This window comes from Pristiophorus japonicus, chromosome 14 (genome assembly GCF_044704955.1).
Source record: "Pristiophorus japonicus isolate sPriJap1 chromosome 14, sPriJap1.hap1, whole genome shotgun sequence".
Lineage (NCBI taxonomy): Eukaryota > Metazoa > Chordata > Chondrichthyes > Pristiophoridae > Pristiophorus > Pristiophorus japonicus.
The window spans coordinates 55,776,529-55,920,707 of NC_091990.1; the positions used below are offsets into that span (position 1 = coordinate 55,776,529).

The 144,179-nt window shown below is 44.5% G+C and overlaps 1 protein-coding gene across 1 annotated transcript; it reads right to left on the reverse strand.

Moving 5' to 3' along the window:
* Positions 1 to 12,041: 12,041 nt before the first annotated feature.
* Positions 12,042 to 108,459, reverse strand: mtf1 (metal-regulatory transcription factor 1). The gene is made up of 12 exons (XM_070899222.1): positions 108,430 to 108,459; positions 107,792 to 107,855; positions 105,000 to 105,491; positions 71,752 to 71,990; positions 41,269 to 41,400; positions 33,410 to 33,483; positions 31,631 to 31,764; positions 30,053 to 30,130; positions 28,108 to 28,210; positions 24,206 to 24,744; positions 20,003 to 20,066; positions 12,042 to 18,405 (listed from the first exon to the last, which is right to left on the reverse strand). Exons 2-12 carry the CDS (start codon positions 107,813 to 107,815, stop codon positions 17,996 to 17,998), a joined length of 2,289 nt encoding a protein of 762 aa, XP_070755323.1. The 5' UTR covers positions 107,816 to 107,855; positions 108,430 to 108,459; the 3' UTR covers positions 12,042 to 17,995.
* Between the last annotated feature and the right edge of the window lie 35,720 nt (positions 108,460 to 144,179).

A 144,179-nucleotide genomic window follows, 5' to 3' on the forward strand; every position in this document is an offset into this window, starting at 1 on the left:
ACATACTAACTGTGTTTCATGCACAAGGAACCCCAGGTCCCTCTGTACTGCAGCACTTTGCAATTTTTCTCAATTTAAATTATAATTTGCTTTTCTATTTGTTCTGCCAAAGTGGATAACCTCAAATTTTCCCACATTATATGCCATCTGCCAAATTTTTGCCCACTTACTGAGCCTGTCTATATCCAGTTGCAGATTATTTGTGTCCTCCTCACAATTTGCTTTCCCACCCATCTTTGTATTATCAGCAAACTTGGCTACATTACACTCGGTCCCTTCATCCAAGTCATTAATGTAGATTGTAAATAGTTGGGGACCTAGCACCGATCCCTACAGCACCCCGCTAGTCACTGTTTGCCAACCGGAAAATGACCCATTAATCCCGACTGTTCTATTAATTAGTCAATCCTCTATCCATGCTAATATATTACCCCAACCCCATGAACTTTTATCTTGTGCAGTAACCTTTTATGTGGTATCTTAGCAAATGCTTTCTGGAAATCCAAATACACATCCACTGGTTCCTCCTCATCTACCCTGCTCGCTACATCCTGAGTGTTTTTGGAGTTGCACTCAAGCCAGAAAGTGGAGAGTTTTCCATCATACGTCTGACCTGTGCATTATAGGCAATGGAACGGCTTTGGCGAGTCAGGTGGTGAGTCACTTGCCACAGAATACCCAGCCTCTGACCTGCTCTTGCATGTGGCTGGTCCAATTAAGGTTCTGGTCAATGGTGACCCCCCCCAGGATGTTGATGAGGGGGGATGGTAACGCAGTGGTTCAACTCTCTTGTTGGAGATAGTCATTGCTTGGCACTTGTGTGGCGCCAATGTTACTTGCCACTTATCAGCCCAAGCCTGGATGTAGTCCAGGTCTTGCTGCATATGGGCATGGACAGCTTCATTATCCGAGAAGTTGCAAATGGAATTGAACACCGTATAATCAGCGAACTTCCACTTCTGACCTTATGATGGAGGGAAGGTCATTGACGAAGCAACTGAAGATGGGCCTAGTACACTTTCCTGAGGAACTCCTGCAGCAATGGCATAGGGCTGAGATGATTGGCCTTCAACAACCACCCTTCTGGGTGCTGGGTATGACTTTAGGCAGTGGAGAGTTTTCCCCGATTCCCGTTTACATCAATTTTACTAGGGCTCCTTGATGCCACACTCGGTTAAATGCTGCAATGATGGCAAGGGCAGTCACTTTCACCTCACCTCTGTAATTCAGCTCTTATGTCCATGTTTGGACCAAGGCTGTAATGAGGTCTGGCACCAAGTGGTATTGGCAGAACCCAAACTGAGCATTAGTGAGCAGGTAACTGGTAAGTGCGGGATGTTGTCCGGGCTCTCAGCCTTTGCTGTATCCAGTGCACTCAGCCATTTTTTGATTTGATATATGGTATGGAGTAAATTGATCAGGCTGAAGACTGGCATCTATGATTTATGGGGACATCAGGTTAAGGCTGAGATGTATTATCCACACTGCACTTCTGGCTGAAGATGGTTGCAAATGCTTGAATCACCTTCAGACTTGTCTTTGGCACTCTTGTGCTAGGCTCTGCCATCGTTCAGGATGCAGATGTTCTTGGAGCTTCCTCCTCCTCCTGTTGTTTAATGTCCACCACCATTCATGACTACATGTGCCAGGACTTTGATCGGAGCCATTGGTTGTGGGATTGCTTGGCTGTCTAACATCCTGCTTCCACTGTTCAGCATACATGCAGCTCTACCAGGTTGGCACCTCATTTTCAGGTACACCTGGAGCTGCTCCTGGCATGCTCTTCTACACTCTTTGAACCGAGGTTGGTCACCTGGCTTGATGGTAAAGGTTGAGTGAAGGGTATGCCAGGCCGTGAGGTTAGATTCTGGTGAAATACAATGCTGCTGCTGCTGCTGCTGCTGCTGTTGTCCCACAGTGCCTGATGTATGCCCAGTTTTGAGCTGCTGGATGTGTTCTGAATCTATCCCATATAGCATTGTGGTAGTGTCCTCAATGTGAAGTCGGGATGTCACTCCTACCAATACTATCATGAACAGATGCATCTGTGACAAGTAGATTGGTGACGACGAGGTTAAGTAGGTTTGTGTTCTCACCAGCTATCCCAAGCCCAATCTTGCAGCTATGCCCTTCAGACTGTGGCCAGCTCGGTCAGTAGTGGTGTTACCAAGCAACTTTTGGTGATGGATATTAAAGTCTCCCACCTAGAGTACATTCTGGCCACCTCCAGGCTAGATCCAAAGTTGTCTCATCCTCTATCATCGAATTACAGTGAGCAGACGACGCTTGCGTCTTCGCACACTCGGAGGCCGAACTCCGAGCCATCGTCAACACCTTCACCGAGGCGTACGAAAGTATGGGCCTTGCACTAAACATCCATAAGACAAAGGTCCTCCACCAACCTTACCCTGCCACTCAGCCCTGCCACTCAGCACTGCCCCTCAGTTATCAAAATCCATGACGAGATCCAAGACAATGTGGACCATTTTCCATACCTCGGGAGCCTACTGTCAGCAAGAGCAGACATTGATGATGAGGTCTAACACCACCTTCAGTGTGCCAGTGCAGCCTTCGGTCGCCTGAAGAAGAGTGTGTTTGAAGACCAGGACCTCAATTCCGGCAGCAAGCTTATGGTCTACCCACCTTCCTATATGGCCGAGACGTGGACTATATACAGCAGACTCCTCAAAACGCTGGAGAAGTACCACCAGTGCTGCATCCACAAGATCCTGCAAATCCATTGGAAGGATAGACGCACCGTCGGTGTTCCCAACATCCAAGCATTGACCACGCTCGATCAGCTCCGTTGGGTGGGCCATATTGTCCGCATGCCCGACACGAGACTCCCAAAGCAAGCACTTTACTCTGAGCTTCGACATAGCAAGCAAGCCCCAGGTGGGCAGAGGAAACGCTTCAAGGACACCCTCAAAGCCTCCTTGATAAAGTGCAACATTCCCACTGACACCTGAAAATCCCTGGCCCAAGACCGCTCAAAGTGGAGGAAGAGCATCCGGGAGGGCGCTGAGCACAAGTCTCATCGCCGAGAGCATGCAGAAACCAAACGAAGACAGCTGAAGGAGTGTTTGTCAACATGCTCCCCACACATCCTTTCCTTCAACCACTGTCTGCCCTACCTGTGACAGAGACTGTAGGTCCCGCATTGGACTACTGTCACCTGAGAACTCACTTTGAGAGTGGAAGCAAGTCATCCTCGACTCCGAGGGACTACCTATGATGACGATGATTATGATTGTGCTGTTACTACCCTCTGTGCTTCTTCCAATTTATCTGCGCCATTTCTGGTACCTCGCTGTGTGTAAATTGGCTGCCATGTTTCCCTCCATTATGACAGTGATTACACTTCAATTGAACTTCTTTGGCTGTGGGACGCTCTGCAGATATGAAAGACACTGTATAAGCACAAGTTCATTCGTTCTTCTGCATACCATGCATTTCCTGCAAATTTCACACATACTGTCTAACCTTATCTGATCTCTCTTTTATCCCAATTAAATTTACCCATTCGTTACTTGTCTGAGTGAATCCTCCAAGCTTGGTTTCCAAAATAGGTGGTGCTGTTTCCCAATGCTCCTTCCCCTCCATCTCAACTGCCCTTCTGAATTTTGCGCCTTGAAGCCCCCAAGTCCTACAATCTGAGAAACTGCTTTCCTGGAAATCAGTTTAAGCACTTTTAAAATGGTGGTGGTTGTTTTGTATCTTCACACTCTTCCCTTGGACAAGTGTTAAGGATTTGCAGGCTGATTTTTAATAATCGGATAGGCTGCAACATGAACATCCCTACCATGGTCTTAACGATCTTAATACCAGTCGTTAGTCCTAGATGGCACGTGGGTTTTATGGGGTCCCACAACCCATGGGATGGGGGGGGTGGGGGTGCTACCCACTCCCATCGAACACGAGTAACCCGCTGGAGATCAATCCAGAGCCCAAGCTCCAGTAATGTCCAGGGTTGGAGGAATGTTGGGACCTCGTTCTTCTCTAACTGGTTCTAGACCGCTTCAAGTTTGCTGCTCAGTACTCTGCCTCGGGGGAGGGGTGGGGGTTGGTTGGGGCTTAATTCCCAGTGTCTCTCATCCAACAGACATTCAATTTGTGCATTATTTTGGATTAGTTTGTATGGAGAATACAGTCAAACTGCAATAAGGACATCTCATTTGTTAATTTTTCCATACCACCAGTAACTGACAGCCAATGGGGAAAACCCAATTTTTTTATTGCACTTCCCAGCAACTGCAACGATTCGATTTGGTTTTTAAACTACTATGCTGACAAGATGAGAATTTTGCTTTTAATACTGAGGGAGATCTGGATTGATGGTCATAATTCTTTGCTTTTTCCAGTCTAATGCACAATCCATCCAACTACCAACAGCGGTTATTAGGTTTGGTTAAATAAATATTAAAGAGCTGAAAATTGTTTTGGGGGAAAGGGAAGAGAGAATCTATTCTACAATAAACATCACAATAAAACATCCTGCTCATAATAAGTCAGTATTTATTAATCAGGCTCTTATGCATCATATTGCTCAGTTTCAAAAATGTTAAATTTTCCACGTATTAGCAGATATTCCAAACCAAAGTACAATATTAATTTTATACAAAAACAAGCAATTCAGCAAACAGCATTTTTCACATTTACATTCTTCAAAAAAATACAAATCCATTGTTATTCTTCAACTCTTTGGGTTTTGGAGACATTCTCTTCCTTTGGAAGCAACTGTAACATTTTTTTTTCTTCTTTCACATCAGCATTCAGGAATGACGACACTCCCATGTATTTACGCATTTAAATAGATCCATTGATACAGTACACGCTGCAGTGTTTAATCGCCACTATCCCTGCCCCAAACCATTGGCTTCACCATGTAAGGCCGATTGAACATTACAAAAAGTCAGCACGAGAATCTTTTTTTCTCTTCCCACACTACACTCTATATTGGTGATGTGCTTAGCTCTTACGAGGTTGCATATACAGTCAAGACGCAACTATCTAAACATGTGTTGTGAGCCAATTGTGCTGCATCAACAAGTGACTGGCCACATCTATAATAGTGTGCAGCATGAATGTTGCAAGGTATGTAGCAAAGGGTTTACTTTAGAATCACTATATAGATCATTTATATCTTTTAAAAATCAACCAGTTGCAAAGGATTATTAAGCACTCTTTCCTCTGCTTTCTAAAAAAAATCATTCTTCAAGATACGGGCGTCGCTAGTAAGGCCAGCATTTATTGCCCACCCCGAGTAAACATTTACTGTTGATTTTACAAAGGTGTTTAAACAACCCATCAAGAGAATGGAATTAAAGTAACTCAGTCCAAATGCACGTGGGCACCAAATCATCAAGAGGTATAGTCACTGATCTAAAGAAGCCTTCTAGAGCCATATAGTTCTCGTGTGCATTAATTCAGCTCCTATGGCATTGTTGGGCTCAGTCACTGCTCCAAGGCAGCTTTTTTCCATTTGTCCAAATGGACTTTTTACAAATGCAGAAGTATGAAAAATAATACATTAGGAAAGCGACAGTACAGCAGCGAGGGAAACCATTCAGCGACCAGGGAGGGAAAGGTCAGAAAGTGAGTTTTCCTGGACTTGGAGGACAGGGATAAAATGGAAGGATGTACCATCGAAAATAAAATCACAATAATAAAAAAAAATATATTTCTTTGTAATGGTTCAATTTTCAAAAATGGTCACTTAAAAGCAATGGAAATAGTTCGTAAGTCCACTTTAAGTTGCCATGAATCCAGCTGAAGAGGCTGAAAAGTATCCCTATGCTACATAAATCACAGACATGTCACTCCACACTAAGTAGGAGCAGTAAAAACAAAACGCAAGTGGATGTGGTGCATTTCCACAAGTTTAAAAAAAATATCCTAGTCAGCAAGGGAAACCCATGAGCATACCGACACATGTATACACACCCTCCTATCATACCATGGGATGTACACACACCTGTCGCACCATGTACACACATGTACACACACCCTCCTATCACAATCGGTATATCCACACATGTACATACACCCTGTCGTACCTTGGGCATAGCCACATACATACATAAATCCTTCTATCACATCTGGGGCTTGGAAGAGTTGCTCTCCAAATTATAAATCTGTTCGGTAATAAGCCCATCTGTCTCAGTCTACCTGAAGACCATTACATAAAAGTTTCTGCTCAATTTTCTGCATTAGTTTGCCAGTGCAGGAAAGAGATCATTTTGATTGGTATCACCAGTTGGTATGAGCAATAGATTTAAAGTGGACTTGAAACTAGCACACTGTACATCATTTATGGTAATATATATTTCTAAACCAAAAACTCAAAAAAAAATAGTTTCTGCATCAGCAATCCAGTTGAATGATTATACAATGGAACAAAGTGGTTTGACTCCCAAGTTTGCATAGAGCCCAATAAAAAGCAGCACAGTGCCACGAACAAAGCATACGAAACTGGAACAGTTAATATGACCCAGGTGTATGAACAGAACCAGCACTTTCTGGGGATGATCACACTACATAGTGCTCTCCCGAGTACTTATACCCATCAATGTTGGTATTAATGGGTAGCCTATTAAAACACTAACTGCGAGATGACATGGACATAGTCTCTACTCTTCATACAACCATAAATTTTCAAAAGTAACATGTACAAATTAAAGCAAAATATATTTTACATAAAGGTTTTGCAACAAAAAAAGTCTTCAGTAAAGAGTGCAACAGCACAACACAATTGCAGATTAATTAACCTAAAGTGCTTCAATTTAAGGGGAAAACGAAAGAAAAAGACTTGCACGATACCTTAATAGTTTTCCTAGTTTGTGTACAGATTCAACCAAAAAGAAATGGAAGATATTTCAGATGATGCTTTAATTCATTCTTTCTCTCCCCCAATTAAATAGTGCTACAGAATAATAAAATATGTTTTACTGTGCATCAAAGCAGCAAGAGCCTAGATAACTTACAACTTATTTAAGGGTTTTCAAAACAAAAAAAATGGATCAGAGATCTTCTTTTGGGAGGGAAGGAGGAAAGAAGGTTGGCTGCAGTTGATGCTGTGATCACCAAACCGATGCGCGGGAACATTTTCCAGCAGCTATTCCATACTAAAAGTCAGCATTGCATTTTGATGTTGCAGAACATCTTGCTTCGGGTTGCGCTCTCTGTTTTATACTATGTACCAAAACACACAGTTTTAACAAGGTTTTGGCACCGAGTTCTCTGGGGAAAGTGGAAGAGGGAGGTGTTCATTCAGTTCTGAAGCAGATCTTAGACAACCTTCACAATTCTCTTGCCTCAACCTGCTCTACAGCAGTGTTTAATGCTACAGGTTGCTCCTGTGCAGCATTATTAACCCAATAACCACTCTGCCACTGCACAAGGTGAGCATTTCCATACCCCTTTGTTTGATAAATCAAAATGCATGCAAAAGGCAACAGTGAACCCATTATAAAATACCACATTTGGTCAGTGAACTTACATTAAGCTGCAACTGGCAAGGTTCAAACTCTGGTTTTGAAAAGTTGAAACAAAAAAATCAGTGATATAGACCGTAATGCTATACAGTGCCCCTAACTGCATTAGGGGTCAGGAAAAAGTCTCAACACATGGCAACAAGTACAGACTCAACAATAATTAGAATTTCAGTGCAAGGTGAATCAAGAATTAAGTTTTCCCACTAAGGTGCATAAAAATATACCAAGCCATAATCCCAAAAAGACCAAGATATGGAGGTAACACAGGCAGACAATCTGTGGGGCTGTCTGCAAGTGAAGGAATTAATTTCAAATTTGCAGAATTGATCACTTTTCACATATAGTGCACTAGTCTCCTCAGTTTCAATATCTGAAGAACAGGGTAGCTGCAATGGCCTGGCCAGAAGAGGTGGGGGGGGGGGGGTGGATACATTACATCTGCCATTTACCTTACAGTGGCAACACACAGACTGCGACCTCTCACTAAATTAATTCTAATCGTCTTTTCATAGGTGCTGTTTAAACTACACCAAGTTCACAATTAGACTGCAGTTTCATTGTGAAGTGCAAAGTGAAACTCGCAGCAGGCCATGATACTGTCTGGCTGGGAATTGCAGCGTCTGCTAGGATGTGCTGGCGTACATGTTCAGAGGACTGCTCCCAGCCGACACATTGTTACCAGTTTCGAAACGTGTGCGAGGTCTTAGTGCCCATTTTCTCAAAACATTAAAAACACGAGTCTGTCCAGTGCCCAACAGGTCCAAAGGGGCCACTGAGCATCTTTTGGAGGCACATCATCTCTAACCCAAGTGACTGAGATGGCCTCCCCAAGCAGTCTCTCACTTCTGTCTGCCACATACTCTGATTATGACCCAACTCGAGTAATGCTACAACTTGTGCACTTTCCACTGTGTGTGAACAGGAAAATGGAAGTATACTCATTCATCTTTCAGGGTGCAAAAGCCTTCTTGACTCTTCCTTTCAAGTTTAAAAAAATACATCGCTGGATAGACTACTTTGCATCCAGGGATTCACAGAGTATTGCTTTTTGTTTGAGGGAAGCAAAACTCTGCACTTGTATTGGTTTTTCAATATTGAATAAGAGCACATGGAGTGATCAGTACAGAGACAATGACAGTGGTTGCAGTTAATTATCCAGATGTGAAATGAGCATTAAACTTACGCTGGCCTGCTGTCTACCTTGTAACACAATAGTTGGCAATCATCTTCCTCCAACCAGAGGGAGTGGCTGAGTGAAACACAGGTGCCCAAAAGCAGTCACTTTGGGTTACAGGCAGCAAGGCACACATTTACATAGAATCGGGAGGGAAAAAAATCTCCTCTCCCACTCCAACTCCCAAAAGTAACAGCACTTAAAACACAATTGATTTGAGCTTTGTGATAGAGGATATAATGGGAAACTAAATTTGAGTAACAGTTTTAAAAGCTATGTAAACTAATGAGAGACAGTGGCTTAAAACGGTATACTGCTTCCAATAAGATCCTATTGTTGCAAATCCATTTTAATCAACCGTAAGGAATATATATTTTCCCTCCATGGCATATACAGTTAGATACCAGTTAGTCTTTATTCTCTTGCTGTTTTAAGCAAGCAGGGAAAAAACTGTTGGATGCAAGAAAGAACTCATTAAACAGCAATGGTAATGCACTTATTTCTGAACTGGCAAATAATAGGTCAAGCTCATGGTTTCTTAGATTTGTGATGTATATATTACAATGAAATATTAAAGATTCTTAAACATGTCAACTAGTTAGGTTTTCAAATCTTTACTATATGAACGATTGCAGTTAGATTGTGACAGTACAGGTATTCAACAGTTCAACTATAAATTATTCAGTCAATTCCAGGGCAGTGTTCCTTCTTATTCTTGTTTCATGTTAAATTAATGTTGAATAAATTGGCCACGATGCAAGATTCTAAAAAGTAAAATTTGATCAATCCTTAACCGTAAGCATGCCTGATCAACTATTCTGACCTATTAATTTGAGATTGCAAAAGTGTCAAAATTATACAAAGGTTTTGCCAAAGTACAGTAAATATATTATAAATAAAATTTACTTTACCAATTTTACTATTTTATATACAAAACTTTCACTCCTTTGCCTCGCTTTCTTTAAAAAAAATAGCTGCATTTCCCGGTGATCTGAATTCAAGGCTCATCATTATTTGTGTACAGTACGTTACGTTTATACAAGCCCTGCATATTCCTATGTAATCTGAATTTGATTATTCTAATCTTGCATATTCCAATCATTTTAAAAGGCAATCTACTTCAGGCAAGCGTCATCTTTCAAGTCAAGACATTTGAAGTAGATTCATTCTAAACCAGTGACGGCATTGACCACTGCCCTACGTTCATTTGGAAATTGAAACAAAGAGCCGACACACACACACACACACCAGAAATTCAAACCGATCCATGCAGGTTCTATCAATTGTACTTCTACACACCTGATTCACGGGGCAAAAGATCGACCAAAAAACAAGCCCATTTAAAACACAGGAAGCGCCTTGCAATTAATTCAAATTCTGCAAGAATAAAACACACTTTTAAAATCGTTAACTGGGTAAATCACAAACTCTTGGATTAGATGACAACATACGATAAAAACTAAAAAAAAAGTTCAAACATTTGCCGCTGTCCAGCCTCTTGAAACTTATTTTACACATCGTCACAGCTGCAGGATTAAATGGCCTTAGTCCAACACTGGAATACCATTGTCCTATATGGGGCATAGTTTGATCTGCAAATTAGAGAGAAGCCAATCTTAGCTGTATCACTGTGAAGGGATTTGATGGAAGTTAGGTATTTTGTCAGTGGAATGATGGGGAAGAGGAAAGTTGGCAGAAGTTACTCTCGAACAGAGCCATTCATAACAGCACTGGCAGAGCTCAACGCAGAGAATTGCCTCACTATGTAGACTAATACACAAATGGCCACTTAGCAGAGATACTGAAGGACCACTGACCTGTGGAATCATAAGGCCTTAAGTTAGAAAAAGAAAAAGAAAGTTATAGAAAAAGATTAAGGAATGGGATGTGCTATAGGTGGCACCTAACCCATGATCAAGACCTATACTTTAAGTCAATATATGGATTTGGGAAATTCAAGTCCATTATAAAAACGCCCTCCGTCCCCTATGGGGCATTGCATCCATACATCGTTGTACAGATAAAATATGCGTATCTGGAAACTGCTAATCAAGCAATAAAAATGGAACTGCAAGCACAAGTCTCCTTTATTAACTTAGTAAGTACAGGGTTCAAATGGACATGCATCTTCTCCAACATACTGCAGTTGAACCCAATAGTACAACTGGCAAGAGACCATTAGTACCCCACTAACTGCTTATGGAGTTTTAATTTGGTGTAAATGAGGATTATTTTTTTTAAAAAGCCAGTTTTTGGTAGCAATTTAGAAATTGTAACCCTCTGCTCCGTGACAAGGTGGCAATGTTTGGGATTACCCATTTTTTGGTATCCTAGAAAATGCACACATTTAGCAAGTGGATGAATCTAGAACAGAATTCATAAGTCCATAAGGACGTGGCAAACATGAAAGAAGCTTGGGTGACTAGAACTTCAACATTGCATTGTGGCACTAACTCCTTCCTCATCAAGCATTAGTGCATTTACATATATTTGGAATATTTGTATATTTAGCATATTACACTGAATACATTGGCCATATGCAGCATTACATCAGGTGATGAGCATAATACCTGGACCTTGATTTCAACAAAGCAGTAACACACGAGATTGAAAGGGGGGGAGGGGGGGAGAAGAGGAGAGAAGGGGTATAAGGGCAGGTGCTTTTCATAGGCTTGTGGAATAATGTGCAGTTACAGAAGTATCCACAAAGAATTATCTTCTGAACTTGTTGTTAACCCATCTGGATTAATGGCAGGAAGGTTTATAAAGGCAGAGCTAATAAGGAGAAAAGCAAGGCAGCGTTATTCATTTTAGTATGTCATCCAAGCAGAAAGAAAAGCATTTTAAACTTAAGATTCAGAAAAATACTTTCAAATGCTTCGGAGTGGGAGAATCCAAAATTAGGGGCCATAAATACAAGAGTTATTAATAAATCCAATAGGGAAATGAGAAATTTCTTTACTCAGTGGTGAGAATGTGGAACTTGCTACCACAGGAAGTGATTGAGGTGAATAGCTTAATGCTTTCAAAAGGAAACTAGACGAGTACATGAGGAAAAGGAATAGAAAGATAGGCTAGAAGGCCGAGATAAAAGATAAAATGGGAGAAGACTCGGAGTATAAACACCAGCACAGACTTGTTGGGCCAAATGGCTTGTTTTGCCGTTGTATATTTTATGTAATTGTTTCTACTCTCAGTTGATAAACTATTAGATTTTAAATAATCAGATAGTTAAATTATTGGTTTAAACTGTACAATTCTAAACCTTAAACTAATCAAATCAGAAGACAGCTATTTTGTAAAAATGTGCAGTCCAAGGGGTGAAACTCAAAGAAAGGGCTCTACACTGAACCCTGGATCAGGAAACATCCCAAATAATTTTCAAACTCGCTTTTACAAATAAATTAAAATCCACCCCCAAATAAATTTAAATCCATTTAATTTTACATTTAAAAAATTCTTCACAGGCTGTAATGAATTACTTTAGACCATTAGAAGAGAGTTCACATGCTGAGCAATTAAGTGTTTAATTTTGATCATGAGACGGGGTAGTCATTAACACACTAATCAGAGACAAGGCAGTCCCCCATGTGCCTGGAAAGTGAAATTAAACAAGGATTTCCTTTGTGCAATGGCAGAGATAAAGGGAGTATGTGTGGTGAGTGAGGGGGGAATTGGGTGGAGAAAAAGGTTCTCATTTAACATTATCATTCATATCATAGAAATTATTTTAATGTTAACAAAATAAACTTTAAAAGCAAGCTCAAATAATATTTTCTTTTTAAAACTTAATCCGAGCAAGGGTCTTACGATTCCTTGCTCTGATTGGCATTTCACCATGCACTGACCAGTCTGTGATCACCTAAACCTATCAATGGTAGGTGTCGCAAACCGAGCAAAACACATCTTGGCTTTAATAAATTTACATCTTTCACAACTTCACCAACATAGTGATATTCAATGCACACTCCAAATGTGATTTCAAAGGCCGTGTTATAAAAGACACTTTATGTTAAGTAACATGCATCTTATGAAACAAACAGTGTATGAGTAATAGTATTGATTTAAAAAAAAGATAATGGTAACTACTAGTATACAATATTTCTGCAAAGGTTTGAAAATTGGAATGGAGTTTGAGGTTTCATTGTCATCCTATTAAATGATGCAGAAAGGTAAAGGCCTTCAGCAAGCACTTCCTGAAACTCAAGGTCAGAAATCCAAACCTTGGCTCATCCATTTTGGGTTTGGACTTAAATTTTTTAACATTTTTAATATCCAAGCTGATGACAAGTTTTATAATATTAGTAGACAGGAGCCACGATAAAAAGCATGCTTTATAAAAAAGGTGATCAAATAGTCCCAAACACATTTAGCACCAGCAGGTTATGGGAGGGCCTACAAAGTCTAATTGAGTTTGTCACTTGGAGGAATCAAGATAACCAGGTCTGTCAGGCAATACTGAAAAATCATTAAGTAGGAAGATACATTTGTGTGATGTGGCTAAATGTCTTACTAATGGTCTTTATTCCCACCATTCTATCCAATACTTGCCGTTCCGCTGATTATGACATGATTTCAAGGCAAGGAAAAAATAATCAGCCATTTCCCAACTCTGGGAGATGTGACAAATGACATAAGTCATCTATAATATCCATTAGCAGTGTCTAACTAGTTGTTCTCTCATTTTATGATCAGGTAATAACCGATATAGATTACAAGACAGTACTGTAATCGAGGGGGTTCAGAGGAGCCAAAAACACAAGTGGTTTGTTACAATCATCTGAATTCCATGATTAGATTAAGTCTTGAATCACTGTGGTATTTTACCATTTGGGCCCAGTTTCATATCAGCAGTCACCCTCAGTGATGCGGATGCAAGTTTATGTTAATTCTGCAGGATAAATAGATTATGTTTTGAGAATTATTTGCAGGTGATTATAGGTCACAGAATTTACATTTAACATAATAAATGTGCAAGGAGCCCTGAGTTAGTTAGATCTAGTTCATTCACAGGTGGCTGTGCTTCTCATGTATACCGTACAAGCCCTAGACCTAAAAGGAATTCCATGCACCTTAGTAATTCACCCAGACTATTCAGCTCGGATGTATTCAAAGGATGTGTGTTTACTTAAAACTGCCGGTTAGCTTCTTAAAAAAAAAACATCCTTTTGCATTAGGGTACATTGACTTTACAGAGCAACAGGCCACTGGATAATATAGGAACCAAAAGAATTTGAAACAGTGGTGAAAATAATAAAGATGGCACGTGGCAAAGGCTGTAAAAACGTAGGAAATTATTTATCATGTACCACAACAGGCAACATTTCTCAGGATAGAGAGAGATCCAGTATATAGCCATACCTCTCATCAAGTTTGTTGTTGATTACAGGTCAAGTTCTGGTTTCCAAATCATTAGGTAATAAATAAAAACTTCCACCGGGTCAGTTATCACCTTGTTGCTGTTGGGTCCCATTATGTTCGACGTTTTAACTAAACTGCAGCCAGATTGCAATTCAAAAAAAGTATTTTATCCCAAATGCCTAGATTGAATCTGAAGTTTGATAAATTACAGCAAACTTGTGCTGACAATTTACCTCTACTGCTAGTTGAATAGGAAAGTAAATCTATTAGTATGGCTTTAAGAAATAAAACTTTACATTTTCCCAATGTTAATTACACTCAACAGATATTTAAAAAATATATATTTTGATCATTTGAATTATAAAATGACACCAGAATAAACTCTTAATACAAACATTAATTTAATTGCAATTTTAATTGCACCTTCCAGGGCAGTAACACTGAAAAGAAAACTGCTGCTATTGCACATAAACTTACGAAGAAAGGAATAACTTTAGGCAATTGGTTTAAAATCTCTTCTCCAAATTACAGTCCACTCCGCTTAATTCTGAATTCCCACTTTGCTCTTGCAGTTTGCTTAATTCAAATGACTGGATTATTCAATGTTTTGCAGCACAAAATAGCTTGGAGAGACCGGAAGTAGGCTGTAATTTCTTTAGACAACTGTAAAGAAAAGATTCAGAGGTTCCAAACACCAGCTCAGTAATACCACCTGTATCTTGAAACCAAATAAACATTAACGCTACAATTGAGTGCTTGATCCCGTCTAGAGAAACCATAAATCAGAGTCCAGACAAAGCTCACTCATGAAGTGAAAGCATTAGTGCTGGTGAGAATGCATCTAATACCAATACTCATATTATAGAACTGGTCCTCCAATGCCAATTTAGAATCTAGCACAAAGTTAGATACAGATGCATCAATGAGTGTGTTTTGGGATATAGTATTATTGTTTAAACTTTTCTAACCTGAACCCATTTGAATATTTTCAACTTTCTCCCCCCCCCACCCTGTTTTATTTATTAATAACCACACAAATACTTCTGTTGGCCCATCATGATTAGTAGTTGTCAAGTGCCATAATGGAAATATGAAACTGAAGTTTTGAAATAAAGTAAAGGATTAGAAGCTTACGGTTAGATTATTTAGACAAAAGTGACTTTTCAGATGAGAAAAAGGATTGTGCAATGGCTTCTCCTCTCTCTGCAAGATAAAAGTTATAGGCCAAACACTTAAGACACCATCCAAAATAGTCAGAGTTAGTAATTAGCAATTTAAGCTGCAACATTTATACATAGATAGCACACTAATAGGTTCTCTTTATATATTTTAGGATATCAATACACTTAAATATTAGGACATCCCTGTTACTGATCAGATCTAAGATGGCTTATTTAAAAAGCAAAGAAAATGCTGGGCTCTGGGTTTGATGAATGGTCAGATCCAAAAGAGCTAATTTATCTTTCTCTTAAAAACGCTGACATACCTAATTTTCTAGGTCAGATTTCCAACATTCACAGCTTTCCTTTTACCGCTAATTGACAGGAGGCTGCATTACTTGATCTATCTTTCCCCTCTCCACAGGTTTTTTTGTCGCTTCTCAGATCACAACTTTATGGTCACCATTTGCGTTCATTAAGTTTTGCATCAAGTGTCAACACCAACTATTCTCAGGTGCTGTGTAGCACGGGCAGGTGCAGAGTTAAAACACCTTCTGCCCCAAAGTGCCTTAAGGCAGATATCAGAAAAGCACTCTAATTGCGCCATGGTCTTTGCGTTTCCGACGTTAGCAATTATGCCTCTCTGAATGAAGGTCATTTGTATTACATTCAGGACTAGCGCATTGTGACTCGTGCCACTTAAAACTGGGTTTAAAATGCCTAAACTTATTTCAGCTAGGACCCTTACAGCTTGCAGAGAGAGGAGTCTTTCAGTCTCATTGATTTGGGCTGAATCATCCCTGGGTTTGAAAAAAAGTGTATATTACAATTATTGATTTCAACTTGCATTATTTTCAGTTTTGTCCAGAAGTTTCGAACCTCTGAATGCAACTTGACAAAGTCTTGCAGTGGAATACAGAAGCGGAATGGTCCGAAAACAGGTCATGATAAATATGCCCAGTGTTAATAAATAAAATACACATTTTAACGCAACTATTTAAAATCTAAATCTGTGGGCTTTAGTAAGCTCCTGCAAGTGGCCGACAAGATCAGGACTCTCAGACATAGCCTTGGAATATTTCTCATTATAGTCCTATATATGCAGCTCTCACATTCGTAATCTAAAGGGCTCCATTGTACATTCACGTGCAGTTACAAGTGGAATCTGCATGACTAGCAACTTTACACAGTTGACTAGTGTTAATTGGAAGCAGTTGGTTATTTAACATGCATGCATTTCCCAGCCGCATTGCATTTATGGGAGAACTGTGCCACAGCAGTAAATGTGCAAAGAATACTAATCACCCAATATATTAAATCATTCAGTTGACAAATTCTCAATTGTTAAGTGCTGGAAACATTTTGAACACATTGGGACATCCTATAGCATTTTGAGAGTGACTTGGATCGGTTCTAATTTTGGAACACAATGTGCTTTAGACTTTTCTTCCCAGTGGAATGGTTTTCCCACTACAAAGAGCTCATTTTGGTATCTTTTTAAATTAAGAGATTGCATGCTTAGAAGAATGACAACAATAGATGTATGGAGAGAAAAAGATCCCTTATCCTGCAATGTCACCGTGTTAAATACAGCCCGGATCTCTAGTAAGACTGCCCAAAACATGTGCCTAAACTCAAGCTCAGAACAGCTTTTCTTACTGTACTAATGTGACACTGCCAGCTTCCAACATCAACAATTCCAAAGGCTTCTGATAGAGATTTGCCAATGCAGGACAAAACAGTGCTCAATTATGAAAAGATTCATTCTGTCATCTCATGTCCTTCAGGAATTAGATGGAAACCGTCTGAACACTATTAGCAGCTCATTTCACTGCCCTGGACAGGATCCAAATCCAGCTCCTACAGATAGCATTGTAGCACATTGCATTACACCAACTTACTGAAATCCAGCAAGTCTTACTTAACTTTGGAAAATAGGCCAGGTAATATGATCCATTCAATGCCGAGATTCTCACCAATCATAATCTAGGAAAAGCACAACATAAAGTGACCTGAATTTTTACTTGCATTTATATTAATTGGATTCATCCCACTTCAGATATGGGTTGAAAATAAATTGCAAGCTTACTCCCACCTGACCATGTAAAAATATTCAGATCCAAGATTTATTGATTCACTCAGTGCTATAGTGCTGCAGTTTGCATGTTTGGTCACTAGGGGCTCTAAGTGAGCTGTGTAAAGGCTATAAAAAGCCTCTGGTGGCAGAAATCAGATGCTTCACCATAATTTTCTCATTTTATTGGTCCATCAGAACGTCCACCAGCATCCAGCATTTTCTGTACGTCACGAAACAGCAGCTCCTAGACTTGGAACTAGTGAAATGATCCAAACCCAATTGGCCTCAGGCCTGTGATCTGCCCACTTACAGTGCAGCCAATTCGGGAGAACCTTCAATACAGCTCACTCTTCATGCGTACACAAGGCATTGAACACACGGCACGCTGCCCTTGCGCCACAGCACTGATGATTGCCGTTTGTTTTCTGTGGAACATTTCCTGGCCCCACGCCCCCTCTCCCTTTCGCCTGCTGACACTCCAGATACAATCCAGGTCCAATCAAACCGCCCAAGTCTGTTGCAAGTTCCGACTCTGAACTGAACCTGGAGTAGAAGCTTCCTCCTCCCTTTCAGTTTACACAAAGCATTTCTGGACCCATTTCACAGCAAAATGCTCAGTGCAAACGGCACTTCTGTGTAAAAGGGTCCCGTTTTTAAAAAATCCTGCATAAGTAAAAGCAAGGAATTTCTTTGAAAAAGAATGCAGAAAAACGGCCATGACTCAGCGCCATTACTTGGAGAAGCTGCTGTTCAAGTCTATTTCCTCTTCCACCTTCTGCAGCAGCGCCTGAATGTCATTTGCCTCGATACCAGACAGAGTTGAAGAGGTCCCGGGACTCTCGAGGGAAAGAAACGCAGTCATATTCATATTGTTCAAGTCCGTTTGGGGGTCTGTCTGCAAGGGTGGCTGTGTAGTCTGACTGCTTCCCTCGGAGCTGGGGGGGCAAGTCTGAGACTGCAGCAGAGTTTGCTCCTGGTCAGAGGGAATCTGGGAAGTACCGGCTTCCTGTGATGGAGTTTCCTTGCTGCTGGAGGCTTTCTCTTTGCCCAAGTCACGGCAGGCACACTGGCACTGACAAGACTCCTCTTGCTTGATGATTATGATGGGAACACTCAATCCTATCTGCTGCACTGGGTTTCCTGCAAGAATGAGAAATAGAACATGACACGCATTTATTTATAAAGATACCATTTGGCCCACAAAGCCGAGGCAGTTCCAGTACCAATATTGCGCTTGTGTTACTCACTGGTTTGCCAGAGCAAGCAGAAATCAAGTGCACGCAAACTAATCCCACCCACCCCTTCCCTCAACAACTATCTGTCCCACCTGAGAGTGTCTGTGGCTCTCGTATTGGACTATTCAGTCACCAAAGAACTCACTAAGAGTGGAAGCAAGTCTTCCTTGATTCCGAGGGACTGCCTATGATGAGGGTTTGGAGCTTGGGAGCTTTGAGAAGGACAGTTTGTTGCAATGTTGCCTCATTTTTAGACAACATTTGAATCAGAATATAAAGATGTGCTGGGTTTGCAGCGAAAGATACACTCAGAATAATGGAACATAGATGTTAACTTTATTTGCAGGCCGCAGAAACAAGACTTGAACAGCTGTCCTGGCTGTGAGAAAGCATGCAGGGTTAGTGAAAGGTAATTCGACATGCTCCAACCCTGTTTCCTGGGCACCCTTATGCAAGTATCCATAGGTAGTAAATGTATGGCTGCCATGTGAAGTAACCTATACATCTTTACCAATTATTGTGTGGACTCAGCAACCACGGAAGTCACAGAAATTGGTAGAGACAACAAGTGATTGTTCATCACACCTAAACATATCTGTACAACTGTTTCGGTGCTGCTGTCAATTCGCTGAATATACTTGTTGATCTGATGGGTAGAACAGGGAATACTAGCAGCCTCCCCACTGGTTAACTGTTTCACATATAAACATTCCACATATAAACATGCCACGCATTTACTTTTTAGTTCAATTTTGGCTGCTACATCAATTTAAGTCAGTGCATTTTCATAGTCATCGGTCATTCCTTGTCTAGCCACTGAAATCTCCATTTCCCTACAAGAGCTTGACTGTATTTGCACTTTGTTAGGCTACAGTGGTGAATCGAGATGTGACCTCTTGCCATCTCCAACTGCTTGGAATCAGCACAAATGGAATAGAGCAAACCATTTACTTTATTTGAGATTAAATATGGAGACAGTTTATATTCAACTTTTGGCATTAACTCACCCAGAGTGTTGGACTGGACACTGGGTAAGTTTGGCAGCTCCCGTCCCTGAAGGATATTAATGAGCCTGTTGGGGTTTTGCAGTTATTTTTCTGAGCCCACAAATGACCTGGTTTTGCAACTTGCCATGAACCCATGACCCATGGAATGCTAATGCACTACTATAACCAGTAGGCTACAGTACCACTGCGAGAGCACTGTCACAAGGAAAGCCAGTGGCCCCTCACCACATCTTCAGGGCAATAAAAATTGCCTTGCCAACATCAACCATGTCGCAGGAATAAATAAATAAGATAGCTCTGAAGGTTTGGAAAGGATGCTTTAAATCTGGTGGATAAGCCGTAAATCAGATGCCCAAGGTATCATAACATTCACCCGCGCGGTCCATGAAGACAAAAGCTTGATGTGTTCCACTTATTGCAAATTAATCCACTCCAATGTTGCACTAAAATTTTAAAAACATGGTACTTTGGAGAAAATAGAAAAAACTAATTTACCTGTGTTGCCAGTAACTGGTATTGCTGTGGTAAAAAATACTTTTTCTACTTTAGACCCCTGATGCTGAAATATAAAATGCAGTTATTAGATGAACAAACTTGAACTTAGTCACAAATAATACATGTCGAAGGCACCGATTCAAGGTAAGACTCTTAACACAAGCAGACCGTCAGATTGTTAGTTTATTTTTACTTGTATACAAGGGGAGAGTGCCCTAGTCAAATGCTTAGGGCACCAACTCCGACAATCTACAGAAATGTGGAATATTTATACTAGGTAAACAACTCCTATCATATGTGATGGTTCCTCTTTTTTTTTGTAATAGTGCAGAGTCTAGCAGTTAATTTAATTACCTCATCAGTGTTATCCAATGGCTACTTGTCTTAGCTACCCTTTCCTTATTTTGGGCTAACCTCTACTTACTCCCTGTACACACTGTCTGGTTTTTTTGGTTTACACATCCTTATTGTGATTATAATTAGACAGAGAAGACAGATGACCTTAGCTGCCGTGAGGTAATGCAACCCGTGGTTTCAACTGCTGACAGCTTGTTTGGTATAGTTGCTGAAGTAAGCTCTAATTCTTAGGTTGACCAAATATAATGTCCCAGCAAGCCTTGCAATCTATGGTTGCTCTTTTTCTATCTTTCCACATACATCAGTTTTATTAAATAATTAATTTTGCTATCTAACTACTAATAATGGCTGCATTCACAGGGTCAACATCAAATTTATTCTCTACTCTGGTAGTGCAATAGCACTTTCTAGTCTGTGACAGGAGCAGAACTCGGTGATAGCTCCAACAGTAAACTTTCTACATTGTTTATTATTGGGGACTTAAGACAGGCGACTGTAAATATAATCAAAGAAGGACTTCAAGTAGCATTTTTTTAAGCCTTATGTATGGGTTAAATACAGCGAGCGGTTTGGAGACATCTAATGTCGTCTTTATTCGTCAAAATAAAATGTGAGCGGAAAAAGAGCTCGCACGTGGGAGAAAAAAAATGAAATAAAGAACTTGCATTCATATAGCGCCTTTCACAGCCTCAGGACATCCCAAAGCACTTTACATTTCAGAAGTACTTTGTTGGCTGTGATCACCGCTGCAATGCAGAGAAATGCAGAAGCCAATTCGCACACAGTAAGATTCCACAAACAAGATAAATGGGCAGATGATCTGTTTTAGCAATGATTCGAAACAACCTCATTCCTTCAATGGTAATGTATGCAGGTTTACCAAGGGCAATGGTGGTGAGAGAGAGAAGATAAAAGATTCTCCCCCAATGGCAACTGATCTGGTGTGTTCCCAGCATTTTGTGTTTTGTATGTAAGAAAACTCATCTTTAACTGCTGAACCATGAAGGAAGTTTCACTCCCAATATGGATCCTTCAGGCAGAGACACCTAAAAAACATGCGACCATTGTTTTCTTTGCCTTGTTAGTATTTTGTATACAGAAATCGGCCAGGAAAATGCGCCTTTTGAGGCCCAGAGGAGGAAGAGCTGGGGGGTTTTCCAGGATCTTTTGTTCCCTGCCTGTCGCAACAAGGGAACAAGAGTTGGAGCTATGGACGACTGGCAAGTAACAACATGCAGTGACTCAGTGAAAAGATTCTGGGAATAACTAAAATTTTGGACTCTTTCAGAATCATCTTGAGCACGGTTCATAGGATGCACCTGCTTGCACTACTACAACACAATGCCTTCTGGATGATGAGTTTATCCGTGTCGCTAAAGCAGTGCTTTTCAAACTTTTCAGTGTGGGGATCCCCTGAAATTATGAACACTTCCCCAGGGCTCCCCTGCAAATATCAACACCCCCTGTTCCAATTTCTGACCTACAGTGCATTCAGTTATTCAAAGAAAACACTGCCACCATTGCAGAAAATGCTTTTGTTAGCATTCAGCAATGGAAGCATGCTTGAGAAAACACAGACATTTGGAACAGAGAAGGTGGAGAGAGATTTGAGAGAGATTTGCAAACGGACAAGGGAACGGGCAGGCAAGTACGATTAGAGGTAGTACAGGTTGAACCTTATCCGGGAGCACCACCCCTCGTCCAGCACCATTCCCGGCTGCTCCGACATGAACAAATTAAAGTCCTTCCTCGCTGCCGACTCCCACAATCACTGGCCTGACCCCGCAATCCACCGCCCCCCCACCTTTGCTAGCACTCCCAGCCCAGATATCCCCTTGCTCAGTACCTGGACCTTTCCTCGTCCAGCAAAATCCCTTATCCGGCACAGGCCAGTGCCGGGAGAAAGGGGTTCAATCTTTACCAACAGAGACTCAAGTGAATAAATTGGCCGCCTCCTGTACTGTATTGTGATTTTATCTGATGATCTTGCGGCCCGTCCCCTCTCCCAGACTCCTCTTACAGATGCTGTGGGATCCTGGAGAGTTTAAAAAGCTATTCCCTCAAGCATTAGACTAAAAAAAAAATTGGTATGCAGGAAATGAGACTAGAAATTTTTCACTGTCTGGAAATAAACTCCCATGCAAGATAATTAATAGTGTGCTAATTAACTCCTTTACAAGGAAAATGAAAGGATCAGAGATTAGAGATTATAGAGAAGCAGGAGTTATGATCAAACACGTCACTGAATATTATGCCACCAGTCTTGGTGGAGTTAGGGAAATCTTTCCTTTGCAATGAAACTGGCCAGGGGTATATAATGTTACATTGAAAGCAAGGTGCTTTTGTTCAACTGCATGCATGAGTTTAAATTTCTCTGCATGAAGAGTTTCCCTGTGGTTTTTCACTCCATGCGGGAGATTAAATAAACTAACAAGCATCCATGAGTGTAAACAGCACAGGCTGCTGGAAGCAGACTTAATGGGTAAACAGCCTTTCGATTCCATACTTGGTTATTATGAGCTACACTTGCGCAACCCAACTGGAACAAAATTTCAAGTTCAGCATCAATAAAACCTGAACCATGCCCACCCAACATCATAATTAGGAGGTACTGGCTTCCAGTAACATGGCCTGAATATTTTTCTACCAAGTACAGCACTTAAAAAAAAAAAAAAAATGGTTTTTTGAATAGCTATCAGGCACCTGCCTGAGATTATATTTCATCAAATTTATATTTAAAGCAGAGGAGCATTGAGGGATCGTTGCTAAGATTCGGTGGGTGATCGTGGCAGAGGTTCGGCGAATGTTTAGTGCGGAGGAGCGGCGAATGAGGGTACGGGGCCCAGGGGCAGCACGGGCCTGCCCACACTGCGGTGTGTGCGCACACTGGGTCCGCGGAGCAGAGCAAGTCTCCAGTCATCCTGGTTAACTCTTGCCACTGGATAAAGGCCTAGCTCCATCAAGCCCATGTGGTGGCTGATGTGCAATGGTCACCACATGTTAAAAAATCCATGCACAAGCATCTTCCATCCCTTCAATTGGAGTTCAGGACTGGAATATCAGGTCCTTTATTGAAACATGAGTGAATTCATGTGGAAGCAAGTCATCCTGGTTCGAGGGACCGCCTATTATTTAATCAATGGGCAGAGCCAGCATGACATCACTCTTGTAACTGTATTGCCTGTTTACAAGCTTCATCCATTAGATACTATAATCATTATTTTGGGGTGGGGTTGGGAGAAAGCAGAGGACACAGGGAAAGTACAGTTCTGGTACTGATGGCGTTTATATATTATTTTAATTTCTCAAGTAAACCAATGAGGCTGCATTTACATATTGCCGTGTCCCATGAAAACATGCCAAAGCATACAATGAATTACTACTGAAGTCAGTAACTGTTGTTTTCCAGGAAAATTTGTCATCCATTGCCCCCAGCAACATTCCACAGAGAGCAAAAAGATGAATTATCTAGCTAACCTGTACTTCTGTGGTTCTGGTTGAGGGATAAAAGTCAGCCAGGATGCCGGGAGAAGTCCCTGCTCATCTATGACAAGTGTTCGGGGATCCTCAATATCCACCGAAACCATCAGAACAATCAGGCACAACCTTGTTCCAACAGCTCATCCAACGGATGACACCTTCAACAGTGCAGGACTCATTAGCTGGAGTATCAGCTTAGATTACAAGGTCAAACCTAGGTATGGGATTTAAAGCTACTGTACCAACTTCTAAACCAAGACAAGAATTTTACCAATTCAGCCAAGCTGACAGAGTAGATTACAACAATACTTTTGAGTTGTCCCCACATCTCAATGCAAAAGTTTTGGTTAAACAATACACACTCACCATTTTCTCAGAGTTTTGCTGAACAGTGCTGGCTCCATTAATGATCCATTGTAGATTCTGGTCTGCCATTACAATGCTGGGCTGTAGAATAGTAGTGCTTGGTGATGGAGTAATTGTTATAGCAGAAGTGTTTGTACCTAAAGGCACAGTCTGTACCATGGCTGGCATTGACTCTGTGTTACCAGATGATGGAAGGCCATTATTGGACATGGCTTGTGTTGGTGGCTGTGGTGTTGGGGGAGGTTGAATGAATTCTTGCGTACTGGTCGAGAATTGCGCGATAGGTGGCACAGGCAATTGAGTCGTCTGTAAAATGCTGGTGGGATTTCCGAATGTTGTTTGGTGTGTGTTGGTAGTCAAAGCATCTAACGATGTGGAGACAGGGCATGTTGCTTTCTGGGAATGTTTCTCAAACTTTATCATGGTTTGAAGTGAGATAGGAAACGACAACAGCGATCCAGAATCTCCTAGAGCAGTATTAACATTGGGCGCAGGCTGAGCATCACTGCCATATGTTCCAGGTATTCCAATCATCCCATCTTTGATTTTAGGAGAGAAAAGAACAATTTTTTCTCAAAAATTTTCAACAAAATCACAACTACAGTTTAGCAATTTATTGGCAACTTTCAGACCAATTTTTCAACTGTGGTTTTATTCCCTTAAATCATAAATTTCCTATTAGCCAAGCAGTAGGAAACACAGCTGTAAACACATGAAAGCTCTGATGCACTATATTCACTGACCAGCCAGAAATAGCAAACTTGGACTTAATACAGGAACGAAGGGCCCAAGTTTCCACACGATAAAAAACAGGCGCCCCTCCGAGCTGGGCGCCCGTTTTTCGCGCCTAAAAAAAAAATCGCGATTCTAGAGCGTTCTGCAGCTCCTTGTCTGCCTGGCGCGGCGCCCAGGGGGGCGGAGCCTACACTCGCGCCGATTTTGTAAGTGGGAGGGGGCGGGTACTATTTAAATTAGTTTTTTTTCCTGCCGGCAACGCTGCGCGTGCGTGTTGGAGCGTTCGCGCAGTGTGAAAAAAACATTGGCACTCGGCCATTTTTGTAGTTCTTTGTAGCTGTTTAATTTTTGAAATTTTTTTTAATAAAAGCACATTGCCATCAGCACTTGCAGCCTTCTCACTGTCTCCTCCCCCCCCCCCCGCGGGAAGAACGGGCACCTCCCTCCCCCCCCCACCGCGGGAAAGAACGGGCGCCTCCTCCCCCCCCCCCCCCCACACGGGAAGAACGGGCGCCTCCTCCTCCTCCCCCCCGACCGCGGGAAGAACGGGCGCCTCCTCCTCCTCCTCGCGGGAAGAACGGGCGCCTCAGGCTAACTGCAGCATTCTCCGTGCCTGAAGCACTTTCACACAGGTAGGAAGATGGTTTATTTAATCTTTTCTTTGCTTATAAATGTTTATTTAGGTTGGATTTATTTGTATAATATTTGTAGAAGTATAAATAAGGATTTATTGTAGAATTTAATGACTTCCCTCCCCACCCCCCCCACCCACCTCGTTCTGGACACCTAATTTGTAACCTGTGCCTGATTTTTTTAATGTGTAGAACAGGTTTTTTCAGTTCTACAAAAATCTTCACTTGCTCCATTCTAACTTAGTTTGGAGTACGTTTTCACTGTGGAAACTTTGAAATCAGGCGTCAGTGGCCGGACACGCCCCCTTTTGAAGAAAAAATTCTGTTCCAAAGTAGAACTGTTCTACCTGACTAGAACTGCAGAAAACTTAAATGTGGAGAATTCCGATTTCTAAGATAGTCCGTTCTCCACCAGTTGCTCCGAAAAATCAGGCGCAAATCATGTGGAAACTTGGGCCCGAACAAACCATTTCCCAAGTAAATTGAATGAAAGGTTTGAGCAATGCCTAAAATTTTGTTGCCTGTGCAGTGCATATTTCTTATCAATTCTAATTTACTGGCAGGGAAAACATATCCTTAGAGGGATTTGTTTTTAATCGATTTTTTTTGATGTCATGATAATGGCGGAGTATGGTGTGGCACCAAGTCTGAAAAACAATATTAACATTTCAATACCTCGGAAAAGTATTCTGAAGATTGCAGCAAACTGTACAGTTACAAGGGGAACTGGGTCAAGTCTAAGGTGGTAACTTTCTGAAGCAACTTTTCCATGTGAAAACTTCAATTTGCCTTTCCTTTCGCTGTTGACAAATCAGCTGAGGAAGAATTTGGGGTCTCACTTACTTTTGCCTCCTACTCTGTGCCAGATTGCGTGGGAGATTGGGTGGGTGCGGGGGGTGGAAGGGAGAGATTTAACTGAAATGGTAATTACATCAACTACACTGTTCTTGTTTCAAATCCTGCAATCCATCCCTCCATGCATCTTTAAAAAAAAAAAATATATATGTATATATATACATATACGCTCCAATGGGAAACCAAAGATTAAGGATTATCTTCAAGAGGATAGACAATGTGGTGGCATTCATGTACCACTTCAACACTCTTTCTCTCCATGGACAGAAAAATACTCGTCTTCCTCACCCTTTATTGTCCTGGTCAAGATGGAGCAGAAAATACAAATCATTCTGAAATAACTAACAAATTGAGAAATCCATTATGCTTTCGACTAATATATAGCATCTTGTTCTTCACGTACTCAATAAAGAACCTGGATTACATGGCACTGCCAACGTTTCCTCCCCCCTCATCATTTTTCAGGTTCTCTCTCTTCCCCCACGTAGGCACCAGCTTATGCAACCGTGCACTTAGACAAGGGCAGCCCTTCAGTGTCTCAACCAACTGCTTGTATATAGTGAGTATTAGTGAGTTATTCCAACCTTGGAGATCAACACAGCCAAGCCCAATCCTGTCCACAGTCAGCCTCCACATGTGCTTGTTTTCCAGCAAAGGTCATGGAGCACTGATGAATAGGAAGTCTGACAGATTTCCCCCCACCCACCCCCATCTAGTCCAGGAATGCAAAAGCCTTGGCTGAGACTAGCCAACTTGGTATAGATAAAGATCAAACCTAAAAATCCACTTGGGTTTTTGCTTTTGTAGCCCTGTATGGCCAATAATTGGGTCCTTTTGCCACCCCAGCTTCCATACACACCCTGCAGGGTGCTAAAGCTATTTAGAAACATAGAAAATAGGTGGAGTAGGCCATTCGGCCCTTCTAGCCTGCACCGCCATTCAATGAGTTCATGGCTGAACATGCAACTTCAGTACCCCATTCCTGCTTTCTCGCCATACCCCTTGATCCCCCTAGTAGTAAGGACCTCATCTAACTTCATTTAACAGTCTTGTGTCAATATTGATCTTTAGCTTGTTTGGAAGCATACACGAGCATCCCCGGAAGGTGACTATCCCTTATACATTCCCAACCTCACTGAAGAGCATCTGGCTTTCAACTGTTGTATGCTGTGGTTGAATGAAAGGCAATCTCAAGGCACAGTAGATGGCTATTTATGGAAGACTTCAAGAAGAATGCACCTTGAGGCATCTTATCCTCTCCTGACTCAAAGTGTGGCCACATTAACAAAAGGTATTTGTAGTGTTGTTTCAAACGCAAGTCGATTAAGCCTATTTCGTATATATCTCCATTTTAATATATAATTTTATGGAAACCTACCCATCATCAAAAACTATAAAAATTCTTCATATTTTTCTAAACATATTACAACTCCTTCCAAATCACCCGTGTAATCAACAAGTTTCAAATTGCTACAATGGGTTCTTCAAACACTACCTTATTTTGTCATTATTTGGCTGAAAAACAAATGATTATTAGAAGAAAGCGAAACCATAATCAATCACAGGAGTTACTGGAAATTTACATTTACTTTTGGCTGAAGAGAGTCGGCCCGCAGTGTTAATAAACTGGAAATAAATTGCAATATGGCAGACAAGAGAGATTCACTCAGGTGTGCATACCTGTCTGCTGAGAGCCATCGTGGTTGGTGCAGCTATCAGTATTGTGAAACATGGATTCAAAGATACTTTCTGCTGAAATAGTGCTCAGGTCCCGTCCTTGGGTCTAACAAAGGAAACAAAACAGGAATTAACAGGTGAGGATTGGTGCAGGGGAGAGATGTACTAAAGTGGCTTAATATTTCTGGCTTCTGATTAATACATTACGTGGCACTCAGCCAGTCCATCATAACCCAATATTAACTATCATTTCCTAACATCACAACTTTACATTCCAACTGTCTGCTCAATTAGGAATTACAATTTCTCCCTTTCCAAGTTTTCTCCCCATCTCTCCCAAAGCCACCAGCTCCAGCTGGATTCAGGTGCAATGGGCTCATGACAGTGGAGTCACTTCAGCCACGCCTCACCATGTTCCCACTCCAGGGTAAATTCAGGGTTCCCGGGAGCACGAGTCAGGGTCATATTCATTTTTCAGGAAGGGTCACAAAATAACAAATCGGGAGCAGGAAACTTTGCATACATTTCCCCAGTTTGGCTCAGAAACACCTTAATTACTGTCCCAGTTAAGAGCAGGGTGGGGGGGTGGGAGAACTGGACAAACAAAACAGGCCAATCTAGGGCAAGGATTTATCTGATTATTATTTGCAGTAAAATTGTAAATGTGCCCTTTATAATTTTGCTATAAACTGTGGACAGATTATTTTTTCACCTTAATGATTAAAGCACCATGTCATTCTGTTCGTAGGCAATAGGCCAATGGGCCTAAAAGTCAGTAGAATAGGTCGGATACCAATTGGGGATGGAACAATTCTGGGACACTTGTGTATAAATTGGTAGATAGCAAAGAATTTGCTTACATCAGAATTATTATAGTTATCCCAGTGATACAGATCACCTTGTGGAAAGAATGCAAAAAGTAAAAGGCAAGAACTTGGATTTATTTAGCATCTTTCATGTCCTCAGGATGTCCAAAGCACATTACAGCCAATGAAGTACTGTGGAAGTGGAATGACTGTTGAAATGTCGGTGTATAAATTGTGCACAGCAAGATCCCACATACAGCAAATGAGACAAGTGACCAGATAATCTGCTTTAGTGATTAATTGACACACACCTGGGAGTCCTTGGCCAAAGACTGCCCTAAGTGGAGGAAGTGCATCCGGGAGGGCATTGAGCACCTCCAGTCTCATCGCCTAGAGCATGCAGAGACCAAGCGCAGGCAGCGGAAGGAGCGTGCGGCAAACCAGTCCCATCCACACTTTCCTTCAACGACTGTCTGTCCCACCTGTGACAGAGATTGGTTCTCGTATTGGACTGTTCAGTCACCCAAGAACTCATTTTTAGAGTTGAGGCAAGTCTTCCTCGATTTCGAGGAACTGCCTTTGATGAGATATAAACATTGGGAGAACTCCCCTGCTTTTCTTCAAATTGTGCCATAGGATCTTTTACAATCATCCAAGGTGCAAATAAGGCCCTCGGTTTAATGTTTTATCTGAAAGAAGATTTGCGACAGTTCAACTTTTGCACCGAAGAGATGTGCTCAAGTCTCTGAATCAAAAGGTTGTGGATTCAAGCTCCTTTTCAGGAAGTGACAGTACTACCGCTGAGCCAAGGCCACACCTAAATACAGCATGATTAGTTTGGAAAACATAATCTATTTGGGTAAGTGAACGATTCAAGTATGTCAGTAAATTGGATGACTGATCGTGACTGCATTAAATTCTATTCAAATCAGCAAACAGATCCACATTGAGATGAATTCATTAGACATGCTGTGAGATTCAGCCAGTTGCATTATCTGGTCAATTTGGAAAAGCATCGTTTGGATAAATGATGTCCCACAGATCTTCAAAAAATAGCTTTTTGAAAAACCTTAATACCAGAGATAATTGCCTTTAAAGTATGAGCATATTAGTGTCATTACCAAAAACAAGCCATGGCTTACCGACTGTGAATTTTCTCTGAGTTCTGAATCTGTCGATATCAAGCTCAGATCACTTAAACAAAGTGACTGGTTTGTCTCCTGTTGACAGAGTGGAAAATTTTACACCATTAATTTGTAAATCCATCATAAATTACCCAAATTATAACCCAAACCTATCCTCTTTAATAGAATGGATGGTATCCTGTAATTAACACAAAGCCAGTATTTAGTGTCCCATGCTGCTTTCAACAGATGCAAATGTTCGATTACAACAATCTGCAGACTTGACAAAGTGACCCAGAAGAGTCCAAAAGCACATGAAACCCAGATCCCTTCCACTGGTCCAATAGAAAGCATTGTACACTGCATTGATCTGAATAGACTTAATGGGGCTAAAATCCCAGCCTTGCCAGGTCCGTACAATGTGCGGACAGACCCGGCGAGGCCTCGCAAAAGCAGTTTTTGGAGCTTTTCCAATTGACAGATCCTCTGTATCCCCGAGAGAAGGACATTCGTGCGGGCGAGACTGGGCTAGTTGCCCAATTCATGCTCAGCGAATGTCCTTCAAACTCTTACGCTTGGTAATAGCAGGCGCATAGCCTACTTTTACCAGCGAAAGAGTTTTAAAACAAAAATTAAATTTAAAAACACTGTTAAAAATCCTGTTCATTAAGGTATGTTTATTTCAAACCATATTAAAACACAAAAAAATTCAAGAGATTTTTTCTAAAACATTTTAACTTTAAAACAAATTAACTTTAATTTCAATTTGTTTATTTATAATGTGTGTTTCTTGTTTTAAGCGTTTATTCACATTGATAATAATGGGAACTCAAAAATAGAGCTCCCATTATTATCAATGAGAATACTGCAGCGTGATTGGTGGTCCAGGCCCACATGACTCCAGTACTTTCATGCGTATGGGGAAGTCCTGTCCCCGTACGCTACGCATCGAATGAAGGCCTCCGACCGCAATCGAAGGTGCCTCCGGGACCATCAGGTATTTTCGCAAAAACATTTTCGGGTCGGAGGCTTTCGTCCAAAGTAAGCCGGAATTTCAGTCCCAATAACTTGGCACATCTCATTAATAAACCAAAATGAGAGAAATATACGTCACTCCTTGATCCACACACCCTATGGTGATTAAATCCTTTATCAAGATTAACAGACTGATTTCAACCCATCTCCACAATGATCTTTAGTACAAGTTTAATGCATATGGCATTCTTCATCAATACTCTATATGTAATTCAATTTTGAAGAAGCAAATTTTTAAAAAGCTAAATACTACCATTTTTATTTCTAAGCACAGTTCTAAAGGCGACGCTTCACCAAACACATTAATCCATCACTTTTCCTTTCTGGCAGACCAGCTTGTGCATTTCCAACATTTTCTGCTTTTAATTTCAAAAAACAATGTTTTTCCAATACCTCACCGACTCAACCTCCTCCACAAGCAAGTGGGTCAAACGTGAACCTTCTATTGTATTTTACATGATTTCCATGTGAAAGGTGAAAGACTGGTCAAGCAGCTGAGAGCACGCTCCAACTGTTGGCACCGAGAGAGATCCCGAGGAACACAAGTCTGCAGCTACTAACCTCATTCACGGAATTCTGGTTCGACACAATAAATGGGTTCTCTTTGTCATGGGCTTTCATGTGACTCTTGAGACTATACTGTGTGCTGAAAGACTTCTCACAGCCATCGCTAGGGCAGAAGAAGGGTCGCTCACCTGTAACACAACACAACAAGCAATTCGGTTTCAAATTCCAGTCACTTTTGGAAATTCACACATCAGATTCCATCTCAAGAGACCAAAAAATATAGTTTGTTGTACTAAAACATTTGCAATGGTATTTGCACAAACGGGTACATTACATTTGGACACAAGGCAGTTTTACTTGGTATTTTAAGTAAGAGATATGTGGGAATCATCATATTCCAGCTCCTTCTGCCCTTCCTGTAGCATTCACCATATCCAGCTGAATTCTATCAATCTGCAGCCCTGAATAATTCTTCCTTTCACGTTCCTGCTTTCCTCAATGGGAAACTACTTGGTGATTCCCCAAGGCAGAGAATACTGGTGTGGAAAACTGCAGGCACCATCTTGCTGGGGTTTGCTCACATTCTGTGAGGATCTATCTTATTAAATAACTTTGAATAGTCTGAATGGTTACCAATAGCCATTCAACGATCCAAAATGGTGGGGTACTGCCAATGTCTTTTTGTAAGAGCGCCATGTATGAAGTTTTTAAATGGTGAAGTCATCGACAAGACAACACTGTTTAAACTCTTCAAACATATTTGAAAATAGTACATTCTTGCAATACACAGATGCTTCCAAATGAACAGTTTACAGCAAGATGATCTATTATTGGGCATGCACTGAGGAGTGGAGTGGCCCTTCTGGGGCAATTGATCTATACATAAAATAGAAAAAAATGGCAGCATATTTTGCTAACCGTGGTTTAGAATGGGTCTAATCGTTAAAGTAATCCTCCTTGTTTTCTGAAGTCTTTTTTGAATATGGAAAATACCATAAAAGCTGCTAAATCTTTGAAGCAATCTTCCCAACATTGAGTACTAATTTTGAAAGATTTATAAATGCTCCAAAAAATATCAGGAACATTTAAAATATATTGCATTACATTTTAACACAGCTGTATGTTAAACCAATACCCGATTTTCCTGTGTTGCATGAAATACGGCTGTGTAATGTTACAGGGACTATATGGTGTCAAGACCAATGCTACAGGAACATTTCAGGAGGCAATTCAATTTCACATCAATGAAAACACAGGTAGGTTTCAGAATAGTTTAACTTTAGAGGGGCACACCTCTAAATATAAAGTGATGTTTTTGAAAGTTCATTTACTTTGCTACGTCTTGCATACTTTGTCATTGACCAAACAAAACATAATAATTTCCTGCAATGTGCAGAAGCTATAGTTCCACACCTGAAGGTGCCATAAGTTAGCAATTCACAAATGTGTGTTCTGGTTTTATTGCTAACAATTGCTCAGAAACAAACACTGCAGCCCCTTCTGTCCCCTCCCTCTAAAAAGTTTAAGCAGAAAACACTTAAAAAGTCAGTGGATAGGAGAACTTTAGTAGTGTCTTTAGTATTTTGTTACAAAAGAAAACACTCCCATCAAAAAAATACCGTACAAGTGAACCCATGTAAACTCTTAATTTAGCAGAAAAACACACATGCATCTGTGGGATGGGTTGAGTGAAGAGTTTTCTAACATGAGATTATCAGCTGTTATGCAGAAGAATTTCTGTTGATAGAGAATAGGCTGTGCATACCTCACTAAAGCTCTGCTCTGTCCCAAACGGGGAGAAAGGGGGGATAAAATAAACACTGGATTGATTACCTGTGTGCGTTCTGACGTGTGTTCTGAGATGGTGACTGGCAGCAAAGGCCTTCCCACAGCCGTCATGATCACACCTACAAATGCAACACAAAGAACCATAGAATCCCTGATCACTCCTGTACCACACACAGCCCACTATGAAAATAGCTGTCGTGTTTAAATTTGGAAACGGCAGTTCATATTTCCTGTCTCAAGATTTAAAAGTACTGCAGTTTTGAATATGTCAATGACATGGTGTATAATTCTACATTTTTAAAAAGATGTTATGGGGGTAGAGAAAGAATGTGAAGTCTCAGTCAGGATTTAAAAAAGTATCCAAATAGTTGTTAATATTTTTTTTGAAAGACTCTCCTGTAGCTGGCTGAAGAACATCTCGTATGATGGGAGTCTTTTCTCTGAAGCAACCAAGACAGACAGTAATGGAGTGCGCCCATTAAGCAGCCACCATTCCAGTAAATAATGTTTTGAAAAAAAATGCTTCTGATTAAATCATTAATGAGTTTGCCATTGGGGGGCAGCTTTGAGCATCACAAAACATGGCAGGGGTGGCTTTTACAAAAAAAACAATGCTCTCTATTGGCCTCGATCAACTCACGTCATGCTGGAATCAATGGCGCCTGTTTGACACTCCGCAGTATCTCACCATGAACTGCTGTTTTTTGCTGGCAGCTGAGAAACAGTACTCTTAAAAAGCTCAGTGTTGCAACATAGATATCTGTTTAAAAAACACTTGCCTTTCCTCTCCTGAAGGCAGCAGCTTATGCTGTGGTCATTTTTACTGATGGCGGCAGCTTTCTAGTGTGAAAGCCCACAAGGTGTCAACTGACTGTTCACACAGACGCACACATCCAGATAACTCACTCGATAGCCATTCAGAATGGCAACTCTAATTGAATTTATTTTTTGAAAATAAATCTCCCCTGCCTAAGCACACAAAGGTTTTTACCCTTCCCTCCTCCAGTAACCTTGCTAACTGGCTTATGTTGAAATTCTTACTTGATGCCTACACTGTGCATCCTTAGCTGCTGTTACATTTGCTTCGTTCTATAGCCAGCTTCGTTAAGACCGGCAGCAGGAAATCCATTTTTATTTTGGAAAGGCAGGCAGGTTTAGAGGATTGAGGACACCTGTTTCGTTGACCTCGCACACCGGGATTTGGCAACTTTAAATCAAGACAAAAGTAGCTTTTGATAGTTAGCTGGTGGTTTTTTCCCCATACTGTTATTAATCTCTAGCATGAGATGTTAAATCGAGGCCTGGGCTGCCCTCTCAGGTGGATGTAAAAGGTCCCAAGTCACTATATTCACAGGAGAGTTCTCCCTAGTGTTTTGCCCAACATTTATCCTTCAATCAACAACTTAAAACAGATGATCTGCTCATTTATTTAACTGCTGAGTGTAGATTCTTGCTGTGTGAAAATTGGTTGCCACATTACAACAGTAAATACATTTTGTTTTAAAAAGCACTACATTGGCTGTAGCGCGATTTGGGACGTCCAAAAGTTGTGAAAGGCGCTACATAAATGCAAGTCTTTCTTTAACAGCATCTACAGATTTACTAAATAAACCACACATTTTTTTTTGAAACACAGAAATCTGCGCATCCGGTTGATCACCTGTATAGAAAGACACGATTACATAACATGCTCCCAGATATGGAGACAAATAAAATAGCAGCGGTGCCAAACTAAATAACTTGAAATGTCAAAAACGGAGACTCCTATCTGTGCTGCATCTATTGCGTGTCATGGTGAATTGATCATGAAAACGATTAGAAGTCCAGTTCAGCTGGCTTAATCATGGAATCTGGAGAACTGTACGACACTAAGCATAGGGCTTTAAAGAAAAAAATATAAAATTGAACGATGATGAAATTACAAATTTTTCAGTATTGAAACAGGACATGTAATACAGTCTCAACTGTGTACCAATTACAACATAGCTTTTAAACTCAATGCCAACAGATTAAAGCCGGAATATGGGCTACACGCATTTCATTTAGTTGCAACTTAACTATCCATCCCCTCTGGATTTTGTAAAATGAATTGATCAGAGGCGAATTTCCCCTGCCCCTGGATGAGGGGAAAGAGAGAAAAACGGCGAGGGATAAATATTGGCCACAACACCAGGGAGAACGCCCCTGCTCTGCTTCAAAATAGTACATTAGATTTTGTAAGTCCACCCGAGAGGGCAGACACTCAGTTTAATATTTCATCTGAAGGACGCCACGAGTGTCAGCCTAGGTTTTGTGCTCCAGTCACTGGAGTGGGACTTGAAACCACAACCTTCGGAGTGAGACGAGAGAGTGCTACCCACCTGAGTCACAAATTAGGAAAGGCAAACACGAGCCTGTGGTCCTACCCACATCCCAGTGGTCCCAAATGCCACGTCACAATCTCTCCTGGAAGTGCCCGGGAACATTTGGTGATGACAGAACCAGACTCAGCTGTGATGTCCCTTACTACAGGTAGCAAAGGCCACAAAAAAGGCAAATAGGATTCTAGGTTTTATACATGGATCACTGAATATAAAACAAAAGTAATGTAGCAAGTTGAAGCATTATGTAGTCTGTAGGGCTACATGTGTGGACACCCCGTTAGTGTCGTGGCAAGGGTATAGAGAGGAACACCAAAATTAGATGAATTAGAAATTAGTGATAGAAACATAGAAAATAGGTGGAGTAGGCCATTTGGCCCTTCGAGCCTGCACCACCATTCAAGATCATGGCTGATCATTCCTTCAGTACCCCTTTCCTGCTTTCTCTCCATACCCCTTGATCCCCTTAACCGTAAGGGCCACATCTAACTCCCTCTTGAATATATCCAATGAACTGGCATCAACAGCTCTCTGCAGCAGGGAATTCCACAGGTCAACAACTCAGTGAAGAAGTTTCTCCTCATCTCAGTCCTAAATGGCCTACACCTTATCCTAAGACTATGTCCCCTGGTTCTGGACTTCCCCAACATCAGGAACATTCTTCCCGCATCTAACCTGTCCAGTCCCGTCAGAATCTTATATGATTCTATGAGATCCTCCCTCATCCTTCTAAACGCCAGTGAATAAAGGCCCAGTTAATCCAGTCTCTCCTCATGACAGCCCAGCCATCCCTGGAATCAGTCTGGTGAACCTTCGCTGCACTCCTTCAATAGCAAGAACGTCCTTCCTCAGATTAGGAGACCAAAATTGAACACAATATTCCAGGTGAGGCCTCACCAAGGCCCTGTACAACTGCAGTAAGACCTCCCTGCTCCTATACTCAAATCCCCTAGCTATGAAGGCCAACATGCCATTTGCCTTCTTTACAACCTGCTGTACCTGCGTGCCCACTTTGTGACTGATGAACCATGACACCCAGGTCTCGTTGCACCTCCCCTTTTTCTAGTCTGCCGCCATTCAGATAATATTCTGCCTCCAAAATGGATAACCTTACATTTATCCACATTATACTGCATCTGCCATATATTTGCCCACTCATCTAATCTGTCCAAGTCACCCTGCAGCCTCTTAGCATCCTCCTCACAGCTCACCGCCACCCAGTTTAGTGTCATCCGCAAACTTGGAGATATTACACTCTCTTCCTTTATCCAAATCATTAATGTATATTGTAAAGAGCTGGGGTCCCAGCACTGAGCCCTGTGGCACCCCACTAGTAACTGACTGCCATTCTGAAAAGGATCCGTTTATCCAGACTCTCTGCTTCCTGTCTGCCAACCAGTTCTCTATCCACGTCAGTACATTACCCCCAATACCATGCGCTTTGATTCTGTACACCAATCTCTTCTGCGGGACCTTGTCAAAAGCCTTTTGAAAGTCCAAATACACCACATTCACTGGTTCTCCCTTGTCCACTCTACTAGTTACATCCTCAAAAAATTCCAGAAGATTCGTCAAGCATGATTTCCCTTTCATAAATCCATGCTGACTCGGTCCGATCCTGTCACTGCTTTCCAAATGGGCTGCTATTTCATCCTTAATGATTGATTCCAACATTTTCCCCACTACTGATATCAGGCTAACCGGTCTATAATTACCCACTTTCTCTCTCCCTCCTTTTTAAAAAAAGTGGCATTACATTAGCTACCCTCCAGTCCATAGAAACTGATCCAGAGTCAATAGATTGTTGGAAAATGATCACCAATGCATCCACTATTTCTAGGACCACTTCCTTAAGTACTCTGGGATGCAGACTATCAGGACCCGGGGATTTATCAGCCTTTAATCCCATCAATTTCCCTAACACAATTTCCCACCTAATAAGGATATCTTTCAGTTCCTCATTCTCACTAGACCCACTGTCCCCTAGTACATTTGGATGGTTATTTGTATCTTCCTTTGTGAAGACAGAACCAAAATATTGGTTCAATTGGTCTACCATTTCTTTGTTCCCCCTTATAAATTCACCTGAATCCGACTGCAAGGGACCTACGTTTGTCTTTACTAATCTTTTTCTCTTCACATATTTATAGAAGCTTTTGTAGTCAGCTTTTATATTCCATGCTAGCTTACTCTCGTACACTATTTTCCCCTTCTTAATTAAACCCTTAGTCCTCCTCTGTTGAATTCTAAATTTCTCCCAGTCCTCAGGTTTCTTGCTTTTTCTAGCCAATTTATATGCCTCTTCCTTGGTTTTAACACTACCCTTAATTTCCCTCGTTAGCCATGGTTGAGCCACCTTCCCAGTTTTATTTTTACTCCAGACAGAAATGTACAATTGCTGAAGTTCATCCATGTGATCTTTAAATGTTTGCCATTGCTTATCCACCATCAACCCTTTAAGTATCCTCTGCCAGTCTATTCTAGCCAATTCACACCTCATACCGTCGAAGTTACCTTTCCTTAAGTTCAGGACCCTAGTTTCCAAATTAACTGTCACTCTCCATCTTAATAAGGAATTCTACCATATTATGGTCACTTTTCCCCAAAGGGCCTCGCACAACAAGATTGCTAATTAGTCCCTTCTCATTAAACATCACCCAGTCTAGGATGGCCAGCTCCCTGGTTGGTTCCTCGACATATTGGTCTGGAAAACTATCCCTAATACACTCCAGGAAATCCTCCTCCACCGCATTGTTACCAGTTAGGTTAGCCCAATCAATATGTAGATTAAAGTCGTCCATGATAACTGCTGTACTTTTATTGCACACATCCCTTATTTCTTGTTTGATGCTGTCCCCAACCTCACTACTACTATTTGGTGGTCTATACACATTTGGTGGTCTTCCACTAGCGTTTTCTGCCCTTTGGAATTCCGCAGCTCCACCCATACCGATTCCACATCATCTAGGCTAATGTCCTTCCTTACAATTGCATTGATTTCCTCTTTAACCACCAAAGCCACCCCGCCTCCTTTTCCTTTGTCTGTCCTTCCTAAATGCTGAATACCCCTGGATGTTGCGTTCCCAGTCTTGGTCACCCTGGAGCCATGTCTCCGTGATGCCAATCACATCGTATCCATTAACTGCTATCTGCGCAGTTAATTCATCCACCTTATTCCGAATACTCCTCGCATTGAGGCACAGAGCTTTCAGGCTTGTCTTTTTAACACACTTTGCCCCTTTTGAATCTTGCTGCAATGTGGCCCTTTTTGCTTTTGGCCTTGGGTTTCTCTGCCCTCCACTTTTACTATTCTCCTTTCTATCTTTTGCTTCTGCTCCCCTTCTATTTCCCTGCATAGATTCCCATCCCCCTGCCATATTAGTTTAACTTCTCCCCAACAGCACTAGCAAACACTCCCCCCTAGGACATTGGTTCCGATCCTGCCCAGGTGCAGACCGTCCGGTTTGTACTGGTCCCACCTCCCCCAGAACCGGTTCCAATGTTGCAGGAATTTGAATCCCTCCCTTCTGCACCATTTCTCAAGCCATGTATTCATCTGAGCTATCCTGCGATTCTACTCTGACTAGTACGTGGCACTGGTAGCAATCCTGAGATTACTTCTTTTGAGGTCCTACTTTTTAATTTAACTCCTAGCTCCCTAAATTCGTCTCGTAAGACCTCATCCCATATTTTACCTATATCGTTAGTACCTATATGCATCACGACAACTGGCTGTTCACCCTCCCTTTTCAGAATGTTGAAAAGAGGATTAAAACAAGTGATAACCGTTACTATTCCAGTGGAAAAATTAAGTGGGAACCCAAGAGGTTTTCAAATTACAGAAAACTCCTTCACAAAAGGTTGGTAGAAGTGTGGAACTCTGTCCCACAAAAAGCAATAGTTGCTCGTTCAATTAATAATTTTAAATCTGAGATCAATAGGTTTTCGCTAGCCGAGGGTATTAAGGGACATGGAGCCAACGCGCACGGAGGGAATTCGGATACAGATCAGCCAAGATCTCACCGAATATCTCAAATGGGCTGAATGGATTACTACTGTTCCCAAGTTGAGGTGGTGAATAGTGAGAGATTGTTTACATGGATCATCAGACTGTGGATGAGCATCACTAGAAGGGGGAGGTCAGAAAAATCTCCTTCATATGAAGGATTATTAGAACTTGAAACACTTCAACACAAGTGGCTATTGCGGTAGAGACTAACATTTAAATAGGAATTGTAAAAGTATTTGAAAATAATAGAAAGAGACGACAATGAAATGGGATGAGAGTAAATAGCTTCAATTGAGGAACGAGCACTAGCACTGAATGGCCTTCTCCTGTACGCGAGTCCAAATGGCCTCCTCCTGTACGCAAGTCCTGTGCTGTAACCATTCTATGATTCTACACAAGCTGTGAAACCCTTTCAAAAAAACGGTAGTGTAGTGGTTGTGTTACGGACTAGCAATCCAGAGGAGTGGACTAATGATCCAGGGACACGAGTTCAAATCCCACCATAGCAGCTGAGGAATTTAAGTTCAATTAAATAAATCTGGAAGCTAGTACCAGTAATGTTGATCATGAAACTACCAGATTGTCGTAAAAGCCCATCTGGTTCATTAATGTTCTTTAGGGAAGGAAATCTGCCATCCTTACCCGGTCCGGACTGTGTGACTCCAGACCCACAGCAAGGTGGTTGACTCTTAACTGCCCTCAAATGGCCTAGCAAGCCACTCAGTTGTTCAAGGGCAATTAAGGATGGACAATAAATGCTGGCCTCATCAGTGACGCCCAGGTAGATCGATAAGCATCACCGAAAACAAAGTCTGAAGCCATCTGAGAACTTCAACATACTACAGCGCCTGTGACTAGTCGTCAAACCAAGAGTTCCTCAGATATCAAAGCAGGCCACAGGGGGCTTTACCATTTTGGGGTGGGAAGATGAGAAGGCAGAAATCTAGACTAGTTAAAGTAATAGAACTCTGCAAACTCTTCTTTTATAAAATGGTTTCATTTCCCATGAAGGTTTGACATTTGTCCTGAGATAAACAACAACATGTTCAGTCTATATCCAGTAGACTATAAGTGTATATGAAAGCCAGTCAAGTGCATTTCTAAAGTGCAAGTTCATAACCCTCACTAACAAAATATGTATTAACAATGCACATAATGGCAGAAGTTATGGTATAGTGCAGCGTTATTCAGCAGCCAATAGATTTACCAACCCCCCTTAATTCTGAAAAGTTAAGAGTACAAATTTTAAAAACCCAGGAACAGACATCAAGCAGCAAGTTTAAAGTTGACTTTTTAAAATTTCTACCCAATATCAACATTTCAGCCTTTATTCCTGGTTTGGAAATATATTTAATATTTGTAGTTGTGTCAAGTTGGCAGTTGAAAAAGTCATAAGAATGTACTGCAATCGATGGAGACTGGAGACCCCAGACACAGTTATCAGATACTTTCCAGTCTAGCATAATTTTCTAACTGAATGTACGTACAAATTATCAGCTTTATAGAAGAACTGAAGCCCTGTAGAAAGCTTTTACCTAAATGGCTTCTCTCCTGTATGCGTTCGGACGTGCTTCCTCAGGTCACTGAGTGTAGTAAAGTACTTACTGCAGCCTTCTGATTCACAGTTAAATGTTTTCCCTGTGTGAAGCCTCTGATGGGCTTTCAGCCTGGAAATGAAATGGAAATGAAGGCAGTTACTACTGGTGTTCAGAGTTGACAAGCTGATGAGCGATACATTAACAATTACAAAATCACTAGTTACACCAAGCTCTACACATCCCATTTCCATTTCCTTTCCAAATAATTTTTTTTCCAGGAGAACTTCTCAAAACAGAGCTTCTAATGCCTTACTTAAAAGCAGAGTTTAGCACCTAATGTCGTAAATCAAAGGAGGTCTGATCTGTTTGAACAAGTTGGCATCCAAAGAAATAACATCCAGTGTAGCCATCAAGCTTTATTACATTGGAACCACTTTAATACAGTACCAATACATTTTGTACACCATTAATTAACCTCAAATTACTATCCATCAATGACAGACCAGAGACTACTCGAATTTTATTACAGTATTACATAAAACCCACACCAGAAAATTCAAGTTTTCAAACCTGCTGGGTATATTTTCAGTTACTGTGGTTATACAGTATAAAAATCCATCCACAACCCTACTTTACTGAAATGGTAGTGATGACATTGGACAGTCATTTCCCATTGCTGTAGGTTGCAGTGCTAGCCCACAAATCAATGGGCTCAATTTTCCCCAATGACATTTTTTGGCATATTTCAAGAGTTACGCGCGTTTTTTTGGCCCTGACTACGCCAAAAAAACTTGCAAGTTTCACCATTCTAATTTTTTTTTTAATTGGCTCCGCGCAGCCTATCCTTTAGCTTTGGGAGATGGAGCCTAATGTCTGTGCTGAAAAAATGAAGCCCCCTCTTCTGCGCATGCACAGGAAAAAAAAAGGTGTTTTCTTTTAAAAACGTGACTGCTATGGGCGTGCATGCCCAGTATACCACCCAGTCTGCATTCGGCCATTTTTAAAGAGCCAGCCAAGTGTGAGAACTTTAATTCTCAGTGGAAAAATCAGAGCTGCAATTTGCAACGTGGCTCAAGGACCAAGAATTTCTCTCAGGACAAAGTGGACTAGTTACTGTGATTGAGGGCAGATGGCACGAGCTGGACACCAGCAAAGGTCACAAAGGTTTCACCAAAAGAAAAGAAACAACGCTGGAACCAACTTGCAAAAGATTACTGTGCAATGGTGACCACCACAAAATCTGGTGGCCAGTGTAAAAAGAAGTGGCAGAGCCTTGGTCAATTTAATTAATATTTTCATTTATTCACTGGAATTGCAATTGTAAGTGTGGCCATCTGTATGTCCCACCCAGCAAAAAGACACCCTCTCTAAAAAGTTGTATTTTCGTCGTTGCAAAGGATGGTGGCACACAACAAAAAGAAAAGAGAACGAACTCGAACAGGAGGCGGCCCGACAAATCTGCACCACTGACACACTTGGAGGACAGGGTCGCTGCTTTGATGGGTCCTGCCTGGAGAAAAGCAACCACGACGGAGGGAGCAAGTCTTGCAAATTCCATACTCTCTGGAGGTGGTGAAGGTGCTGCCCATTTAGGTGCCAGCCCCTTTCCCGAGTGGTACGAGTGTTTGGACATTCCATGGTTTTGCACAGTCCGAGGCTGTAGGTCCCAGTGGAGTGCAGCAAGGCCCCACCGTCCGAGGCTGCAGGTCCCAGTGGGCCACACCCAGGATGAGGAGGGTAAGGAGAACTCGATAGCGCTCTCCTGAGGTGCAGGATCTAACAGATGTGGTTCAGACGATGTCAATGAATGCGGAGAGCATTGACCTTACGCGATCACACCTGGACACCATCAGTAGGGTGTGTGATGATGTATCAGGACTGTCGGGAGAAGTAACAACACGCTCATGAGAAATGGGAACACTGTCCGGAAACGAGGGAGGGAATGTCGCAGGTAGCTGCTGCAATAAGGGAACATACCCAGACCCTGCGCGCATTGACAGAATCAACTGCCACTCCCACTCCAATCCCCAGATCAGCCTCTGAAGAGGCCCAAGCCAGGCCTTCCATATTACCGCCTGCCCACGCCCCATCAAGTGCGCATTACCCGAGATGCTTGAAAGAATAAGGTTGGTACCAATCCGAGAAACACTGCACCACCACCTGCGGGCAGGGGTGGAGTCACCAAGACTCAAGTGCAGCGGGCAGTCTCAGAATAAAGGTGGAGGAGAGATGGGTGCAGCCTTTCTTTGCTGCTGCTATTATTGTTGTTACTGTTGTAACTGTTCTCATATTAAAAGTTTTTTGTAAGTGATACAAATTTACAAGTTTAAACGATTGTAAATGATCTTAACTGAAAACTTAAAAAATATTCTTGCATCGAACTTTAAAGTTAAGTACAAACAAGTGTTAAACTTTTGAATAAAATATATTTTAAATGATAACTGAATCATTTCCATTATTTGTTCTATTAACACAACATTACAGAACAGGTCCAAACAAACATGGTCCATTTGGAATAGTCTCCGCTGAGCCTTCAGGATCAAAGCGTACACGGATGATCTGCTGGTGCAAGGCTCGAGCAATCGTTAAAAGGGGCACGACAGCTCGCCCTCCCCCGCTGTTGTGCTGCGGATTCAGGTAGTTGCATGGCTTCCTCCTCCTCCTCCTCCTCATCAGCCAGTCGCAGCTCAGGTGGGTCTTCTATTACCAGCTGTTGCTGCCTCATGATGGCTAAATTATGCAGCATGCAGCACACAACAGTGAACTGACCGACAATCTCAGGGGAGTATTGCAAGTAGCCTCCAGAATGGTCCAAGCATCGAAAACAATGCTTTAAGATGCCAATGGTCCTCTCGATTATGCTGCACGTCGCAATGTGCGACATGTTGTATTCCCGGTCAGCTTCTGTCCGGGTTACGCGTAGGTGCGTCCTGAGCCAGGTGGCGAGGCCTTGCCCTTTGTCTCCCAGCAGCCAGCTCTGCCCTTCTGGCTGCTACTGAAACATGGCAGATATAGCATTCTCGCATCAACTGACATGATGCGATGCACATTGTCACAGACAAGCTGCACATTCACGGAGTGGAAACCTTTTCTGTTCTTGTACATCTCGGAATCCTCCAAAAGGTGCTCGCAAGGCAATGTCGGTACAATCAATGCAGCCCTGTACCTTTGGGAAGCCAGCAATCCTGGAGAAGCCCACAGCCCCGTCACGCATTGCCTGGGCAGTTATGAGGAACTTTATGTAGTTTTGCCTCCAGGCATTTAGTGCAGCAGTCACTGCCGAATGCAGATATGTGTTGCATGTTGATAAATGGCGCACACATCCCCAGTTGTGACCTGGAACGATCCAGATGCATAGAATGAAAGTGCAGCTTTAAGTCCTTTGTCCTGCTGTTTTGAGCTTCTTGCAAAGCTACAATTTAATTATGGGGGAAATATTGAAAATGCCATACCTCGTGCAAGCCTTCTGCATGATGGTGCTGCGGAGGAAAAGATTGATTAGGCAGCATCACCGTTAACCTTTACTTCAACTGACAAAGCAATCCTCCTGACGCTTCTAGGGTGCAGGTCTGCTTTTACTAACTCACAGATCTCGGCTACAATTTCTTTGAGGAAACACAGCCGACTCACAGTGTGCATCACTCAGGTGCAGGAATGAACGCCCGTCTCGATATACCTAATGTGGGCAAGGCCTTCTGCCCATCATCCTACGTGCTCTGATGTTCCTCAAGTGATGCTGCCTAATCAATCTTTTCCTCTGCAGCACGCAGAAGACTTGCACGAGGTATGGCATTTCATTATTGTCCCCATAATAAAATTGTAGCTTTGCAAGCAGCTCAAAACAGAACAAAGGACTTAAACCTTCTCTCTCTCTTCTTTCCCCCCCCACCCCCCCCCCACCCCCAAGGTCAACGCCCTAGAATGGACCACACCCTGGTCTGCACATGTGTATTAGGCTTGCTTAGAACGGGAAGCTGGGCATTCAATGACGACATTTGGGGCAACGAAGTCTAATGCAATTCTTTAATTTTTTTTTTTTTTTCCCCCAACGTACCACCCCACCGACCGAATATCTCCTCACCAGGCTCGAGGGTCGGCCTCGCTCCCTTGCCCGGACACGGGCTTGGCGTCCATCCCTCCACCCCGGGCTTCTTTTGAAGTCGCTGTATTTATAAGGGTTCTCATCCCTTTAGTTCGGCTTCCATGCCCCCCATCCCAGGCTTCTTTTGAAGCCGAGCCCGTATCTGCCGGCTGACGCTCTGACCCTCGAGACCGGTGAGGAGATGTTCGGTGGTGGCGTGGTACTTTGAAATAAATCAAAAATTAATTGCATTAGATTTTCATTTTCTCCCTTTTGACTTTGAAAAAAATAAGCTTCACAATGCATATTTTGTGTCACTTGACTCCCTCCAAAACTTTGCATAAAAACAGTTGCGTCTTTCTGCACCGATTTTTTAAATGTGTGCTGTTTTTTCTTAAGTGCCGAGAAGGTTTTTTGGGTGTGGTCCAAGGAGAAATGTAAACTTGCTTAAATGTGAAAAACTGGCGCAGTCATGACAAAAAAATACTAACCTAAAAAAAAAATCGTAACTGAGTTACGCTGGTGCGGAAACTTGGAAATGTTAATTTAACGGCAAACAAAAAGCAGCGCACGGCAAAAAAACGGCCCAGTTAACTGGGGAAAATGGAGCCCATTGTCCCTACCGCATTCATTCCCAGGGCGTCACAGATAGTGCCACCCGTTCTTGTACTAGCAGGAGGTTGACTCCTAAAAAGGATTGTGCACACAAGCAGTCTAAAAATAAAAAATTGAGGGGGAAAACCAATCAAAAATAATGAGACCACAGTCGGTCAGCTGGAATGCCAAAATTCATGTCTTTCTTTTCGGCACTGGATATTGTTCGCTTTTGTAATGGAATCACCCTGGAGCATAGAGAGCTGTTTGAGCAAGAAGCAGTGACTGCAAATTCTTAGAGTTCCTTTTCAAAGTGGCATTGTATCATAAACACAGAACAAGGCCAACATGAAACAGCATAATTATTTTTGGCACAAACTCTTCAGACTGAACATATGCACCCTTTCAAGTAGCTCAGTGGATTCCAACACTTTGCGAATTCTGTCCAAACTAATTGAATCAAAAATAGCTCCCTCTGTCAGTTTTATGTTGCGAGAAATTGAGCAAAATTTTGACAGGTGATCAGTTAGGAGTTCCACTGTCAATGGATGGCAGAGACAGAAAGGAAGAAACATTTTACTGCTAATAAGCAGTAGCTTAGCATATGTAATGATGGCCAACTCCAGTCTACTGCCAAGTTCTTTTTCTCTCATTGATCACACCCCTCACCTCAAAGTTAGAAAGGTTTTATCTATTGGGAGAATTAGATTACTGCTGAACTGCTTAAAACCCCATACCCAATAAATCAAAAATGTACAAGTAGTAACTGGTGGATATTTTTATTTACAGTCTCTCGACCCCTCCATTGTCCCTGATTTTCACACTGCTTGTTAGACATCCAGTACTGGATGAGTAGAAATTTCCTCCAGGTAAATATTGGGAAGACAGACGGCATTGTCTTTGGACCCCGCCACAAATTCCATTCCCTAGCCACCGACTCCATTCCTCACCCTGGCCACTGTCTGAGGCTGAACCAGGCCGATCACAACCTTGATGTCATATTTGACCCCGAGATGAGCTTCCGACCACAAATCTGCTGCATCACTAAAACTGCCTACTTCCACCTCCACAACATCACCCTAGTCCGCCCCAGCCTCAGCTCAACTGCTGCTGAAACCCTTATCCATGCTTTTGTTACCTCTAGACTGGACTATTCCAAAGTTCTTTTGGTCGACCTCCCATTTTCCATCCTACATAAAGTTGAACTCATCCAAAACTCTGTCGCCCGTATCCTAACTCGCAAGTCCCATTCACCCATCACCTCTGCTTGCCGGTATACAATGGATCGTGGTCCGGCAACGCCTCAATTTTAAAATTTTCATCCTCGTTTTCAAAGTCCTCCATGGCCTTGCCTCTCCCGATCTCTAATCTCCTCCTGCTCGACAAGCCTTCGAGATATCTGCACTCTTCCAACTCTGGCCTTGTGCATCCTCGATTTTAAATGCTCCACCATTGGTGGCTGTGCCTTCAGCTGCCTCGGTCCCAAGCTCTGGAATTTCCTCCCTAAACCTCTCCACCGTTCGCTCCTCCTGTAAGACACTCCTTAAAACATGCCTCTTTGTCCAAGCTTTTGATTATCGGTCCTAATATCTCCTTATGTGGCTCTGTAGTTAAATTTTGTCTGATAACTGCTCCTGTGAAGTGCTTTGGGGACGTTTTACTACATTAAAGATGCTATATAAATAAAAGTTGTAGTTTCTGTACTTTAGGCTGTATGCAATTGTATTAAAATATAATTTAATATATCTTTAAAGTCTAAAGGAAGCTCTGCAATATCCCTCTATTTTTATTTTTATCTAAGGAGGGGGGGGGGGGGAAGAGGAGAAGTTATTTTTAAAAACCTTTGATGCAAAGGACTGAAACGATTACATGGAGTGGTTGTGTCACAGCTGGGGTCAGCTGTTCCCTAGGATAAGCTCAATGCACTGTAGAGGAATCGAAAATTAATGCATAGATACCACACTGGATTAGCCCAGTTGTTTTAAGGTCATTGTAAATACAAAGTGAGCAGCTGTGCGACTGACCGGCCTACTTGCAGGTAAAAGCCACCTGCCACTTTTTCCTGCTACTCCCTGCCTCAATTTAAAAAAATAATGAAGGCTTAAAACAGCACTCTTTCAAAACACAAAGTATAAAACTTAAGAAAACTGAAGGCCAACACACAACAATGCCACCGTTTGGAATTGACTGGATCTGGGTTAAGCAACTCAACAAAAGTGGCTGAAGTCCCTTGCATGGCCGTATTCACTAAATCAGTGTTGTCAACAGAAATTGCTGACTAGCCACAGGTGTGGCTGCAGTGACACAGTTTAGCCACATGCATTAATTTTAGTAGAAAGCATTCTGCACGGTTTAGTAACTTGTAAACAAATGTAAATTTATTCTCATCCGTTCCATGTACTGCTTTTATCTGCATAGTGCTACATGTAAGGTGATTGGCATTGAAATGTATCCTGGAATCTAATGTAAACCTGTTCTCATCTGCTCCATGTAATACCCTCATTTGCACAGTACTACATGTAACGTGATTTACAGATTATACTAAACTATACCTTGAAATGAAATGCACGCTCCTGCATTGTATGGAACTGCTGTCAGCATCCATACGAATTGTATGGATTTGCTGACCGCAAGGTATTGAGCTATTTTCCAGTGTATTGTGAAAACTTTATATGAAGTATATTTTTGAAAAAAAGCACGTTCTGCACACAATACAGGTAAATATAGGTCACATGTGTATATTTACTTAACATTTAACACAGTTCAGTAACCAAGGAAGTAAAGCACTCAACGGCCAAAATTCACTCACTCTGCTGTTCGCCTTCACCATTTTACCAACAAATACACAGAACGGTTAATGTTCGCATGCATACACCGTGTGAATACCAGTATCGAGACTACATGCAGCATTAAAATACATTCTTATTGCTCGTTATTTCACCAACTGTCCTTTGCTGCTAAACTCTGGTCAAGTGGCTCACATGTTGAGGGAAAAAACAGTCAGGTTGCCCCAAAGACACGAAGCAGGAAATGAACAAGCTGATTAACATGACCAGAGCTTTTGAAAATATAGATAAAAAAGGTAATAATGGATGTGCTGGAAATCAAACAAAAACAGAAAATACTGGAAACATTCAGATCAGTCAGCTATTGAGAACAGACACGGTGATGTTTCAGGTGCAATCCTTCATCAGAACTGACGCAAACAAATGAAAGATGAACAGCATTTAAAAAAGGAACAGGGCAATGGTATGAGAGAAAAAGACACGAGAGAAGTAGTATTCACATCAAAAACAAGAGAAACAGATAGCAAATGAAGGTGAACAAGAGACAAGTAGAAATCACTACAAAGAGGGCCAGAACTTCAAGGCATTCTTAGAGAATGTTAACTGGTCTGTTCTTGCCAGACGCTGACCGACCGAGTGTAATTTTAACTGGCTGTGCGGCCCATTAAAATTTTCGTGCATGTCTGGTTTTCTCCCAGATAAAAGTCGGCGAGCGGCCATTGAGGAACCTCAAGACTGCTGTGTGGCTGCCTAGCTCAGCGGGAACATTGCTGGTTTTGTTCCACATTTCTAACGTTTGCAGCTTTTTAAAATTTCAATTGTTTAATGCAAAAAGATTTTGCATTTATATAGCACCTTCACCACCTCAGGACGTCCCAAAGCATTTTACAGCCAGTGAAGTACTTCTTAAGTATAGTGACTGATGTAATGTATAAAATGCGGCAGCCAATTTGTATACTGCAAAGTCCCACGAACAGCAATGTGATAATAACCAGATAATCTGTTTTCCCGACACCAGGAAGAACTACAAAATAGTGCCATGAGATCTTTTATGCTCACCCGAGGGGACAGATGGGGTCTCGATTTAACGTCTCAACATCACCTCCAAAAGTGGAGCACTCCCTCAGCACTGCATTGTAGTGCCAGCCTAGATTTTGTTCTCAAGTGTCCAGAGTGGGACTTGAACCCACAACCGTCTTACTCGGGGAGAGGCTACCAACTGCCGTTGCTCTTCCAGGAATACCTGCCTTGAAGAATTCCTGTTTCTTTCTCTCTGGTCTTTTACTCTGTTCACCTTGAACGCTTTCCTTTCCCTTATTTTTCACACACACATTTTCTCTCTTGCATGTGTGCACCTATGTTTTCCACCCCTCTTCTGTTCAGTTTCTTTTTAAAATGCGGTTTATCTTTTTGCACAGTTACGATGAAGGGTCACACTTGAGACATTAAGATTTCTGTTCTGGCCATAACTTTGACTGATCGGTTGAGTGTATGCTGCATTTTCTGTTTTTTCTTCCTAAAACATCCTGATATAGGTGCAAGAAGCTATGTCACACTCTCCTCATGGATGGTGGAACGCCACCGTCATTGCCAGCAACCTGATGCTAAGCAACATTGCATAAACAGAAACATTAAATGAAGTATTTATGCCTCCCAGCTCAATAATGCTCCAATCTGAACTTAGAAATTAATAGTGCTAAATATAGACCTCACCCAAAATTTGCTGGCAGTTCCTGAAACCAATTCTCTCTGGTTTGACCTGGCTTTGAACTGTAATGGAGACTCTTACTCAAGACATGTATTATGCAGAGCACATATCAGCAATACTTTTGGGATTACCTGCCAGGATGAATGGCATGACTGTTTGAAGAGCGAGGATGCCGAATTTAATTGCCCAATTTGGCCAAAAGAAAAAAAAAAATCAGCAAAATTTAATGTGGAAGATTTTTTTTCCCCGGTGGGGAGAAGAAGATGAGGACGGGGACAACGATGAGCTCAAATCTACTTCAGTTGAAATGTCTGTATTTCAGTTTCACTGCCTGTTCAAAGATAAATGAAGCTTCGCTGATAAGGGAAGGAAGAAAGAAAATAAAGGAAAGACAAATACATAAAATGCATACTACATTCTAGGAGTTGCAACAATATCTTTTACCATGTTGGAATCTTTGGCTGCCATCACCCAAGGGTTGCTGTGTTGTTCACCGTTACAGCGGCGGTCTGCTGTACCTAAATTTCACCCTTACAATTCATGATCATAAGCCTCCCACAGTAAGCCAGAGCATTTTCAGTGCCCTGGATGCACCTTTCAAGTCACCCCACAATCCTGCTAAATCCTCCTTCACCAGACAAACCCAGCAAATATTTGATATCAAGCATACATCCATAAGTCAAGTTTTTCCACCACAAGAACATTTCTCCTCCACCTCAGTTCACGGAGTGTCATTGATGCAGACCATTTTAATGAATTTATAAGTCCCACCCAGCTGGACGACGGTGGGGAGGCGTTGGAGAAGGATAGAGTGGTCAACCATGTCAAAAGTTGCAGACAAGTCAGGAAGGACGAGGAGGGATAGTTTGCCTTTATCACAGTCACAAAGGATGTCATTTGTGGCTTTGATGCAAGCCATTTCGGTGCAGTGGCAGGCATGGAAATCGGATTGGAGGGATTTAACCATGGCATTGCAGGAAAGATGGGCTTAGATTTGGGAGGTGACTCGTTCAAGGACTTGGAGAGGAAAAGGAGGTTGGAGATGGGGCGGTAGTTTTTTTTAAAAAGGACAGAGGGGTCGAGGATTTTTTTTTTTGAGGAGGGGGCGCTGATGGCAGATTTGAGGGGGGGGGGGGAAGAAAAACAGTGTCTAAGGAGAGAGAACCGTTAATTGTCAGTTAACATGGGAGCCAGAAAAGGAAGTTGGGTGGTCAGCAGTTTGGGGGGGGGGGGGGGGAAATAGGGTCAAGGGAGCAGGGTCTCATGGACAGGATGAGCTTGGAAAGGTCATGAGGGGAGATCAGAGAGAAACTGGAGAAAAATGTGAGGTCAGGGCTAGGGGAACCTTAGAGACAGTTTGGCCTGGTGGGCTAGTGAAAGGAAGGGAAGAGGCAGAGGTGGTTGAGCGGATGTTCTCAATCTTAGCGACAAAGTCGCCCATGAACTCCTCACACTTATTGTCAGAGGTGAGGGTGGAAACTGGGGAGAGCGGTTTAAGATGATGTTTAGCAGTGGAGAATAGAAGCCAGGGTTTATCTTTGCATTCCAGAATGATTCTGGAATAGTGAGAAATTTAGGCAGACGAGAGCAGGACCCGATAATGCTTTATGCAGTCCAGCCAGATCTGGCGGTAAATGGCTAAACCAGGTGTCCACCATAACCGTTCAAATCTGCGTTCCTTGGACTTCAGAGACCGAAGGTCAGGGCTGTACCAGGTGGAGCGGCCAGGGAGAGAGAGAGTAATTGTTTTAATAGGGACATCAAAGATGGTGGTGAGGGTGTGATTGAGCAGATCAGTTGCTGCAGAAATGTCATGGTGAGATGAGGAAAAAGATTTTCACCCAGAGGGTGGTGGGGGTCTGGAACCCACTGCCTGAAAGGGTGGTAGAGGCAGAAATGTTAATCACATTGAAAAAGTACTTGGATGTGCACTTAAAGAGCCGTGACCTACAGGGCTACGGACCTAGTGCTAGAAGGTGGGATTAGGCTGGCTAGCTCTTTTTCAACTGGCACGGATATGATGGGCCAAATGGCCGCCTTCTGTGTTATAATTTTTCTACGATTCTATGAATGGAGGGCCAAAGGCTGGACAGTTGGGAGTTGATAAGTATAGTTGTGAGAGAGTCGGGAGAGAGTTTTTTCCAGGGGTGAACACAAAGAGGTAGGGTGGGGGAGAGGGGATGTGGGTGGAGAGCGATATGAGGAAGTGGTCAGGGATGGCCTTATCTGCGACTAACATGTTGGGAGTAGCGAGGCCATGAGAGATGGCAAGGTCAAGGGGGTGGCTGTGAAGGAGGATTGGGGCGTTTACATGGAGGGAGAGATTAAGGGAGGATAGGTGGTTAGCGAGCGCGTGCGAGAGAGCGCGCGCGCGAGCGAGAGAGAATGATGGATTGAGATGGAGGTTGAAATCACCAAGGATGAGAAGTCATTCGATGCAGAGAGAAGAAAACAGTGATGATATATCAATAATAAAACTATCTTGTTTCAGTCAGACCTCCAATCGATTAGCAATTCATTGTGGTGTCAAAAAAATGAAATGCAGTTGCTTTTAGCAGGAAAGTTTTCTACTTTCTGGTTGGAACCAGTGGTTGCGAATACAGAGTGGTGGGCAAAACTGAGCATTCAACTGAAAGGGCTTTGGATCCAGCTTTAGCAAATGAAACCTGCAGACATGTGTTTTCTTAACATTCCTTGCAATATGACGTCTCCGACATCTGGGGAAAATGTTAAGCCATCACAATTTTTAAACTTCTTGCTAAAACCAAAATCAGTTCAAAATGCTTATATTCAGAAAAAAAAACTGAACAGGTCTAAAAATCCACAAGGGCAGGCCGGCAACTATAGGCTGAATTTTCCGTGGTGTTAGCAGGAGAGATCAGTGGCGGGTCGGGAAGGAAAATTGTTTGACAACAGTCGAGAAACTGCTGTCAACTCGCTCCCATGCACCCTTTCCCCGAGGCGCGTCGGTCATCGTGGAGCCGATCCTATCTGCAACCACTGGGGACCCAATTGAAATTATGGAGTAGTTTACAGGCACTTTAGGCTTTCTCCCCTCTACTTTTTAAATTTCCCTGCATGGCCACGGGATTCACAGCTCAGGAACCACGTCTGTTGATCGGAGGTGCGAGTTCTGTGACCATTGCTCCAGCTGATTACTTGACAGCATTGAAAACAAACCAAAATTAAAACATGTTGATTAAATCAGCTAACAGATTGATGGAGATTCTGTTCTACTTACAAAGCTACTGGTAAATTTAATTTTTTCACTGGCCATTCTTGGCTGCTGCCTTCCAACTGAACAGTAATTGCAATGAATTGATCAGCACTATAAAAATATCATACCATTTAAATAAATGTTTCTCTCGTTTCTGGCCAGGTTTTTCCTCAGTACAGTGATTGTCCAGTTACACATTAAATCAAGTCACCAACCATAACAATTTCATGCTCATCACTCATTCCACTGGTTCAATTTGCTTTCAGTCCCTGAATACAATTAATTTTTCAGCCTCAGACTTTAGGGTAAATTTCTGCAGAGGTTCTCACTTGTCCATTGTTAACTTAGAAACATAGAAAATAGGTGCAGGAGTAGGCCATTTGGCCCTTCGAGCCTGCACCGCCATTCAATGAGTTCATGGCTGAACATGCAACTTCAGTACCCCATTCCTGCTTTCTCGCCATACCCCTTGATCCCCCTAGTAGTAAGGACTATATCTAACTCCTTTTTGAATATATTTAGTGAATTGGCCTCAACAACTTTCTGTGGTAGAGAATTCCACAGGTTCACCACTCTCTGGGTGAAGAAGTTTCTCCTCATCTCAGTCCTAAATGGCTTACTCCTTATCCTTAGACTGTGACCCCTGGTTCTGGACTTCCCCAACATTGGGAACATTCTTCCTGCATCTAACCTGTCTAAGCCCGTCAGAATTTTAAACATTTTTATGAGATCCCCTCTCAGTCTTCAATGAAAGAGCTACAGAAATCCCAGAAACAGAGTGTAAGCACCACACACTTTGTCAGGGATTCCGCAGCTCTTCCGCTGAACTTGCATAAATTTGTAAATTCAACCCATTACAATTACATTTAAAATCGGCTTAATTTTATGTATTACCAAACACAGACATCTTTTATTTGTACTAGTTACTGATACAAATGTCGAGATTTGTGACTAAAGCACCAATAACTTCCCAATTATTGTACTTTTTAAAATGATGTACTTGATCGTATTTGTAGATGGAGTCATATGAAAGAAAGACATGAACCCACAACCATCATAGGCAGTCCCTCGGAATCGAGGAAGATTTGCTGCCACTCCTGAAGCGAGTTCTTAGATGGCTGAACAGTCCAATACAAGCCAGACTCTGTCACAGGTGGGACAGATAGTCATTGAGGGAAAGGGTGGGTGGGACTGGTTTGCCGCACGCTCTTTCTGCTGCCTGCGCTTGATTTCTGCATGCTCTCGGTGTTGAGACTGTAGGTGCTCAGCACTCTCTTGGATGCACTTCCTCCACTTAGGGCGGTCTTGGGCCAGGGGCTCCCAGGGGTCAGTGGGGATGTCGCACTTTATCACGGAGGCTTTGAGGGTGTCCTTGTAGCGCTTCCGCTGCCCACCTTTGACTCGTTTGCCGAGAAGGAACTCAGTAGAGCACTTGCTTTGGGAGTCTCGTGTCAAGCATATGAACAATGTGGCCTGCCCAGCGGAACTGATCAAGTGTGGTCAGTGCTTCAATGCTGGGGATGTTCGCCTGAATGAGGACACTGATGTTGATGCCTGTCCTCCCAGAGGATTTGTAAGATCTTGCAGAGACATCCTTGGTGATATTTCTTCAGCAACTTGGTGTCTACTGTACATGGTCCATGTCTCAGCCATACAGGAGGGCGGGTATTACTACAGCCCTGTAGACAATGAGCTTGGTGGCAGTTTTGAGGGCTGGACTTCAAACACTCTTTTCCTCAGGCGGTCGAAGGCTGCACTGGCACACTGGAGGCAGTGTTGAATCTCGCCTGCTCTTATTGATAGGAGGCTCCCGAGATATGGGAAGTTGTCCAGGGCCACGCCATGGATCTTGATGACTGGGGGGGGGGGGGGGGGGGGGGGGGTCAGTGTTGTGCAGTGAGGACAGGCTGGTGGAGGACCTTTGTCTTACGGATGTTTAGCGCAAGGCTCATGCTTTCATACGCCTCAGTAAATATGTCGACTATGTCCTGGAGTTCAGCCTCTATGGGCGCAGATACAGGCGTCCGCTTACTGTAGCTCGACGACAGAGGTTGGGATGGTCTTGAATCTGGCCTGCAGACGGTGCAGGTTGAACAGTTTCTCACTGGTTCTGTAGTTTACTACCACCCCAGTGGGAAGCTTGTTGACTGAGGTGGAGCATGGCAGCGAAGATTAAGAGGGTTGTGCGATGACGCAGCCCTGTTTGACCCCGGTCCGGATGTGGATTGGGTCTGTGGTGGATCCGTTGGTAAGGATCATGGCCTGCTTGTCATCATGGAGCAGGCGGAGGATGGCGACGAACTTTTGGGGGCATCCGAAACGAAGAAGGATGCTTCATAGACCCTCGCGGTTGACAGTGTCAAAGGCCTTTGTAAGGTCGAAGGTGGCTATGTATAAAGTCTGGCGCTGTTCCCTGCATTTTTCGTGTAGTTGTCGCACTGCAAAAATCATGTCCGTTGTGCCCCATAGGGGACGAAATCCGCACTGTGACTCCGGGAGGAGCTCCTCAGCCACGGGAAGACAACGGTTGAGGAGGACCCAAACGACGCCTTTCCCAATGGCTGATAGCAAGGAGATTCCTCTGTAGTTGCCGCAGTCGGACTTGTCCCCTTTTTTAAAGATGGTCACGATTACTGCATCTCAGATTCCCCCGACATGATCTCCTCCCTCCAGATGAGAGATGAGGTTGTGTATTCGTGCCAGCAGTGTCTCTTCGCCATACTTCAATGCCTCAGCAGGGATTCCGTCCGCACTCGTAGCCTTGTTTTTAAGCTATCTTATGGCTTTTTCTCCCTCAAGCAGTATTAGGGTCTGAGGTGGTGGCGGGTCGCATGCTGCGGGATGGAGTCGAGAACACTCGAGTCAAAGGCAGAGTCTCGATTGAGGAGATCTTCGAAGTGCTCCTTCCAGCAGGCCCTGACTGCCTCAGTGTCCTTGATGAGTGTTTCCCCGTACTTGGCCAGCAGTGGGGTGGGGCCTTGGGTGTTTGGCCCATAGGTGGTCTTGACTGCGATGAAGAATCCTCAAACATCATGCTTGTTGGCCAGCTGCTGTATCTCCTCTGCTTTCTCCATACACCACCTGTTCTTTAGGTCCCGGTTTTTTGTTGGACCTCAGCCTTGAGCCGCCTGTAATGCTGCTTTGCTGCTCCCGCATTGGGTTGTAGTTTAAGGCTCAGAAATGCCCTGCGCTTGCGATCTATTAGCTCTTGGATTTCCTGATTATTCTCATCAAACCAGTCCTGGTGTTTGCTGGTTGAGCAACTGAGCGTCTCTTTGCAGGCACTGGTTATGGAGGCCTGGAGGGCAGACCAAGCACTGTGGGCATTCTGCGTCTTGGGGTCATCAAGGCACGGCAGGTTAGCTGTGAGGCGCTGGCTGTATAGGGCTCTCTTAGCTGGGTCCTTAAGTGCTCCAGCATTGACTTTTTTGCAGCACTGCTTCTGCTGCCCCCTCCGCTTTGGGGCTATGTTGATGTCGATGATGGATCAGATTAGACGGTGGTCCGTCCAGCAGTCGTCGGCTCCTGTCATGGTGCGCACATCCTTGCGATCCCTGTTTCGGACGATGACATAGTCGAGCAGGTGCCAGTGCTTGGAGCGAGGGTGTTGCCAAGATGCCTTGTATTTGTCCCTCTGGCGGAACAAGGTGTTGGTGATGACAAGTTCATGCTCTAGACATTTTCAGGAGTAGGGTACCACTGGAGTTGGCTTTCCCTACCCCCTCTCTGCCAATCACGCCCCCCCAGAGGTCTGTGTCCTTGCCAACCCTGGCATTGAAGTCACCCAAGTTTGTCGCCTGCGGGGACGCAGGACAGAGATTTTGAGAGGTTGGTGTAAAAACCCTCTTTGGCCTCATCAGTTGTATCGAGTGTTGGGGCATACGCAATGACAACTGTGGCGCACTGGTTCCGGGATAGGATGAGTCGAAGAGTCATGAGGCGTTCGTTAGCCCGCAGCAGGAGTCTTTGAGGCAGTCAACCAGCTCATTTTTGATGGCGAAGCCGAATCCGTGGAGGAGGGATTCTTCCTCTGGTTTCCCTTTCCAGAAGGTGTAACCTCCACCTTGTTCCTTGAGCTGGCCTTCCCCTGCCTGTCGGGTCTCACTTAGGGCGGTGATGTTGATATCAAAGAATCTAAGTTCCCGGGCAACTATGGCGCTGCGGCATTCCAGCCTGTCGCTGTTGGAGTTGTCTATGAGGGTCCTGACGTTCCAGGTCCCGAACTTCATGTTAACGGAGTGGAAGATGTCTGGACACAAGTTCTTTTAAGGTGGGGTGGTCGTTGCACACTAGTTACTACACGGGCTTAGCTGAGCAAGATCTTGATCCAGTGCAAAGGGGTTCAAGACAACTGGAGACCAGGCAATGCAATGTGGGCCTAGTTGCCTACGTTGAGATGTTGGCCACAGGCTCGGCGCTGGGTGGCACCCTTGGTGGTAGGTGGTCCGAGGCCTGGTTGGGGGCAGGCATTGGGAAGGTCAGTGGCCCACCGGGGTTCAGGGTGGGAGGGTGGGGGGGGGTCACAGCCATGGTACTCACCACGTGTAGGAGGTGGAGAAGAGGCCAGGTCACCGGTGGGGAAGGAGAGTTCCAGTCGTTGCTGAAGAAGACAACCTTCTGACTCAAGAGGAGAGAGTGCTACCCACTGAGTCACAGCTGGTAAATATTTCTTTGCAACTCAACTTTTATCACAATTGTACAGTAAAGATTCAACACCCACTATGTCAGATTAAACTTAAAATTTAACGTGACCATGGTCCCTTTAAGGATCCCGACTTAAAACGCCACCAGACCCGTTCCATCAAATTGGGCCAGCTAACGCAATGGGTGGGCTTAATAGGCCCATTGAGGCAAGTTCATTTTGTACAGCGGGATGAAGCCAGCAGCGGGGTAGAGACCCTGGCCACACCAGACCTGGCAAGGTAAAGACATTTCCGGCTTAAGACTGTAAATGCGCAATGCTAGACTAGCAAAACAAGGCTTCTATTACCACTATGCACAGTCTCTTTCCAAATCCAGTTTGGCTGGGGCTGGGCGTAAATAATTTAAAAGGATGCAGATAATATGTGCATGTAATATTGACGGGCAGGAAAAGAAACAGCTGGTCCATCAAGCCTGCGGCACACCATGATGCAGTATTGCTATACTTTAAAGCAGGGATAGTAGAATTAAAGTTCAGGATTGAACAAATATATTAAAATTGTCATGTGTAATGGGGACACATTTCTGAAATCCTTGCACTGGGTACAACTTCATATAAAATTCTTGGATAACGCTCTGTAGATGTTAAATGCTGATCAAGGATACAGTTTTTCAAGGAGAGATTAATGCAGTGACTCATCAAAACACCATTTACCAACATTAAAAAGAGCAGTTAGTGCATGGAAAAAAAAAGAGAACCCAAATTGAAAATAAAAAGGAATTAAAAGACAGATGGTAGCAAAAGGGAGTTGGAGAAACATTGCAGAGATTAAAAAGGATTAACCATCTGAGACTAAACAAGTGCACCATTACAGGGCAGATAGAAGCAGACGGTTTCCAGCAGTTGAGGAGCCATAGCTGCAAGATTAAATGGAAGAGATTTAGTGCCAAGAACGTGCAAAATTTCTTTACTGAGAGCTGAAAGGCTGTGGAATTCACTTCCAGGTTTCATGGTTGAGTCAGAAAACATATGTTCAAGATTAGTCTGGATAGGTGGATAAAGGAAAAGGGAGTGAGGCAATCTGGGAGCAGGGTGGATGTAATTAGGACTATTTGCTTGCTTGACAGGTAAACACGGTCATGAACGAGCTGGGCCGAATGGCCTGTTTCTGTGTTGTTACGTCTATGCGCTTCTATTACCTAACACTCAACAAGCTCCCCAGCTGGAGTGGAACTAAACTACAGAACCAATGGGAACCTGTTCAACCTTCATCACCTCCAGGCCAGATCCAAGACCGTCCCAACCTCTGTCGTCGAACTGCAGTACGCGGACGACGCATACATGTGCGCACAGAGTCTGAACTCCAAGTCATAGTCAACATCTTCACTGAGAAGTACGAAAGCATGGGCCTTACACTAAACATCCGTAAAACAAAGGTCCTCCACCAGCCTGTCCCCGCCACACAGCACTACCTTCAAGGTCCACGGCGCGGCTCTGGACAACATGGACCACTTTCCATATCTTGGGAGCCCGTTATCAACAAGGGCAGTCATCGATAACGAGATTCAACACTGCCTCCAGTGCGCCAGTGCAGCCTTACGGCTGCTTGAGGAAAAGACTGTTCGAAGATCAGGCCCTCAAATCTGCCACCAAGCTCATGGTCTACAGAGCTGTTGTGATACCCGCCCTCCTGTATGGCTCAGAGTCCGTGGACCATATACAGTAGACACCTTAAATCGCTGGAGAAATACCACCAACGATGTCTCCGCAAGATCCTGAAAACCCCAAGAGGATAGACGCACCAACGTTAGCGTCCTTAACCAGACCGACATCCCCAGCATCGAATCACTGACCACACTCGACCAGCTCCACTGGGCAGGCAACATAGTTCACATGCCAGACATGAGACTCCCAAAGCAAGTGCTCCACTCGGAACTTCTTCACGGCAGACGAGCCCAAGTTGGGCAGAGGAAATGTTTCAAGGACACCCTCAAAGCCTCCTTGATAAAGTGCAGCATGCCAACAGACACCTGGGAGTCCCTGGCCAAAGACCGCCCTGGGTGGAGGAAGTGTATCCGGGAGGGCGGCCAGCATCTAGAGTCTCATCGCCGAGGGTATGCAGAAACCAGGCGCAGGCAGCGGAAAGAGCGTGCGGCAAACTAGTCGCACCCACCCTTTCCTTCAACGCCTGTCTGTCCCACCTGTGACAGAGACTGTAATTCCCGTATTGGACTGTTCAGTCATCTGAGAACCCACTTTGAGTGGAAGTAAGTCTTCCTCGATTTCGAGGGACTGCCTATGATGATGATTAGTTTCTCGCAATCGAACAAAAGACCTGTCTAACCCCATGATCTGAGTTAATCACTGAACACATTCTCTTGCCCTTGGCACCAGACCAAGTTGCTGTCCTGTTGAGAACAGGAGGACAGGACACCTCAACACTCTTGTGGGTCATTTCCTGAACCCTTTAACTACCACTACACAAAGTTGTTAAGGTATATAAGAAAAACAGGGAAAATGCACAATTGAAGATTAGGAATCAACAATAGCAACAAATCCACATTTGAAACGCACCTGGATTAACAAGGTGACTAAAATTAAACCGTAAACAATTATAAGGAAAGTTGTACAAAGAACTTTTACCCAATGCAGGGATTGGTTAACTGCAACGAAACTATAATCAGACCTGATTAAAAGTAAACAACTCATCACTCAGGAATGCTAGAGTGAACTGAAGCGCTATTAAATGACGACTGAATAGAATGAGATCACGTGGCTTACTGATATACGGGGCAATAATTCAACAGCGTAGGTACAGTAAACTCAATATTTTGTGAACAGCCAGATAGGGAATGGAAGACCAGCAGGAAGAGTAGTGCAAGGAAGGTAGCGCAGGAGTCCCCTGTGGTCATCCCCCTGCAAAACAGATAATGTACTTTGAGTGCTGTTGGGGGGGGGGGGGGGGATGACTCATCAGGGGAGGGCAGCAGCAGCCAAGTTCATGGCAGCGTGGCTGGCTCTGTTGCACAGGAGGGCAGGAAAAAGAGTTGGAGAGCGATAGTGATAGGGGATTCAATTGTGGCCGCAACCGAGACTCCAGGATGGTATGTTGCCTCCCTGGTGCAAGGGTCAAGGATGTCTCGGAACGGGTGCAGGACATTCTAAACAGGGAGGGAAAACAGCCAGTTGTCGTGGTGCACACTGGTACCAACGACATAGGTAAAAAAAAGGGATGAGGTCCTACGAAACTAATTTAAGGAGCTAGGAGCTAAATTAAAAAGTAGGACCTCAAAAGTAGTAATTTCGGGATTGCTACCAATGCCACATGCTAGTCAGAGTAGGAATCGCAGGATAGCGCAGATCAATACGTGGCTTGAGCAGTAGTGCAGCAGGGAGGGATTCAAATTCCTGGGGCATTGGAACTGGTTCTGGGGGAGGTGGGACCAGTACAAACCGGACGGTCTGCACCTGGGCAGGACCGGAACCAATGTCCTAGGGGGATTGTTTGCTAGTGCTGTTGGGGAGGAGTTAAACGAATATGGCAGGGGGATGGGAACCAATGCAGGGAGACAAAGGGAAACAAAAAGGAGGCAAAAGCAAAAGACAGAAAGGAGGTGAGGAAAAGTGGAGGGCAGAGAAACCCAAGGCAAAGAACAAAAAGGGCCACTGTACAGCAAAATTCTAAAAGGACAAAGGGTGTTAAAAAACAAGCCTGAAGGCTTTGTGTCTTAATGCAAGGAGTATCCGCAATAAGGTGGATGAATTAACTGTGCAAATAGATGTTAACAAATATGATGTGATTGGGATTACGGAGACGCGGCTCCAGGATGATCAGGGCTGGGAACTCAACATCCAGGGGTATTCAACATTCAGAAAGGATAGAATAAAAGGAAAAGGAGGTGGGGTAGCATTGCTGGTTAAAGAGGAGATTAATGCAATAGTTAGGAAAGACATTAGCTTGGATGATGTGGAATCTATATGGGTAGAGCTGCAGAACACCAAAGGGCAAAAAACGTTAGTGGGAGTTGTGTACAGACCTCCAAACAGTAGTAGTGATGTTGGGGAGGGCATCAAACAGGAAATTAAGGGTGCATGCAATAAAGATGCAGCAGTTATAATGGGTGACTTTAATATGCACATAGATTGGGCGAGCCAAACTGGAAGCAATACGGTGGAGGAGGATTTCCTGGAGTGCATAAGGGATGGTTTTCTGGACCAATATGTCGAGAAACCAACTAGGGGGGAGGCCATCTTAGACTGGGTGTTGTGTAATGAGAGGGGATTAATTAGCAATCTCGTTGTGCAAGGCCCCTTGGGGAAAAGTGACCATAATATGATGGAATTCTGCATTAGGATGGAGAATGAAACAGTTAATTCGGAGACCATGGTCCAGAACTTAAAGAAGGGTAACTTTGAAGGTATGAGGCATGAATTGGCTAGGATAGATTGGCGAATGATACTTAAGGGGTTGACTGTGGTTGGGCAATGGCAGACATTTAGAGACCGCGTGGATGAACGACAACAATTGTACATTCCTGTCTGGCGTAAAAATTAAAAAGGAAAGGTGGCTCAACCGTGGCTATCAAGGGAAATCAGGGGTAGTATTAAAGCCAAGGAAGTGGCATACAAATTGGCCAGAAATAGCAGCGAATCCTGGGACTGGGAGAAATTTAGAACTCAGCAGAGGAGGACAAAGGGTTTGATTAGGGCAGGGAAAATGGAGTACAAGAAGAAGCTTGCAGGGAACATTAAGGCGGATTGCAAAAGTTTCTATAGATATGTAAAGAGAAAAAGGTTAGTAAAGACAAACGTAGGTCCCCTGCAGTCAGAATCAGGGGAAGTCATAATGGGGAACAAAGAAATGGCAGACCAATTGAACAAGTACATTGGTTCGGTATTCACTAAGGAGGACACAAACAACCTTCCGGATATAAAAGGGGTCAGAGGGTCTAGTAAGGAGGAGGAACTGAGGGAAATCTTTATTAGTCGGGAAATTGTGTTGGGGAAATTGATGGGATTGAAGACCGATAAATCCCCAGGGCCTGATGGACTGTATCCCAGGGTATTTAAGGAGGTGGCCTTGGAAATAGCGGATGCATTGACATTCATTTTCCAACATTCCATTGACTCTGGATCAGTTCCTATCGAGTGGAGGGTAGCCAATGTAACCCCACTTTTTAAAAAAGGAGGGAGAGAGAAAACAGGGAATTATAGACCGGTCAGCCTGACCTCAGTAGTGGGTAAAATGATAGAATCAATTATTAAGGATGTCATAGCAGCGCATTTGGAAAGAGGTGACATGATAGGTCCAAGTCAGCATGGATTTGTGAAAGGGAAATCATGCTTGACAAATCTTCTGGAATTTTTTGAGGATGTTTCCAGTAAAGTGGACAAGGGAGAACCAGTTGATGTGGTATATTTGGACTTTCAGAAGGCTTTCGACAAGGTCTCACACAAGAAATTAATGTGCAAAGTTAAAGCACATGGGATTGGATTAGTGTGCTGACGTGGATTGAGAACTGGTTGTCAGACAGGAAGCAAAGAGTAGGAGTAAATGGGTACTTTTCAGAATGGCAGGCAGTGACTAGTGGGGTACCGCAAGGTTCTGTGCTGGGGCCCCAGCTGTTTACACTGTACATTAATGATTTAGACGAAGGGATTAAATGTAGTATCTCCAAATTTGCAGATGACACTAAGTTGGGTGGCAGTGTGAGCTGCAAGGAGTATGCTATGAGGCTGCAGAGTGATTTGGATAGGTTAGGTGAGTGGGCAAATGCATGGCAGATGAAGTATAATGTGGATAAATGTCAGGTTATCCACTTTGGTGGTAAAAACAGAGAGACAGACTATTATCTGAATGGTGACAGATTAGGAAAAGGGGAGGTGCAACGAGACCTGGGTGTCATGGTACATCAGTCATTGAAGGTTGGCATGCAGGTACAGTAGGCGGTTAAGAAAGCAAATGGCATGTTGGCCTTCATAGCGAGGGGATTTGAATACAGGGGCAGGGAGGTGTTGCTACAGTTGTACAGGGCCTTGGTGAGGCCATATCTGGAGTATTGTGTACAGTTTTGGTCGCCTAACTTGAGGAAGGACATTCTTGCTATTGAGGGCGTGCAGCGAAGGTTCACCAGACTGATTCCCGGGATGGTGGGACTGACCTATCAAGAAAGACTGGATCAACTGGGCTTGTATTCACTGGAGTTCAGAAGAATGAGAGGGGACCTCATAGAAACGTTTAAAATTCTGACGGGTTCAGACAGGTTAGATGCAGGAAGAATGTTCCCAATGTTGGGGAAGTCCAGAACCAGGGGTCACAGTCCAACGATAAGGGGTAAGCCATTTAGGACCGAGATGAGGAGAAACCTCTTCACCCAGAGAGTGGTGAACCTGTGGAATTCTCTACCACAGAAAGTAGTTGAGGCCAATTCACTAAATATATTCAAAAGGGAATTAGATGAAGTCCTTACTACTAGGGGGATCAAGGGGTATGGCGAGAAAGCAGGAAGGGGGTACTGAAGTTGCATGTTCAGCCATGAACTCATTGAATGGCGGTGCAGGCTAGAAGGGCTGAATGGCCTACTCCTGCACCTATTTTCTATGTTTCTATGTTTCAAGACTTATTACTGCCTGAATTCAGACATTTATCTTTGTGCTAATGCTCACTTTCTTTGTTCCGTTCTGTGACAGGTTGACTGCCTAATGCAGGGGCGATATGACAAAAATGAAATGGAAGCAGAGACCTGAATGACTGGCACTCTAGTAATATACCCACAAAAACAGATTGGGAAAATACTACACTTCAGTTATTTTGTGATCAAATGTCACACAAAGTTTGAAAATAAACAAAGCATGGCAGGATATGGAGCAGTATAGAACATGATGGGGAATCCTACTGAGCTCGAAAACTACCAAGGAAGCTAACTAATTTGTGGCTCTTGAGGTTCTTCAGATTGGCACAACACTCACATCAGATACTCTGGACAATTACAGGACACGCAGAAAGGAACAAGCAGCACTTTACTCTTGTGGGACAGATTGTGACTTTGCACAAGACAAAGACACGTTTCAGATGAACTTTTCTTTCATGGGCAGGAGGGGGAAGGAGAAGAGAAACAACATTTTTGACCTACTGCTGCATGAGGTCTGTTATGTATGTTGCCTGTAATTACCATGTTTGACCCTGAAGTCCCAAGGGATCCCACAAACCCTTGGGGGCACTTGTATATAAGGAGGTCCCACAGGCTAGAGAGGCACTCTGAGATCTGCAATAAAGGACTATGGTCACACCTTACTTTGAGCTTGCAGTATCTAGTCTGACTTTATCCAATCCAAGACATAACAAGGTGTTCATGAAGAAGCTGCAAACTATAGGATTACAAGATCTCAGACACATGTGTAAGGATAGGCAAAAAGCACACGGATCTTCTTTCTCAAAAGAGAAGACAAAAGGTTTATATTGTTCCCTATCCTATTTAATGTTTTCATCAATGACATGCTGGGACATTCTTGGGGGTGTCTGTTGCAGGCATTTCTGGAAATATTATAGCACTCCTCCTGTAAATATAATTGTGCGGCTGCCAGACTCATCGAAGGATAGTGTGTTTTCTTCACACCATCTTAAATATGACCAGCCCAACCAATTTCCAATCACATGCCTGGTGAAGCAGTGTCGTTGCTTCTCAAATATAAAACAACCACAGAACAGATTTATTTTAAAACTGAGCAGAGTTATTATTTTTACTTTCATAAGATTGCTGTGTCAGTTTTTTTTCTCAGGATGCATGCCTAAAGATGCAAGTACAACTCACTTAAGCTAAACAGACTTCCTAAAATGTTGGCTGCAGGGGTCAGGTTTACATGTGGACGTGACAAGAAACAGAAACCAGATCAGTCTTACATTATGCACATTGCACAAGCTCCTCACAAAGTAGCAACACTAACCCACATCTCTGATGCAAAACATTTTCCATTCGAGTTCTTCTTTCACAGAAGCTACATAGAAGACCCTTGAACATACAATGGTTCGAACCACTCCACCATTGGTGGCCATGCCTTCAGCTGCCAAAGCTCCAAACTCTGGAATTCTCTCCCTAAACCTCTCTATCCTCTTTGACCAAGCTTTTGACCATCTGCCCCAATATCTCATGAGGCTCGGTGTCAAATTTTGTGAAGTGCCTTGGGACATTTTACTACGTTAAAGGAACTATATAAATACAAGTTGCTGTGGTTCTGTAAATCTGCCAACGGTCATGCATTTGAACATAACTTTTCCTCAATTCTACAGGAAGTTTCAGGTTATTAATTTTTTTTTTAAATTCAGGGAGAAATAAACAATTTCACTTTAGGTGAAATCTGAAGGTTTACTTTTAAATTAAAGAATTTAAGACGACTGTGCAGCTGTTACTGGTGCAGCGTCTAAAATACGGAGTTCCGGACCAATCGGTGGCAGGGATGTCCGGAATCTGTAAAATGTTCCGGAATCCGGACCCGCCAATCCTGCCGACCTCAGCGCCCTGCCGCTGCCCGACCTCTGGCCTTGCCCAATCTTCCTTACCTCAGGGCCTCTTCGCCAGAACACTTCCCCCTTTCTGACGTTCTGAAATCCGTAAATACCCAAACCTGGGCTTGGGTATTTCCGGATTAGTGACATTAGAAAGACGATCGAAAGTCGAGAAAAGCCCAGAATCTGCAACGGCCCCGGTCCAGAGGGTTCTCGACGCTGCACTTGTACTGTATAAGCATGGATGGAAAGGACAACGTCAAGCACTGCTAATGCCCATGGTTCCCCACATGGCAAGTTTCTCTGTTTTGCCAGAGGAAAGGAAGTGCAGAGCAGAGGTTTGACACATTCCAACAGGGAAGGATTCATTATCCCATCAAAAATGAGGGGAGACCTCTCATGTCCGTCCTGACACCATGTTACAAAGTAAACTGGAAAATTGCATATTTACTTATCTCAGGAATTGTATTCATCTGTGTGGATAAAAATATCAATGTGCTACACTCAGAAAATCACCACCATCCTTTGTCTATAGAGGAAAAGCAGGAAACAAATCACCAAAGAAAAACCGGACTAATTCTTTCCTCCAGTAATATCCCTGAGCTATAGCTAAATCCACTGGTGCCAGACTAGTTTGCCAGTGTTAATTTCAACAAGATTAAGAGGATTTCAAGCTAGTAGCCTCCATACATCAGGTAACATGGTCTTTACAGCACCTACCTCCTGCTTCTTGTAGTTTTCCCAGGAATTACCTTGGATCAAAGAATGGAACTTGTAAAAAGGAGCGTGCATCAGACTAACAGACAGACCATTTTTCTCCCAATTCCCACAGCAACCATCCTTCCTAAGGCCTATTTGAGTGATAGTCTACTAGTGTCAAATTAAGGCCAGTTTTGTGCTGTCGACACACGCCCACTAGAAACTGAACTGAGACTGCGCCAACTCAATTCATATAGGACCATTATAGCCAACAGATCAGTGAACACTTTCATCTCACTGGGACAGTTCAGGTAGATTGCAATGGCTTTTTCCAGTCCTATACATTGTTACCCAACAAATTCCCAGGTGGTGATTTGAACTCATGGCCTGACTAAACTCCTGCCCCACCCAGCACCCCCTTGAGTCCATCCAACGGTTCGAGTCTAGATATCAATGTTTGATTGGCAGTATTGATTTATAACTGGCGGTGCCTCGTTATGCTGCCTGGCTTCAAATATCATTGCCTTGGCCAGGATGCCGAGCGCGCAGTTCCAGAATACCAGTAAATTTGCCCACATTCTCCCAACATTTAAAGGAGTTCTGCTGGAGTTTACAAAGTGGACAGCATATAATTGCACCCTCAGATTCCCAGTTTAAAATGATTACTAAATATATTTAGGTTAAGTATATTCCTTGCAGCCACCAGGCCAAAGCAGCTTTTATACTTTCAGATATTAAAAATCAAAATTAAGTGACAAGTTTTCTTTTAATTCTTTCATGGGATGTGGGCGTCACTGGCAAGGCCAGCATTTATTGTCCATCCCTAATTGCCCTCGAGATGATGGTGGTGAGCCACCTTCTTGAACCGTTGCAGTCCATGAGGTGAAGGAGAGTTCCAGGATTTTGACCCATTGATGAAGGAATGGCGATATATTTCCAAGTCAGGATGGTGTGTGACTTGGACGGGAATTTGCAGCTGCTCCCATGCGCCTGCTGCCCTTGTCCTCCTAAGCAGCAGAGGTTGTGGGTTTGGGAGGTTTCCATAATTAGTTTCTGCAATCTTGGAGCTGAGATGCCATATTTCTGTGTACCAGTCCAGCAGAAAAGCAATACTTGGAAGAAGTTTTTTTTTCCTCCTGTAACAAATATTTAAAAAACTAGGCACAATACATTAAAAAAATAATAAGATAACGAATAAAGTTCCTGGTTACAGGAGTACAATGGTTGGTCTTGGGTCTGAATGTTACAACAGACTACCTTGATAACCAACCTAAAGCTACCATGTTAAGAAATCTGTAGGATTTCATGTGATCCAACAATATACCTTCAGATCTTGAGCCATAAAACAACCAACAGCCTTTGTGGAATATATTTTGCACTACTTTACAAGAACCCTACCAGTTCGCCACCATCAGGAACACAAATTCCAGGCTGTTAATTTTATTCATTTATTCTGGTTTCCCCCACTTGTCCCTTTCAGGTAATCAGTTAATCGCAGCGAAGCCCAGGCATTTGACCTGCTCTCAGATCTTGAATAATGTTGCTTTAAACCACACGTCAGGAAGTTCACCCAGGTAACTCAGGCATTCCTCTCTCGGTCTCACTCCTTCCCCTGCCTCTCAAGTTGATCTCTGGCAGTGAGAAAACTGAAATCAGGCAAGTGCGTAGAGTTTAACTTGTGTCCAAAGCTCTATGCTGCAGCACATGGCTGTTTTGGCCCACCACCAATTTAATCCTGACATCATGTTAAGAGGCTCGGGTCCAAGTTTAAACAAAGCTGTTTCAAGTACTCAGTTTGGCACTGCCTTACAATATAGAAATCGTGTGTATTTACCAAAACCACCGTCCAAAGCAACTCATTGCTCACAATAGGTTGGCATATAAACCAGAGACTGCAGCAATTATTTTGACAACATTAAGGGAACATTTGGTTGGATGTTGAGGGGAAAAAAGTAATGTCTGTAGAGAAGTCCTTTGTGAGGTGGCCACACTCTACCTCAACTTGCAGACTGTGACCTCTGCTCAACATCATTTTACCATTCTGGCCACAATCTGCCTTTCCTAGGAGAAACCTCATTAACCACCATCAAGTCTCTCAAAAGTTACTGTACACAAACAAAATCCACATGCTTGGGAACTAATTAACTGAAGCAGGTGAGTGCTGGCTTTGCTAATACTGGCACTACAGTACCTCAAAACAGTGAAAACTACAGACTGAATCCAATTCGGAATGAAGCAAATGGTCATCAATTCACAATTTCTTTCAAGCATCAGCTGATATTATTGCCGCAGACTCAGATGGCGAGTTCAAGTCACACGCCAGGACCGGAGCACGTATTACAAGCTGCCACTCCAGTGAGGGAGTGCTGCATTGTTAAGAACGCTCTCCTTTGGATGAGATGTTCGCCAACAGGCTGTTGGGGCTTCAGGTTAATACAAAAGGTTCCAAAGCACTTTGTGAGCAAGAGTTCTCCTGGGGCCCTAGCCAACCACCAAAATACAAACAAATTGATTGGCCATGCGTCTTGTTGTTTTTGGGACCTTGCTGTTTGCAACTACTTTACAGAACAGTGACTGAATTACTTTTTAAATGCATTGGTTGTGAAGCACTTAAATGTCGAGGATGCATTGGACCTCTTTATAGATGCATTGGAGCTTTTTTATAAATGCAAAGATTTTCATTCTTAAACTGACACAGATAATACATTAAACCCAGTTAGTGGCTCAGTGCATTAGGTAACATTGTGAAAAACAAATCAAAGCTTAACTTATTCCCTTAAGATGGCAAGGAAAATAACGCTGCCTGTTGGCCAAATGCTTCAAGCACTCCAGGTGCCTGGCAACATAATGAGTGTATCAAGGGAACATGGGCGTTCATTAATGCTCAACCCTGCATCGAATTTTTGAAAATAAAGTCTCAAAAATATAGACACCGGTAACTAAATTTGGCTCCCCTTGGCTACTAGTAGTTGAGTCAGGAGCTGGGAGCAGGTGTTGTATCCTATTTTGCACAAGCAGGTTAAATTTAGCTTTGCAAAACAGGGGCTGCTGAAGCCATTCTAATTTTCAGTCCTGATGTGGTCGAATACATTTGGAACAAACACAGATATATCGAAGAAAAAGAGAGACTTATAAATTAAAAACAGAATGCTGGAAATGCACTGCAAGACTTCTAGATTAGCAGGTCCGGAAAAAAGTAATATAGTTTTCATTCTGTTGTGAAATCTACTTCCTCATTCGATAGTCAAAGGATTCAGAGATGGTTGAGCTCTGCAGTCAAGACTGATCATTGCTCAAAAGATCAGGTATTACCATGCTACGTTTGGGTTGAGTGAACTTGAACAGATTCAGAAATGGACAAAATATATGAACTAGATCAATTTTCAGAAAGTGCTTAATTAAAAAAAAATTACCCTCCCTCTCTGCCACTCAAATGAAAGACCCATCTCATGCGAATCAATTCACATGACTGAAACTTCTTGTTCAAAGGTCAGCCATAAAGGAATCATGCTGTGCAAACATACATACAGATGACAAACTCCTTTGATATGTAATGAAAAATGATTAACTGTAAAGCTCGAGCACTAGAACAAGTGAATGGTAAATGAATCCATTATATTGCAGTGGTGCCGCCAATGGAGTCAATGCTTGAATTCCCACAGTGGTGAATCCACCCTATTGCTTTTCCAAGGTGAAATTAACAACCGGATAAGGGAACATTTGCTTTGCATTATTAAATTGTGTCATGCCACCAGGAGGGAGGGAGGGAGGGAGGGAGGAAAGAGTGGAAAAGTAAGAACTTGCAGTTACATAGCACCTTTCTAACCTCAGGACGTCCCAAAGTGCTTTCCAGCCAAGAAACACTTTGAGTGTAGTTAATGTTGTAATGTAGGCAGCCAATTTACACACAGCAAGGTCCCACAAACAGCAATGAGATAAATGGCCAGATAATCTGTTTTGCTGATGTTAGTTGAGAGATAATTGTCAGCTAGGACACCAGAAGAACTTTGCTGTTCTTTGATGCGCAGTGCCTTAGGATTTATTACGTCCATTTGAATGAGCAGGCCTGGGTTTAATGCCTCATCTAAATGACAACACCTCACTCAACATAGCATTTCCTCAGTACTGCACTGAAAGCATCAGCTGCGATTATGTGCCCAAGTCTCTGGTAGGGGCTTGAACCCACGACCTTCTGACTCAGATGAGTGTGTGCTAATACCGAGCCACGGTTGACAATAAACTTAACTTACCTATACAGTGTGTTAAATGCTTTTTCACAACCCTGCACGTCGCATTCAAATGGCTTTTCCTTTGTGTGAACTCGGACATGGATTTTTAGGCTGTAAGAGGTGAGAAAGGCTTTGCCACAGCCCTGCTGGTTGCAAACAAATGTATATTCACCGCGGTGAGTCTTCTGATGTGTCCGCAGGTTCCCTGCTGTGCTGTATGTACGTGGACAGCCTTCGAATGTGCACTGATATCGTTTTACCTTGGGGGCAAGAAAAATGAAAAACATAAAAATATTGCACATTCCAGTTGCAGTTTATTCATTCAACCTCTGCGCTGGTTTGACTTGCAACTGCCTAATCAGTTTTAGACATATGTTCAGCAACCTTATTCCAAAGTTGACAAGTTTAAGTGATTCTTGAGGAAGTAGGCTAAAATTCAATGTTGGATGTTACAGATTTTAATTGCAATACACAAATTCATGCGATTGGAAGAGGCCCATGAATATCCTACTGCCCCAGGCAAAGCCACAATCAGTCAACACAAGTCAGCGCCAAGACCTTACCATTTAAACAGCTTTAGGCAAACTATCAAAACATTGAAAAATAAATCCATGACGACCAACGTGTAGCCATCAGCTCATCCAAAACTCTGCTGCCCCTATCCTGTACCAGGTGCTGCTCACCCATCACGCTTGTCCTTGCTGGCCTACACTGGCTCCTGATCCCCCATCAACCGGCTCCAATTTATAATGATAATTCTCATGTTTAAATCTGTTCCTGCCTTCGTTTCTCAGCCCCCGCGAATCTCTAACCTCCAGCACTACAACCACCACAGAACTCTCCCTTTTTCTCACAATGGCCTCTTGTATTTCTTTCTATCTACCTCACCTCTCCCCCGGCCCCCCCCATATCCCATTCCATCCATAATTCATCCCACCATTGGCAGCCCTGCCTTTAGCGGTCTTGGTTCCATGCTCTGGAATTCCCTCCCTAAACCCTCTCACCGCTCCATTTCCCTCTCCTCAGATCCCACTTAAATCCCACCTGTTTGACTAAGCTTTTGGTCACCCTTCCCGATATCTCCTCCTTGGTTCAGTGTCCATTTATATTTGATTACTCTACAAGGTACCTTGGGACATTTTTCTACATTAAAGGCACTATATAAATGCAAGTTGTTGTGCGCTGCCCTTAATCATATAACCAAACTAAGCCTGTGTCAACCATGTAGGATGATATTAAAAAAAACTAATTAAAAACAAGGCAGTGAGTTACTATGCTATAATTCAATGAGTAGTACTCAACAGAAATAGGAAGAGTGATACTTGGCCAGTTTGTGGTCACCAGCAGAATACACATTGAAGTACAGACTCAAAGTAAACTTAGTAAATATTGTGCAGTTGCTAGAAACCAAGTTTCTATTTTTTTTTACTTCTAAGAACCAAGAATTACAATGCAACAGCTCAGATGAGTGAACTTGAACCAATTCAGAAAATCGGCAAGATATAAGGGGTATCGATCCAGTTCGATTTAACATCTTGCTCTCCCACTTATCACTCAAATTAAAAGACCATCCCATGCTGAACGATTCAAATTGAAGGACTGACTTGAATATGTGAAGAGAAAAAGATTAGTAAAGACAAATGAGGATCCCTTGCAGTCGGATTCAGGTGAATGTATAATGGGGAACAAAGAAATGGCAGACCAATTGAACAAATACTTCGGTTCAGTCTTCACAAAGGAAGACACGAATAACCTTCTGCAAGGGGGGTCGGGGGGGTGTGGAGGAGGCGTGGGGGGGGGGGGGGGAAAGGTGCTGGGGTGGGTGATCAGCCATGATCTTGTTGAATGGCTGTGCGGGCTCGAAGGGCCGAATGGCCTACTCCTGCACCTATTTTCTATGTTTCTATTTCTATGTTTTTATGAACTAGGGGATAGTGGGTCTAGTGAGAAGGAGGAACTGAAGGTTATCCTTATTAGGTGGGAAATTTTGTTCGGGAAATTGATGGGATTGAAGGCCGATAAATCCCCGGGGCCTGATAGTCTGCATCCCAGAGTACTTAAGGAAGTGGCCCTAGAAATAGTGGATGCATTTGTGATAATTTTCCAACAGTCCATCGACTCTGGATCAGTTCCTATGGACTGGAGGGTAGCTAATGTAACACCACTGTTTAAAAAAGGAGGGAGAGAGAAAACAGGTAATTATAGACCTGTTAGCCTGACATCAGGTAGTGGGGAAAATGTTGGAATCAATCATTAAAGATGAAATAGCAGTGCATTTGGAAAGCAGTGACAGGATCAGTCCAAGTTAGCATGGATTTATGAAAGGGATATCATGCTCGACGAATCTTCTGGAATTTCTTGAGGATGTAACCAGCAGAGTGGACAAGGGAGAACCAGTGGATGTGGTGTATTTGGACTTTCAAAAGGCTTTTGACAAGGTCCCGCACAAGAGATTGGTGTGCAAAGTCAAAGCTCATGGTATTGGGGGTAATGTAGTGAAGTGGATAGAGAACTGGTTGGCAGACAGGAAGCAGAGAGTCGGGATAAACGAGTCCTTTTCAGAATGGCAGGCGGTGACTAGTGGAGTGCCGCAGGGCTCAGTGCTGGGACCCCAGCTCTTTACAATATACATTAACGATTTGGATGAAGGAACTGAGTGCAATATCTCCAAGTTTGCAGATGACACTAAACTGGGTGGTGGTGTGAGCTATGAGGGGGACGCTAAGAGGCTGCAGTGTGACTTGGACAGGTTAGGTGAGTGAGCAAATGCATGGCAAATGCAGTATAATGTGGATAAATGTGAGGTTATCCATTTTGGGGGCAAAAACACGAAGGCAGAATATTATCTGAATGGCGGTAGATTGGAAAAGGGGAGGTGCAACAAGACCTGGGTGTCATGGTTCATCAGTCATTGGAAGTTGGCATGCAGGTACAACAGGTGGTGAAGGTGGCAAATGGTATGTTGGCCTTCATAGCTAGGGGATTTGAGTATAGGAGCAGGGAGGTTTTATTGCAGTTGTACAGGGCCTTAGTGAGGCCTCACCTGGAATATTGTATACAGTTTTGGTCTCCTAATCTGAGGAAGGGCATTCTTGTTATTGAGGGAGTGCAACGAAGGTTCACCAGACCGATTCCCAGGATGGCAGGACTGACATATGAAGAAAGACTGGATCGATTAAGCTTATATTCACTGGAATTTAGAAGAATGAGAGGGGATCTCATAGAAACATAAAATTCTGACGGGATTGGACAGGTTAGATGCAGGAAGAATGTTCCCGATGTTGGGAAAGTCCAGAACCAGGGGTCACAGTCTAAGGATAAGGGATAAGCCATTTAGGACCGAGATGAGGAGAAACTTCTTCACCCAGAGAATTGTGAAGCTGTGGAATTCTCTACCACAGAAAGTTGTTGAGGCCAGTTTTTTTAAGATATATTCAAAAGGGAGTTAGATGTGGCCCTTATGGCTAAAGGGATCAAGGGGTATGGAGAGAAAGCAGGAATGGGGTACTGAGGGAATGATCAGCCATAGAAACATAGAAAGTAGGTGCAGGAGTAGGCCATTCGGCCCTTCGAGCCTGCACCACCATTCGATAAGATCATGGCTGATAGATGCCAGTTGTTGCACAGCGGCCGAATTCAAGACCCATTGTCACAGGCACTCGGGCAAGAGTTGACAAGGCCTTCGGTTAGAATCTCTCTCCTAACAATACATTTTGTTACAAGGACTGAAGTATGAATTTTGCAAAAGACTAAAAGCGTTGAACACACATATTAAATGGGCCATGATCTTATTGAATGGTGATGCAGGCTCGAAGGGCCGAATGGCCTACTCCTGCACCTATTTTCTATGACTGTCCTAGAAACTGGGCGCCCGTTTTTCGCGCCTAAAACGGCGGCAGAAAAAAAACTCGCAATTCTGGAGCGTTCTGCAGCTCCTTGTCTGTTTGACGCGGCGCCCAGGGGGGCTGAGCCTACACTCGCGCCGATTTTGTAAGTGGGAGAGGGCGGGTACTATTTAAATTAGTTTTTTTCCTGCCGGCACCGCTGCGCGTGTGCGTTGGAGCGTTCGCGCACGCGCAGTGTGAAGGAAACATTGGCACTCGGCCATTTTTGTCGTTCTTTGTAGCTGTTTAATTTTTGAACATTTTTAAATAAAAGCACATTGCCATCAGCACATCAGCACTTGCAGCCTTCTCACTGTCTCCTTCCTCCACCCCCCGCGGGAAGAACGGGCGCCTCATCCCCCCCCCGCGGGAAGAACGGGCTCCTCCTCCCCCCCCCCCCCCCCCCCGCGCGGGAAAGAACGGGCGCCTCCTTTTCCCCCACCCCCTCGGGAAGAACGGGCGCCTCCTCTCCCCCCCCTCTCCCCACGGGAAAGAACGGGCGCCTCCTCCTCCCCCCCCCCCCCCCCACCCCCCGCGGGAAGAACGCGCGCCTCCTCCCCACCCCCGTGGGAAGAACGGGCGCCTCCTCCCCCCCCCACCGCGGGAAGAACGGGCGCCTCCTTCTCTCCTCCTCCTCCTCCTCCCCCCCACCCCGCGGGAAGAACGGGCACCTCAGGCTGACTGCAGCATTCTCCGTGCCTGAAGCACTTTCACACAGGTAGGAAGATGGTTTATTTAATCTTTTCTTTGCTTATAAATGTTTATTCAGGTTGGATTTATTTGTATAATATTTGTAGAAGTATAAATAAGGATTTATTGTCGAATTTAAGGACTTTCCTTCCCCCCCCGACCCCTCGTTCTGGACGCCTAATTTGTAACCTGTGCCTGATTTTTTTAATGTGTAGAACAGGTTTTTTCAGTTCTACAAAAATCTTCACTTGCTCCATTCTAAGTTAGTTTGGAGTATGTTTTCACTGTGGAAACTTTGAAATCAGGCGTCAGTGGCCGGACACGCCCCCTTTTGAAGAAAAAATTCTGTTCCAAAGTAGAACTGTTCTACCTGACTAGAACTGCAGAAAAAAAAATGTGGAGAATTGCGATTTCTAAGATAGTCCGTTCTCCACCAGTTGCTCCTAAAAATCAGGCGCAAATCATGTGGAAACTTGGGCCCGAAGAGTTTAACTGTAAACTATGTAAGCTGGCATCTGTGTTCTAAGCAAGGGGAGTTCATACTGGTAAACAGTCAAGCTCCTTCTATTTGGCAATACTAACCTGAATAGTTGGTTCGACCACCAGCATGAGCATCTACGTCCCACACCAAGACATCATGCCACCTTTATTAAGGCTGCCTTTTGTGCTAATCATAGGCTTAGGCAGTTTAATGCTGTGGATGTGTGCCCACAATCAAGACCAATCTCATTGCAGTTCAGAGCGTTATTATTGGCACAATCTGAGCTGGATTTAAACCTACTATGGACCAGAGAACTCCATAATCAACAGCTTCACTTTCAACTCATTTCCACTTTCCTTCAAATCCCACTCCAGGATTTCAGAACATAATCCAAGACAACACTTCAGTGCAGTAATAAGGAAGTGTTGCATTGTCAGCGGCGCTACGTTTTGGAGTAGTCATTAAAGCGAGGACCCATTTGACTTCACTGGTGGACACAAGTGACCCTATGGCAGTATTCAAAGAATAGTAGCGAATTCACCTCATGGCCGAACCAACATGCCTCCTTCAACAACCACCACCAAAACCACTGAATTGGTCATTCATCAGATTTGCTGTTCGTGGAGCTTTGCTGTGTGGAAATTGACTGCAATATCTGCCAATGCAATAAAGACCACATTAATTACATCACTGGATGTGGAGCAATTTGAGCAGTCCCGAGAATATATAAATTAAAGCTCTTCCTTTTCTCTTGCTATCTGAACAAGTAGAACGAGGCGCGCGAGTCAATTCAATAAAGCTATTGTGGCAACAAATAGTTTCTGTTTGATCCTAGGGCAAGGCTCCAAGATGAAACTGTGTGCATCAAGTCACATCTCAGTGCTTTGGAAGAGTACTTGCTTATAGGAGTGATAGTGACGCAGATAAGAAAATATCTGGAGCAAAACCCAAGAACCTCATACTTCCAATGAGAGAGAATGAATTTTGTGGTTTTAAAGAGGTATTTTTAAAAATCAGCCATGTAATGCAACAAGTGGACGGGCTATATGAGAAGCAACAGCAACAAGAGTTACTATGGTAATACACTAAACAGGACCTTTCTGTAATTGACTTAATTATTCCTGGTAACATTGCACTCACGACATTCACAGTAGTACTGCTTTGTGATCGCACTAAATATTGGATCTTGCCCAACAGAAAGGAAAACGATTTTTAACAGTACAAAATTAACATGGCACGAAGGACAGAGTTCAGGGCTGCCTATGCTCGGAGACACCATCTAAACCTCTCAATAGATTACAGCTTTGCAACACACTTCAAGTAATCCATTATTTAGTTGAAAATAAAGCTTCGGTTGGCAGTATTCCCATTGGAGCACGTGGTCCAACAAGAGTCAGCAGTGTTTCACTGCAGTTCTGCTGAATAGTTGCAGGCAATGCTGAAGTGACATTATGAGGGCAGTGTACAGCACATTGCATTTTTAAATTCATGAATGCTCCTATGCATCCCGATTTAACACTTGCTAATCACAACAGCAATGCCTTGCTTCAGTGTTCAGAAATCCCGGCCTCCCCAGGTCTGTACGGAGTTTCTACGGACCCGGGAAGGCATCGGAAAAGCCGGATTTCGGCGTGCAATGCGCACGTGCTGAAAACCAGCTTTTCCAATCTGTCAAGTTTCTGGCTTGACAGATCATCCGCATATCAGGAGCGAGGACATTTCTACGGGCAAGATTGCGGGATTTACACATATCTTGTCCAGATGTCCTCAAAACTCTTGTGCCTGATAAAAGCAGACGCATAGCCTACTTTTACAAACGCAAGAGTTTAATACACAAAAACATTAAAATAAAGTTATAAAAACACATTTTATTGTTAAAAACCCTCCCCACTATAGTAAGTATATTTTAAAGCATAATTAAACAAACTTCTAAAAAAAAATCTGTATATATTTTAAAAAAATGCATTAATAACTAATTTAAATAAATAAAAATATGTTGTGCATTTTTTCTATCTTTTATTAGTGTTTTGGGGGTCTTGCTCATTCATAGTAATAGGTGTTTCATATGTCTGAAACTCCTATTACTATGAAGAAGAATATACTGCACCCGATTGGCTGCCCAGAGCCATGTGACTCCAGCTCCAGGCCTGCGCACGTCCCAACGTGCACGCGTTGCGATGCGCAGTCAGTGGAGGCCTCAGGACCGGGATCTCGCGTGGGCGTAGCAGCTTCAGGTAGGTGGGCATCTTTTTTCTAAAATCCATTCAAACGCCCATGGGAAGGAGAAACCGGGATTTCTGGGCCATTATGTAGAACTGGAACAAACACGGAGCTAGCAACACTGTCTTCAGTAGTCTGTAAAATTCTCAGGGCATTGTGACCCTCACTAACAAGCATTTACAGCAAATCAAATTTTGTACAAAAAAACCCCAATTGCAGGGAGTTGGACAGACAGACAGAAGATTCACCCACTTCGCCGCCGCCCCCCCACCACCACAACCCTGGATGGAATTTAGGGCTGAACCCCAAATGTATCTTAATTTGTAATAAAAAGAGACTGCTGGAAATACTCAGCACGTCAGGCAGCATCTGTCGAGAGAAACAGAGTTAACATTTCAGGTTGATGGCTCTGTCAGAACTGGAAAAAGTTAAGAGATGTAACAGATTTTTAAGGAAGTGTCGGGGCAGGGAAAGGAGAGAGGAGAGGAAAGAACAAAAGGGAAGGTCTGATAGGATGGAGGCAGGAGTAATTAAGAGACAAAAGGGATGATGGTGCAGGGCAAAAGGAGATGGTAATGGGATGAACAAGGTAAAAAAGAAACAGAAATCCCATCAGTGAGAAGAGCAGAACTTCAAGGTGGGCATTTCTAGAAGAGAAGTGGCAGCGAATTAAACACCATTACAAAAGCAAAATATAGAAAAACAGAAAATTCCAGCATACGTAATATTTTGCTTTTGTATCTTCATTTGTACCTGATTGCATGTTAGCCGTGGCTCAGTTGGTAGCACACTTGCCCGTGTCAGAATGTTGTCGGTTCAAGTCTCACTCCAGAGACTTGAGCACAAAAATCTAGGCTGACAACAGTCCAGCACTGTGGGAGTGCTGCACTATCAGAGATGCCATCTTTCAGATGAGACGTTAAACAGTCTGCCCTCTCAGTTGGGCATAACAGATCCCATGGCACTATTTCGTAGAAGAGCAGGGGAGTTATCCCCGGTGTCCTGGCCAATATTTATCCCTCAATCAACATCACTAAAACAGATTAACTGGTCAATTTGACATTGCTGTTTGTGAGAGCTTGCTGTGTGCAAATTGGCTACCCATTTCCTACATTGCAGCAGTGACTACACTTCAAAAAAGTACTTCATTGGCTGTCAAGCGCTTGGAGACATCCAGAGGTCGTGAAAGGTGCTATAGAAACGCAAGTCTTTCTTTCTGATTACTGCAATTGTAACAGTGACAAAGTCAAGAAATAAATGTTGTTGCCTAAAGCTCCAATTAGTTTTTACTTGAGGACGTGACAAAAAGACTACATAAAACAGGAATGCCCAAGATTTTTGTCTTTAGGTCGCTTGGGTGAATGGCATTGAACCGCAGGGAATTATTTGTAGTTTAAATCTATGTTGCCATTAAATTGCATCTCTTTCAAGAGGCAAATACTAAGGGGGCAAAATTCTGCAGCACCCCGTTTGGAGCGGTAAGTTTTAACTTTTACAAAATTTACCATCCAGCTAGAAGCCTTGCCAAATTGTGTGAAATTCAGCATTTGCCACAGAAGTTAAGGGGGGGGCAGTAAATGAGGTGCTAATGGCCTCAGCTGGATGCTGCAGGGGCGCTATTGTTTCACAGTCAGTTACCCAATTTCAGCAGAGTTCCTCCCAAAAAGAGTTTCACAGTCAGTTACCCAATTTCAGCAGAGTTCCATTCAGCAATCAGCCTTCAATCCATGACTCCAGCTCCATCCGGTTCTTAAAGGGGAGGTCATTTGAACCTGTTGCTGCTCATTTTCAGCATTGCTGAACTTCAGCCAGTGATCTCTCGAGCTGAGGAAGATTGTGAAATGGCTGCTGTTAATCCCCATTCTAGGGACAGAGCCACACGATTTAACAATGTTGGTCTGGAGGCATTGGAGACAAGGAGGGAATCGCTCTTCCCTGCATTGGGAAGGTGGCTATCTCCGCAGGTTTTCAGGGCCATGGGGCAAGAGGTGGCCCAGGAGGTGTTGGCCAGCACAGTGGTGCCGAGAAGCCTCACCCAGTGCCGGAAAAAATTCAACAAACTATGTCGGGTGGTAATGATGAGTACAAGCTTCCACTCCTCCATACCAGCCACTTAACCTCTGTCTGTGCACGCTGTGCAAACTACCACTTCCACACCACTCAACCACCAAGCATCTGCAGATACTCTCACTCACATCCTCATCTCACAACTTGCCGACATTCACAACTATTCAATCTTGGAATCACTCCAATAGTGAGAAACGATATTGGCTCAAATGATCAGGATGTTGAAACAGTTTGGGTGGAGACAAGGAATAATGCGGAAAAAGTCACTGGTAGGTGTAGTCTATAGGCCCCCCTAATAGTAGCAACTCTGTTGGACTGAGTATAAACCAGGGGGCTTGCAAAAAGGGAACAGCAATAATCATTGGTGATTTTAACCTCCATATTGATTGGACAAATCAAATTGGTCTGGGCAACCTTGAGGAAAAGTTCAGAGCGTGCATAAGAGACGAGTTCCTTGAGCAGTATGTAACAGAACCAACCGGGGGCAGGCTCTCTTAGATCTGGTCCTGTGTAATGAGACAGGATTAATAAACAATCTCCTAGTAAAGGATCCCCTTGGAATGAGTGATCATGGTTGAATTTCAAATTCAGATGGAGGGCCTTGGTGAGGCCTCACCTGGAATAGTGTGTTCAGTTTTGGTCTCCTAATCTGAGGAAGGACATTCTTGCTATTGAGGGAGTGCAGCAAAGGTTCACCAGACTGATTCCTAGGATGGCAGGACTGATATGAAAAAAGACTGGATCGACTAGGCTTATATTCACTGGAATTTAGAAGAATGAGAGGGGATCTCATAGAAACATAAAGTTCTGACGGGACTGGACAGGTTAGATGCAGGAAGAATGTTCCCGATGTTGAGGGAAGTCCAGAACCAGGAGACACAGTCTAAGGATAAGGGGTAAGCCATTTAGGACCGAGATGAGGAGAAACCTCTTCACTCAGAGAGTTGTTAACCTGTGGAATTTCCTGCTGCAGAGAGTTGTTGAGGCCCGTTCGTTGGATACAGTCAAGAGGGAGTTAGATGTAGCCCTTACAGCTAAAGGGATCAAGGGGTATGGAGAGAAAGCAGGAAAGGGGTACTAAGGTGATTATCAGCCATGATCTTATTGAATGGTGATGCAGGCTCGAAGAGCCGACTCCTGCACCTATTTTCTATGTTTCTATGAGACAGTTGGATCTCAAACTAGCATACTAAGTTCAAATAAAGGAGACTTGAAAGATATGAGGGCAGAGTTGGCTAAAGTGGACTAGGAAAACAGATTAAAGTGTAGGACAGTTGATGAACAGTGGTATACATTTAAAGAGATATTTCACAACTTAAGAAAAATATATTACAGTGAGGAGGAAAGGGTGAGAGAAAAGATAGCCATCCGTGGCTAACTAAAGAAATAAAGGACGGTATCCAGTTAAAAAAAAGGGCATACAAAGTGGCCAAAACTAGTGGGAAAACAGAAGATGACTAAAAAAAATGATTAAGAAAGGAGTGATAGACTATGAAAGTAAACTAGCACGAAATATAAAAACAGATAGCAAGAGTTTCTACAGGTAAATAAAAAGGAAGAGTGGCTGAAGTAAATGTTGGTCCCTTAGAGGACGAGACCAGGGAATTAGTGATGGGGAACATGGAGATGGCAGAAACTCTGAACAAATATTTTGTATCAGTATTTACAGTAGAGGACACTAAAAATACCCAACAGTGGATAGTCATGGGGCTATGGCGGAGGTGAGAGGAACTTAACACAATCACTAAGGAGGTGGTAATCAGTAAGATAATGGGATTAAAGGCAGATAAATCCCCTGGACCTGATGGCTTGCATCCTAGGGTCTTAAAAGAAGTAGCGACAGGGATTGTGGATGCATTGGTTGTAATTTACCAAAATTCCCTGGCTTCTGGGGAGGTCCCAGCAGATTGGAAAACTGCAAATGTAACTCCCTTATTTAAAAAAGGTGGCAGACAAAAAGCAGGAAACCATAGACCAGTTAGCCTAACATCTGTGGTTGGGAAAATGTTACGGAGTCCATTATTAAAGAAGCATAATTTAATCAGGCAGAGCCAGCATGGATTTATAAAGGGGAAGTCATGTATGACAAATTTGCTGGAATTCTTTAAAGGATGTAACAAACAGGGTAGATAAGGGGAACCAGTGGATGTGGTGTATTTGGACATTTGAGCATTTGACAAGGTGCCACATAAAAGGTTACCGCACAAGATAAAAGTTCACAGGGTTGGAGGTAATATATTAGCATGGATAGAGGATTGGCTAACTAACAGAAAACAGAGTCAGGACAAATGGTTCATTCTTGGGTTGGCAATCAGTGACTAGTGGGGTGCCACAGGGATCAGTGCCGGGACTCCAACTATTTACAATTTATATTAATGACTTGGATGAAGGAACGAGTGTAACGCAGCCAAGTTTGCTGACGATACAAAGATGGGAGGAAAAGCAATGTGTGAGGAGGACACAAAAAACCTGCAAAAGGACATAGACAGGGTAAGTGAGTGGGGAAAAAAAATTTGGCAGATGGCGTGTAATGTTGGAAAGTGTGCAGTTATGAACTTTGGCAAAAAAAAAAAAATCGAAGAACAAGTTATTATTTAAATGGAGAAAAATTGCAAAGTGCTGCAGCACAGCGAGACCTGGGGGTCCTGGTACATGAAACACCAAAGGTTAGTATGCAGGTACAGCAAGTAATCAGGAAGACCAATGGAATCTTGGTTTTTATTGCAAAGGGGATGGAATATAAAAGCAGAAGCCTTGCTACAGTTATATAGGGTACTGGTGAAGTCACATCTGGAATACTGTGCACAGTTTTGGTTTCCATATTTAAAAAAGGATATACTTGCTTTGGAGGAAGTTCAGAGAAGGTTCACTAGGTTGATTCCAGAGAGGAGGGGGTTGACTTATGAGGAAAGGTTGAGTAGGGTGGGCCTCTTTCATTGGAATTCAGAAGAATGAGGGGTGATCTTATTGAAACATAAGATTATGAGGGGGCTTGTCAAGGTCGATGCAGAGAGGATGTTTCCAATGAGGGAGACTAGAATTAGGGGGCATAATCTTCGAATAAGAGGCCGCCCATTTAAAACTGAGGAGGAGAAATTTCTTCTCTGAGGATTGTAAATCTGTGGAATTCACTGCCTCAGAGAGCTGTGAAAGCTGGGTCATTGAATAAATTTAAGACAGAGATAGACAGTTTCTTAACTGATAAGGGAATAAGGGGTTATGGGGAGCAGGCAGCAAGTGAAGCAGAGTCCATGATCAGATCAGCCATGATCTTACTGAATGGTTCGATGGGCCAAATGGCCTACTCCTGCTCCTATTTCTTATGTTCTTATGTTCATGGCAGGCATATCTTCTACACATAGTTGGACTCTTAGACACGAGTTTCTCTTTTGCAGGCCAAGATGGCACATAACAGATGGGAACAGCAGAGGACTGGCGGAGGGAAACCTGAACCTTGAGGAGCGAGTGCTGGGTCTCATTGGCCCGCAGGTGGTGAGCAATGTGGCCGGTGGACAAATCGACCCCGCTGGGGCAACAATGGTATCTTTATCGCCTCTCCTTTTCTCATACAGCTTCTCTGCCACATGAGAAGACTTTATCTCATACCACTTTTGACTGCCTGCCCCCCTGCCCAAAGCAGCAGGTTTTAGCACTTTCCAATCCCCTTTCCTTTTCACATACCACTTCCCCTCACACCAGAAGGCATTGTCACTTTCCAGTTCCTGATACGGTCTGCATTCCTTGCTCCATTCTTGCCCCACTGCCCTCACCTCAATGAGAGTCTAATGCCATTTATGCTTTCAGATAGCCAGGCAGAAGCTGCCGATCCTGCACTGGAGCCCCTCTGGAAGGAGAGGAAGAGCAGCAAGAGGAGGCACCGAGCACTGCGTCAATGCTTCTCTCGCCCACAGGCACCAGCTCAGATACTAGCACTACACGTTCCTTAGAGGTTAGGGCAGTAGAGGGGTCTGTACTGGTTGATGCCATTGCATTTGTCGCTGGCAGTCACCCAGCCAGCCCAAACTGCCGCTGCCCAGCCAGTGTAGTGTACAGCCAGGCCCAGGTCTAGAGCTGGTCGAGGACGTCCTGCAAGGCCATCTGAAGTCTCTGGCCCCGACACACAGAAGCCTTCCACCAGCCCTGCTGCAGCCACAGGGGACACAGTGTGGAGGAGCACTAAATTAGTTAAAGCAAAGTGGGGATAGAAGGAACTGCACATGGGTGACTATTAAAGACATGAAAGCATTTATTGGTGATATAAATTGATTGGAATGTTTCATCTTTGCTGTTGTCTCTCATTTCAGTCTTGGGGCTTTGGTATGGAAGGGAAAATGGATGTGATGGGGACATCCAGAGGAACCGGGATGGAATTCACTGGAACCGAACTCTGATGAGATGGTCGCGCACCTCCCATGGAGAATCGAGGTAGACTCACTGCCTCCTCCATCACTGTTGTTGCTGCTCCTGCTCCTCAGATGGTGCAGCTATGCCTGGTGGCAATGGCTGTGCCTTCATGATGGCGAGGTTGTGCAACATGAAGCAGACGACAACAAATAGGGAGACCCACTCAAGCCAGACGACAACAGATAGGGAGACCCACTCAGGCGAGTACTGTAGGAATCCTCCCAAGCGATCAAGGCAGAGGAATCGTTGCTTCAGCATTAATGGTCTGCTTAGTGATGTTCCCGGTGGCAGCATGGCTCTTATTGTACTCGTGCTGGGCAGGAGTAGTAGGATTACGGATGGGAGTCATGAGCCAGGTGGAGAGTGGATAGCCCTGCTTTCCGAGCAGCCAGCCGCGAGTTTAATGTGATGACTGGAACAAAGCTGACACACCGGTCTTGTGCAGGATGAAAGCATTGTGGCTGCTGCCAAGATAGTGGACATTCAATGAGGACTTGCACAGTGAGTGGAAGCCTTTGCGGTTACGGAAGACCTCACAATTGTGATGGGCTGTCTGCAAAGCGACATGGGTGCAGTCAATGGCGCCTTGCACCATGGGGAAGCCCGCTATCGTGGCAAAGTCACATGCATGCTCGTGCTGCTTCTCTCTGCTCATGGGGAAGGAGATGTAGTCCCTCCTCTTTTCCGACAGAGCATCTACAACCTTGTAGGCGGAGCAATGGATGGCAAACTGGGAGATGTTGGAGATGTTGCTCCCGGGAAGGATCCATCAGCATAGAAATTGAGAACAATGGTGACCTTGACTGCCACCGAGAGAACTGTCCTCACCCTGGTTCGAGGCTCGAGGTCTGGTTACAGCAGATGGTAGAGCTCCTTGACCACATCCTTACTGAAGCTCAGTGAAATTGATGTATGAGAACTGCTGCCGGAATACCAAGGTCTTCTCTTGTCAGCCCTGTTGGGCCTTCCCCCATTGGCCACATTTTTGCTGCCTTTCTCCCTGTGCCTTTCCCCGTTTTGCTCGATGTCCTTCTCCCTGCATGTGTCTTCGCCTAAATATCCCTCGACGGTGACATTGGAGTAGGAGTAAGAGGTCGAACTCCCATGAAACGCGGTAAATGATGTGATTTTAAATCTGCCCTCAATGTTACAAAGGAACAGCTAGAAGGCAGAACAGTTCTTGAAGTCCAAATTGCTGCGATCTGTCCACCAGCCACTCTGCCTATGTGTTCGCAAGCTGTAAAGAGCAAGGGCCACCAAAAAATCCCCCTTGCAATTTGGTCACCCCAATCTTAAAAGATACCATTTTACTTTGCACCTCCCTAAATGTAATTTTCCCTTCCTCCTCTTCCTTGTGTAACACCAGTAGCTGTGTCAGCATAAGTAGGTTCCACAGGTGAACAATAAATGAAACCCAAAGGATAGCAGCTCAAAATGTCATTCAAGACTTTAACCAACATGACGGCCCAGATTCTGCTGTAAAAAAAAATAACAGCAAGGCTAAAAAGCCTCTTCCTCTCTACTTCACCATCTGTACCTAATTGACATTGAATTCATTATCCTAACTGACACTTCCTGGATCAGACTCTGCGCTGCTCAGTGGGTAGCACTCTCGCCTCAGTCAAAAGGTTGTAGGTTCAAGACCCACTGCAGAGACTTTAGCATTAAAAATCTAAACCGGCACTTCAGCGCAGTATTACGGGAGTACTGCACTGTCAGAGATGCCGCCTTACGGATGAGACAGGTGGACGTAGAAGATCCTATTGCACTATTTCAAAAAAGCAAGGGAGTTATCCCCGGTCCAATATTTATCCCTCAACCAACACCACTAGTCATTATGGGCTCAAATTTCCCCAACCCCTTTTTCTGGCGTCCTCACCAGAGGTGCGCTGCTTTTGTCCGCTTCCAAGCACGTCGAAAATCTTCCTCCCGATTCTGCCCGCTCCCCAGCCTCTCCTTGGTGGTGGCACAGTGTGGCCCAGTGGATTGGGAGCGGAGCCAGGTCCCGGCATTGAAAACAGTGCTGGGACTTCTGTACATGCGCGCTAGAGTCTGCACGCATGTGCAGTAGCTCCTGGCAGGCCGAATATAACTGCGCGCTGCAGGCTGTGGGGGAGGGGCCCGATGCACGCTATCCCTAGTCCTGGCCGAATAGGCTCCCTCATCAGCGGCCCGCTGCGTTGCCTAAGGTAGGACTTCTATTTGTTATTTACTGATTGATTGTTTATTACTTTGGTCTTGGTGCTTTAGATGCAGGGTTGCTTCTATTTATGTTAATTAATTGCTTATTACTTTTTGTGCTTTGGTGCAAATGTACTGCTTTGTTTAGTGCTTGGTGCTTTAAATGTATTTCTGCTTCTTTAATGTTGTTTTGAAGGTGTTTAATGCTTTGCAAGGTCCCCTACCACCCCCCCTTCCCCCCATCTCCGACGGCCTGCGCTGATTTCTTAAGTCACCGCAAGGTTTTTCTGAATGTACAAGGGTGCCCACTTACACTGGCCTAAGTTAGTTTGGAGTTACTTTTAGCTGGCTAAACTTGCTTAAATGGCCAAAACAGGCGTTGGTGGCTGGTAACGCCCCCTTTTGAAAAAAAAAACTAAAAAAAACTAACTCACTTACACTGGCGCAAATTAAATGGCCAGAATTGCAATTAAAAAGATACTCCACAAAAATCAAGTTGCTCCAAAAAAAAAACGGAGCAATTCCTGGGGAAATTTGGGCCTTATGACATTGCCGTTTGTGGGATCTGGCTGCATTTCCTACACTACAACAGTGACTTTTTAAAATTAATTTCACTACACTTCAAAAAGTACTTCCATGGCTGCAAAGTGCTTTGCGACCATCTGAGGTCTTGAAGGGCACTATATATTTATGCAAGTCTTTCTTTATGATTCTTCAATCTGATTGATTGAGATATACAGTTGCTTGCCATGTTCACACATGTCCCAGATGCTCTGCTTGGCTGGCCCAGAACTTGTGAAAAAGCCAATAAAAAGCCTTTGGGCATGTGCAAGGCTGGTGTGAACGGCTGGTGCTCAGAGCAAAATCTGGCCCAATATTTATACAAAAAGTAGGGACAGGTGGGGGTGTGAGTCTTAAAAGTAATCATTGATTTACCAGTGCAGCCTGAAAGCATTAAGCCAGACAGGCACAGGTATAAATTTGCTCCAAAACATGCACATTGTAAGGCACCACTTAATATAGAAAATCAAGGTCAAAGTGTTTACATGAAGGGTGGTTAACCTGAGGAATAATGTCCGATACCACACATTAACTGCCGAGCTCATTCAAGTGGAATTAGTCCAGAGAGACTGGTGGTAAAAGCCACTAATTGACAGGTCATGATTATTCATGTTATTTTCAGTTAGAAAGTGAGTCGCACTGCATATTGCCTGACTTGTAACTAGTTTTGGCACACTGACCCAAAGAGGAAATTTTTAATTCTCACTAAATATAAATATATATTTAGATTGATATACATACACTGCACTACAATCTGAACTTTCAATGTAAAATTCAATTAAAAAATATTTAAATCTAGTGTAGTTGGTCATTAATTCTATTTTACTTCTGAAAGTGTAAAAGCATTCCTGTTAAGTTCTTAGCTGTTTTATTAGAAGCACAATAAATTGGAAAATACAGGTCGATGATTCTACCATGAGGATAAGAGTTGGTTGTAGCAATGTAAACATCGAGGAGCCAGTGAATGGTATCACACAATTTGAGTGAACAACTTGTATTTATATAGGATGCATCTACTTGTACTAACTGAAATGCAGCTGTTTCTCCGATTGGCTCTCCAGACCTATTGCTGATTTTACTCTAAGTGTAGTCACCTTACCCCAGCACATGTGCTGCCTCCCACATACAAAGTCCATTACCCCAGCGTAAGTACATCCTTCGTCAGCTAAAGACCCTTATCCAAGCGCAATAATTTACCCCTCCCCCATAGATGGGGCATGGTGTGCAGATTAACATGTTTATTGGGTATGAAGTGAAGTGAGTGTTGTGACTTCTGGATTTCATCCACCCCAACAATGTCTCTTGTAACACACGCACCGAGCTTGCACGCACCAGGGGGTTGGAAGAACGCGATCCGTCTTCTCGGAGTTCCCTCTCTTCCCTCAGATGCTCTCTCTCTCTTCTCTTTCCTCCATCCCATGCTCTCTTTCTCGATCGCTCTCTCCACCCTGCAAGCTCGCTCCTCCCACCCCTCTCCCCACCAGGCCCGCTCTCCCCGAACTAGTCCTGACCACCTGCTGCCTGATGGGCTGCGGGCCTCGGTGCTGCTGATGGATCGGAGGCAATGGAGGAAACGTGTGGGCCTATTTTGGATTGGGCGTGTGGGAGATGGGGGGGGGCGCGGTGGCGGCAAAGGACGACGACGCATGCACAGAAGGGTGACTTAGTACAAATAGTTACACTGATTTATAATGCCTTCAACGTAGTGAAACGTCCTAAGGCACTTCACAGGAGTGTTGGGAGACAAATAGTGAACTAAACAAGTGCCTCCAAAAAAGCCTTTCACTGCAACTATATGTCCTGTATTCAACCGGAGAGATAGAGCAGGCCAGACACAGCCAGAAAGAAAGACTTGTATTCATATCACATCCTTCATGAACTCAGATCATCCCAAAGCACATAACAGCCAATTTTACTCTTGAAGTGTAGTCATTGTTGTAATGTGGGAAACTTTGACCAGAAACTCAACTAGAGCAGCCACAGGTCAGAAGCTGGGTATTATGTGGTGAGTGACTCACCACCTGATTCCCCAAAGCCTTTCCACCACCTACAAGGCACAAGTCAGGAGTGTGATGGAATACTCTCCACTTGCCTGGACGAGTGCAGCTCCAACACTCGAAGCTCGCATTCCATCCACCACCTTAAACACATTGAATTTTGTGAGATAACCAGGAGGGCCGATGAGGGCAAAACATATGATATAGTGTATATGGATTTTAGCAAAGCTTTGATAAGGTCCTACATGGGAGACTGGTCACTAAAGTAAAAGCCCATGGAATCCAGGGCAAAGTGGCAAGTTGGGTCCAAAATTGGCTCAGAGGCAGGAAGCAAAGGGTAATGGTTGATGGGTGTTTTTATGACTGGAAGGATGTTTCCAGTGTGATTTCACAGGGCTCAGTTCCTTGCTTTTTGTGATACACATCAATGATCTAGTCTTGAATATAGTAGGTACGATTAAGTTTGCAGATGATACTAAAATCGGCTGTGTGATGGTCGTTGAAGAAAGCTGCAGACTGCAGGAAGATATCAATCAACTGGTCAAGTGGGCAGAACAGTGACAAATGGAATTTAATCCAGAGAAGTGTGAGGGAATGCATGTGGGGAGGGCTAAAAAGGAAAGGGAATATGCATTAAATGGTAGAAGTGCCTTGAGACATGTAGGGGAACAAAGGGACATTTGAGTACATGTCCACAGATTCCTAAAAGTAGCAGGCCAGGTCGATAAGGTGGTTAAGGCATACAGAATGCTTGCCTTTATTAGCCAAGGCATAGAATACAAGAGCAGTGGGTTATGCTTGAACTGTATAAAACACTGGTTAGGCCACAGCTGGAGTACTGCATGCAGTTCTGGTCACCGCATTACAAGGACGTGATTGCACTGGAGAGGGTACAGAGGAGATTTACGAGGATGTTGCCAGGAGTGGAGAATTTTAGCTATGAGGACAGATTGGATAGGTTAGGTTTGTTTTCATTGGAACAGAGGAGGCTGAGGGGAGACCGTATTGAGGTGTATAAAATTATGAGGGGCCTAGATATAGTGGATAGAAAGTGGCTATTTCGCTTAGCAGAGGGGTCAACAATCAGGGCATAAATTTAAAGTAATTGGTAGACGGTTTAGAGGGGATTTGAGGGGAAATTTCTTCACGCAGAGAGTTTGTAGGGGTCTGGAACTCACTGCCTGAAAGGGTGGCTGAGGCAGAAACCCTCACCACATTTAAAAAGTACTTGGATGTGCACCTGAAATGCCGTAACCTGCAGGGTTACAGACCTAGAGCTGGAAAGTGGGATTAGACTGGACAGCCTCTTGCTGGCCGACACGGACACGATGGGCCGAAATGGCCTCCTCCTTCCATGCTGTAAACTTCTATGATGCTATGATTCACTGCCTCCACCACCATCGCACCGTGTCTGCAGTGAATATCATCTGCAAGATGTACTGCAGCAACTCGCCAAGGCTTCTGCGACCTCTACCACTTAGAAGGACATGAGCAACAGGCGCATGGGCACACCACCAACTCAAAGTTCTCCTGCACGTTACACACCATTCTAACTTGTAAATGTATCATCGTTCCTTCATCATCGCTGGGTCAAAATCCTGGAACTGCCTCTCTAGCAACACTGTATGAGTACTTTCACCACTCAGATTGCAGTGGTTCAAGGCAGTAGCTCACCACCACCTTCTCAAGAGCTATTGGGAATGAGCGATAAATGCTGCCTTGCCAGTAACACCCACATCCCATGAATGAATAAAAAAAAGCTGCAGCCAAATTGCACACAGCCAGGTCCCACACACAGCAATGTCATAATGACCAGCGCATCTGTTTGAGAGATGTGGGTTGAGGGATAAATATTGGCCAGGACATAAGGAACACTAGATACTTCACACCAGCAGAAGCAAACCTGTTCAGTGTCATGCCAAAACATTTACAGCACAAATGTCTGTTAAGTGAACAAAGTTTCACCTAGCTCTGTAATGCTGCTGGATCAGGTTTCTGCTGCAGAATTCCTCAGTGAACTATGAAAATACCAGAACTCCCTCCAGTCACACAAAAGAGCAGTGCAACATTTGAATTAACTGACTTCAACATTTTTCTGCTGAAGCTGGGGCGCAGGTCCATGGGACTTCAAATACATTTCAAAAATGGGGACAGTACCATTTTGCTTTCTACTCCAGAGCTTTGACAATCAAACTTCTGTTGCAATAAAATCGATCTATGTAAAGATAGTATCTGCCGTGGTTCAGTAGTAGAACTCTTGCCTCAGAGCCAAACGGTTATGGTTTCACGTCCCACTCCAGAGACTTGAACTCAAAATCTAGGCTGACACCTCAGTGATGGGCGGAGGGAGTGCTGCACTGTCAGAAGAGCAGTGCGCCCCCTCAGGTGGCTGTAAAAGATTCCATGGCACTATTTCGAAGAGAATGGGAGTTCTCCCCAGTATCCTGGCTAACATCTAAAACAGGTTATGTGGTCATAATCACATTGCTGTTTGTGGGACCTTGCTGTGCACAAATTGGCTGCTACGTTTCCTACATTAAAACAGTGGCTACAATTCAAAAAAAGTACTTCATTGGCTGTAAAGTGCTTTGGGACATCCTGAGGTTGTGACAGGCACTATATAAATGATTTTAATATCAGTCACACTTTGAACTGCTAAAGACCTATACATAAAAAGTTAAAGATCAAACTTTCCTGCCACTTTTTTCCTGACCTGGAGCTACAAGCACCTAGTTTGAAAATTGCAATTAAACTGAGTCACACACTTATAGCAATTAGACTATGGCTCCATCAATATAAAACAGTACATCCTTGACTTACTGTGAGCAACACAAAGAAAATTGCTAGTTTTATCAGAATTATGCAACATATATTAATGCAATACAATTCAAAGATTTAGAACAATGCCTTGCTTTTTGACCAAACCGACGTTAAAAGGGCAGCTAAGGGTCTGTAAACGAGCAGTTAAGTACCTCAATGAGGTCTCCCGAGTGGGTCCGTGGCAGGCCTCAAAACATGGGCACGATAAAGGCGGCAGGAGGAGGGCGGGTTCCCGAGGCGCTGTCAGTTTTAATCGCCAATCTTCCCCAAACACACACACACTCCAATGGGAACATTCTGGCCAACATCCCGATTTTCTTGGCCAAGATCATTTCTCCCTCCTGCCTTTATCTCATCCTTCATCAGGTCTACCCCACTTTCTTTTCCATGTCACGTACCCTTGGGAATATTTAGTTCCAAACTTTGGTCACCCTGCAACCACGTCTCTGTAATGGCTACTCGATCAAACCCGTTTATCTCTGTGCCATTAATTCATCCACCTTGTTACAAATGGTTTGTGCATTCAGATATAGTACCTTTAATTTTAACTTACTATTTTTCCCTGATGTGGCCTTAGTTGCTAATGTCCTATTAGTTATTAAACCTTCTGTACCTTCCTGACACATCTGCTTGATTTTACCCAAATCGCTACTCTACACCAGACCCTTGACTTTTCAGACTTATACATTTACCCTCCCTCCCCATTATTAGTTTAAAGCCCTACCTACCGCTCTAGTTATTCGATTCACTAGGACACTGGTCGCAGCCCAGTTTAAGTGAAGTCCATCCTAACGGAACAACTCCCTCTTTTCTTACAACTGGTGCCAGTGCCCCATGAATTGAAACCCCTGCCTCCCACACAGCCACACATTTAAACCTCTAATCTAAATGTATCTGTGGTGTACAAAGGTCTGACAAAAGGTCATCGATCTGAAACGTTAACTCAGTTTCTCTTTCCACAGATCTGCCTGACCTGCTGAGTATTTCCAGCATTTCCTGCTTTTATTTATGGGATACAATAGTTTGAATAGCTACAAGATGGCTCCTAGGCTGGCAGCTTCCGAGGGAGCTCCTTTGCTGTGCAACTCTATCCTTGGCTATCCATGGTCATCCTTTGCCCTTTCTTCCCGAATCTCCACTTTTTAAAGTTCCCCTGGCTGTAATAATGGGTGCATTTTAGCCCAAACTACAAGTTAACTGCTAGTTTAAAGTAACCTGGGCCCAACGCCCAACCCTGCTCTTGAAAAAAGGCTAAGGGGTGACCTAATAGAGGTCGTTAAAATTATGAACGGTTTGGATAGAGTGGATACAGAGAGAATGTTTCCACTTGCGAGGAAGAGCATAACTAGAGTCCATCAATATAAGATAGTCACCAAGAAATCCAATAGGGAGTTCAGAAGAAACTTTTTTACCCAAAGAGTGGTGAGAACGTGGAATTCACTACCGCAGGGAGTGGTTGAAGCAAATAGTACAGATGTATTTAAGGAGAGGCTAGATAAGCATATGAGGGAGAAGGGAATAGAGTGTTATGCTGATAGGTTTAGATGAGGAAAGACAGGAGGAGCCTCGAGCGGAGCATAAATGCCAGCATGGACTGGTTGGGCCGAATGGCCTGTTTCTGTGCCGTATATTCTGTGTAATGAAATGCTGCTTATAAAATAGAAAGGAGTGCAAGAGAAGGCTCTGGATGCAGCGTGCTCACAAGACACTCTGGGTACAGTACTCGGTCTACTGGCTAGTGTTCAAAATTAGATACTGATTGCTTGTCAGGACTCATTACACCAAAGTAGCAATCCCGAGGACATATTTAAATTGACACACCATTAGATTTTACACCATATGCAGCACAAAGAATTCTCCAGTAAGCAATCCAGATTATTTCTCCAAAAGCCTGCAGGAATGATACCACACATCACGCTCACAGTTGCCTTTTGCAATTACAATTGCTACTGGCATAAAACTGAAAATCCCAACACAAAATGTAATTTGTAGATAAGATAAATACTGGACAGTATCTATAATCAAACATTGGGGTATCAAGTGATGTTGGTAATGAGCTTTATTCTTTTGGTTCAAGGCAGCATTTAACCCCTCATTCAGATGCAACCACTCTCGAGAAACTAGGTATTTTGTATGCTCCTCGGACCTAGAGCATTTTAGTACTTTACCAAATCACTCAGATCAGATAATCTTCTGTAAAGTTACAATTCTAAAAAAGACAGACAGGCTTGCATTTCTATACCGCCTTTCACGACCACCAGATGTCCCAAAGTACTTCACAGTCAATGAAGTTCCTTTTTAACGTGTAGTTACTGTTGTAATCATAGAATGGTTACAGCACAGAAGGCAGCCAATAAGCCGGTCGAGCTTGTGCCAGCCTTCTGCAGGCTACCTCAGCTAGTCCAGTTCCCCAGTCATTTCCCTGCAGCCCTGTAAATTTTTCTCCTTCAAGTACTTACCCAATTCCCTTTTGAAAGCAACGATTGAATCTGCCTCCACCCCTCTTTCAGGCCGTGCATTCCAGATCATAACCACTCGCTGCGTAAAAAGGTTTCCCTCATGTCGCCTTTGGTTCTTCTGCCAATCACGTTAAATCTGTGCTCTCTGGTTCTCGACCTTTCTGCCAATGGGAACAGTTTCTCTATCTACTGTCTAGACACCTCATGCTTTTGAGCAACTCTATCAAATCACCTCTCAACCTTCTCTGCTCTAAGAACAACCACTCCAACTTCTACAGTCTATCCACATAACTGAAGTCCCTCATCCCTGGAACCATTCTTGTTAATCTTTTCTGCACCCTCTCTAAGGCCTTCACATCCTTCTTAAAGTGCAGTGCCCAGAATTGGACACAATGCTCTAGTTGAGGCCGAACCAGTGTTTTATAAAGGTTCATCATAATTCCTTGCTTTTGTACTCTATGCCTCTATTTATGAAGCCCAGGATCCCGTATGCTTTTTTAAAAGCCATCTGTGGATCGCACTCTCGCCTCGGAGTCAGAAGGTTGTGGGTTCAAGTCCCACTCCAAGGACTTAAGCACAAAAAAAATCTAGGCTGACACTCCAGTGCAGTGCTGAGGGAGTGCTGCACTGTCGGAGGTGTCGTCTTTCAGATGAGACGTTAAACAGAGGCCCCATCTGCCCTCTCAAGTTGACGTAAAAGATCCCATGGCATTATTTTGAAGAAGAAGAACAGGGGAGTTATCCCCAGTGTCCTAGCCAATATTTATCCCTCAATCAACATTAAAAAAAAAGATTATCTGGTCATTATCACATTGCTGTTTGTGAGAGTTTGCTTGTGTGCAAATTGGCTGCTGCGTTTTCCATATTACAACATTGACTACACTCCAAAAATATTTCATTGGCTGTAAAGTGCTTTGAGACATCCCGTGATTGTGAAAGGAGCTATATAAATCCAAATCTTTCTTTTATCCACTCTCAGCCTGCCATGCCACCTTCAAAGATTTGTGCAAAGGTCTCTGTTCATGCACCAGCTTTAGAATTATACCCTTTAGTTTATATTGCCTCTCCTTGTTCTTCCTTCCAAAATGCATCACTTTGCACTTTTCTGCATTGAATTTTATCTGCCACGTATCCGCCCATTCCAGCAGTCTGTCTATGTCCTCTTGAAGTAATGTAGGAAACACGGCAGCCAATTTGCGCACAGCAAGCTCCCCCAAATGCAATGTGATAATGACCAGGTAATCTGTTTTAGTGATGTTGCTTGAGGGATAAATATTGGCCAGAACACTGGGGATAACTCTTTCGAAATAGGGGGCAGACAGGGCCTCAGTTTAACATCTCACCCAAAGGCAGCACCTCTGACAGTGCAGCACTCCCTCAGTACTACACTAGAATGTCAGCCTAGATTATGTGCTCAAGTCTCTGGAGTGGGACTTGAACCCACAACCTTCTGACTCAGAGGCAAGAGCGCTACCAACTGAGCCACAGCTGACACTATTAACATTTACCATCCGCAAGCAAACTGTACTACATTTTCAAGGATTTGCATTTACGTAGTACTTTAAAATGTAAACACAAATCATAATAAAGTACTTCCGAGGCGCAAGGAAATTGGACAAAAACCTAAATAACAGGAGGTGATCAAAAGCTGGATCGAAGAGATGACTTGAAAGAATAATCTTAAAAGGGGTAGAGGGAAATTGAGGGGTTTAGGGAGGTAATTCCAACAAGTGGGACATAGGCAGCTGAAGACAAAGCCACCAATGGTTGGGTGAAGGGCTGGAGGAGGTTATGGGGATACGGTCATGGAGAGATTTAAACACAGACATGAGAATTGCAAGTTTGTGGCATTGGGGAACTAGAAACTAAGAGGTCAGTGAGGCTGGATGTGAGGGAAGAGTATGACTTAATGAGCGATAGGATATAGACAGCAGAATTTGGATGCGCTGAACTTTATGGAGGTGGAAACAGGGAGACCAGCCAAGAGAGCATTGGAGTAATCAAGTCAGAAGATGACAACAGCATAAATGAGGGTTTAAGGATCAGATGGATACCGAGCTGGACAATATTACAGGTGGAAGTGGATGGTCTTCATGGAGAGGATATCAGGTCAGAAGCTCAGCTCAGGATTGAACAGGACATTGAAACTATGAACAGTCTCGTTGACCCCGAGTCAGTGGCTGGGGAGGGAACTAAAATTAATGGTGAAGGTACGGAATTTTGGATGGGAACGGAAGACAATGGCTGCTCATTCCAATGATCAAGTTACTGCTCAGCCAAGGCTGGTCAATAGACAAACAGTCCATCAGCACAGAGGCAGTGTAGGGTTGGGCTAGGTACATCGGAGTACACGTGGATACTTGAAGATTTAATTGGATGAGAGTCTAAAAGTTCTTGCACATTACGCTGAATACATAATCATACACAGTCTGAGCTCTTTTTATGAAATAGTTCTGCAGCCTATTCTATTTAGCCCTCTGCTCTCAAACCTACTTTTATTTCATAACAGTAATTCCTTGATGTTATTACACGAGAGCATCCCAAATAATCAGCTGGTAAAGTCAGTGAGTCATAGAGATACCAGATGAGATTCTTGGCCTGTCGTGAGTTAGTTAATCTCAGGGTATCAAGTAGGAAAGACTATAATTAGCCTTCGTGTTCCTGGACTAGGTGGAGATTAAAAAAAACAAAAATCAAGTTCCCATTCCGATCACTAACCACTTGGAAAGTGTAAATGCTCATCCCTGGGCAAGCCTACCAACAGTCACTACCAATGCTCACATGAAAAATAAGGTATTGGAGGTGGCTGCTACCCATGGATTCTGCAACAGTCAGTGAGCTCAAGAAATTCCTAATTGAGGTCCAAGATAAATTTAGCTTGGATTTTTTCTTGAAGCAATCTTTTTTCCATACATCAAAATCAGTGATGTAGTGCCAATTTTAAAAGTGGATACACTGTACGTAGAGAAGAGGTTTCACTTGTGTGGGAGTCCAAAACTAGGGGGTCATAAATAGAAGATAGCCACGAATAAATCCAATAAGCAATTCAGGAGAAACTTCCTTTACCCAGAGAGTGGTTAGAATGTGGCACTCGCTACCACATGGAGTAGTTATAGCATAGATTCTATTTTTTTAAAATTTATTCATTCACTGGATGGGTCAGTCGCTACCAGAATTTATTGCCCATCCCTTGTTGCCATCGAGAAGTGCTGGTGAGCCGCCTTCTTGAACCGCTGTAGTCCGTGAGGTGAAGGTACTCTCAGTGCTGTCAGGGAGGGGTTCCAGGACGATGTGTGACTTGGAGGAAAACTTGGAGGTGGTGGCGTTCCTTGTCCTCCTAGGTGGTAGAGGTCATGGGCATTTAAAGAGAAGCTAGATTGGTACATGAGGGAGAAAGTAATAGAAGGATATGATGACAGGGTTCGATGAATTAGGGTGGGAGAAGGCTCGTAGCTGATCAGTACAGACCAACAAACCCACGATCAGCAACTGGTGCACAATGAGCAGCTAACTACTAGAAGCTACTCAGTTATGAGACACTATCTGACCACCAGTCAATCAGTAATAAGAACCCACCCATTGACAGCCAACCACCAGACATTGATCCTCCCATCACCAGCAGCCAGTCAAAACACAGTTAGCCATCCATACATCACTAGCAGCTAGTCCATTGCCCAATCAGCATCAGCCAGCTCCAGATAACCAATCTGTAGCTAATGGGCAGGATAAAGCTGGAGAGCATGTGTGATTGAGAGGCTGTTAAAAAGAGGATGCAGAAGTCAGTATGGTGCATCAGCAGATCACCATGGAGCAAATAGTACAACTGCACCACCAGTTGAATGTAGCCCACATGGCCAGAAAGACACCAAGGCAATGGGCATTGTTTCACCTCTCTTCCCCCTGCCCCCCCCCCCCCAAATCCCCAGTTCATGTTGGCACACCATTGCTCCATGCTCAGGTCCACCCCTGTATATAGGCAGTGTGTTCCTCCCACCACCTCAGTCCATGCTGGCACTCAACTCTCCTTTCCTCCCCAGTCAATTCCAGCACTCTGCATTCTCCCTGCCCCCATACTATGTGCCCCCCCCCCCCCACCCCACGCATTACAGCTTTTCCCCCCCTCTTACCACCTACCAGAGGCTTGCTGGCTTAAGAGTCCTGTTGCTGCCATCAGCTTTTACCGCAGCAGTGACAGGACCCATTAGGAGGTGGCCAAGACTCGGGGAGGGTCTGGGGCAGGACCGAAGCAGGGATCCCTGGCATGGTGGGCAGCCAGTTGACTGGTTTATAGCAGTTTCCAGCTTGATAAGCATTCAGAAGAAACTTCTTTACCCAGAGAGTGGTTAGAATGTGGAACTCGCACATGGAGTAGTTATAGCATAGATCCTATTTTTTTTTTAATTTATTAATTCACTGGATGAATCAGTCGCTACCAGCATTTATTGCCCATCTGTTGTTGCCGTCGAGAAGTGGTGGTGAGCCGCCTTCTTGAACTGCTGTAGTCCATGAGGTGAAGGTACTCCCACAGCGCTGTCAGATAGGGGGGGGGGGGGGGGTTTCCAGGATGATGTGCGACTTGGAGGTGGTGGCGTTCCTATGCCACCATACTTCACCCAAAATTATATTACAGTACAGTGCTGAACTGTTATTCTATCCACTCTCATAAGAGAGGAGCTCAGGGAATCACTCATCTGCCCTACAAACACATTACAACAGTGGTAATTACACTTGCCAGGTCCACAATTATAGTTAGCATTGGTACCAAGAGAATGCAACAACCCCAAAGGAATGTAATGCTGTCAAATAGCCTGTTGATTTTATACACTAAGTAGTTCTTGATTTGGCAGTGCTACAGGCCTTAACTGCTCATCCTTCCTCAGAGCCAATACAGTTCAAGTGTACAGTAACCTCTGGCATCTGCTACACTCGTAGTCTGCCACAAACTAAAAGAGCCCAAAATGAAACAGATATCAATCAACTCCAGAGTACAAATCTATTCTTTCACTGATTTCCATAACAATTTCATTTCAAAGCACAGCTGAGTTATGATTTATGTCACCCAAACTAAACTGGATCACTGCCTCACATTTGTGGGAATGAACCTAGTGTCAGATGCTCCCCACTGTTCCAAGATTTTATGATTGAGGATTTTCAGTCTGTAATCGAACCTGCCTTTAAAAAGAGGAGATGGTTTGGGTACAGTCGAGGTACATTCCCATGAGGGGGGAAAGGTAGGGCAACCAAAGCCAGAGCTCCCTAGGTGGTGAAAAAGAGAGAGAGTAAGATGAAGCAGAAAAAGGGAGCGAATGACATATGTCAGGTTGAGAATACAAGCCAAAACCAGACTGAATGTAGAAAATTTAGGAGAAATGAAAAAGGAAATAAGACGGACAAAGAGAGTAGAAGAATAGACTGTCAGCTAACATAAAAGGGAATCCAAAAGTCTTCTACAGGCATATAAAATAGTCGACGGGTACTAAGAGGGGTGGGGCCGATTAGGGACCAAAATGGAGTCATACGCATGGAGGCAAGGGAATGGCTAAGATACTAAATGAGTACTTTGCATCTGTTTTTACCAAGGAAAATGCTGCCAAAGTCAGTGAAACAGGAGGTAGTTGAAATACTGGATGGGATAAAAATTGATGGAGGTACTAGATTGGCTGGTTGTACTCAAAGCAAATAAGTCACCAAGACCAGATGGGATGCATCCTACGATGCTGAGGGAAGTAAAGGTGCAATTGCAGAGGTACTGGCCATAATCTTCCAATCCTGTTTCGATATATAGGTGGTGCCAGAGGACTGGAGAATTGCAAATGTTCAAAAAAGGGTGCAAGAATAAACCCAGCAATTACAGGCCAGTCAGTTTAACCTCGGTTGGGGTTGGGGGGTTGGGGGGGGGGGGGGGGGGGGGGGGAGCTTTTAGAAACGATAATCCAAGACAAAATGAACAGTCAATTGGTCAAGTGTGGATTAATTAAGGAAAGCCAGCACGGATGTGTTAAAGGCAAATGGTGTTTAACCAACTTGATTGAGTTTTTTTGATGAGGCAACAGAGAGGGTTGATGAGGGCAATATGGTTGATGTGCTACACATGGACTTCCAAAAGGCATTTGATAAAGTTCCACATAATAAGCTTGCCAGCAAGGTTGAAGCCCATGGATTAAAAGGGATAGTGGCAACATGGATACGAATTTGGCTAAATGACAGGAAACAGTAGAGGTGAAAGGTTGTTTTTCAGACTGGAGGAAGGTGTACAGTGGTGTCCCCCAGGGGCCGGTACTAGGACCACTGCTTTTCTTGATGTATATTAATGACTTACATGGGTGTACAGGGCACAATTTCAAAATTTGCAGATAACAAAACTTGGAAGTATAGTGAACAGTGAGGAGGATAGTGATAGACGTCATGAAGACATCGACAAGCTGGTAGAATGGGCGGATATGTGGCAGATGAAATTCAACACAGAAAAGTGCAAAGTGATACATTTTGGTAGGAAGGACAAGGAGAGGCATTATAAACTAAAGGGTACAATTCTAAAGGGGGTGGAGGAACAGAGAGACCTGGGGGTATACGTGCATAAATCGTTGAAGGTGGCGGGGCAAGTTGAGAAAGCAGTTAAAAGAGCATATGGGATCATTGGCTTCATAAATAGAGGCATAGAGTACAAAAGCAAGGAAGTTATGAACCACCTTTATAAAACATTGGTTCAGCCTCAACTGGAGTAGTGTGTCCAATTCTGGGCACCGCACTTTAGGAAGGATGTGAAGGCCTTAGAGGGTGCAGAAAAGATTTACAAGAATGGTTTCAGGGATGAGGAACTTCAGGTTACGTGGATAGACTGGAGGAGCTGGGGCTGTTCTCCTTAGAGCAGAGAAGGTAGAGAGGAGATTTGATAGAGGTGTTCAAAATTACGAGGGGTCTAGACTAGAACCAGAGGACACAGATTTATGATTGGCAGAAGAACCAATGGCGACATGAGGAAAACCCTTTTTGTGGAGCCTAAAAAGGGTGGTGGAGGCAGATTCAATTGTGGCTCTCGAAAGGGAATTGGGTAAGTACCCGAAGACAAATATTTTGCAGGGCTACGGGGAAAGGGCAAGAGAGTGGGACTAGCTAAAGTGCTCTTGCAGAAAGCCCGCACAGGCTCGACGGGCCGAATGGCCTCTTTCTATGCTGTAACCATTCTATGATTCAATGACATTACCCCTTGAAAACATGTCTCCCCTTCACATCAAGTTGAACTGGAATGCTAATCAAAACATCAAGAGTGCCAATATTATATAGCGGGCAATGAATTAGATAGAGAAGCTCTGTGCATTAAATAAAAATGCAGTCACATGAAGTCCACATGATTTCTGATGGAAAACACTGCCAGCAGAGCACAAACAGATGCAAGATTGGGCTTCTTTCAGGGTGTAGAGGTAAAGGAGAAATTTAGGGATCTGCCTAAAACACACACACACACACACACAAACCCACCCCCCCACCCCCCCGGAACCAAAGTAAACTGAAATGCTGAATGCTCCAGTAAAGTGCACAATGAGAGGCATGAGTCCTGAACCAATCTACTTACAGGACAAGCATCTACTACTGTAGAAATTAGAGATGGCCACATATACAATGAATTACACACAGTCTAGTACTCTATTGAGAATGGTATTTATGAAGGAGTCATCACCTGGTTATAAGGGCTCCAATAGTGAAACGGACCTCTAAATGTTTCTGTTCAATATTTGACCCGAATGGTTAATCGGCACAATATTAAAAAACTTTTCTACATAATTTATGCTTTTGTCTTCCAAGTTAGTCCCTCTCCTCCACAGGATGCCAACTCTTGATGGGGGACAGTTCCATCGTTGCCAACAATAATCTAGCACTTCACTCCATGCTTCCTGTGAGTGGATAGAGTTACAACAGACAACTTGACTGAACATGCTTGCTCGATCCTGCCCATCCAAAGACTATGCCACACCTGCCCAACAGGAAATGACCAGACAGCCTTGGGTAAATGTTTCCCCCACTCCCTGGCCGCAGCTGTGCGTTTTTTTTTTAAATATAAAAAGGAAAACAGCCAGTTATTACATTTAATTGGAAAAGATTAGCTGTTTCAAACCGGTGCAAGTTTGTTTGCAACACATGGTGACCCATGAGCCTCTGAATTTGGTAAGAACACAACTGCTTCAAGAGAGCTCGTCACACAAGAGGTGTCACCTTTCTAAGCTTCTCTACAGGCAGTTTTGTCAGAAGCTATGCAAAAGGCCACCTCTGACAGTGGCAAACTGTCATTTCTTTTTATTTGCTACCAGCACTCTGAGCACTCACACAATGACTATCCTGAAAGCATTGGCATGCAGCAAGTGAACCCACTGTTTCAAAACATTCAGAGATTCGCTGTCTGCTCTTTCAAATAGAACATTAACTCGAATATCACCTTACCTGCAGGATGTAGAAAAATAACCTGCAGTCGTTTAACCCTTTAAGGAATGCAATTTTTAATGCAGCCCATGGTATCAAGAGATCCAGCACAGAGCCTCAAATGTGAGTTTTTGTAATATGATCTATCCAACTTCAGGAATTTGAAAAAAATTACCATGGCTCGGTAATGGCAGTGTACGTCAGACAACGTCCAACAGCCAAATGTTGCAAAAACAGTCTGGTGATATGCCATTTAGTATTTTTCTACAAAGTTTTGTTTTAATAAAGTCCAAAAACAAAACAATTGCTGAACAACATAGTTAGAAAAGGTAAAAAACGGCTTACAAGATCGTGGGAGGAATCCATAGGAATGGTAGCACACTGGCTTGGTTAGGCATTTATACTATGCCTCACCTTTCAGAAAGGTCGGCTGTTGCCAGTGCAGTATATCTAAACACTTACACTGCACAGACTTTAGATAAACCACTTTTTGCGAATATCCCAGAAGGCATTTTGGAAGCCAAATGCTTGCGAGTTTTCCTAGCCTCGATGTAACAAGGGTTGGCACAAGTTCTCTTTTCCACATAACTATTAACAACTCATTTTTGTAGCATTCCTCATGTGCAGGAATCAAAGTCTCAGTGCTTTACATTATGAAATGTGGGGGGGGGGCGGGGGGAAAGACATTTAGCAGAAGGAAAAATGGAAAGTGTTAAGGTGTGATCCTAGAGGCACAGGCAAATAGGAGAAGGAAAGATGGAGAAAATTATGCAGGGAATTCCAGAGGACACGAGTGTGGTGATGGAACCAGCTGTTTTCAATGGCAGAGTCGTGGGAGTGGAAAATGAGGAGCAGCTCAGTTCGAGAAGATGGAAAGGTGCATGTGGGGACAGCGAAATGGATGCAAGGGTTAGAGGATGTCACTAAGGTAGAGTAAGGTGCAGCTATAAAAGCAATTTGATAGGATGAGAATTTTGAAATCAACTTTCATGAGGCACAAGGAAGCAGTGAACTTGGGAGAGGATTGAGGGACGGGTGACAAGAGTGCATTACTTCACACAGGCATCATTTTGATTAAAATTTTGTTTACCTCTTTAACCTTGGTTTCAGGACACTCCGACTGCAGGGTGAGAGTGGCTCCCTCGATGTTCCTGGGCATTGGAGTGGACCCAGGGTTGATGGTGAACTGAATTTGATCCGGAGAAATGGTATGATGCACGTAACCCTGTGACATTCCATCAGGATCTGCTATCAAATAAAAGTTGTCCTCTCCGCTTTCAGATAAAAAAGACACCAGGTTATTGTTCCCTCCTTCGTCTTCATCTTCCTCCTCATCCTCTCCTTCCAGGCCAATCGGGTCCTGTTCTATTAGGACAGTTGTCCTATCATAAACGGTCCCAGAGGAAGAGGACCCCAGGCCATTTGTACCAGAAAATCCCATTTTCTCCTCTCTCGTCATCTCCTCCTCCTCATCTTCTGTTTCATAATATGTGACATTGTTATTCTCAGATACAAGTTCGTCTTTTTCTGGGTCATTGTCACCCATGTTGTATTCTGGATTATGGCAGGATAGTGGAATTTTCTGGATGGTCATGAAACAGACAGAAAGCGAGTTATCAACACATGAAAAAAAAAATGCACAATACCAGTTCTCCATAACTGAAAGAAAGGCCTTGCATTTATACAGGCTTAAAACATCCCAAAGTGCTTTACAGCCAACAAAGTACTTTTGAAGTGTAGTCACTGTTATAATGTAGGAAATGCAGCAACCAATTTGTGCAGAGCAAGCCCCCACAAACAACAATGTGATAAAACTATAGAAACTGTGATTCTGTGGGTAAATACACTGTCATGTGGTAGAAGTCTAACAGATCAGTAGGTCCCATGTTTGATTTCTAGTCTACACTGAGATAGCTGATTTCAGCAAGCGCACTACAACTAACCTCAGCACCCCTGAGCTAAGAGCAGAAAGGTGGCTTGAGTTCCCATTCTGATCAGTCAACTGATCCTGCTGGAAAGTGCAGGTTTGGTGCCATAACTCACGGCATAGGCACATTTATGAACGGTCACGAGTGCCGAGGTGCCCAATGGTCTGTACCCCAACAAACATCAGTATGTCAGGGGAGGCGAGGAAGAGGAGAAAACTGGAACAAAACACATTAGAAACTTGGATTTTCAGTGCCATTGCAGGCTGGATTTTAAAGCTTACCAATAATGCAAGGTCATTTCAAACAATACACTCCAGATTATGTTTACCTGATTAGGGCACAATTCTGATCCAAGAATGCCAACATATCAAATTGCATTCTGTTACATAGTTTTTAATCCAAGAATAAAATGCTTTAAAATTTTTTATTAGCTTTTAATACTTGGCACACAAGCATAATAGTCAATAAACTGCCCCGTGTCACCTCAGTTGGCAGTGCTTTAGGCAAATTTGACTAGTTTCAAGTGGGCTAAATGATAAATCACTGTGGCACAAATATTTGCCATGGATGAAAATCTGATTCAACCTAATATTTCTTAGAAGGTTTGTTATGATGTAATCAGCATTTAAAAGCACTGCATAGACATGCCCTAAACCAGGAAAGTAGCTGTAACAATATCCAATGAATATGTAATTTTGGCTAAATTAGACACAATTAGTCTACACTAAAGAAAACAGATTTAAATACAAATTGTGCCAATCTTGAGATTTAGATTAATAATAAAAATGGCACAATGAGTAAATTATGATGCCTTACAGAGTCCCAGATTCTTTTTTATTATTCATTCTCAGGATATGGGCATCACCGACAAGGCCAGTATTCGCTGCCCATCCCTAGTTACCGAGAAGCTGTTGTGGGCCACCTTCTTGAACAACTGCAGTCCCTTCTTGACTTGCTTAACAATTTCATAGGGTAGTTCAGAATCCCAGAATCATAAAAATTTAAAGCTCGGAAGGTCGTCATTTCAGCCCATCGTATTCACGTCGGCCGACCAAGAGCTATCCAGCCGAATCCCACTTTCCAGCTCTTGGTCCGTAGCCCTGTAGGTTACGGCACCTTAAGTGCAAATCTAAGTACTTTTTAAATGTGGTGAGGGTTTCCGCCTCCACCACCCTTTCAGGCAGTTAGTTTCAGACCCCCACCACCCTCTGGGTGAAGAAATTTCCCCTCATATCTCCAACTGAGAGTCATTGGTGTGGGACTGGACTCATATATAGGTTAGACCAGGAAAGATGACCGATTTCCCTTAAAAAAAGGGACCTGAATGAATCAGTGGGGTTTTAACAACAATCTGACAACTTCATGTTTACTAATACCAGCTTTATATTTGCATATAGGTTTAAAAAAATAAGCGTAATTTAAACTCACATTCTCTGGGTGACAAGTTCAAAAGCAACCTTACATGTTAATTAGAGTCTAAGCAGTGGAGGGAGAGGAGAGTGCAACGTCAGCCCTCAGTGTCCTTCAGGCAGCAGGAGGGGTAAAAGCAACCAGGGCTTTGGTATGTTGAGGCTCCCAACAAAAACAAATTCTTAACCTTATGTTCAAATCCCTCCATTGCCTCGTTCCTCCCGATCTCTGTAACCTCCTCCAGCCTACATCCCTCTGAGAACTCTACGGTTCCTGTAATTCTGGTCTCTTGTGCATCTCCTACTGCCTTTGGTCCACAAGTAGCAGCCGTACCTTCAACTGTTTCCACCCTATGATCTGGAATACAATTCCTAAACTTCGCCATACCTCTCTCCTGCAATACGCTCCTTAAAACCTACCGGTCACCTGTCCTAACATCTTCCTTCTTTGGTCAATTGAGTGTTTGAGAATACTCCTCTGAATGTTGAAGGCGCTATACAAACACAAGTACTGCCTAAAGATGATAACAAACCCTGGCTCTTACTTCCCAAAGTAGATCTCTTGTCATCTCTTGGGTGATGGAACAACACGAACCTCTGGGCCACAGCCTGCAATTTAAACAAACAAGGACATTTTCTTTCGAAATGATCCGAGCCATGAGGGCAGGACAGGGATTGGGATGGGGGAGGAAAGAGACTGAAAATAAAGGGCAGATGAGAGGAAGCGGGGAGGAAGCTATGGGGAGGGGTGGGAGGAAGCTATGGGGAGGGGAGGGGAGGGGGGTGAAGAACAGAGAAAGAGAGGGGGGGGGGTGCGAAGTTACAGCGCACTGCCCCCGACACCCGGACCGGGGGTGAGGGACCAGCTCACTCTCCCTGCCCCAGAGTGAGGCACGGCCGAGGCCCCTGATCAGCGGCGGCGGGCTGAGCCGCACTGACAGCCGGCGCTCCGAGGGAGCGGGTCTCGGGCTGTCAACACAGCCTTCGCCCGGGCGAAGGGGAGGGGGAGGCGGGTGTGAGCGGTCACGCCAGGCCGCGAACTCTAAGGCTTGCAACACGGTGAGATTGGAGACCAGAGCAGGCCGGGCCTGAGCGCGCTCCCCCTTTCCCTCTCTGTCTCCCCCTTTCCCCCCTGTCTCTGCTCCCGCCGTCCAGCGCCCTCCCACCCCAGGCCCGGTTGTACCTGCTGCCGCCGCCATGGCTCCTCAGCCCCGCCGCCTGCCGGGAACACGCCGCCGGCCCCGGCCCCGGTCCCGCCCCCTGCCAACATAAATTAATAAATTATCATCATCGCGCCTTGTCTGCTCCTTTCCACCCACCTGTGTGGTTTTGTCAATGAGTTGGACGGCAACGGTGGATTTTTTATTTAAAATCAGCGATATGCGAAAAGGGGTTGACCCGGTTTCCGTAGCAACGACCCCATAGGTGACCCGGCGTGCCCCCGCCCCCTCGCAATCTGGAGGAGGCTGCAGCCCTTGCAATGCTGCCACTTCCACAGCCCTGAAACCTTTTAAAGTATTTATCCAACTCCCTTTTTAAAGCTACTATTGAATCTGCCCTCTCGGGCTGCGCATTCCAGATCACAACTACTCCCTGCATAACAGAAATTTTTCCTCATGAAGAAAGGCTGAGCAGGTTGGGCCATTCCTCATTGGATTTTAGAAGAATGAACAGTGACCTTATTGAAACGTGTAAGATTCCGAGGGGGCTCGACAGGGTACTTGCAGAGAGGATGTTTCCCCTCGTGGGGGAATCTAGAACTCGGGGACATAGTTTCTGTTATGTCTTGAATAAAGAATCTGACCAGATACTGTGAGCTCAAAGTAAAGTATGACCGTGGTCCTTTATTGCAAGTCTCCAGAGTGCCTCTCCAGCCTGTGAGGCCTCCTTATGTACAGGTGCTCCCAAGGGATTGTGGGATCGCTTGGAACTCCAGGGGATGAGCCCTCTGGTGGTTAAACAAGGTATTTACAGGTTTACATATATAACAGTTTCAGGATAAGGGGTCGTCCATTTAAGACGGAGATGAGGAGGAATTTCTTTGTGAATCTTTGGAATTCTCGGCCCCAGAGAGCTGTGGAGGCTGGGTCTTTGAATATATTTAAGGTGGAGATAGACAGATTTTTGAATGATAGGGAAGTCAAGGGTTATGGGGACTGGGCAGGGAAGTGGAGTTGAGGCCAAGATCAGATTAACCATGATCTTATTGAATGGCGGAGCAGGCTCAAGGGGCCAAATGGCCTATTCCTGATCCTATTTCTTATGTTTCTCATGTCGCCATTGATTCCTCTGAAATCACCTTAAACCTTTGTGCTCTGGTTCATGATCCTTCCGCCAATGGGAACAGTTTTTCCTTATTAACTCTTATCAAAGCCCTTCATTATTTTGAACACTTCTATCAAATGTCTTCTTAACCTTCTATGCTCTGAGCACAACAGTGCCAGCTTCTCTAGTCTCTTCACATAACTGAAGTCCCGCATCCCTGGCACCATTCTCGTAAACCTCCTCTGCACCCTCTCCAGGGCCTTGACATCCTTCCTAAAACGTGGTGCCTAGAACTGAACACAATACTGTAGCTGGAGCCTAACCAGTGTTTTATACAGGTTTAGCATATAACATCCTTGCTTTTGAACTCAATGCCTCCATTACTAAAAACAAGGATCCCGTATTGTTTCTGTGTTAGATAGTGGCTCAGTGGCTAGCACACTCACCTCTGAGTCAGAAGATTGTGGGTTCAATTCCCACTCCAGGGATTTGAGCACATAAATCTAGGCTGGCACTCCAGTGCAGTGCTAAAGGAGCGCTGCACCAGCGGAAGTGCTGTGTTTCGGATGAGACTTTAAACTGAGGCCCTGTCTGCTCTCCCAGGTGAATGTAAAAGATCTCGTGATGCTATTTTGAAGAAGAGCAGGGGAGTTATCCCCAGTGTCCTGGCCAATATTTATCCCTCAATCAACATTACAAAAAACAGATTATCTGGTCATTATCACATTGCTGTTTGTGGGAGCTTGTTGTGCACTAATGTGCAGCCACGTTTCCCACATTACAACAGTGACTACACTGGAAAAGTACATCATTGGCTGTAAAGCGCTTTGAGACGTCCGGTAGTCACGAAAGGTGCTATATAAATGCAAGTCTTCTTTCTTAACAGCCTTCTCAACCTGCCCTGCCCCCTTCAAACACCTATGTATATCCCTCCCCCACCCTCCCCAAGGTCTCTCTGTTCCTGCAAACCCCAGCCATGAAAGTATGGGCACGGTGTTTTTCACTACACTATCAGATAGTTCTGTTCTGAGTTGGGCAAGGAAACTTCTTCTCCTTGGAAATCTGCTCATGCTCCCCGCACCCCCCCCATGCAGCACATCCCTCATGTACTTCCAACTGTTGACTTATTGGGCTAGAACTTCCTTCCTTATCGCTACCGCCTAAATCTTAGTGGTAATTCGGCGGTTGCTCCTTTAGAACCACCAGAATACCGCTAAGGATCGCTCCCGCAATTTTTGCATGTTGGATGTCGGCGGGTGGCGTTACTGAGCGGTAGCGGGCCAGGGCAGTCGGTGGCATTGGTCCCTCGAAGTCGGCGATCTGCTTGCCTTTGTAAAGGCAGGCACACCCCTAGCAACGAGCATTTCTCTCTTTGCGCATGCACAGTCATTCTGCCACGATTCCGGGGTCAGAGGTGACCCTGCGCATGCGCAGAGAAGAGAGTGAGGCTTGTTGCTCGTGGTGCCGAGGAGAGAGGATTGTTGTCTGCAGTTAGGAGAAAAGCATTTTGAAAACAATTTCTGAATTTTATTTGAAGCATAATAATACATATAATACATAATACTGTTTAATAAATAAAACATTATAATAATAAATAATAATTAATTAATATAAATAATAAATACAGTTCAATATGCAAAGAGAAGGTATGGAGGTTGAGAGGGAGGTAGATGGGAGGAGGAGGAGGGCTGTGCGGTTTTCGGAGGAGGCGCAGGAATCATTGTTACACGAGGTGGAGGTGCGCTGGGAGCAATTGACCCGGGGTGGGTGAGGAAAACCTGAAACAAGCGTGTACTCAAGAATCTGGCGAGAGATCGCAGAGGCAGTGTCGTCTGTCGCGCCCATGATGCGGGGGCTGAACCAGTGCCGCAAACGTTGGAATGACATTGCTGGGTCGGTGAGAGTAAGTAATAACTTTTATCATGCACTGACTAATTACTCTTAATGTAGTGCCACATTTTATTATGTTGTAAAGCTTGGTGTTGTCATGTATTCAACCAGCATTGTAACCCATGTATAATCTGACCTAAGTTGTACACTGTGAGAACAATGACCACTAGGTGGTGAACTGGTGGGAGACACTCCTAACCTGGACCTTCAGGTATAAAATGGGAAGCTCACCCACTTTCATCACTTGAGTGCTAAGGAATAAAGGACAGGTCACAGACTGGCCTTCTCTCAAGCATGGGCCTCGTGTGCATTTATACTGTATAGTAAGGACGTATCAGGTGTCATGTTTTATTTTCCATCATTGATCTCATTGTGTTAGTCTTCTGTATTTTCATGTGTTCATCATGCAACACTTGTGTCCTAATGGAACTTAAATGGTGTACTCGTTGATGAAAGAACTGGGAATGGTTAATTGGGGGTGTCTACCTAGCTATCTATGTGTGTGTTCTGCAATAGTAGCTGTGAAATTAGTTTACACATTTTTTTTTGTCACCTTTGCAGAAAAAACTAGTCAGCAATAGGGCGGAGCTCCGTAAGACAGGTGGAGGTCCGCCGAAGAGGGTCGAGTTGTCGGACATGGAGGAGCGTGCTGCAGCCCTGACCGAACCATATGATCACACCACCACGTGTGTTGCTGCTGAACTGGTTCTCGTGGAGGGTAAGTCTGCATAATTCCTGGGCTGTACTGCGGTCATGTAATTAAATGTTATGTCAATATAATGTAGAATGTAATGTAATGCTGGGAGCACTAAATGTTGTTAGTTCTGACATGAATTTTTGGTTGATCACACTCTGACACTTGGAAAGCAACATACTGTTCAGGACTGAAGTTTTGTTATGTCATGCAGTATCTGTCTATTCTGATGAGTTCACAGGTGTTTCAATGAGGACCTGATATTCCAGGTCGCAAACTACATATTGAAGGGTGGAAAATGCTTGTGCGTGGATTTGTTTAAGGTGTGGTGGCTGTTGCACACCAGCTACCACACGGGTCTGACAGAGCTAGGTCTTGGTCCAGTGGCAAAGATTAACCAAGACGACTGGAGACCAGCTCTGCTGCACGGACCTAGTGCGCGCACATATCACAGTGTAGACTGGCCAGTGCTGCCCCTGGGCTCTCGCCTCTCCTGGGCCCCGATCACTTCGCTCATGGACTCCGATCTCTCTCCGCACCTCCACCCCGACCATTTGGCGCCCAGAGGCTACCAACTGAACCACAGCTGATACACGATGGACCGCCTAAGTAGAAGAAGATTCTGCTTATGATAGTTTCATGTAATGATTCTCAGTAATATATGATGTAATGGTTTGCTCCTCTACATAAACCTGCACAAAGTGAATTGCACTCATGTCACCTCCCCTGTCGCTAACCATTAATGTTGTATTTTTACAGTTTCATAGGAGGGGCCGCCTGCCCCTCCCAGAGAGGAGTTGTTAGAAGAAGTGACGATGGAAGAGAGGGTGGTGGAAGAGATGGTTGAGGAGGAGGAGGAGATAATGCCTCAAAACTTACTGACGGTGGAGGTGGGAGGGGTTGTGGAGGTGGAGGGGTTACGGGACTTGAAGGCTCCTTTCTACCTCCAACTTTCTTGGATTCCGGTCCGAGGAAGCGGGTCCAAGCGGCATGCAGCAGTGCACACTGACCCCCATGCTGAATCCGCGGCAGCTGATCGGGCAAGGTGGGAACGCTGAGAGGCAGGCAGATGCGACCCTGGACATGGTGGGACTGTCGAGGACGAGCATCGACGTGAGTTGAGAGCTCCTCCAGGCCATTGCTGGGATGTCCGCCAACATCGCCGCTTTAACAGCCTGTCAATCAGAGGACATGGTGGTGAGGGAGAACAACAAGCCCGTCAATGCTATGCAGCAATCGACGGTCCTGGGATATGGCACTGCACCGCAAGGTGCCATACCACCAATGGTGACAGCACCTGATTGTCAGGAGGAAGTACTTTCTTCCAACTTTGAAGACGGGTCCTCAACACACCCCCCACCTCTCCAGACCCCACACATATTGCACTGCCATTGTCACCCCCCCCCCCAGCAGTCACGCTCGAGGTGCTCTGCTGCACAATGTCCTGGTCCCGACGGGGGCAGGGTCAGGGGTATTAATAGTGGGAGGAGGAGGGCAGGTCCAAGGGTCGGCGGGGGGGGGGGGGATTGGGGAGGAAAGGTTTTGGGAAAGGTGGCCGCAGGTAGTATCCTAGGAGAGTGGGGGGTGGGAAGAGTGTTGTTTTACTGTTGTTGTTGATGGTTTATGTTGATTATGTTTTGTTTTGTAAAATTTGCATTGAAAATAATTAGATATTTTATTTATTTTATTAAAACTTGTTAAAGTTAATTACAAATTACCGACATTTATAAAAAATTTTTATTCAACTAAGCCATTCTTGTGCCGTGACTCACTCACTTATGGAAAATGAGGGGTAACAATCATTGTAAGAGTTACATATATGGCCATACAAGGGTGAAACGTAACTCTCAACGTTCAAGCAATGCGTTCATTTATGAGATGCTGACGTAACAATTTTGAAGTTGCTAAAGCACCACGAGGCTTCCCCTGTGGTGTTGGGGGGGAGGGGGTGGCACGGGTGCATTGTCAGGCACCTCGACCTCATCCTTCTCGATGTCCCTGTCATCCTTGTCATCCTCTTCCTCCACCACTCTCTCCTGAGGTGGTTCGGGAGTTCCATCTGGCAATTCCTGCCATCTCTTGTCGGCTAAGTTGTGCAACATGCAACACACCACAACGAACTGAGCAACCTGCTCAGGATGGTATTGCAAGCTACCTCCGGAGTGGTCTAGACATCGAAAGCGTTGCTTCAGCACTCCAATTGTCTTTTTGACTATATTGCATGTGGCTATATGGCTTTCGTTGTAGCGCTTCTCAGCTTCTGTCTGAGTCTTTTGCAGGGGGGGGTTATGAGTCAACTGGCAAGGCCATATCCTTTATCCCCTAGCATCCAGCAGTGACCTTGTGGCTGACCCTTAAACAGGTCAGAGACAGTGCTCTCATGCAAGATGTGCGCATCATGGATGCTCCCTGGAAATGTTGCATTTATTGCCATGATTGTTTGCTTGTGGCCGACAACGAGCTGCACATTCAGATAATAGAATCCCTTTCGATTTCAGTTACTCCGCTTCCTCTAAAGGTACTCGCAGGGCGATGTGCGTACAATTTATTGCACCCTGGACCTTGGGAAAGTTTGCTATTCTCAAAAAACCCAAAGCCCTCTCACTCTGTGCCTCCCTGGTCATTGGAAAGTTAATAAAATCCACCCTGTGTGTGTACAGCGCATCAGTTACCTGGCGAATGCAGCAACATTGAGAGAATCCGCATATGTCACCACCTGATGCCTAAAATGAGCCGGATGCATAGAAAGAAAGTGCAGCAGTCACCTTCACCTCGACAGGCAGTGCGGTGCTGATGGTGCTGGCTGCACATCTGCCCTAATGAGCTGACATATCTCAGTGATACCTCTTTTGAAAAGCACAGCCTTTTAATGCACTGCTTATCAGTCAGGTGCAGGTACGAATAGTGCTCTCTGTAATTTCATTGAGGGTAAGGTCTCCTCCTCCTCAAGAGTCTGCATCCTATTTGATTGGGCTCTTCAACGCACCTTCTTCCAGCTCTATTCTGCATCATGTAAGTAGTCAACAAAATTGGCAGTGAAAGTACAGACCCAATTTCTTTTATAGTACTCAACAATGTTCAGATGTCCACAAAATAAGTCAATTATCCACAATATAATCAAAATCAAAATCCCTTATTAACTACTCCAGAAATAACTCAAAAATAAATTCCAGGCTGCTGGCAACTGAACACAGCCTTTTCCCCTGACAATTTTTTTCCCCAAAGATAGAGGCATAACGATAGAGGCATGCTAAGTACCTAAAAAATGGGAGGTATGTATCCTCAGCGATAGCGGGCAGTAAAAATGGGTGAATTGGCAAATTTCGTGCTGATGGGGAAGTTTCTGCAATTTTTGGGTGGGAAAAGTGGGCGGAGGATCTGCAGCAACGCCGGCGGTAATTGCATGCTGAAATTACCGCTGCTGATATTCGGGTCTTGAACAGGTGGTAATTTCCATTTCTAGCATATTTAGGCGGTAAACGGGCGGCCAAAATGGAAATTCTAGCCCATTGTCCTTTAATATTATAACTCTCCATAATTACTCAAAGCTCTGGTCGGCTCCTCAAACTGTCCATCGCCTTAGAAGACCTAACCGAATCCATTGTCACCAATTTGTTTTTTTGACATAGCCATTCATTCCACTGTTTAACTCTCACCAGGTCCTGCTCACCCATCTCCCCTGTGCTCGCTGACCTACATTGGCTTCCAGTTAGGCAGCGCCTCGATTTTAGAATTCTCATCCTTGTTTTCAAATTCCTCCAAGGCCTCGCTCCCTATTTCTGTAATCTCCTCCAGCCCTATAATCGCCCGAGATCTCTGCGCTCCGCCAATTCTGGCCTCTTGAACGTCCCCGATTTTAATCGCTCTACCATTGGCGGCCGTGCCTTGAGCTGCCAAGGCCCGTAGCTCTGGAATTCCCTCCCTACATCTCTCCGCCTCTCTACTTCTCTTTCCTCCTTTAAGATGCTCCTAAAAACCTACCTCTTTGACCAAACTTTTGGTCATCTGCCCTGACATCTTGTATGGCTTGGTGTCAAATTCTGTTTGTAATAATGCTCCTGTGAAGTGCCTTGGGACGTTTTATTATGTTAAACGCACTAGATAAATGTAAACTGTTGTTGCGTACATTTCACATACACCCCACCCATCAGTGGTTTGAGCTGACAGCATCACAAGCCAAGTGTCAACTTGTCAGTTCACACGAAAGTTCAGATTTTTTCACAGGGATTGGAGAATATTTCTCTTCCCATCTCCAGATGGTCAGATTGGATGTATTTCAATGCTCTATCCATTTGCCCCTTCCTTTCCTTATCTTTATGCTGCCCTTGATGGCATTAGATCAGCTCTCACATTTTTGCGAAAGACACCCAGTTTTACTTCTCTGTCATTCTTCTTCGTTCCTTGGCCATCAATGTGCTGTTCCACTGCTTAGCACTGTCAAAACTGCTCACTGCTGCAGAATAACCCCCTAGCTGCTTGTCTCAACCACCAACCACCTCCTTAAACCTCTCTCCCCTGTTCCCTCCACTTTCACCACAAACAACAGGTGCAAGGAGCTCATAGACTTCTTTGTCACTTAGGATTGAGACCATCCATTCAGCTGCCTCTGCCGTATCCCTCCCTTTCCCTTGTTCTCCCATGGTCCCCTCTTGCCCTAGTCCTGAACCTGCATCTCCTCATGTCCTCTTCGAGTTCATCCTGTCCACGAGACCCACTCCCTGCTCTCTCAGCTCTATTCTCATTAAGCTGCAAACCACTCCGCTTCGCTTCCTCGCCCCTATGCTAGCTGACATTGTAAATGGTTCCCGCTCCTCAGATACTTTCCCACTCCCTTTCAAATCTGCTGTCATCACCCCCCCCCCTCCTAAAAAAGACACCCATGACCCCTCTGTCCTTGCAAACTACCACCTCATCTCCAACCTCCCTTTCCTCTCCAAAGTCCATGAACTTGCTGTTGTCTTCAAAATTCCTGCCCATCTTTCCCACAACTCCATGTTTGAACCTCTTCAATTAAGTTTCCACACCTGCCACAGTCCTGAAATGGCCCGAATCAAAGTCACAAATTACATATTCTGTGACTGTGACCATGATGCAATATCCCTCCTCATCCTTAGAATTGTAGAAATTTACAGCACAGAAGGAGGCCATTCAGCCTGTGAAAGAACAGTCGTGCTTAGTCCCACATCCCTGCTTTTTGTCCATAACCCTGTAAGTTCCTCATCCTCAAGGACCTGTCCAACTCGCTTTTAAAATTATTGGTGGAATCAGCTCCCACCACCTGTTCAGGTAGAGCGTTCCAGATTGCGACAACTCTGAGCGAAAACACTTCTCCTCATCTCCCCGCTCGATCTTTTGCCAATATTGTTGAATCAAAGGTCTCTGGTTATTGACCCACTCGCCAGAGGGAATAGTTTTCTTTTTCTGCTCGATCAAAACCTCTCATCATCTTGAAAACCTCTATTCGGTCACCTCTTAACCTTCTCTTCTCCAAGGAGAACAATCCTAACTTTTACAATCTTTCCTCATAACTGAAGTCCCTCATCCCTGGTAACATCCTGGTAAACCTCCTCTCTACCCTTTCTAAAGCTTTTACATCTGTCCACAATACTCCAGCTGAGGCCTAACCAGTGATTTATAAAGTTCTAGCACGATCTCTTTGCTTTTTTATTCTATTCCTCTGTTTATAAACCCAAGTAACCAATATGCTTTTTGACCACCTTATCAACTTGCCCTGCCACCTTCAAGGATTTGTGTATATGGACAACAAGGTTTCTCTGCTCAACTGCATTTTTCAAAATTGTGCCATCTCATGGGGCCGAAATTGATGGCCTTACCACCCACTACCGCCGACCTTCTTCCTTGAGTTGCGTCCAGTGCCAATTTCGATTTGGGTTGGAGTGGGCGGGAGGGGAGAACCGCCAGGAACCGCCCGCTGACGTCAGCGGACGGCCAAGTGGTGTAAGTGGACTCCCGCCCGCCGAGATGCCAGATTGGTGCAGGCGGAAGTCGGTGCCAGAGCGGGGATGGACCGCTGCGAGGAGGCTGGTCTGTCCCCGACAGTAGGTATGAAGAGCTGAAAAAAGTTAGTAAACAATTTTTAATTTTTTTCTTTACAGCGACTTACCTTGAAAGGGTCCCCTGAAAGTCTTCCAGTGATTTAACATTTTTTTAATGCTTTTTATTTGCAGTTCTTCAACCCTCCGTGGATCCGATTTCATCCTTGGCAGCACTTGTGGCAAGCGTCTTTGCCGACGAGAATGAGTGCTCCCGCCCACTGCTGCCCAGATTGACACTGTAAGTCCCTCTTTTGCCACCAGCTGCCCTTTCAAGGACCTTTTTGACGAAAACCCCGCCCAGAGTACTGTCAGGTACTGCCCTTCACCAATTTCGGCCCCATAGTATGCTCTTTCCGTATTAGTCCTCCCAAAGTGCATCACTTCACACTTCTCCACATTGAACTCCATCTGCCGTGTTTCTGCCCAATTCACCACCCAATGTCATCCTGAAGCCTATAACTATCCTCATCATGATCTACTACTTTGCCAAGTTTCATATCGTCAGTGAACTATATAATGGTGCTCCCTACACCCAAGTCTAGGTCATTTATAAAAATTAAGCCTCCTGTGTGGCACTTTGCCAAATGCCTTGTGAAAGTCCATATATACAACATTATTGCAGTAGCTTGATCACCCTTCTCTGTTACCTCAACAAAGAATTCAGTCAAGTTAGTCAGATGCTATTTGCCATTAACAAATCCATACTGGCTCTCCTTGATTAACCCATGCTTTACCAAATTAAAGTTTATTTTGTCCCTAATAATGGTTTTCAATAACTTCCCCACCATTAATGTTAGGCTGACTGGCCTGTAGTTTTCTGGTTTATCCCTCTCTCTTGAATAGTGGTATAACATTAGCAACCCTCCAGTCCTCTGGTACTACTCATGTATCCAATCAGGGTTGAAAGATTGTGACCAGTGCCTTTGCTATTTCTACCTTTGCTTCTTTCAGCAACCTAGGATGCATTCCATCGGAGCAGGTGACTTACCAACTTTCAATAATGCTAATGTTTTTAGTACGTCTTCTCCAAACACAGCGTCAGTTTCCACATGTACGCTGATGACACCCAGCTCTACTTCACCATCACTTCTCTCGACCCCTCCACGGTCTCTAAATTGTCTGACATCCAGTTCTGGATGAGCAGAAATTTTCTCCAATTAAATATTGGGAAGACCGAAGCCATTGTTTTTGTTCCCCTGCACAAACTCCGTTCCCTAGCCACTGACTCCCATCCCTCTGCTAGCTTCTCTCTGAGGCTGAGCCAGACTGTTCGCAACCTTGGTGTCATATTTGATCCTGAAATGAACTTTCGAACACATATCCGAGGCATAACTAAGACCGCCTATTTCCACCTCCATAACATTGCCTGTCTTCACCCCTGCCTCAGCTCATCCGCTGCTAAAGCCCTCATCCATGTCTTTGTTACCTCTAGACTTGACTATTCCAACGCACTTCTGGCTGGCCTCCCACATTCTACCCTACGTAAACTTGAGGTGATGCAAAATTCAGCTGCCCATGTCCTAACTCATACCAAGACCTGCTCACCCATCACCCCTGTGCTCACTGACCTACGTTGGCTCCCAGTTAAGCAACGCCTCAATTTAAAAATTCTCATCCTTGTTTTCAAATCCCTCCATGGCTTCTCCCTCCCTATCTCTGTAATCTCCTCCACCCCCACAACTCCCCCCCCCCCACTCCACCTGAGATGTCTGCGTTCCTCTAATTCTGCCCTCTTGAGCATCCCTGATTATAATTGCTCAACCATTGGTGGCCGTGCCTTCTGTTGCCTAGGCTCCAAGCTCTGGAATTCCCTCCCTAAATCTCTCCACCTCTCTTTCCTCCTTTAAAACATACCTCTATGACCAAGCTTTTGGTCATCTGCCTTAATTTCTCCCTATGCGCCTTGGTGTCAAATTTTTTAACTCATAATTCTCCTGTGAAGCGCCTTGGGACGTTTCACTACATTAAAGATGCTATATAAATACAAGTTGTTGTTGTTTACTGTCCATAACTTCCCTCTCCCCTTTTAGTGTAAGCTTTACATCATCCGTTTCCTTTGTGAAGTCAGATGCAAAGTACTCATTTAATACTTTAGCCATGTCCTCTGCCTCCCTCTACATTAAGAATTACCTTTGGGTCCTTAATCGGCCCAACTTTTTCCCTTGCAAACCTCGTATATTTATAAAATGTTTTTGGGTTCAATTTAATGTTGCTTGCTAATCTTTTCTCATAACATCTCTTTGCCTCGCGTATTAACCTTTTCAATTCCCTCCTGTACTTTCTGATTATTAACTGAATTTTGCTCCTGACATTTGTCATAAATCTCCTTTTTCTGTTTGATTGCAACGTTTGGTTTGGCATCCAGTGTGCATTAGCTTTGGATGCTCTACCCTTTCCCTTCAAAGGAATATGCCTAGTTTGTACCTGAACTATCTCTTCCCTGAATGCCTTCCATTGCTCTGTTACTGCTTTAATCTGCAATTGCCTTTTCCAATCTACCTGTTCCAGGTCAGTTTTTAAATCATTGAAATCCTTCTCGATCTCTGTGCAGCCTTTGACACAGTTGGCCACGACATTCCTCTCCAACGCCTCTCTTCCGTTATGCAGCTAAGTGGAACTGCCCTCATCTGGTTCCACTCTTGCCTCTTCTCTGTGGTAGACAGAGATTCACCTGCAATGGCTTCTCCACCTACTCCTAAAATATTACCTCTAGAGTTCCTCAAGGATCTATCCATTTTTCCCTCCTATTTCCCATCTACATGCTGCCCCTCGGTGACATCGTCTGAAAACAGAGCATCAGGCTCCACATGTACGCTGACAACTAACCCACTGCACCGCTCTCTACGCCTCCACTGCCTCTGATTTGTCACGCTGTTTGTCCAACATCTTCTCCTGGATGACCCGCATTTTCCTCCATTCAACATTGGGAAGGCCAAAGGCATTGTCTTTGGCCCCAGCCACAAACTCCGTTCCCTCACCACAGACTCCATCCCCATCGCTGGCCTCTGTCTCAGGCTGAGCTAGACTGTTCACAACCTCAGCGACCTATTTGACCGTGAGCTGAGTTTCTGACCCCATGACAAAGATCAGCTACTTTCATTTCCTTCATATCATTCGTCTCTGCCCCTACCTCAGGTTCTCTTCTGCTGACTCCCTCATCCATGCATTTGTTATCTCCACACCTGACTATTCCAATGCTCTCCTGGCCGACCTCCCATCTTCCACCCTCCATAAACTCTGCTGACCATATCCTGACCTGCACCAAGTCCGATTCACCCATCACCCCTGTGCTCGCTGACCTACATTGGCTCCTGATTCATCAACACTTTGAATTTAAAATTCTCATCCTCATGTTTAAATCCCTCCATGGCCTCCCCCCTCCCTATCTCTGTAACCTCCTCCAGCCCTATGATCTCTATGCTCCTCCAATTCTGGCCTCTTGTGCATCACCCACTTCCCTTGCACTACCATTGGTAGCCATGCCTTCAGCTATCAAGGCCCTGAGCTCTGGAATTCACCCCCGAAACTATTCCAATGCTCTTGAGGGAAGTCTTGCGACAGCTATATAAGGTATTGGTGAGGCCACACCTGGAATACTGCGTGCAGTTTTGGTTTCCATATTTACGAAAGAATATACTTGCTTTGGAGGCAGTTCAGAGAAGGTTCACTAGGTTGATTCCGGGGATGAGGGGGTTTACTTATGAGGAAAGATTGAGTAGGTTGGGCCTCTACTCATTAGAATTCAAAAGAATGAGAGGTGATCTTATCGAAACGTATAAGATTATGAGGGGGCTTGACAAGGTGGATGCAAAGAGGATGTTTCCATTGATGGGGGAGACTAGAACTCGAGGGCATGATCTTAGAATAAGGGGCCGCTCATTTAAAACAGAGATGAGGAGAAAGTTCTTCTCTCTGCGGGTTGTAAATCTATGGAATTTGCTGCCTCAGAGAGCTGTGGAAGCTGGGACATTGAATAAATTTAAGACAGAGATAGACAGTTTCTTAAACGATAAGGGGATAAGGGGTTATGGGGAGCGAGCGGGGAAGTGGAGCTGAGTCCATGATCAGATCAGCTATGATCTTATTGAATGGCGGAGCAGGCTCGAGGGGCCGTATGGCCTACGCCTGCTCCTATTTCTTATGTTCTTATGAAACCTTTCTGCCTCATCAGCTCTCTCTCCTTTTAAGACCCTCCTTAAAACCTAGCTCTTTGACCAAGCTTTCAGTCACCTCTCCTAAAATCTCATTCTTTGGTTCAGTGTCAATTTTTGTCTCATTACGCTCTTGAGAAGCACTTTGGGACGTTTTCCTATGTTAAAGCCACTACATAAATGCAAGTTGTTGTTGTTTTCAGCTAATGTCAAGTTCTGGATGATCAAGCACCTCTTATAACTTAACCTTGGCACGACCAAAGCATCTTGTTTGGCTCTTACTTAAAACTTTAAACCTTAGCACCCAAATGTTATCCACTCCTTTGTCATCTCCAGACTGTTTTGGCCTTCACAAATTGCAACTCATCCAAAACTCTACTGCTTATATTTTATTTCACACAGTCCCATTCCCGTGTTACCCCTTCCGTCACCAACCTTAATTGATTTCTTATCTGTCTACTCATGGATCCCAAAATTCATGTCCACAACCATGGCCTTGACCCTCCCTACATCTCCAGCCCTATATTCCTGCATGTCCCCTCCAGTTGCCCAACGCTGTCCATCTCTGCAGCCCCCTTATCTCCACTACACTTACCGCACAAAGCCTTCAGTATGTCAGCCACACACTCTCAAATGCTCTCCTTAAAGCTCTCGGCTTTGCCATTTTTCTCCTCCTTCAAACGCCACTTCAAAACTTACATCTTTGATCCTGCTTTTGGTCACCACCCCTAACCTTTCACCCTTCACTGTTCAATGATGGTTCTTTTTGCTGCTGTGAAGTGCTTTGGGATGTTTTATTACATTAAAGGTGCTATTTATCTGCAAGTTGATGTTATTGTTTATATACAGCAATAAAAAGAGATTGAAATGATAGGGACATATCTGCAATTTAAGTTGTGATATATCTGTATCCCACTGCAGTCTAACTTTCAGTCTAACACCTCTTTGCACTTTATAAGGTCTATACTCAGGGCAGCTTCTGAGCTGTTTCCTTTCAAATTGCTCTATCTATACTGTGCTAATGGCTTTCCCTCTGAATCTTTTAATATTAAACTCATGGGTTCCTCAGGGCTCTGGCCTCTCTCCTACACTTCTTCATTCAATGCTCTCTACTCATAGAATCATACAGCAATAGAAGGAGGCCATTTAGCCCATCTGACAGGCAAAACAACTTTCACTGTTGCAACAGTTCTTGTCTTTGCTACTTTGTCAATGTTACCACGGTCAGTGATTCTCTAAGTGTTACTCTTATTCCTTCTAAGTTCCAAATCAGTTGTTTTGCCTCTATTTCCACACTTTTTTTATGCGATTGTGGGATGTGGGCATCGCTGGCAAGGCCAGCATTTATTGCCCATCTCTAATTAACCTTGAGAAGCTGGTTGTGAGCCGCCTTCTTGAACCGCTGCAGTCCGTGCGGTGAAGGTACTGCTTCTTCTTAGGCAGTCCCCCGGAGTCGAGGATGACTTGCTTCCACACTAATATGAGTTCTCAGATGACTGATAAGTCCAATGTGGGATCTACATGTGCTGTCACAGGTGGGGCAGACGGTGGCTGGAGGGTCAGGTGAGTGGGGGGCTTGGGTTGTCGTGCGTTACTTTCGCTGTTTGCATTTGGCTTCCACGTACTCCTGACGAAGAGACTTGAGGTGTTCGGCGTCTTCCCAAATGCTACTGCTCCACTTTAGTGATCTTGGGCCAGGGATTTCCAGGTGTCGATGGGGATGTTGCACTTTTTCAAGGAGGCCTTGAGGGTGTGTTGGAAGCGTTTCCTCTGCCCACCTGGGACTCACTTGCCGTGTTAAGGCTTGTTTTGGGAGTCTAATGAAGGATGTGGCCCGTCCATTGGAGCTGATCGAGCATGCTCAATGCTATGATGCTGGGGATGTTGGCCTGAGCGAGAACACTGACGTTAGTACACCTATCCTGCCAATGGATTTGCAGGATTTTGCAGAGGCAGCGTTGGTGATACTTCTCCAGTGCTTTGAGGTGTCTGCAGTACATAGTCTATGTCTCCCACAGTGCTGTTAGGGAGGGAGTTCCAGGATTTTGACCGAGCAACAATGAAGCAACTGCGATATATTTCCAAGTCAGGATGGGTATAACTTGGAGGGCAACTTGCAGGTGATGGTGTTCCCATGCGCTTGCCGCCCTTGTCCTTCTAGGTGGTAGAGGTCACGGTGTTGAAATTAAGACTTACTGCACAGTGCTTTTCTCAACTCATTCCTCCCAGGGACTTCAAACCTGTGAAAGTCCTTGCCTCCCTCAGCCTCTCCGTGCTCCTACAATCCTCAGATTTACACATCCAACATCAGGTAATCACTTCTCTTTTACTGTTTCCAACCTTGCTGGTACCCTACACGACTTAGCCATGTCAAGCACAGCAATTTGAATGTCACACAAGGGCAGTAGGGTTGGAATTTATGCTTGAATTGCTTGTCTTTCTCACTTATAATAAGTATATAAAAAACAATAAGGGAAGGTCACTCAGGCCATCAAAACTAGTCCACCCGTGCGTTTAGGATCTGTTGGCTATTCTGTGCTAGCTAACATATTAACCGTTCATCTGTGCTGCAGCCCAACCACTTTCCGGTGGCTTCTCTGACTGAGCAGCCATTATTTCTGCATGGATTCCTTCAGATAAAGCACTGTGCTATCATGGGCATGCAACTCTCAGAATCAAGAGACAATTTCAGCTCAGTTGAGTTTGAAAATGATGTTTTTTTAGCTTTGAGACAGCCCACCCTGATTGCCCTCGGAAACATTCTGCAACAGCACCACGGAAAACGCACATGCATTACAAACCCTCATCCGCTCATAACTGGATGCTAGAGAAACTGGGAACACAGCAACATTATGCATTGGGTTTGTTCCTGGCCAGTTCCAGAGCAAATCTAAACAGTTGCATTGCAACAACAACTTGCATTTGCATAGCATCTTTAATGCAGTAAAACGTCCCAAGGCACTTCACAAGAGCATAATCTGACCAGAATTTGACAGCGAGTGTAATGTATGCACTCACTGGTTTGTAGAGCTGTTGCATTGGGAGTGGCTTAGCCAGTCACGTGATGTTTACAAGACTCAATAAAACCCCAGCCAGTTGGGTTCAGGGGTTCCACGATGAGGCAGGTGGATGTGAGCCTGGTGGATGAACTGGTAATGTGTAGTGTGATTGTTAAACCTTTTGCTAATAAACCAACTAGTTCTTAATAGTAAAGTGTTGCTATGAATTCTTAAGCAAAGAACCCATGAAGCAAATACATCACACCAAGCTACAGAAAGAGATTTTAGGATAAGTAACCAAAGGCTTGGTTAGAGAGGTAGGTTTTTAGGAGGAGGAGAAAGGTAGAGAGGCGGAGAGGTTCAGGGAGAGAATTCGAGAGCTAAGGACCTCGGCAGCTGAAGGCTTGGCTGTCAACGGTAGGGCGAAGGAAATCAAGGATGCTCAAGAGGCCAGAACAAAGAGTTCTCAGAGGTTTTAACTGCATGGTAGAACTGGACTACAGGTTTCAATAAATAAGCACTTTGAAAAAAAATAAAACTGCCCCCACCCCCCCATGGCTCAACGGGTGGATGCACTGCCCACTGTTGTAATGGGTAGTACAGACCTGGTCTGAGCTGAGTCAGCCAATCTTTACTGAAATGGCAGGAAGAGCACCACAACTGGCTTCAGTATCCTTGGGTTATGGAGGGCAAGAGGCGGATTGCTCTCCAGTGACCCCTGCATGGAAAGTGCATGAGGGGGGACTGTTATATATGATGCTTGTTTGTTGTGTGATGTCTGTAACACTAAATGTACCCTTACTCTGTACACACCCTACCTGTTCACCAGAGGGTGCTGCTGCTGGAGACCTAAGGGTTCCCTGCACACTGTAGGTAACCCAGTATAAAAGAAGCTCACAGCTTGGTGTCCTCACTCTAGGAGCTGCAAATATAGGACTACAGTTTACACAGTTCAAGTATCATACCCTGCCTCATGGAGTTATTGCCAAAGGTGCCTACATACACCACAGGGACGAGATTTGAAAGGCCTGCTGGCACTCACTGGGGGTGAAATTGGTTATGGCGGTCGCACAATACGAGCGAATCGGCAGCCCACTTCACAGCCCGCCTGATTTATTTTTCCATTGAACTCAATGGGTTGATGGTAACAAAGGCTGTTTTCCTTGTGCCTCCTTGACCAGAGCTGAATTTACTGCTCACAGTGCTGCCTGAGCAGCATGTTGTACAGCTTCAGGGGGTAGCACCCTCGCCTCTTTGAGTCAGAAGGTCGTAGGTTGAAATCCCACTCCAGGGACTTGAGCACAAAAATCTAGGCTGAGACTCCCAGTGCAGTGCTGAGGGAGTGCTGCACTGTCGGAGGTGCAGTCTCTCGGATGAGACATCTGCTCTCTCAAGTGGACGTAAAAGATCCCATGGCACTATTTCGAAGAAGAGCAAGGGAGTTATCCCTAATGACCTGGCCAATATTTATCCCTCAAACAACATAACAAAACAGATTATCTGGTCATTATCACATTGCTGTTTTTGGGAGCTTGCTGTGTACAAATTGGCTGCCGCATTTCCCACATTACAACAGTGATTGCACTCCAAAAGTACTTAATTGGCTGTAAAGTGCTTTGAGATGTCCGGTGGCCATGAAAGGCGCTATATAAATCCAAGTCTTTCTTTCAGTTATACTCTATTGATTTGCAATATAGCTCAGCATTCTGCTTACTTTGTCAATTGTTGCTAGGCAATGACTGGACATTGTAAATATTGAGTCTACCATCACTTTTAGATCTTTAGATCATTCAACGCTATTCATCATCATCCGATTCAATTTTATTTATCATAATATTGCCTGCTTACCAATTCTGCTGATGGTTTTAACCCTACCTGCCTGGTGGGAACCATGCAAGTGGGCAGTTAAAATTGCCTGGGCTACTTACCCACGCAAGCTGCCAGGAACCCACCGTTCCAAATTTTAGCTTGCTCTTCTCAACCGGCATCAAGGATACCTGGCCAAAGCTGGCAGGGTCCTTGTTCACATATGCATGTCAGATCCTATCAACAGCAGTAGATTTCATTCCTATCGTCATTTTTCCCTCCAGGTGTATACATAGAAACATAGAAAATAGGTGCAGGAGTAGGCCATTCAGCCCTTCGAGCCTGCACCACCATTCAATAAGATCATGGCTGATCATTCCCTCAGTACCTCTTTCCTGCTTTCTCTCCAAACCCCTTGATCCCTTTAGCCGTAAGGGCCATATCTAACTCCTTCTTGAATATATCCAATGAACTGGCATCAACAACTCTCTGTGGTTAGGGAATTCCACAGGTTAACAACTCTCTAACTGAAGAAGTTTCTCCTCATCTCAGTCCTAAATGGCCTACCCTTATCCTAAGACTATGTCCCCTGGTTCGGGATCTCCTCATCATTGGGAACATTCTTCCTGCATCTAACCTGTCCAGTCCCGTCAGAATCTTGTAAGTTTCTATGAGATCCCCTCTCATCCTTCTAAACACCAGTGTATAAAGGCCCAGTTGATCCAGTCTCTCCTCATATGTCAGTCTCGCCATCCTGGGAATCAGTCTGGTGAACCTTCGCTGCACTCCCTCAATAGCAAGAACGTCCTTCCTCAGATTAGGAGACCAAAACTGAACACAATATTCCAGGTGAGGCCTCACCAAGGCCCTGTACAACTGCAGTAAGACCTCGCTGCTCCTATACTCAAATCCCCTAGCTATGAAGGCCAACATACCATTTGCCTTCTTCACCGCCTGCTGTACCTGCATGCCAACTTTCAATGACTGATGAACCATGACACCCAGGTCTCATTGCACCTCCCCCTTTCCTAATCTGCCGCCATTCAGATAATACTCTGCCTTCGTGTTTTTGCCCTCAAAGTGGATAACCTCACATTTTTCCACATTATACTACATCTGTCATGCATTGGCCTACTCACCTAATCTGTCCAAGTCACCCTGCAGCCTTTTAGCGTCCTCCTCACAGCTCACACCACCACCCAGTTTAATGTCATCTGAAAACTTGGAGATATTACACTCAATTCCTTCAACTAAATCATTAATGTATATTGTAATGAGCTGGGGTCCCAGCACTGAGCCCGGCGGCACTCCACTAGTAACTGCCTGCCATTCTGAAAAGGACCCGTTTATCCCGACTCTCTGCTTCATGTCTGCCAACCAGTTCACTATCCACATCAGTACATTACCCCCAAGAGCATGTGCTTTAATTTTGCACACCAATCTCTTGTGTGGGACCTTGTCAAAAGCCTTTTGAAAGTCCAAATACACCACATCCACTGGTTCTCCCTTGTCCACTCTACTAATTACATCATCAAAAAATTCCACAAGATTTGTCGAGCATGATTTCCCTTTCATAATTCCATGCTGACTTGGACCGATCCTGTCACTGCTTTCCAAATGCACTGCTATTTCAGCTTTAATAATTGATTCCAACATATTCCCCACTACTGATGTCAGGCTAACCAGTCTATAATTACCCTTTTTCTCTCTCCCTCCTTTTTTAAACAGTGGTGTTACATTAGCTACCCTCCAGTCCATAGGAACTGATCCCGAGTAGATAGACTGTTGGAAAATGATCACCAATGCTATTTCTAGGGTCACTTCCTTAAGTACTCTGGGATACAGACTATCACGCCACGGGGATTTATCGACCTTCAATCCCATCAATTTCCCGCTTTATAAGGATATCCTTCAGTTCCTCCTTCTCACTAGACCCTCGGCGGTCCCTTAGTATTCCCGGAAGGTTATTTGTGTCTTCCTTCGTGAAAACAGAACCAAAATATTTGTTTAACTGGTCCGCCATTTCTTTGTTCCCCATTATAAATTCACCTGAATCTGACTGCAAGGGACCTAGGTTTGTTTTCACTAATCTTTTTCTCTTCACATATCTATATAGCTTTTGCAGTCAGTTTTAATGTTCCCAGCAAGCTTCCTCTCATACTCTATTTTCCCCCTCCTAAATAAACCCTTTGTCCTCCTCTGCTGTATTACAAAATTCTCCCAGTCCTCAGGTTTGCTGCTTTTTCTGGCCAATTTATATGCCTCTTCCTTGGATTTAACACTATCCTTAATTTCCCTTGTTAGCCACGGTTGAGCCACCTTCCCCCTTTTACTTTTACTCCAGACAGGGATATACAATTGTTGAAGTTCATCCATGTGATCTTTAAATGTTTGCCATTGCCTATCCACCGTCAACCCTTTAAGTATCACTCGCCAGTCTATTCTAGCCAATTCACGTCTCATACCATCGAAGTTACCTTTCCCCAAGTTCAGGACCCTAGTCTCTGAATTAACTGTGTCACTCTCCACCTTAATAAAGAATTCTACCATATTATGGTCACTCTTCCCCAACAAGATTGTTAATTAGTCCTTTCTCATTACACATCACACAGTCGAGGATGGCCAGCCCTCTAGTTGGTTCCTCAACATATAGGTCTAGAAATCCATCCCTTATACACTCCAGGAAATCCTCCTCCACCGCATTGCTACCAGTTTGTTTAGCCCAGTCAATATGTAGATTAAAGTCGCCCATGATAACTGCTGTACCTTTATTGCACGCATCCCTCATTTCTTGTTTGATGCTGTCCCCATCCTCATTACACTGTTTGGTGGTCTGTACGCAACTCCCACTAGCGTTTTCTGCCCTTTGTTATTCCGTAGCTCCACCCATATAGATTCCACATCATCCAAGCTAATGTCCTTCCTTACTATTGCATTAATTTCCTCTTTAACCAGCAACATTACCCCACCTCCTTTTCCTTTCTGTCTATCCTTCCTAAATGTTGAATACCCCTGGATGTTGAGTTCCCAGCCTTGGTCACCCTGGAGCCATGTCTCCGTGATGCCAATTACATCATATCTGTTAACTGCTATCTGTGCAGTTAATTCGTCGACCTTATTCCGAATACTCCTCGCATTGATCCATAGAACCTTCAGGCGTGTCTTTTTAACACCCTTTGCCCCTTTAGAATTTTGCTGTAATGTGGCCCTTTTTGCTTTTTGCCTTGGGTTTCTCTGCCCTCCAGTTTTACTTTTCTTCTTTCTATCTTTTGCTTCTGTCCCCATTCTACTTCCCTCTGTCTCTCTGCATAGGTTCCCATCCCCCTGCCATATTAGTTTAACCCCTCCCCAACAACACAAGCAAACACGCCCCCTAGGACATTGGTTCCGGTCCTGCCCCGGTGCAGACCGTCCAGTTTGTACTGATCCCACCTCCCCCAGAACCGGTTCCAATGTCCCAGGAATTTGAATCCCTCCCTTCTGCACCACTCCTCAAGCCATGTATTCATCTGAGCTATATGCACCACGACAACTGGTTGTTTACCCTCCCCCTTCTAAATATCCTGCACCCGCTCCGAGACATCCTTGACCCTTGCACCAGGGAGGCAATATACCATCCTGGAGTCTCGGTTGCGGCTGCAGAAACGTCTATCTATTCCCCTTACAATAGAATCCCCTATCACTATAGCTCTCCCACTCTTTTTCCTGCCCTCCTGTGCAGCAGAGCCACTCACGGTCCCATGGACTTGGCTGCTGCTGCCCTCTCCTGATGAGTAATCCCACTCAACAGTACCCAAAGCGGTGTATCTGTTTTGCAGGGGGATGACCGCAGGGGACCCCTGCACTAACTTCCTTCCACTGCTCTTCCTGTTGGTCACCCATCCCCTATCTGGCTGTGTAACCTTTACCTGTGGTAAGACCAACTCACTAAACGTGCTATTCACGTCATTCTCAGCATCGTGGATGCTCCAGAGTGAATCCACTTGCGGCTCCAGTGCCGCAATGCGGTCTGTCAGGAGCTGCAGCCGGATACACTTCCCGCATATGTAGTCATCAGGGATACTGGAAGCATCCCTGACTTCCCACATAGTACAGGAGGAGCATAACACGTGTCCAAGCTCTCCTGCCATGACTTAACCCCTAGATTAACTTAATTTGGCAACAATAATGCTAAAGGTTACTTACTGATAAAGAAAAGAAAAAGAAAAAATACTCAACAATCACCAGCCAATCACTTACCGCCTTGGCTGTGACATCATCTTTTGATTTCTTTCAACTTCTTTTGTGCCCTCTCTCCCTGCTGCAGCCGCACCAGCTGGGCCTTTATAGGCCGCTGCAACGTCCCCGAACCTCTTGTTGTGACGTCACACTTCGTTTTCTTTTCTTCCCAGGTCGGGGAGTCAGCACTGATGGGGAAAACAAGACAAAGCAACATCTCCCGCTCCCACTTGCCCGAACTCTCCCACTTACCAAACTCTCACCTTTGCACTCTGACCTGCCGCTGCACTCCAAGCAAGACTGCACCATGCCCCATCTTTTTATACTGTTCCTAGCTGTCTCATCACTGGTCTCTTTAGGGAACCAGTTTTTACTAGCTGTCCAATTAACTAAGCTAGCTTGCTTGTTTGTCTCTGCTTAAACCTACAAGAATCCTCTCTGTTTAATATTGCAGTTTTACTTAAACTTATAATCTTATTTTACCTTTAGATGCTACTCGAAATTGTCACTAGTAATTTACACCAACTTTGAAATGGTTTAAAAGATATTAACCTTCAAAGTTCTCCCACTTACCAAACTCTTACCTTTGCACTCTGACCTGCCACTGCACCATCTATCCTTGGTGATTTACTTTTAAGCCCTTTGGACCCATCTAGGGACTTTTTACAAGTGATGTCTGTAGTGTCTCTGCACCTTGTTACAAACTCACACGATGCATGTATATATCAGACACGGTCACTCTGTGACCTTCACTTTATTCCCAGGACCAAAAAGTGCTGACCCTGGGTGGGACCTCCCCTTTTATACCTGGAAACCCAGGTGAGGAGTGTCTCCCGCAAGCTCACCCCCTGTGGTCAGGGTGTGCATTTCAAGGGTACAGGTACAGTGTGCATGAGTTACAATTACATAACTATTGTCATTGCAAGATGGTGAAATACATGACATCACCTCCTCCCTTGAATCTTTTTAGTTTCAGAGGTTAAGTCTATCGGGTGGTCGACGCTCTCTCGTGGAGCGCCGCTGTGGCTCTGGTGGCTGAGCCTCAGCACGCGTCTCTGTCACTTGAGGGGATTCCGGCCTGTCCCGGCTGGCCGCAGGGACTGTGCATGCTGAGGGCTGTCTTTGTTGCTCGTACGCTGGCAGTGGTGTGGATGCTATCTCATCATGCTCTTCTTCCGGTTCCTCCGTGTCTGCACTGAACCTTGTCTTTACTTGGTCCAAGTGTTTGTGGCATATCTGCCCATTGTTTAGTCTGACCATCATGACCCTGTTTCCTTCTTTGCCAATTATGGTGCCCTCAAGCCATTTGGGTCCCACAGCATGGTTAAGAACAAATACCGGGTCATCTATTTCTATACACCTCCCCCTTGAGTCTCGATCATGGAGCTCAGTTTGGGACTGGCGCTTGCCCTCAACAATGTCTGCGAGGTCTGGGTGAATGAGGGACAGCTGCATCTTGAGCGTGCATTTCATGAGGAGTTCCGCTGGTGGGACTCCCGTGAACGAGTGCGGCCGGGACCTGTAGGCCAGCAGGAGGCGCGATAGGCGGTACTGAAGAGAGGGTCCTTGGATGCGTAGCATGCCCTGCTTTATGACTTGGACTGCCCGTTCTGCCTGGCCATTGGAGGCCGGCTTGAACGACGCTGTCCAGACGTGCTTGATCCCATTGCCCGACATAAACTCCTGGAATTCATGGCTGGTAAAACACGGGCCATTGTTGCTGGCCAGGATGTCCGGCAAGCCATGGGTCGCAAAAACCGTACGCAGACTCTCCATTGTGATGCATGTCATGCACGAGTTCAATATGATGCACTCGATCCACTTCGAGTATGCATCGACTATGATCAGGAACATTTTCCCCATGAACGGGCCCGCATAGTCCACGTGAATAAGTGACCATGGCCTGGTGGGCCAAGGCCACGGGCTGAGTGGAGCCTCCCTGGGGGCATTGCCCAGCTGGGCACACGTTGTGCACCTGCGAACCCAGTGTTCCAGGTCTGAATCAATCCCTGGCCACCATACATGTGACTGGGCAATGGCCTTCATTAACACGATGCCAGGGTGCTCGCTGTGGAGTTCCCTGATGAACGCTTCCCTTCCTTTCTGGGGCATGACTACCCGGCTGCCCCATAACAGGCAGTCGGCTTGGATGGAGAGTTCATCCATCCGTCTCTGAAATGGCCTGACTTCCTCGGGGCACGCCCTGTGTGCGGGTGCCCAATTCCCAGTCAGGACACATTTCTTTAATGTGGATAGGATGGGATCCCTGTTGGTCCAGAGTTTGATCTGTCGGGCTGTGATGGGGGAGCCCGCAGTGTCAAAAGCCTCAACGGCTATGACCATTTCGGCGCTCTGCTCCGACGCCCCCTCGGTGGTGGCCAATGGGAGCCTGCTGAGTGCGTCAGTGCAATTTTCGGTGCCGGCCGGTGCCGTATGGTGTAGGCATACGCAGCCAGCGTGAGGGCCCATCGCTGTATGCGAGTTGACGCGTTAGCGTTGACAGCCTTGCTGTCAGACAACAGGGATGTTAACGGCTTGTGGTCCATCTCTAGCTCGAACTGTCTGCTGAAAAGGTACTGGTGCATCTTTTTCACACCGTGCACACACGCATGTGCCTCCTTCTCGACCATGCCGTATCCACGCTCTGCCTGGGAGAGCGACCTGGAGGCGTAAGCCACCGGTTGGAGTCGGCTGTCATCGTTACCCTGCTGCAATACACACCCAACCCCGTAGGATGATGCATCGCATGTTAAAACCAGTTTTTTTCAGGGGCCATACAAAGTGAACAGTTTGTTGGAACACAGAAGGTTCCTCGCCTTATTGAAAGCCCGTTCTTGACAATTCCCCCAAAACAATTCATAACCTTTACGGAGGAGCATGTGTAACGGCTCCAACAATGTGCTTAAGTTCGGCAGAAAGTTCCCAAAATAGTTCAAAAGTCCCAGGAATGATCGCAACTCTGACGTGTTGCCGGGCCTGGGTGTCCGGTGAATCGCCTCAGTTTTTGATTCAGTGGGCCGGATCGCGTCTGTGGCAACCCTCCTGCCCAAAAACTCGACCTCTAGGGCGAAAAATACACACTTGGCCTTTTTCAGCCGCAAGCCTACCCGATCCAATCGGTGTAGCACCTCCTCCAGGTTGCGGAGGTGTTCCTCGGTGTCTTGACCCGTTATAAGGATGTCGTCTTGGAATATGACCGTTCCAGGAATGGACTTGAGCAAGTTTTCCATGTTTCGCTGAAAGGTAACCGCTGCCGAACGAATGCCAAACGGGCACCTGTTGTAGACAAATAATCTTTTGTGCTCGTGATGGTGGTCAGAAGCTTGGGATCTTCCACCAATTCCTGAGTCAGGTAGGCCGAAGTGAGGTCCAGCTTCATGAACAGCTTTCCACCTGCCAGCGTGGCAAAGAGGTCCTCCGCTCTCGGAAGCGGGTATTGGTCTTGCAACGACACTCGGTTGATGGTGGCTTTGTAGTCGCCACAAATCCTAACCGAGCCATCTGCTTTGAGGATGGGAACGATGGGACTTGCCCAGTCGCTGAATTCAATGGGCGAAATTATGCCCTCTCTGAGCAGCCTGTCCAGTTCACTTTCAATTTTCTCACGCATCACGTAAGGCACCGCTCTAGCTTTGTGTTGCACTGGTCTGGCGTCCGGAGTGATGCGTATCACTACTTTAGTGCCCTTGAACGTACCGACACCGGGTTGAAACAGTGACTCGAATTTTTGCAAGACCTGCGAGCATGAACTTCGCTCCCCGGATGAAATGGCGTGCACATCTCCCCATTTCCAATTCATCTCAGCTAGCCAACTCCTCCCCAACAATCCAGAGTAGCAGCCGGCTCTGTAATCCATTATGCGTTACCACCAAGTTTGCATTGCCCAGCACTGGGATGATCTATTTGGTGTACGTACGTAGCTGCGTCTCAATGCTTTCCAGTTTGGGCCTGCTAGCTCTGTGTGGCCATAGTCTCTCAAACTGTTGGGCGCTCATGAGAGACTGGCTAGCTCCCGTATCCAGCTCCATGTGCACCGGGATGCCATTCAGTAAAACTTTCATCATCATGGGTGGCGTTTTAGTGTATGAGCTGTGAACATCCATGGTTGTTCCTCAGGCCTCATCCTGCATTGCAGACCCCTCGTCTGGTTCCTCTGTCTCGCAGACTAGCCTCACTACTGCCTTTTTGCACATCCTGGCCAAGTATCCACTGACATTACAAATCCTACAGGTGTAAAGCTGGAACCTGCAGCTTTTGGCAGTGTGTTTACCCCCACATCTCCAGCATGAGCTGAGATTGCTGTTAACAAAAGGACTATTCCCAGGCATTCCTCTCTGATGACCCGCTCGGCTGTTTCTAAGCACTCTGAATGGTCCCATCATGGGATGCATTGTTCCTCGTGATGGCGTGAATTGCCGATCCCCTTTCCATTGTCCCTGTTGCGGGCCCACCTGGCGCTTGTTGCTGCCTGGACAGTGTCGAATTGCCCTTGCCTGCCTGCCTGGGCGGTGTTGAATTGCCCTTGCCTGCCTGCGGTTCTGTGTTCTGTATCATTTTTACAACATTAACTCCCTGGTTCATCGCAACGTTAAAACCAGGGCTGCGTGCGTAAATTAGCTTGGTCTCCTCTCCCCTGCCATAAAGGTCTGAGCTATCAACTCCGCCCCTTCTAAAGTCAGGTCCTTGGTCTTTATAAGCTTCCTGAAAATGCTGGCATGATTAATGCCCTCGATGAAAAAGTCCCTTAACATTTCCCCCCTGCAGGCATCGGAGGACTTACAGAGACTGGCCAAACGCTGCAATTCCACACGAAGTCCGAGACGTTTTGACCCTCCCGACGCCAGTGAGAGTAGAACCGGTGCCGGGCCATGTGTACGCTACTTGCCGGCTTGAGATGCTCACTGATCAGCTGGTTGAGCTCTTCAAAAGACTTGTCCACTGGCTTTTGGGGTGCGAGCAGGTCTTTCATCAGCGCATACGTCTGTGGACCACAGCCGGTCAGTAGATGCGCCCTCCGCTTGTCAGCCGCTGTCTCTTCCAGCCAGTCCTTTGTGACAAATCTCTGCTGGAGTCTTTCCACAAAGTCATCCCAGTCCTCACCTGCACAACAGCGTTCCTCTGTGCCACCGGTGACCATCCTCGTGGTTCGGTGATTCCCGTTTCTCGTCGCCAGATGTAGTGTTTCTGCACCTTGTTACAAACTCACACGAGTGATATATATATCAGACACGGTCACTCTGTGACCTTCACTTTATTCCCAGGACCAAAGAGTGCTGACCCTGGGTGGGACCTCCCCTTTTATACCTGGAAACCCAGATGGGGAGTGTCTCCCGCAAGCTCACCCCATGTGGTCAGGGTGTGCATTTCAAGGGTACAGGTACAGTGTACATGAGTTACAGTTACATAACTATTGTCATTGCAAGATGGTAAAATACATGACAATATCAAAATCATGAAGTTAAATGTAGAGCCATCTATGATGTGTGGTATGTTACTCATGTCTTCTCTAGTGAATTGTTCCAGGAAGTAATCATTTAGACTACTAACTAGTTTTTGTTCATCCTTCGTTTTAATCCCATTAAGGGATTTCAATTCTTGGATAGCTCTCTCGTTGTTATATTACTGACAGAATTTCTTACTGTTGTATTTTGCGTCTGTAGCTCTGTCTATTTCTATTTCCATCATTTAAATTTTTTTTTAGAGATTCCTGTGTTCTTCCCAGCGGTTTCAGCTTGGCTCAGTGGTCGCACTCTCACCTTTGAGTCAAAAGGTTGGAGGTTCAAGCCCCATTCTAGGTTGATGCTTCAGTGCAGTACTAAGGCAGTGTTGCACTGTTGGAGGTGCTGAATTTCAGGTGAGGCATAAGCTGAGGCCCTGTCTGCCTTCTCAGGTGGAGGTAAAAGATTCCATGGCACTATTTGAAGAAGAGCAGGGGAGTCCTGGGCAATATTTGTCCCTCAACCAATATCATTAAAACAGGTTAACGATTCATGTGCTTTTTGTGGAATCTTGCCATGTGGAAATCGGCTGCCAACATAACAACAGTGCCTGCAAAAATAATCCATTGGCTATGAGGTGCTATGCGAAGTGAAAAGTGCTATAAAAAATACAAAATATTTCTTTGTTCTCCACACCTTTCTCCCTTTGTAATTTCTGTTTTACATTTAATTTTGCATCGTTTTGTTAAACCATTCAGGTTTATACTTGTTCAGTTTGCACTTCATAGTTCTGGTGTAAAGTTGATCAAAAAAGAACTACTGAAATATTTAGTTGGGAACTTAGTTGGGTAGGGACAGATATTGACTGAGGTGGTTAGGTACATCACTGCACAAAATGGTTCCTGTGTTTTTGTCAGGGCTGAATAATAAAAATGTGGGTATTGATCAGTATTCTGGAGTCTGCTTATCTTAGGTCTTATCAACAAGAGCAGACATTGACAACAAGATTCAACACCGCCTCCAGTACGCCAGTGCAACCTTTGGCCACCTGAGGAAAAGAGTGTTCGAAGACCAGGCCCTCAAATCTGCCGCCAACTCATGATCTACAGGGCTGTAGTAATACCCGCCCTCCTGTATGGCTCTGAGACATGGACCATGTACAGTAGACACCTCAAGTCACTGGAGAAATACCACCAACGATGTCTCCACAAGACCCTACAAATCCTCTGGGAGGACAGACGCACCAACATTAACATCCTCGTCCAGGCCAACATCCCCAGCATTGAAGCACTGACCACACTTGATCAACTCCACTGGGCAGGCCACATTGTCCGCATGCCAGACATGAGGCTCACAAAGCAAGCGCTCTACTCAGAACTCCTTTACGGCAAATGAGCCAAAGGTGGGCAGAGGAAACGTTACAAGGACACACTCAAAGCCTCTCTGATAAAGTGCGACATCCCCACTGACACTGGGAATCCCTGGCCAAAGACCGCCCTAAGTGGAGGAAGTGCATCCGGGAGGATGCTAAGCACCTCGAGTCTCAACGCCGAGAGCATGCAGAAAGCAAACGCAGTAAGCGGAAAGAGCGTAACGCAAACCTGTCCCACCCTCCCTTACCCGCAATGACTATCTGTCCCACCTGTGACAGGGACTGTGGTTCTCGTATTGGACTGTTCAGCCACCTAAGGACTCATTTTAAGAGTGGAAGCAAGTCTTCCTCGATTCCAAGGGACTGCCTATGATGATGATATCTTGGGTCTAGAGTGGAATGATCTAATTCTCTATTGGCACGATGGCTTCTGTGCTTCTAGATGGGATGGAACAGCAGGAGCGTAGATACAGGAGTAGACCATTCAGCCCCTCAAAGCATGTTCCGCCATTCTATTAGATGACTGGTCTGTACCTCAACTGGCCTTTTTCTCAATACCCATTGATACCCTTATCTAACAAAAATCTATCAATCTCAGTTTTGAATATTTCAATTGACTCACTATGCATAGCCATTGGGGGGCAGAGCGTTACCGATTTCCAGTCGCCTTTGCATGAAGAAAATGCTTCCTGATTTCACTCCAAAATGGCCTAGCTGTATTTTAAGCTGGAATCCCCCACCAGAGGAAATCATTTTCTGTATCTACCCTTTATCATTTTACCCTTTATCATTTTCAAGATCTCAGTTAGATCACCCCTCAATCTTCTGAACTCAAGCGAATACAAACCAAGTTTATGCAACCTGTCCTCATCAGTTAATCATCTAAGCCCTGGTATAATTCTGATGAATCTATGCTGCACCCCAGGTGAACAGTAGCGATGTGAAGGATAGATTAATATTTTGCTTGATACCATTTGGTGATCAGGGCGAAATTTATACAGAACATTATATTGTTCAAAACATAGAATTTGTAAAATTGTCAAGAGATTAAGCTGATGGGGTAGGGTATTCCACGATAGGTTGCAATGCTTCGGTTCTGTGGAAGGAAGAAGCTTATGCCCCTTTCGCTTTTAACATTTTTTGTCTTATAACACTCCTGTGAAGCGCCTTGGGATGTTTTACTACGTTAAAGGCGCTATATAAATGCAAGTTGTTGTTGTCATGCCCTCTTGCTATAAAGCCATGTTACAGAGGGTGTGACATGGGTTCAAACATTCTTGTCCCTACAATCCACTGAGTTCCCCATCTCTGCCACGTCGCTATATGGAGATGGAGATGCAAACTATAGAAAGGCCACAGCAAAGCTAAACTCAGATTGTCATGTATCCTACATGGTTACTGTTTGTATTATTACAAGGTGTGCCACCAGAGGGCACAACAGTGGGAGACTTGTAGGATACCTGTACAGGTGTGCCAGGCCTAGTATAAAAGGCAGGCAACCAGTTGTGATCCTCACTTTGGAGTTATCAAGGAAGGACTAAGGTCATACAGTTCAAGTACAACACATTGCCTCGTGGAGTCATTATCACAGCATCTAAAGACATAACACAGATGATGGATCATCACCTTCTACTTGCTGGCATTCAAAGATCTGAGAGCAGGTCAGCCAAAGACTTGTGTGGCCCAGTGAAAGGAGACATAAATCTGTCAAGTCTCCTAACATGACAATGAAGGCAGTATAATTGAGTTGGCTGTGACAGAACCAGCCCCTGACCTGAAAACTACAAACACATTCAGCACCTGAAAGGAACCAGACTGTTACAAATAGCTTAAGACCACAGACATAGTTGAGTAGATTGTAATAATGTTGGCATTGATACAATGCTTTATCATGATGAAATATCTGAAAGCAGTATAAATTATGAGTTATATATGGTTCAGGTTATGGATAAAATTGATTTTCCCTTTTAATTTAGATACTGCTTATCACACAGGCACAGTACTCTGGTGTCACAGTGTTTTATGCTGCACTAACCTCACGGCACTACAATTGCTCCATAATTAGCACCATTGAGTCTGGAGATTTTAGGGGGCATTTTAACCCCCAAAAAGGGTGAGTTTGGGTCGGGTGGGAGGTTGCATTGTTAGAAATCTGAATCCCGACCCCAAACCGCCCACTTCCGGTTTTACAGAAGGGGGAGTGTGTTGCTATCCCGCTCCCAGGAGGCAGGCTGGCACTTTAAATATTATAATGAGGCTTCGTGCCTATTCTTGAATCTCCATTTTAAATTTAACTCTGGGCAGTTGGGTTTCCCAGGCCTTGGGAAACCTGTCGGCTAAAGGAAGGCACGAACTGCTGGATCCAGGAGTTGGTGCCTTTCCACTTACCTGCATAACCAACACCCCACCCCATCCCCCCACCCCCGATCAGACCCCCCCACCCGACCCTTCCGCACTACCCCGATTTCCCCCACAAGACCTGCGATCCTCCTCCCCCCCGCCCCCCCCACCCCTGGCCTCTGATACGCAAACCCCTCCGGCCCACTGATCCCAGCCTTCCGACCCCACCCCCCCAATAACTGCCTTCCAACTCCCCATGATCTCCGTTCCCCCCCCCATCAATCTCCGACCCCCCCCCCCCCACTATCCTGGCTTCCAATCCCTCCCTCCGTACTCTTTGCTCCCCGCTTGACATCAAGCTAGCCTCTCTGGCTGGCTCTGCGGGGAAGAAACAGAGTTAAAAAAATTGTTAATCAGGTCCTGTCCTTAAATTCGGTAGGACCTGAGGGAAATTCGTCCTCCCGAGTTTATTGATCGCGATCTGGCCGCCGCCTCTCAAAGGATTATTGATGTCACAAGGGGAACCCAGCCCAAGGATAAGAATCTAGCCCCAGTTGGTTCCTTGGATTGGTATCAATTAAATTCTTTAACAATTCAAAGTGGAACCTCTACAGTTTCTTAAAAAGAGGAAGGGAATAAAACTGTGTAAAAAAACAAATGTAAGATCAGCCTGCTGACAATTTTCCAAAAGGCTTCAAAATGACCATTCTAATCCTGATGCTTGTGGGATCTACCGTGGCTATACATGTCCTGGGGCTGAAGGAGAACAAAGGCCTCTACCAATGCAACTCTGTAGCTAGTTGCTTGAATGCCTGTCAGAGAGTTCTCCTGTTGGTTTAGTAAGTAGGTGCCTTGCTTGACATGATGCTTACCCGTACAGATCAGAAGATCCCAAGTTTGATCTTGGTCCACGGGTTAGCTGATCTCAACTATGCCAGTAGTCAGGGTGGTACAAGTGCCCTTTTGCTCCTGAGCTCGAGAGGGAAAGAGAATCAGCCAGGGCTCCTGCTCCTGATTGATATCCAGTGACTCAGTTTCTGTTAACCAAAGGTATTCAGGAATTATGGGGCAAAGGATCACAGATCAGCCATGATCTTATTGAATGGCGCAACAGGCTCGAGGGGCTGAATGGCCTACTCCTGTTCCTATGTTTCTTGTTGGAAAGAATATTGGCCGATAGTTAAATTTAAAAGCAGGACCTCAAATGGAGTAATCTCAGGATTGCTACCAGTGCCACGTGCTAGTCAGAGTAGGAATTGCAGGATAGCTAAGATGAATACATGGCTTGAGGAATGGTGCAAGAGGGAGGGATTTAAATTCCTGGGACATTGGAACCGGTTCTGGGGGAGGTGGGACCAGTACAAACCGGACGGTCTGCACCTGGGCAGGACCAGGAACCAATGTCCTAGGGGGAGTGTTTGCTAGTGCTGTTGGGGAGGGGTTAAACTAATATGGCTGGGGGATGGGAACCTATGCAGGGAGACAGAGGGAAGTAAAATGGGGAAAGAAACATAGAAACATAGGGCCCAAGTTTCCACAGGATAAAAAACGGGCGCCCCTCCGAGCTGGGCGCCCGTTTTGCGCGCCTAAAACGGCACCAAAAAAAAATAATCGCGATTCTGGAGCGTTCTGCAGCTCCTTGTCTGCCTGGCGCGGTGCCCAGGGGGGCGGAGCCTACACTCGCGCCGATTTTGTAAGTGGGAAAGGGCGGGTACTATTTAAATTAGTTTTTTTTCCTGCCAGCAACACTGCGCGTGCGTGTTGGAGCGTTCGCGCACGCGCAGTGTGAAAAAAACATTGGCACTCGGCCATTTTTGAAAGTGCTGCAGAAAACGTGAAGATTTGTTCTTGGACCCCTGCAAAGGCTTGTATTTTAATTTTATTGATATTTCTGTGTGTGAGGGAGTGCTTTTAGCAGCACTGCTGAAGAAATCACCTGCTGAAATCAGTGAGTTCAGCTTTTCACTGCTAAACTTGCAGTACCAGTGCCTGCAAATTAAGCACTGTGTTTGGAGAAAAAAAAGTGGCAATTCAACTTTGCAATGGATCAACGTCTACCAAGAAAAAATTATTTCTTACATGAGGAAGTTGAGATATTAGTGAATGTAATTGAGCAGAGATGGCAGGAGCTAGATACCAGCAACAGAGGTCGCATAAAATGAAGAAACGTTGGAACCAAGTTGCAGAAGATTACTGCGCAGTGGTGCATACCAGGAGATCTGGAAGTCAGTGTAAAAAGAAATAGCACGACCTTGGTCAAGTAGTTAGTGTAAGTAGTATTTCCCATTTTTTATTTAATCGTAATTGTAACCTGGCTATCTGTATGTCCCACCTTGCAGATTGACACACTCTGTAAAAAGTTATATTTTACTCTTTGCAGAAGAAATTGGCCCACAACAAAAGGGAAGCAACTCGGACAGGAGGAGGCATGCCCAATCTGCATCCACTGACACCCTTGGAACAGAGGGTAGCTGCTATGATGAGTCGTACGTGGAGTAAAGCAATTGGTGCAGCACAAGCTGGGCCCGCACGCGAGGAAGAGGGTAAGTCCTGAAAATGCATCGTGGCCCTTTAAATCAACCTGCTGCCTGGCCTGCTATGTGTGAGAGTACTCATGCCACCCATCCGGCCCCCTCCCTTGCTGTTAAACACTTGACTGTTCTGATGTATTTTGCAGAACATGATGATGATGATGCTGATGATGATGATGACGACGATGCTGCTGCTGCTGCCAACCCTGAGGATCCTGAGGATACAGAACAAGGACCAGTACAACCAGCTGCGGACGATCCAGACTGGATGATGGCAGCGATGACTGAAATGTCTGCAGGGGAGAGCTTCCAATTTAATGTTTATGAGCCCCCATCAAGGGGCATCAGAGTTTCAACCCCTAGCATAGGTCTTGGTCCCACCATCCATGATTTCGCTTCCGATGTTGCGGGTCCCAGTGGTGCTGCTGGTATAATGCAGCTTTCTACAGTCACTGCACTACCGTCCCAGCCTACGCCTCCCTCTCGCATAGGTTCTGGTTCCACCTACTATGGTTTCGATTCCGACGCTTCGGGTCCCAGTGTTGCTGCTGATATCATCGAGCAGTTTACACCCATTCGTCCAACATCCCAGCCCATGGCTCGCACTCGAGTACTGCCGTCTGCAACACAGAGCATCCCACCATTCCAACCCGAGCCTCTCCCTCCAGTTCTGCTGTCTGGAACACAAAGCGTCCCACAATCCCAGCCTGCGCCTCCCTGTGCAGTGGTGCCGCTTGCAACACCGAGCGTCCCACCGTCCGTGCCCGCGCCTCCCAGTGTAGTGGTGCGACGAGGCAGACCCAGGCAGAGGAGAAGGAGATTGGAGACACGCTCTCCTGAGATGCAGCGTGCAACAGATGCGGATCAGGTTGTGGCATTGGGTCTGGAGACCAATGAGTTTACCCAATCACTCATCGGTGGCGTCAGTGCAGTGGGTGAAGAGTTGACCGGCCTGACGGGAGAAATAGCAGTAATGACACGGGAACTTAGGGAGGGAATGTCCGAGGGAGTGCAATCGACGGCACAGGCCATCAGGGAGGGCATGCAAATGTCGGCACAGGCCGTCAGGGAGGGCCTGGTTGAGGTAGCTGCTGCAATAAGGGCACACAGCCCGGCCAATCAAATGACACCCCCCTGAGGAAGTGAACATTCACTGAGATATGGATGAGAGAT

Excerpts from the sequence above, each read along its gene's own strand:
- mtf1 (XM_070899222.1), bottom strand. The coding sequence starts at position 107,815 with ATGACAAGAGATCTACTTTGGGAA. Across the intron at positions 105,492-107,791 it reads CAAGAGATCTACTTTGGGAA|AAAATTCCACTATCCTGCCA; the intron begins GTAAGAGCCAGG and ends ATGACCATCCAG. Across the intron at positions 28,211-30,052 it reads TCAGAGAAAATTCACAGTCG|ACCCAAGGACGGGACCTGAG; the intron begins GTAAGCCATGGC and ends TTCCTTTGTTAG.